At 36.6% G+C, this 144,179-nt stretch overlaps 1 protein-coding gene across 2 annotated transcripts; it reads left to right on the forward strand.

The window, feature by feature from the left end:
- Window positions 1-18,419: 18,419 nt before the first annotated feature.
- Window positions 18,420-60,205, forward strand: LOC150090836 (homeobox protein abdominal-A homolog). Of its 2 annotated transcripts, XM_090380269.1 has the most exons (3): window positions 18,808-18,952; window positions 26,929-26,955; window positions 59,322-60,205. In XM_090380269.1, the coding sequence occupies exons 1-3, from the start codon at window positions 18,814-18,816 to the stop codon at window positions 59,732-59,734; spliced, it is 579 nt and encodes a 192-aa protein (XP_090236395.1). In that variant the 5' UTR covers window positions 18,808-18,813; the 3' UTR covers window positions 59,735-60,205. The 2 variants fall into 2 exon arrangements, with proteins under 2 accessions (XP_090236390.1, XP_090236395.1); XM_090380264.1 differs by lacking the exon at window positions 26,929-26,955 and having other exon boundaries at window positions 18,420-18,952.
- Window positions 60,206-144,179: the final 83,974 nt, after the last annotated feature.

Below are 144,179 nucleotides of genomic sequence, written 5' to 3' on the forward strand. Positions count from 1 at the left end.
ACAGTATTTAAATTCTATACAGTGGGACCAACTGATGATGTTACCAACAGCAAATTCAAAATGGGAAGCATTCAAAGAACTTATCTTGGAAGCTACTAGGCTTTACGTACCAACTAAGAAATATTGTTCAAGCTTTAGGCCTAAATAGTTGTCAGATGAACTAATGAGACATGTGGCAGAGAAGAAAAATGCATGGGATACATACTAATTAACACGTGACACAGAAGCCTATGATAGATACAACTTGATCTGTAACCAAGTTACAAAGGAGGTTAGGCAGGCGAAGGCAGATTATGATAAATCTTTGACAAAGGAAGCAAAGAAAAACAGCAAAGAGTTCTTTACTTATGTAAACTCTAAAAGGAAGGGGATGAATCAGATTGGTCCACTTGATATCGATGGTTCGACTGTTGATGATCCTGCTCAGGTGGCTAACGAACTAAACGAATATTTTGCATCTCCATTCACACATGAGGAGAGTTATTCAGGGAGGGGAATGCCAGAGATGTATTAAACTCTGGCAGTGAGCTAGATAATCTTGTAATAACTGAGTAAAGTGGAGGAGAAATTTTTAAAGATAAACGCACCTCTTGTGTTTAAATATAAACACAAGAAAGGCACCTGGGGTAGATGGGATCTATCCAATTATATTAAAGGAGGCAGCAAAGGAAGTAAGCAAACCCTTAGCCATAATTACTCTGGGGAGGTATCCATGGACTGGAGATGTGCAAATGTGACCCCAATTCACAAAGGAGGATCAAAGGGAGACAACCTGTTAGTTTAACTTCTGTTCCAGGAAAATTAATGAAGGCATTGCTTAAAGAAGCACTGTAGGATCACTTAGACACACCTTCATTTATAGCTCGGACACAGCGTGGTTTTGTTAAGGGAAGTCTTGTCTGACAAATTTGATTGGATACTATGATGTCACAAAGAAACTGGATACTTTGATATCATATATTTGGATCTTAGAAAGGCTTTTAATACTGTTGCACATGGAAGACTGCTGCGCAAATTGGAGCAGTGTGGCATTGGAGGCAAATTCCTGCTATAGATAAAGGGATGGTTGAGTGGGAGAAGACAGAGTGGTAATCAATGGGCACTGCTCTTCGTGGACTAATGTTATTAGTGGAGTCCCTCAGGGTTCAGTGTTGGGTCCATTGTTGTTTTCTGTATTTATAAATGATATTGATGATGGTATATCAGGCGTAATGTCCAAGTTTGCAGACGATACGAAGGTTGGCAGGGTTGTTAAGGACACTAATGACAGTACGCTGCTGCAACAGGATCTAGAAAAGTTAAGCAGATGGGCTGAGAGGTGGCAAATAAAGTTTAACATTGACAAATGTAGAGTACTACATATGGGAAGCAGTAACCTCAGAGTACCGTATCAACTCTGTGGTACTACACTGACAGTGGTAGAGAATGAAAAGGACCTGGAGTAACGGTGCAGGCAGATATGAAGTTTTCTGAGCAGTGCAGACGGTCTGCAAGAGTAGCTCATGGTGTCTTCTCAATGATATACAGGAATTGTTCTAACAGGGACAAGGAGGTTACCATCCCCTTGTATAAGACAATGGTCAGGCCACACCTACAGTACTGTGTACAGGTGTGGAGGCCTCATTTTAAGAAGGATGTAGAGCTGTTGGAACGAGCACAAAGAAGGGCAACAAGATTGGTGAGGGAAAAAAGGGTTGCTCTTACGAAGAAAGGCTTAAGTTTTGCAGATCACAGTAGGCACCTGCGAGGTGATCTGATAGAGGTGTATAAAGGTTTGAATGGTTTGAGCATGCTCAATGCTGATTGGATTCTTCCTCTTGCTCAGAATAATCATCTGAGAGGGCATAAATTCAAATTGAGGAAAGACAGTTGTATGTGCGGAAGTTTGCCTTTAGCTAGCGGGTGGTTAATTGGTGGAACAGAGTTCCATCTTTTGTTGTGGAAGTTGATAGACTAAATAAATTTAAGACTGGGCTGGTGAGGTATTTGGAACGAACGGAGGGGTGAAATGGGAACGGTTTTTTTTTTTTTTTTTTTCCTGGCTGATGCTGCATAAGCTTGCTTCAATGCTACAATACAATCTTTATTTCTGAAAGGAGGCTGATAAGAAAAATAACTCTTTATAAACAAATCAACATGTAGCAGTGATTATGATGACGATAATAATAGCAAACAACTATAAATATATATATATTTCTTTTTTTTTTTTTTTTAAATATATGTTGGAGCTAGGTGGTTGTTGTTGTTTGGTTTTTAGGAGCATTAGCAGCTAAGGCCATATTGCTCCGGGATATACGGTGGTCATTCCCTGACCTTTCCGCATCCTCCATATTTGGTGGCTCACGGGCTCGAACCCCGGTCTAATCAAGAAGCGTGTGCTACGCACTGCTGCTCCTGCCCACCTGGCTACGTAGGCGCCATAGCTAGGTGGAGTTGGGTTAGGTTATGTGAGGTGTCTGTGTGTTAAGCGCCAAAACAACTGAGTCTGAGACATCAGGATAATAATTCTGCAACTGCGTGTATTCCTTGGTCGTTTTCTTCCGATTTTCCGAGAATAAAACTATGTAACCCTCTCCCTGAGACCGACTAACTCAGCCACGTTATCGAAAAATACCTATAAAAGATATTGTAGTAACTCAGTCATTAATCTTTATAGAATCATGTGCGTTATTATTACTATATATATATATATATATATATATATATAATTTTTTCCCCTGATGGGGGTTCCACCCTGTGACAGGTACTCCTAACAAGTGCACTGGGTGGTTGTTATGCCTGGTGTTACTGTTGGTCGAGGAATTCGAATATCATACAGGTGTTCAGGATTGCGACTTTCTGGAGTTCCTTGTAAGTGTTCTCTGGGAGACCTCTTGCTGCTAAGCTGTTATGTAGGGTGGCAACCTACCGGTGGTTGACACGATGATCAGGATGGTCGTTACTTGTTGCGTTCATATCTCTTTGATCTCTTGTCTTAAGTCTGTGTACTTCCTGATCTTTTCTTCATGGGTTTTCTGGAGGTTGTCAGTGTTGGGCACTGCTGTGTCAATCAGATACGTAGCTTTTTCCTTCTTGTCGACAAATGCAATGTCTGGTGTGTTGTGCGGGATTGTCTTGTCCACCACCATGCTCAACAAGATAAGTGTGGATATAACCCCAAGAAAGAAAAGAAAAACCTGTACGCTCTCTCGCACCTGATGCACACGGATGAGATCAAGCTCTATACTGCAACCGAGAAGCAACTCCAGCAACTACTCCGAATCACCGTAGAATTTAGCAATGATATCAGGATAGAATTTGTCTAGACAAATGCAAGACCCCCTGATTACATCAGGGGAAGTTAATCGGCCAAAACTACCAGCTACGGACTGGTAAACAGATCGAAGTCATGACAGGGATAGAGACCTACAAATACCTGAGAAGGATGATTATTATTATTAAACAATAATTATGTATTGCAAATTGTTTTATTTCTAAATAGCCTTCAACTGGAGGTTGCCTTTATACACTTATACAATGCATCAGGTAAATCACTTTCAATTAATATATAAATAAGTATAATGGGCAAAGTATTAACATTCTGTTAGTGGGAAAACGGACATATTTTGAGAAGCAAAATATCTTGACCAGTAACTACAAGTTATATATAAAAAAGTCCGATGATTAACAGGTATTGTATACAAACGTACAGACAGTATATAAGAAACGTGTTTGAAGACGTTTCAGTTCTCACAACAGAATCAGTCAAAGTCAAAATTAATAATCCTGGAAAATTAATAAATTAATTCCATCACCGAACATCAAAAATTCTGCCCAAGAACGACTAGAATTCACAGGGTTTAGCTTTTTGACAGACCTCTGCTTGGAGAGATGTTGAACGTTTGATGAGTTAATATGAGGCATAAAACCGATGTTTCATTTAGTGCAATACGTTGAGCAAGAGTCATCCAGCTTTATATGGTTTTTAGTGGGGGGGGGGGTCATTATAAGAAAAATTTTCTCATTACAGATAATGCATTCGTGGGATATACATAATTTTGGAATAATCCTGGGAAAAATAACTCCTCTCTCCACCTTGGTTCCGCTCTTGATATTGAGGATAGTTTGCTGCAAGCTTAAGAAGGACAACGTATCTAGGACACAGGACAAGTCTCTTGTCCTGTGTCCTAGATACGTTGGTTTTCAAGAAACTGCTCAACGGAGTGGATGAGAGGAAGTAGGTGGATTTTGCTGAAACACACGAAGTCTTGAAAGGGTTTGCTGGAAACCGCTATAGTTGGATTATTGGAAAACTGCCCTGTGAGTGTCTTCAGGGTTCGCATACTTTATCATTACAAAATTAATGTGGATGTGTGTTGCAAGCTTGGCAAAGAAAAGCCTTAAGTGCCACTAGTTTTTGTAATGTACTTCTTTTGGGATTCCTTGCTTCAACTTGAAGCATCTCTCTGGTTTCCTTGTGCATATATTGCACTGATATGTCATTGCTTTAGAAGACAGCGTATATTTATTCTTACTGTAACTGAACGTAGATAAACGATAGTCGAGCTCCTTTAAGCCTGATGATTCTAATGATCCTTTATTCGGGTTCCTTTAACATAATCACATATTTGCTTCCGTTCTTGAAGGAATATGACTTGTTTGGAACTTCATACAACCAATATGTTATTGGAATTTGCTTATTAAATCCCAAGAGATCTGAGCAAATTCTGGGACAATCCAATCTTATATAATTATTTCCTCCCAGGTGCATAGGGGTCACTGATCTCGCATACCATGTGGATAGATAAATCTAAAGCTGAAAAATGCATAATAGTTTAGAAGTTCATTGGTTATGTGGTAACCAATTATTAATACATTACCAGTAATAAAGATTTTTTTCATTTATTTCACGGTTTGACAAAATCTTCCATTCTTTGTTTTACTAATTGCACCAATGTTTGGGTAGTAATTAGGGTTGCTATGTAGAAACTGAAATATCATTTACATCCCATTTTAAAACTATTTAGCATGTTGACAGTCTTCTTCTATTCCTTTGCCTTATAATTACACAATTTTTTCATCATCTTATGATGTATAAGCTGCGATTTCTTTCTGAGACGTACACAGGAAGATTATCTTTCACCATCTACCTCATCCGTGGCATGGCAAAGCCTCCATTTCATAATTTTCTCAATGAATACATTATAATTTCGATAAATATAAGTCCTTTTGGAAGAAAACTGAATTCTTAAATATGCACCTTTTTCTTACACAGGAAGAAACGTGAAATACAAGAGATTTGAGGTATAAAGATCAAATAGTGTCTTCATGTGAAACGTCCTCTGGTAAGTCTTTTAACTTAAAAAAAATGTAAAGAATATATAGCAAAATGCAACCTGAGCTCTATTTGTGTAGCTCAATGGAAAAGATTCATATTTTACATTGAGCTAGACAACGAGAACAGTATGCACAAGTTCTCATTGTTTTCGAATATGTTCGAATTAGTAATCACTAATTATTGTATTTAACGTTTAAAGAAATATTTTTCTTTTAGAAATTAACAACCACAATTCGAGCTTAATTTTTTTTTTAAATAACGTTTTAAATTTTATTAAATGAACACAGGCCATTTAAACCAAATTCTATTGAAAATAGCGTTTAAATATTTGTTATCCTTAATGCATAGTTAATATTCTATCTCATGTTAATTATTAAAATCAGAAATATTGTTTCCCATATGAATATGATGATGGTTTAATAGATCTGTACCAAGAGATCTGTATCTTTGTCTACGAATTACTTTAAAAGTTTGTTTTTTTGAAAGAAGGCAAAAACTTGAGAAAGTAGAATGCATATTGTGCTCATCTATATTTGGACGTGGAAGTCGTGTTGGCATTACTGAACATAAAACAGAAAAAAAAAAGATGCTGTTGTAAAAATGTCCCGAAACTGTTGAAAAACCTTTTGAATAGAGTTGTTTAGAAATTTGAATGAAAAACATTTAACCATCCTTCGGCACCATTTCATCTACAATCAGTGAAAAATGTTTTCTGTTGCACTGAAGAGATTTTTAAATGGTTCCCTCATTTAACAGATTAACTAGGTGAAATGTGATAACTTTGCAACTGAGGTGACAGAATAGCTGTATTTCTTAGTGATAAGAATCATAAGTAGGGGAAAGAAAAATTTTCGGACTTCGAAAATAGCATCGTTCATATAAGAACGAAAACGCTAAGGGTTGTTTATTGAAGCAGTTTGTGGTAATTATAAGTTCCTGCTATGGCACCGTGGAGAAGTTAAACCAGTCAGAGATGTATCAGTTGAAAAAAAGTGCATTGAAAATAACAGAAAAAGATGAACTGCTTGATGAAATGAAGCATGGAAAATGTAGTTGAAGCTGAAACTATGGGATGGAAGAGTGACTGTTGCAGTAAACAAAAACTGTTGCGATGTTTTTGCCCAAAAGAGACATTCCATGGAGAAATATAGTTCGACTTCGCTTGGGCTCTTTCCGGAACTAATGCTGCTGTCTAAAATTTTCTTCACTAATAACTTATAAATAAAAAGAACCGTTTCTACATTGGGTTTTAGAAAAACCTTCAGATATATTACTTCGAAAACACTTTCAAAAAATGTGAATAAACCTCGTTAATGTTGTTTAAGATACGGTAAAATTAAATTTAAAGTCACTTCCGTAACTGTCTTCTCTACTAACTCTTCTTCCCGTTCATTATTAATAAAATACATTGGTATCCAAGCAATAAATCAAAATTTATTTAAATTATTGCTTGGATGAAATTTTATCATTAATTGTGGAATGAATTGAAATAAATAAACATCAGAGTCTATTTAGAAAATATCTGAATATAAAGGATTGAACCAATTTAAACAAAAGCACTTTGAAATCAAATCAAGGAAAATGGAATATATAAAACATACGAAAATCATCACAAATGCAATTATTCCGGTTATTTTTTATTTTTTTGTAAACCGCGACTGTTATGTACACTAAAGATAAGATCATAAATGGCGAATAGTCAGACTTAATTGAATACCATTTAAAGATGAGATTTATCGTTTTTTGTCCTGCATATGAATTCTATTTATTTGGATCCCTCAAGTATGCTTTACGAAGATGTTTCGCTTTAGAAGATATTGTAAAAAGAATAATTGCTTCCACATACACAGGTTTGTAATATTTAATTGAGTTGCAAAAAAACCATTTAGATATTTTCACACGTTTAGCAATTACCACCGTGTTTCTTTTAAACAACAACAAAAAAAAACAAAACATTTCTCAGTAAACTACAAGATTTTAATCATTTTGAAGTTAATCTCCTATTAATAATTGCTTATTCATACAAATTTATTAGTATATCGCCAGATGCAATTCGTAAAATTCAGTATTTAACTGACTTCTAAAATTCTCTGAGGCAGTAATCGCGGACTATTTAATAATCGCGGACTAGCATGTCCTGAAAAAAAAAAAGGAAAAATATAACTAGCATGGTTATGAAAAGTAGGACAACCTTGTCATATATTCTTGTGTTTTTTGAGCAGGTAGGATTTAAAACTAGCTTATAAATGGAGTATCTAACTTCAAGACTACTTCATTTATTAGCCAAGAAAGAACTTCACCATTATCACGAGCTGCCTTGATATTGAACTAATTTTGATTGAACAACTTTGGTACTGAATAAATAAAATGACAGTGGCGTTTTATCGCCAGTGACGCATCATCACGATTAGGATCCTGATGCGAGGATTCTTTATTGCCACCTCAATGTCCTCGTGGGTAGTAAAGTTGGTATAACCAGAGTTCGAATCCCATCAATGTGACGAGGGATTGTTATGGTTCTTTTTCACAAAGTGGCTGAGTTAGTCTGTCTCAGGTGAGGGTAAGGGAAGGGTGGTTTTACGTCCAGAAAACAACAAACCGACCACAGAACACACGCAATTTGCTGACATATTATATACGGCGTGATATGACCTAAGTTGCTGGTGCGCCTAAAACCATACAAAACAAACAACAACATTGCCCTCAAAGAGGGCAATGTTGTTGTTTGTTTTGGATCCTCTGAACTTAGGATCCTGTTTGTTCAGGATCCTCTGAACTTAGGATCCTGACGCAGTTGCACCACCAGCACAATTAGGATGATACGTCACGACCAAATTATTAATCTGCCACTTAATTAAAAACATCAGACTATTAAGATCATATTAAGATCATACAATATTCTTTTATCAAACACAATGTACAAAGCTGACAATATATGAGATTAAAAATTAATATCATATTTATAGATAATTTACGATTCTCAACATTCAAAAATATGAAATAAAAAAAGAGAATGGGTGTCTGTTTGCCAACAGTTCGATAAAATGTAAAAAGAATTGGAAATTATCCAAAGAATATCAAAAATTACTATATACCAGAAATTAAATTAAATTATTCAATTTTGTTACTTTTTTTTTCAAATATTTTATTGTTTTTGTGTTTTTGATATTTTTTTTTTTTCAGATTTAAAATTCTTATAAATACATTTAAAACTTAAAGATCCATTTTAATTACTTTTTAGCAAATATTAGCTAGTTTAAAAGGAGATAAATTTGGTAGCTTATTTCAAAAAGTTATGCATGTTAAACGCGTATCGATATTGAAATAACGTTGCCAATCACTTAAATCAATAAAGAAATATCCTTGAAAGTAATTTTGTTTCCATCTTTATAATAACATGCATGTAATTTATTAATAGTTACTTTATAATAATGATTAATAATAGTTGAGCATTATTGCAAGGTTATGCCATAGATAATCAATATTCCAAAGCATCCAAAAATTGAAAGATACGAATAGAATGATTAGAATTGCCGATGTCGAAAAGAACAAAGTGCAAATTTGGCTTCTCTTTTATAATTGTTTGGGTTTTAACATTGATTCTCTTGGTAACGTAATATAATCGAGGCGGCCTTCGGATATCTATTTACTGAAGGAAACTGCTGGTTAAATTCCGCCCTTAATGACGCGTCGAGATTTTAAATCATAGCTTGTCCTAATTCTCCGGGGCAAGTACTTTTGACACAGCGAAACCTCACATCGTTTCTGAGCTTTGTGAGAAGCAACTGCGTGATTGGTCAACCTCCCGTGTCCCTCCCATTCTTTCGAGGATGTTATTAGGGACTGCATATTTCTAGTAACTAGAGACTGATGAGGAACAAGAATTTATAAGCCCAATGTACGGCTAGGCGGATGAACGTGGATAATATATGAAGGTGGCATCTACTTTGTATGTTATTTATAGTGACAGCAAAATATTCCCTTACTGAACAACGCTCAACTTTTGACATAGGGGCCAAAGTTCTGTTGAAAAGGTTAATTAAAACCTCAAGAGCGAGAAAGATATCATTACGATTCATTTCACCACGAATCATGGTAATCGTATCTTTGTACTTCTCTGGCATTCTGCCCAAATGATTTTCACACATTTTTCAGTCCAAAACCTTTCCCAGTTTGTCCAAAATGTACATTAAATCACTTCCTTTCCCCCAAAATTAATATTGAAAAGAATTTACTAAAGCGCATTTTTTTTTGTCCATACTACACCATAGTTACATTTTTAACAAATGTGATGAATGTAAAATTACTTAACTACTCTGTTATACGTAATTTATCATTTACAAAATGATATAAAATAAATAAAATATTAGCAAAGAAAGGATAAATATGGCATCAGTTACAAAATTTTCTTATTTAAATGTGATATTATTAATTCATTTTATTTTGACTTCATAATCTAACTATATAAAATACATTGTTATTTTAGTTTTTAGTGTGAATGAAACTTGTCTAGTTTTATGAAGAGTTAATTGTGGTAGTGACATTCACGATTGTTTCTGTAAAGAGTAAAATTAGCCATATTCACGAAAAAATTTCCCAAAGAATCAAAACGAAAACAAAAAATATTAAATAAATAACACCATTCTGTAGAATGGCGTTCTTTCGTTGAAAATCCGACTCAGTTCGCTTGAAAGTTTGTGTCAAGTCTAAGATGTGCATGTGTTTAGTCCAAATTGACCACATTTTGGAAACCTGGATGATGGACCAAAATAGGAAAAAAAAAAAAAAAAAAAAAAATCATGTTCAGTCTAAATACACTTTTTTTTTTTTTTTTTTTCACGAAGTCATATCTATCTCAATAAAACTGCTGTATTAAGTATATCTGTAGACAGCGTGATTGTTTTTATGTATAGTCATGTTTTTTTATATGCACTCTTTAGTAGCATGGCTTTTTTTGTGTTGGTTGTCAGTTGAGAAACCACGATTTATTCTTCAACGAAAGTATTGTTCTGTGATGGCATTCGTCCCAAGTACACCAAGAGACAGAGAAAATTGACTTTTTTGTAGGATACATTCGGATTATAAAATATGCATACTATTTCAACTCATTAGACATCTGTAGGATTTTTTATTCTTCCATTCTTTCATTTTGAAATCAATAACCTACGTTGCATACAAAACTTAAAACTTAATAAAGAATTCATCATCAGATGATCACAGATGATCTCAATAAAGAATTCATCATCAGATGATCTCATTTCATCTATCTCATGACCGTTCGGAAAAACGGTCATGAGATAGATCAGCTTACAGGATATACAAATTTTAAGGTGTATTCATTTAATCCTAAAAAAACACTGATAAATGAATAGGTAACTCTCTCAAAAAAAATATTTCAGGAAATAAATAACTTTACAAAAGAATATTAAATATGGCAAATGTGTACATATCTGACATCGTGTTATCACACTGAAGGAAACGTTTTGCTCTGTGCTGTTCGCATTGTTTTCTTGCAGTGTTCACAAAAAGTGGGGTATATTCTGCAGTCTTAATGGGCAGAAGTAGTTTACAGGTCCCCAACTGAAAAGGGCTCAGACCTCAACAAAGGGAAGGGGCTTAGTATTCCTGAACCCAGTAAGCTAGTGCTTTTCTTACAATTGCATTTGATATTAAATTACTAAATGCTGCAAGTAAATTGTCAGATTTTCTAATATTTCTTTGGGACCTTGAACAAGATGGACGTTTCTTGAATTTTTTTTCTTAAATATCGTCAGAAGGAAATAACACCACTTCTGAATATTTGGTAATATTATCGATAAGGAAAATTGATGACGTACCACTAACTGAAGAGAAATGGTTAACAAAATATGATCGTGTCGTACAGTGGGTGATCCAGAAAAAAATGACAGGAGGTGCACCATTTTGTGCACTAGAATGGCGATCATATTAGCATCAGTGCTGCCAACTGTAGTCAGTTGAAAATAGCTGAGACACAATGCAAAAATACATAAAATCCTATGTTAATAATGAAAAAAAAAGTGGGTTTTTTTGTAGCTAAAGAGAATTTAAACGATTGGAGTATATTTTCCGAAAACCGACAGGGGGCATGTGCCTCGGTGCCCTTACCCTCCGCCACTGGTATCGTAGCATATGAGATTACATGCATGCTGCGTTTTACCGTATGCAGTTATGTTTGTTTAAATTGATGGAGACCATTGCTGAGTTGTTGAATGAGCCATTGTATTCTAAGTTTAAAATATATCTATTTACAGAAATGGATATATTTTCAACTTGAATATCTTGCTAGGAGGTTGAGAAATCATTAGAGAACATGATTTTAAATTAAAAAAAAAAATTAACGATTATTATCACCTTTGCTTGGCTGGCTGTATTTCTACATATTTTGCCAATACTACGAGGCAAAAAAAAAAAAAGGTCTGGCCTAATGCCATACATATAACTACTTTAGCTTAGTGTATATGAAATATTTATTATTTCTTATACACAAAACTAAAGTAGTCATACGTATGGCATTAAAAAGTAAAAGGTGATAAAAATATTTCGATAATAAATAAATAAAATTTAATTTTATCTATGCAAATAAGAAAGGTAATACATATTAACAGAGTTAAGGAACTTTTTAATAAATAAATAAAATGATCTTTATTGTAAAATGCACGTAGGTACCATGACTTTACAAAACGCATCGGGGTAACAAGCAGCAGAGGTAACATATAAGGATAAAATAAAATAAAAGGTAAATAGTAATGTAACGGATTAAATTCATTTAATAAAGCACGAAATTCCAGGCAAATCTGAACTTTTCCTCCATTTTGGTTCTCTTTTGGAAAATTCTTGCAGGTAATCCATTTTCCGAACTGGTGGGATCTCAAATCAAACGATAGTTGTGGGGGATTTGTGCAAATCGAGGATTTGACATACTTTTATGTCATCTATGCATTTACAGAGGGCTAGTTCGAATTTTGATAACTCAGGAAGAGAGTCATTAAATGCAGCCTACCAGCAGGGAGCAAGAAGTTCGGGATTGGAGCGGAGAGCTGGTTGGGAAATCTTCCAGCATACAAAGTGCCAAATATTAGGCTCCGAAATGTTTCTGACGATCATTGTGATGATGGAAATCATTGTTCTTTCTTGCTCTAAGGTTGAAAATCTAAGTTAATTCAGTGTTTTGTCTGTCGGTGTCGTAAGCTGCTGAAATGGAATATAACACTTCCAAGTCGCCCATTTCAGGGCGATATTATGCAGCGTGTAACGTTCCGAGTGCTGTATTTGTAGATAAATTCCACAAACATCGTCCTGATGTAGGTTTTTATTAGATTTGTGTTCTGAACGTGTAGCAGGGGCTGCTTTGCAATTCAGCGTTTCCTGTTGATTTTGGCGCAGTTTCTCTATATGACGATGGAATTTTAATTTCCGATCAAAGATCCCACCCAAATCTCTCTCTCTCTCTCTCTCTCTCTCTCTGCATTTCGATGCAGAAATCAAGACTCCATTAATCACAGGCTGGATTATGGTTGGTTGAGGCTCTAAGTGAAAAGATCATGATGGTAAATTTTTCTTGATTAATTTGCAAATCAAATCCCTTGAGATAATCTGCCCTCGCGGTAGCACAGTGGATATAATCACCGTTCTTCCCATACCGGGTGAAAAAGGCCTGGGTTCGAATCTCGTCGATGATGCGAGGAATATTCAATGGACCTTATCATAATATGACTCAATTAGTTGGTCTCAGGCGAGGGTTGTATGGGTTTGTCGTCCAGGAAACATACAAACCAACCACAAAATACGTAATTTACAGACAATATACTGACGTCTCATAGCTTAGTTATTTTGGCTCTTAATACACAACCACACGAGAGGTACCGCTGTATTTCGAAAGGTTCCTATAATGTCCTCTGCGTTATTAGTCAATTTATTTATGTCAAGAGTGTCGAGCGTTCCTTATATGATATCATATCTGTTCTATTGTGGATTAGCGAGCTAATTATGGCTGTTAAAAGAATGCCAGATAGGACGACCCTTGTGGCACGTCTGCTTATATATTTATCTACTTATACGTTTGATTTTCTGTGGAGAGTTGTATGTCAGAAAGTTCAATAATTGGCCTGTGATGTGCAGTAATTTTTAAGGAGCTTAAGCAAGGCTGAGATATTGACACTGTCGAACAGCTTGTAAATCCGGATAAGTTGGTTCCCATCTCTGCTCTCCTCAAACGATCCCAGGATAGCATTAGTAACCATAAACAGATTATTGACCGTTGATTTATCGTGCAAAGTATAAAGAATGCGCTGAAGCTTGTGTGGGAGAATTTGGTTGGTTAGCGTTTTCAGAAGGCTTCAATAAGGACGAGGAGCTAGAGAATGGTCTGATGTACTTGGTTTCGGTCGCCTGGAAAACTTTTAGGAGTGGCTTAGCAGATACATATTTCCCATAGGGGGGGGGGAAACCTCCTTTTAATATAGTATTGAAATTTTATCAGATGAGATCAATTAGATATTGGCTCAAACATTTAAGGATAAACTGCGGAACTTTGTCTATCCCCAGTTGTAGGCAATTGAATAATTGCCGATATGAAGTCTCATCTTGATATGAGGATGATAGCAAATGCATGTCCATCCAGACCGAAATCATGTCCATCCAGATCTAAGGATCAAACTGTGAGTAGAGTTCAGTGTTTCTGTGTTCGGTCTAGAATTAGTCCTATCTTTTTCCATTGTGGAGTTCCTGCTTAGATTAAAGCTCAGCTCTGCTTTCCACCATCCTCTCATGCGTTCAGAGATAGTCATTTTCTTTGAGGTTGCAAAATTAGAAATTGTGACCAGCCAGCCGTTAAAAGATCTAAGGCCAGCCGAATAATATTTCAGAATAAGCAGCCAATCAGATTTATTATTAGTATCGCTAATAATAAATCTGATTTTCAGCTGTTGTATCTATATTACTAAATGTGTTAATGTATCCATCATAGACCAAATCTTTTTTGAAACAACTTTTGTCAGTTAATCCTGAGCATTATTATTTGAAATAAAAATCTACGAACAAGTTTAATATACTTATATACTCTACAGCTACCTGTTTTATTTACTGCAAAAGCTTAAATTTAATCCCCCCATATTTTTTAAATTTTTATTTCAAACGCGTTTAAGACCGCTGTTAACGTGTAATAGGTCTTTTGACCACGTGTGGCCGTTCCAGAATATATATGTATATATAAAAAAAGAAACAGTTAAACGTGATAAATCTAAATATGACATCAGAATACGACACTTTAATCACGGCAATATGCAAATTAGGTATGCAATAAAAGTCAGATTACAACATACCACTTCCTTACGTACAGGTCGCATTTGGTTTTCTCTTTTTGTACAATGCAAAGTAGACGTTTGGAAGATTCGGAGGGGCGGATAGATGATGGTAGGACAATTGCAAAAACTGAGTTGGCAAGAGCTGTAAACGTGTTAAGGGAATCGTGATTTCAAGGTTATGGTAGTGACATAAAGTGAAGCCTCTCAAAGGCAAGTTCAAGGTCGGACACGAGTCTCAGCATCTCAGGATGACCGTTATCTGACCCACGTAACGAAAAATCGAAGTCCCTCACAAAACCGATTGGGATTGCCCCTTAAAAGAAAAAATGTATATTCTTACCTTAAGGTGGAATTTACTGTATATTATATTTTAGTACAATTAAATGATATTTTTCAAAGATGATTTATTTTCATTAATATTTATGATGCTATTCGTCCTCCCTTCTCCTCAGCGGCTAAGGAACAACAGCTTCGAGATAAACTGTACATAGAAGGCTTCGGAAAAGGAAACTGTACTCGTGATTTGTGCTTCTCTTCACTCCCTCCCACAGGGGATTCTGTCTGATATGATGCTTGGCTCCTGAGGCAGATAGCTGTCTCAGGAGCCAAGGTCAATGGGCCAATGTTCTCTTTAGAGGCGAGTCAGTTTTGAAGCCGATTCTCGACGTGTACTCATCTGGAGTGAAAATGGAATACACTCCCATCCCTCGAACATGATGGAAGAGGACCTCTGATGGGACTGCGTCGATTTCCACATGTTTGAAGGATTTTAACTGCCTTTCTTTAGGGACAAGATATCTAGATCTTGAACTCCTCTGTGAGGATTTCTGTTAGTTCATATGTCCTGAATTCGTTTTAATGAAATAATGCTTCTACATAGCTTCAACTTGTCAAAAAAATTTCCTTCAAAGCGAGAATATTCTACGGATGAAGTGGACAGCCGGATCCTCATTCTGATTGAATATGCCTTAGATGCTTTAAATAAAGGAATTGTGGAACATCGACCTTTTTCTGTAACCTTCCATCGTCTGAGAGTTCCTCTTTTAGAGGAATCAGAGTTATCATAAGCCTTATTATTACTCACGAACCTTAATCACCTGTGTACTTATAATTAAATACTAACGCAGAAGTGGTCCTTTAGTTTATTGTAGTCATGTCTCATAATTATGATTGAAAACAGAGGAATGTTTCTTTTCAAACTCACCGAGTCTTATACTCTTCCAAAAAAAAATAAATAAAATTACAGAATTCCAATAAGTACATATTCTTATTGCTGTTTTAGATTTTACGATTGTAATAACTTATCTTTTGAACACCAGTGCATATACAGTCACCAATAATGACAACTCCAGATCAAAAATCTTCTTGGGACATCACATAATACCAACACCCTATCGACGTAATGTTTAGTATAAATACCCCTACTTTTCTTATCATAAATATGCAGTGTTAATTTTAGTTTTTTTTAACTGCTATTAGAGATCTAAAGGGACTCGGTGTATTCGATCATAAATGCTTAATGTGTATAGTCTCTCCAAGTATCCATTCTACTATTTCATTTATTTTTAGGACGGTAAAATTATGTTCTAGTAGCAATCAGAAATGAAGCGTAAACTCTCATGTCCCAAGTGAAATTTTATAAAATCATAAAATTTCACCGCCTGAGAAATTTTACGATGGCAGGTCGTTTCCCAACCAAAATTAAACTATCGCATTGTAACTCCAAATCTACGAGGAAGCAACATGTTTTATTTTATGATAGCTGTCATAGGCATTTTATAGAAATTTTTCTAAGGAAATAAAGCTCAAATATAATAGCAAATTTTGTGGGAGGTCAACTGCTTTTTTTTTTAAGTTGGTGTCTGTAATGTTTGGCAGTCTATTAATATGCACCAAATAAAGAACAAATATAATTTCTGAAATTAGTTTAGTTCATTTTAAACAATTCAAATTATCGGTAATTAATAACACTTTAAATTTAAACTCATTTTATTATATAATATTGTTTTCTTTAAGTGTGTGTGTGTTTTGTAGTGAAATACCGAGGCAACTCATGGTGAAGTTTCATTTTTATTAATTGCAATTCAAAACGTTTCTGATTAAAAAGTAATTTTAAGTAAATTTAATTTATTTTTAAATTTGAATTGATTTTAAAAGCTGAAGTTCTGTACCTTTCTTAACTGGCTAAAATGAATGAATTCCTTAAATTTGGATAGTCTGTTATTTTGAAATGTAGCTTTATTATATTAAATTTATCTCTATAAAATAACATGGCTAATTAATTATTTCGAGATAATAGGTAAATTTATTGCGAATGCATATTAAGTGATCCAAAATACCGTTAAAAATTTATAAACATAAAAACTTGCCCTGAATCAACAACTAATTAAAAAAAATTCTGTGAATTTTAATATAAGTTTAATAACGATACATAAAAATCGAATTATTAATTTCATGCATGGATTATTTTGAATAATTTAAAATGTCCTCAAATTGAAATTAATTTAAAATGTAATATTTAAAATAGCTTAAGCATTTAATATGATAAATTTCAAAACTATAGTATTTTAATGAAGTGTGCAAATTCATAAGTTCATATACAGATAAAGACATGTAATATTTACACCTTACCTGCAAAATTAACCCTTGAATACATTAGCCTAAATTATTTCCACACAGAACTCTTTTCTATTCGTTTCTATAACTATAACAATAATAACATTTTAATAATATAATTTTATACAATAAAATATAATAGCAATAATTAGAAAAATAATTAGAAAAATAAATATTTCCATGATTCCCACAAGTGTGGGGCGTCATTTGACACTTGGAAGAAACTTTGGTAATATTATTTGGCACACGTATTTAAAAAGGATAATTATTAGTTAAATTCATAGGCTACAAGAAAAAAAAAAACGTATTAAAGTGGCAATAAACTAATTTATATTGTAAGGTTTAGTTAAATGCAGCTCATTATTTACATTTTTTAATAATATCATGATAATGCAATTTTAGACATCTCTAATATATTTTTAAGTTTGTTTCTATAAGAGTCATTTAAGATGGCTTTGGGGGAAGGTTTATTCTTACAAAAGAAATATATTTTTTAAAACTTGTTCGCCCCCTAAATGTGAAATCACCACACAACTAATTTGAAAAGTATCTGACCCAACACAATAAGGAATTTTCAGTTTTAAAAAATATATATAAACGCATTCACAATAGCGCGTAAATTAATTGGAGTTGGTATTGATTTTTTATTTTTATTTTTTTTAAAAACTTTTCTCCCTTCAATCTTAATAACCTTTCTTTTTAAACCCGAATTCCCAATGCTCTTCCAACAAGTGAACACCCAAAAAGATTTGAGGAGCACTGAAGCCCTGTCATAAATTTTCTTAACGAGCAACGTTGGCCATTAGCATTTTAATGGTTCTCCAAATTACAACTTTAATATAGCGAGTTGCAGATGCACGAGAAGCGGTCAGCGTCACTCTCTGATATCCGAGATCCACAACTACACCATTACCTTTATACATAAGTGGCTCTATAGAGTAAATTTCTCGCACTTTTCGTAAATTCTTTAAACTACACACGATAGATGGCAGTCATAGGCCTGGTTCCATCATTAAAACACAAGCAGTTGGCTTATAGAAAAAAGTCTTTCCTTTGGCGATGGTAATCTATTCTGAGCGGAAGCGACGACTCATTGGCTGGGGAACAGGGTGATGCTTGTGATTGGTTTGGGTTGTTTACGTCGTCTAGCAGCTGATGTTCAGTGGCCATTAGGTAGGGGAGCCATATACGAGGCATAAAGCTAGTCTTTTCAAGTTTTATAAAGAATCATGATGTAAAATGACTTCCAATTTTATGGACGGCGTTCTTGGGAATAAGTTCACCCCCGACCCAACGTCGTCACCTGCTGCGTTGTCTGGCTATGGACACACACAGCACAGGATGTATCCGTACGTTTCGCTTTCCCCTCAGTCATCGATGTCTGTAACAGGCAACCTGTACTACACGTCAAACTCCGATTTTGCCAAATCGTGCCGCTATCCTAGCCCACAAGCCAACGGTCTAGATGCTACAGGAACGGGGTATTCCTTCAATCTACAAAACTGCGCCGCTGCAGCTGCTGCAGTTGCAGTTTCTGGCCCTGGTACAACACCGGCAATGATGGCCCCGTCACAGTTCTTCCCTCACCCGGCCAGCTCCGACCTCGGCTCACCGTTGACCTCCTGTTCCCAGCTTGGAATGCGTCAGCTCGAGCCTATTCCTGACGTCCCCCGATACCCGTGGATGTCAATATCCGGTAAGCTTTTCACTTTCTCCCTTGTTTAGTGGCTGTGTGCATGTGCTTGCCTGAATGCCTGTATTTTACTTTCAATGGTTGGAAGTCGACTCCAATATGGCTGCCATTAGGCTTAACAGCTTTTCCGGGCCTTCTACACAGCAGTGTCATTGATAGGACTAACGTACGAGCACTGTATGAGAAGCAGTGCATTTGCTGTTATTCTGAACAGTAAACGTGATGTTTCTGTAATTTAGCACGTGCTGACCCATATAAATAACCTCTACCTTTACACGTGGTTCTGCAGCATGCAAGCGAACAAAAACAGTAACCCCACCGGTATTTCTAATGTGTAAGTATGTATAAAATGCCCGGCTGTTAATAGGATCATTGAATTCTCACCACCTCCTGCTTGAAAAATCACACAGAAGATTAAGGCGAGAGGAAGATGCACAGAATCTCCCACTGCGGGCTGGAATTGCTCCTAAAACTCTAATGGATGTCTACTGAGGACAATAATAATCAAAGGAGCGATGAAAGAGCAAATTTCCAGCCAGAGCAAGCTGTGCATGGCTTCGTAGTTCCACATGGCTGCTGTGCGTCCGTCTCTATAACCATACACGGATCGTTGAACCTCATAGAGACAAGAAAGTGAGAGTGTAACTAGCTAACTCTTTGAACCCATCTACTTTTGGTTAGAAACGTTTCTCTCCTATTGCTTCAATGCATGCAGATAATACGTGACAATAATTTAGATGGATAATAACCACTGGGTATTTCAATGTGGTTGATAAAACAGTTTATTCACTGCTTTCTTAAAGAACATCCAAAATACTGTGATAAATTAAAATTCTACGTATCAAATTCCCCCCCCCCCCAAAGCATATCTGCATAACAAAACCAAAAATTCCTTTATCAGATACTGTAAATGTCAAATCTTATGAAAATTATAAATGTTAACATTCATTCTTATATAAAAATGAAATATATATAAAGTTGTGTCTTATAATTCTATATTTCTTTCTAACGATTTATTAAATCTAACTTCTTAAATAAAAAAATGGTCAATGTATACATTTAATTGTATAAACTAAAAATATTAAACAATAAATTATATTGCAAATAAATGAATATAACATTCTGTTCTTTCCTAACAATTTATCTGATTTCAGTATCTTGTTTGTGAAATATCTATTTTTTTATATTATAAATTATATCAAAATAGTAATTTAATAATTAGTTATAAAATAAAACTGACCATATGAATTGTGTGGTGTGAAAATATATCACAGATCGATATTATTAAAAAAATAATTTGCCTACAATATGGAATTATCCTCCAATGGGAAATGACTACATTTCAATTTATGTGCACTTTGAAGGTCTGTTCAGGTAAAAATATTAAGCATATTTTTAAAACAAAATTTGTTTCAATGACATTAAAGTTTGATGTGTTTTTTTTGCTAAACTCCTTTTTAAATAAATTGTCACCACCATTAAGAGATGTTAAACTAGCCAAGGTCAAACATCTTAATGTGCTGTAACTATTCTAGAATTAGTGGTTAATATTACTTTTTATCTGTTCTAAATATAAATAACAGAAATATAAATTCTTCCTTTATATATAGGAAGAATTTATTAACAAAAATTTAATGGATTTCAAATGCTATAGAAACAAACGATAAAAAGAAACAAATTCCAATCCACTTTATTACCTTCTATGGTTACGTGTTTCCTTAACTTGTCCATAGATGGCGGTATGCTCGAAAGTCGATTTTTACATTAGAACATATTTTATATAATGATTGATATTAACTTATTTTACATTTAGAACTGTAATTTGCTATATATCTGCTCTCTTTGTATATATTAAATTATAATTATTTTACATGAGTGGTCCCATTTACTTACATCCATTCTGCAGACGTGTAATTTTGTATAGAGCCTATGAAGTGCCCAGAAAATTACATTGGGTCATGGGGGGTTTGACCCACATCTAAATGGCCATATAATGAATAGAATATAATCTTAGTGATCTACCCATGTGGAACTTATGATCATCGTAGCTGTCTTCCCCACTCCAATTCTGGGGCATGGCCAGGTTCATTTATTGAACTCCATTTTTATTTCTCTAAAAGTGAATTCAATAAATTAAAATCCAAAAATCTAATTTAATGAAGAATAACGTAATTGTACTTACGTTTTTAAATCTGCAATATTAATTAATACAATTATGAAGCATTATAAAAACAACTCTGAAATATAGAGCTAATTATAATGTGGCGTATATTTGAAATATTTTTTTCTTGTGAAATGTCTTCGTTTGATATAACGACTTCTGTAATATGCTAACACCTGAAACTTGTACTAAAAGAAAACAAGCAGGCTAATAGTATTACGATAGATATTTACCGAAAAATTATCTACATGAAAACGTACTCTTTCGGGAATTTGTTTAATACTTATCTAATGGTCATTAAAAAATTTGATATTCATATAACAAAAAATGTTCTTGAGCCCAAGGCAGCTTTTATTCTAAACTAAAATCTTGATATCGGGTTTTGATGATGAATTAATTGGGCGCTAATAAGTATCCATTTATTATTACACACCTTAATCAGTTTCCATCAAAGGATAGCAAATAAGTCGAAAGATGGATAATACGCCATTATTCGCAATAGTGTTTTATTATTTTAATTAGTAACTGTGCTTTCTTTTTATGTGAGTGATCCCATTTACTGAGCCCATTCTGGACACGTAATTTTGTATATAGTTTGTGAGGTGTCTTGAAAATTCCAGTGGGTTAAAGAGATTGACTCACTAGAATTTTCCCTGTAACTCATAATTGCAGTATAATTACCATTAGTTAAAAATTATAATTACAATGTAACTTTGGAATTTCGATATTATGCCATTATTAATAGTTAAATTAGCAAAAAAAAAGCTAGTAAATACTGCATCTTAGTGAATTTGTGGTATTGTCGCTTTTGTTGCAATACCAGGAATTCACTAAACTCCAGCAGAGACTTCCTTAAGTCTTTCTTATATGCATTAACATCATTCATAACATAGTGATTGAGAAATTTAAGTGTATATTTTCTATGGTGGAGAAGGGGAGGGAAAGGTGCTGGATATGGAACATGTGAGAAAAATTATAAATCGCTTTGACACATTGGCTTTAAAAGCGAACTGCTTAAAATTCAAATAATGTCGTTTATTAATATTCATATTAGGTTTTCGAATACATGCAAATAATCTAGCTGCTAGCTTTGTTTCTTAAATTTGAAAACTGGAGCATTAGACATAGAAATTAACGAATTAAAATCCGCATTCAGGATTTTATTTATGTATTTTTTTTTCATGTGGCACCTGCTTATCCGCTTTAAAAGGTTCATCACTCTTACAAATGGGAATGTTATTCAAAAAGAGTACTTTAAATCCTACACGGCAGTACTCGAGTTATGTCAACTTGTGATGATTTAATTTAGTAATAAAAGTTTTTGAAAAGTCGATTATATTCAAAGATATTTGAGAATACGTGTTCTAAATGTTAAGAGTCAGTACTATGATTACTCATTTAATATACTTTACAAAACATATGCAAAGCAGTCCTTTTACCTTATCCGGATTCTGCGATCGACTTCTCTGTAATATTCGTGATCCAAAAGTTGATTATAATGATGAAAAATAAGGTTCCAGCTTAACATTCAGTGGTTAGTTCATTTAATCAATAAATTCCCGACCAATGACATGCTTTTATATTTATATCTCCCATTTATATCGGAAAAGTTGGCAGAAAAATTCTTTCGTTCAATTTTTCTGTCAAAAGAATCTAGGAATAGTTAGGAAAAAGTGATGTTTAAAAATTAACTTATTAAAGTCTCCTTAATGTCGTGAACTCGATTTCTGGTTGAGACTATTGTAATGATATATGATTTTTCTTGGTAGATGCAAAACTCTAAGACAATATCATGAATAAACATATTCAAGAACGGTTTTGATAATATACATGAGATTTACTTGATTTTCTTCTTGGTCTCTCTGCTTAGATGACTTATGGAAATTGTAAAGCTATTAGTTGCTATATAATCGAAGTCTTTGTGACATGTTTCAGCCATACATGTTAAAACCATTAGAATATTCAGTAAAAGTGTCGTCCTATTGAAATTAATGTTTTTTTCGTATCTTGTAAGGGCACTGGTTTTGTTGTCCCTCTGACTATACGTTTCTTATTCAACGTTTCTGTTGTATGTTTTGTGAATGAGATTCACGAATCCTTCGTAGATAATCCTGCCAATAAAACTCATCATGCACATGCTTTTTTAAACAGATTTAAGAGCGAATCATGTACTCTTCCAAAGATATTTAACGTGCATGATGTTATATAATAATATTTATTTCTAAAAGTTGACAACTTTTCACAATGTAATAGTGAGTGACAGCTTTATCTAAACCCAGTGATCTTGGAGGAACAATGAATTCATTGCCTTCAAGAATCCATAATCAAGAGCGAATGTTATTGAGAGATTAGCTTATTTTTCATTAATTTAACAAGATTTGGATGCATTAAACTCTTTAAAAATAGTTTTGTTTCTTTTAATATGTTAATAAAAGAACATGTTCCTTTTCCACCCCTTCTACCCTATATTATGGCTTCTTCGTTTCACACACTGGTACTTGAAACCGATTGGTTTTTCTATCACTAACTGCCCAAATTCATATAATATTTGGATTTGCTTATCCACAATATATATGCAATAAATGTCTTCTTTCATGGAGCTCGATTAAAGTCAGTGGATGAGGATGAGGCTTAACCATAAACGAAGTTCTCCTTGATATGAAGAGCTAAATAATCCAATTTACTAAGTCAGTACCTTGGACACAGTCGGAGGCCCTATTAAAACCGTGGTTTTATCTCCCATCTTAATCCGGTACTGCCCGTATTTTGATTGTGTTTATTGGCGTTTTTATGTTCTCAGGAGTTGCTGTAATCTATGATTCACTTGACATGAATAAAAGTGACAATAAATAAATAAATATGAAGCTGTAGTAAAAATTGAATCCTATTTGTTGTAGAAGGATACTTGCAGCGTCCCTATCCCTCTATTAACGTTGCACATGTGACAGGAACCTGTAAAATTTTATCACGTGCCACACATTTTTGTTACTAATTTTTAGAAACGTGAGTCATTTAGGCCTCAGAAATATTTACTTTAAATACGGGTTGTTACAGGAACTTGGATATAAATAATGCAAACTTGCTGTTTTGAATACAACCAAGATATTTCAAGTAAGCATCAATATTCCATGCTTGTAAATTGCGTTTGTTCCTAAGACTGGCTTTACCGATTGATTGTGGAATGAAAGATGTGGGAATTTTCAGTCGAATTTCTCCGTAAAACCTTACATCTACACTGAGAACCAGATAACTCATCCTTCTTGGGAAGGACTTAGTTGTTGTCTCATCGATAGGAACTAAATTGGACTTTTAAGGACACAAGTCACAGAGAAAAAAATTAAATAATATGAAAGCAATTGTAAATTAACACTGATTCCTCTATTTCTCACATTTTAATATTCTTTATCAATATATGTTTATTTCGCTGTTCTGTGTCTCATAGAAAATTCTCCAGATCTGTTTTATGTTCGTCCGCTTATTAGCCAATACAGGGGTAGGAAAGATGGCGGAACTTAACGAATATCTGTTGAGGGGAACCTATTAACTGTGTTTCCAGTGCCATTCTAGACTTATTTGCTGCCATGATTTCTGAGAATCGACTGCACAAGCAACATCCCCAGTCACTCGGAAATGTAGATATGCCTTCTCCTTAAGCGTCAAATGGGACCCAGCCTTCATATTAAGCCGTTAAATCAGTTCTGCTAATAATCCACGAACGTACGATTATTACAAATACCCATTCCTTTTGTTCCCCACGAACGAGATAAATGTCGCTTAGCTATCTGTAATTGAATTTAGTGCTGGTGGCAGATTGCTTCTGCAATCGATAATTAATGTTTGCTTGTTTCTATTCACTCGCAATATGCTGCTCTTCATAATAGATTGACAGTCTCAAGCTAATGGCTGAAGCTCAATTAATACTTCATGAAAATATTTGAATAATGCCTTCTTGATGTCAGCAATTTATTCCCAAACTGCCACAGATCTGCTGTCCAATTTGGAGATAGGGGCGGGAACCCCTGGTGCCGTCAGACAACTAACACTGTCCAATTTACTAACATAGACAGGATATCCGCAGAGCAATCATTTTTTTGCTTTACATTGATCAACTCTTATAAATCACGCTTGCTGATTCATCAAGGACGAGTTCAGGAATTAGACAGAACAAATCTGTTGCTTTTTCGATTAAGAACAATCTCGCTTAATAATGAGACGTTATCAGACAGAGTTGACTTGGTATTGAATTGCAAGTAAATTACACTTCTCTTAAGTCTTTTTATAGATAAGATTATATTTGAGATGCACTATGGTAGGGTGAGCTTTTTTTTTTTGTGGTGACAATCCGAAGCGAGTAGGATAGGTGCTCTGCAAGCTTTTTTGTCTGGTATAATGGTTCGCAGTTGCACAGTTTGAGAAATATTTGCCTGAAATATCTTCTGGTTAACAATTTTAAAATAAATATCATATAGGAATTGTTATCCATCTCCAGAAAACGAAAATAAATGTGTATCATTATCTTGAATTCTGATGGTGTTTCTTTCCTCAACCTCAATCATAATTCTTTATTTTTTGTTTTGCAATTTATTTATTGCGTTTACTAAATATTTTTTAAATTAAATAATTCCTTAAAAAAAGTTAGAAAATAGGCAGAAACACTCGCTGAGACTTCAACTTTCCCCGACAAGGAAGTTCCTATCTGAACACAAGAATAATAATTCTTTTCCCCAGCAAGACGTATTTCTCCAGATAGAATGAGGACTGGACTGGTAAATTACTCACCCCAGGGAACAAGATCATTCATATTATCACAGATACAAGTAATTATTAATTTTCTCATTTTTACTTTATAAACCTTAGAAAACTCCCAGCAAGCGAAGCTGGTCTCACAAGACAACATACTTCTACCAATATTTGCAACACTCGTCAATGTCTTAGGACTTTTGCTCGGGTAAGGCAGTTAAAATTCTTTTTTTTAGATTACAAACTTTACTACTAATACAGTGCATATAATATTTTTGTCTTAACAGCGTAATATCAATACATTTGAATCAGAAATCACAACTAATGCCATCCAGTGCGAAATATCATTCATTAAAGAACAGAAATAACTGCTCCATCTGTTAAACAAACAAGCAAACACAATGCTTATTGTGTATCAGTGTCTTCTTCAGTGGGATTTTCTTTATATTGGATTCGGTCCAGTCTGCTGGTCCACATGTTTTTTGTAAAACTGACAAAAATCAATGAAAAACTTACCCTATTTTGGGAGGTAATCCAATTTGACAGTCACTGAGTTCCAACTGCAAACAGAACCAATTGTTAATAAATACTTTATTAATAACAGTCTACACTAAGAAACATATTTCATAATTAGCGAATAAACTATTAGCCAAGTCAATCAATTAATACAACATAATAATAATTATGAATTTTTTGAACTGCAACTTTATAAATGGAAATAGTTGCATAACAAATGAAATGGGTTATCCAATTAATTTTTTCTCGCGATGAAAGTTTAATCTTTCCAGCTACCAGTTCCTAAAATAGCCGGTATTCAGATTAAAACGACTGCACTGCCACCTATAATTTAAAAAGTCAAGTAAGACTGAGCAGTCTTAAATAGTCACTTTTTCCTCCCTTTTTTTTTTTTAAATCTCCTGGCCATTGGCCTTGGAGGAAACGTTGCAGTGTATTTCTTGTAATTTAAATATTTCAGTGCTGCAATAAATGTTTATAAATAATAGCAGTTTTTATTCATTTATGTTTTATTTTGGAAAGGACTATTTCTGATAAAAAAATCTTTTACTTTCCTTACTAGGCTTTGCTGCCAACGATACCATCAAATGTGAGTTATATTTCCCGTCGTATTCGTTAATTTTTATTCAACAGTATTAATATTTTAGTTCAGCTTTTAAGTTGATTCATTTTATTTATTTTATTATTTTTTTTACGAACCTAAACCAGTATTTAGAATTGTTGAGGCCTTCGACTCCTATGACCAATATTGAGTTTGTATTGCCTTTTGTACGCATGCGTAGTCTTCAATCGCTTCAGTATAATTTCAGTAACGAAGTTCACAAATTCTGCGCTTATAAAATTCAGTATCAAATGGATGACTGGTCCCTGTGAGTAAATTAGTACCAAACTACATCACGCTGTAGTGACTTGAAGTCATCATTTTGTTAATAGAAAATCACTTCCATTAAATTCAGTTAAAATCCACGTCAAAGTTCATTCGGTGACATTCTTGAATCCGATTTGAATCTAACAAATGAATACAGCATTCTGTGTAAATTAAGCATCTTTCTCTTCACTCTTATTGGGTTGGGTATGGGCCTTTTGTGTGAGATTTTTGGTTTTAGTTAAATCAGTAATTATCGGGCTTTGGTTGCGTGTACTCAATAAAAGGAAGTTGGAATTTGTAAATTGTGTAATTTGGTTTTAAGTAAAGGTGAGTACAGTGGTCTCAGAAAGTTTTTAAGTTCTGTACAGTGGGATCAACTGACGATGTTACCAACATTAAATTCTAAGTGGGAAGCATTCAAGGAATTAATCGTGGATGCCACTAAACGTTTCATACCGATTAAGAAATATTGTTCAAGGTTTAGGCCTAAATGGTTATCTAATGAACTAATGAGACTCGTGACAGGGAAGAAAAATGCATGGGATTCATATAAATTATCAATCGACTCAGAAGCCTATGGCAGATATAAGCTAGTCTGTAATCAGGTCACAAAGGAGGTTAGGCAGGCGAAGGCAGATTACGAGAAATCCTTGGCAAAAGATGCTAAGAAAAACAGCAAGGATTTTTTTACTTTTATAAACTATAAAAGGAAGGGGATGAATCTGATTGGTTCGACTGTTGATGATCCTGCTCAAATAGAAAACAAACTGAATGAGTATTTTTTTTTTTTTTTTTTTTTTGCATCTACATTCACACATGAGGAGTTAAGGTTTGAAAATGGCAGAAGGTTATCAAATTGTAGCAGGGTGCTTAATGATTTTGTAATACCTGAGAGCAAAGTGGAGGAGAAATTGTTGAAGTTAAACATAAGAAAAGCACCTGGGGTGGATGAGATCTATCCAGTTATATTAAAGGAGGCAGCAAAGGAACTAAGCAAACCTTTAGCCATAATTATGAGAGCATCCTTGGACTCAGAAGAGGTTCCCACAAACTGGAGATGTGCAAATGTATCCCCAATTCACAAAGGGGGGGGGGGGATCTAAGGGTGACACGAGTAATTACAGACCAGTTAGTTTAACTTCTGTTCCGGGTAAAATAATGGACTCACTGTTAAAGATGCATTGCAGGATCATCTAGATAAGACTGCAGCAATAATTCAGACACAGCATGAGTTAGTTAAGGGAAAGTCTTGTCTGACAAATTTGATTGGTTATTATGATGTGGTTACAAAGGAACTGGATGCAAAAAATAATTTTGATATCATATATTTGGATTTCAGGAAAGCTTTTGACACTGTTGCGCATGAAGACTATTGTACAAATTGGAGCAGAATGGTATTAAGGGTAAGTTGCTACAATGGATAAAAGGATGGTTAAGTGGGAGAAGACAGAGGGTGGTAATCAATGGGTGCCGCTCTTCGTGGACTAATGTTATTAGTGGAGTCCCACAGGTTCGACGTTGGGTCCACTGTTGTTTTGTATATTTATCAATGATATTGATGAAGGTATATCGGGCTTAATGGCGAAGTTTGCAGATGATACAAAGGTTGGCAGGGTTGTTAATGGCAGTGTGCTACTGCAACAGGATCTAGATAATTTGGGCAGATGGGCTAAGAAGTGGCAACTGAAGTTTAACCTTGACAAATGCAAAGTACTGCATATGGGTAGAAGTAACCCCAGAGAAACGTACCAACTGTGTGGTACTACACTTAAGGTAGTAGAAAATGAAAAAGATCTGGGAGTAATTGTGCAGTTAGATATGACGTTTTCTGAGCAATGCAGACAGGCTGCCAGGGCAGGTCATGGGGTTTTGTCAATGATATATAGGAATTTTGCTAGCAGGGAAAAGGAGATGATTGTCCCTCTGTATAAGGCAATGGTCAGGCCACGCCTTGAGTACTGCATACAGGTCTGGAGCCTCATTTTAGGAAGGATGTAGATTTACTTGAGCGTGTACAGAGAAGGGCAACAAGATTGGTGAGGGGAACGAAGGAATCCTCTTACCAAGAGAGGCTTAAGTTCTTCAAATTGCAGTGGCTGGAGACTAGGCACCTGCGCGGTGATCTGATTGAGGTGTATAAGGCGTTGAATGGGTTGAGCACGCTGAATTCTGATGGGATCCTTCCACTTGTTCAGATTACGAACCTAAGGGGGCATAAATTCAAATTAAGAAAAGAAATGTGCGGAAATTTGCCTTTAGCCAGCGGGTGGTTAATTGCTGAAACAAACTTCCATCTGTTGTTGTGGAAGTTGATAGGTTGAATAAATTTAAAGAGGAACTGGACAGGCATTTGGAGGGAATGGTGTTTTTTTTTTTTTTTTTTTGGCTGATGCTGCATAAGTTCATACACTTGCTTTCTTGCATCAACATGCCACTACTACAGTAGTGCGATTCATTGTTATCGAATGCCTCTGTCTTTTTGAATTTATTAACTTATTCAAATTTTAATTTTCCAAGTTTTAATACTGACCTCTTTAACACAGAAATAATTTCTTCCATTCTAAACTTGGTGTTAATGCCAAGGTTAGAATAAAAGCCAATCCAATGGCTGTATACATTATGATTATAAATAAACTTGGGTATTTCCTAATTGAATATCAGAGTAACGGTTAGTAATAGATATCCTGAATTTTCTGGGCAAACTATAAAGGGAGAGTCATGTGAACATTCCGGTTTTGACAGAGAGGTGGGGGGGCAGTTACGACTGGACCAATAACGTAAATCTTTTCATTTGTAGTTAAGCTACTTGCAATATATAAACATACACAGCCCTACCGTTAATATCCGGACACCCTGCGTATCCACAAATAGTCTTTATTTATAGAAAGACTTATAACATATGTTGAAACTAGTCTGGGCATAATCTAATGATTTACGTAACTGAATTATTAGTAATTGAGAGATTTCAATAACTGAATTCTACTTAATCATTCGATTATATCATTTGCTTATATCATTCGAATGATGTAATTCGATTATGTAATCAAATGAATTATTCGAATGATACGGGTGTAATCGGAATAGTTGATCATGACTTGTAGATTAGGCCCTTGTCGATCACTAGCTGAAACCTTTAGCCTTTATGACAGCCTGTAGTCTCCGTGGAACACTCTACACCAGTTTTTTGTAAATATTCTCCGATATTTTCTGCTATTCGGCCTTTAATTGGGGACCAGTTCAGTTCCTATTTGTTTGTCAGCAATCTCTCCTACCGATGCATTTCATCCCAGAAGTTCTCTACAGGTTGAGGTCAGGGCTCTGGGCAGGCCAGTCCAACTTTCAACGCTCATTTCCTCAAAATAGTCCGTGACAACGCGAACAGTATGACATGGAGCGTTGTCTTGCTGGTACATGCATTATTGTCCAGGACATCTAAATAGACGTCAGAATTCATGGATTTATCCAAAACAACACGACCAATCTATGAAAAACAGCCCCGAACCATCATGCTGCCTCCACCAAACTTTATTGTACACGACCTGGTAGACTATGTACCATGTATGTACTCGTTACTCCAAAGAACAGCTTACCGTGGTAAACCACATCATGAAGTTCCCTGCGCACTATACTGCGCTGACATGTGTCCCAATGGTTACACTGAGGGCCTGTATGTGCTGTGAGAGGACAATTTTGAGAGGACGATTCTTTTAAGGGCTCTCCTGTTACATTCCGTCAGCTTTGGAAGTTTTCTTGGTCGTTTCGTGATATTGTCAGCACCAATGAAGTGTCCTGCGCACTATACTGGTGCTGACATGTGTCCCAGTGGTCTCACTGAGGGCCTGTATGTGCTACGATAACGTCTACCTATGTTTCTAGAGGACGAATCTTTTCAGAACTCTTCTGTCACGTTGCGTCAGCTCCAGAGGTTTTCTGAGTCGTTTCGTGACAGTGTCAGCACCAGTTCGCTCCCATTTGCAGATCACATCACCAATCGTCGCCCAAAAGATCTTGCCTTTGAAATGTCACTTACTGACTGCTTGCTTATGTGGCACCCTATTTCGCGCTGGACCTCTGTTAACTCCTTTCATCGTGGTATCTCGCATTCACAGTCATACTACTGTCACCTCACCTCACCTCACCTCGAAGACTTACAAGCATAATTATAGCGGCTGTCTCACACTTACTGCTTTCAGCTGGACATGACAAACTATTAACGGAAGGGTGTCCTGATATTAATGGTAGAATGGTATATGTATATATATATTTTTTTATTTTATTATTTTTATTATTTTTTAAATGTTATTTTTTTTTATTATTATTTATTTACTTATTTATTTTTAAATTTTGCTATGGCGGGTGAAAGTTTTCAAACTGGGTTTCCTGAGAGCTATGAGATTTATTTTTAATAAAAGACATAATTTGTACAATCTTTCACGGCCAAAAAAAAGTTTGAAAAGCAGTGGGCTAGGACCAACTATCGCCAAGATTCTGTGTCAATATAGTTTTTAAACACCCTGTGCCCTCCCGTAACCGAGTGGTCAAATGCGAGGGTACATTAATACGCGCATTTGAGTTGACTGCAAGTCTAATTCACAGGACTGCTAAATATGGCGATGTTGTTGTTTTTTCTCACCTTGTAAGACTCTTCTGACCTATGTCTGGTTGGTGATAAGGTTTTAGGTGCATCAAGAACTTAGGCCATATTGCGCCGTATATAAGATGTCTGTAAATTGCATATGTTCTGCAGTCTGTTTGCTGGAATGAAAACCCTGAGTTTCTGGAGGAAAAGCCATGCTACCTTCATCTTGACAGACACCGACTAACTCAGTCACGTTATGAAAAATACCCATTTCAAAGATGTGCAAGATAATCTAATAAATGTGATTTAAAATCCATCCGAAATAGAGTGCGTACTTCATTGCAAAGCACATACTTGATACCGCACTTTATTAAGTATAAATTATATACAAATAAGGGTAGACGAAAATTGACAATCGATCTGTTCAAATTCTCTTTAGAATTGTAAATACTTTTCATGATTTAAAAAAAATAAAATAAAAGTATAAAAATGTTTTTTAAAAAATTTTTGGAAGGAAAGGGGTAGTTATACTCCTAATCTCCCATTTCCCTTCCATCTGCTTATCTCTCTTGTGTGTTGCTGATTACATCGATGTCGAGAACTGTCCTAATGACTGAAGCTTCAGGAAGATTATGGCAGAGTAACTAGAAAAAATTGTAAGAATATAGCTGTTAGCAAAAAAAAAAAGTACGATTGCAGAGAGCTCAGAAACACCAAAACCGAAGAACAGTGGAGAATTGTAAAAGCTTTGTTTGATCTGATTAATCCCGATTTATAGTTTTACTCTAATGAAAGAACGAGAATATGGAGAAAGCATCACGTGCTCATCCTGCCAGGTGTTAACGTCACAGATGCGGGGATTGTTTTTAATGCACCTAAGCTCTTTGATAGCAGTAGACATCCTTCATGGCTGCAGTGTATCCATTTGTGAATGGTTCTTCCAACAGGAATATTCATCATGCTACAATGCCAGAATTGTACGTAACTGGTTCCAGGAACACGAGAGCAAATTCAGCCTACTGCAGTGGCCTCCCCGGTAACCATATCAATCTGATGGGACATTTGTAGGATGAAGTGGAGTGAACTCTTCGGAGCAGAGATCTGCAACCATCCAGTTCTTGTCATTTGCAATAATAGTGGGAAGAAATTGAGTCGACATGGATCAGCGTCTTGGTGTCACACTTTCGGCACTTTGAATACATGCCACGACGAATTCAGGCTGTTCTGGGAGAACTGGTCGCTATTATGTAGGTGTACCTAATAAAGGGGCCATTAGTGTATAATTTTTTTTTCCACATTGGAATGCGTGCCACAAATAAGACGTGTTGTGGGTATACGTGCCATGAGAGTTAGCAATAACATGCCTGCTCCACACAACTGCTAACCTGTTTCCTGTCTGACATGCCTTGGAGAGCAATGGAGGTTAAAATTCAAATAAATAAATGAACAAACAACGCTGTTTCACTGGTTTCAAACCAATTTCCACCATTTACAAACTGTTTTTGCCTATTACAATGAGCACCATTTGTTAATTGTCCAATTTCAAAACAAACCGAATTTTCACAACAAGTTACCTTTCTTTTAAACTTCGAATAAGCAAAGCTTTCGCCACTAGAGATTAGATTTGAAAACCATTCGATTTTCACATCGTGACCGAGTTAGCCGGTCTCAGAAATTTCCCCGTATTCTTCACTGGAAAGTCTTTCTTCCTTTTCAACAAAAAATATGAAATTAAATTGTAAATTACTTATATTTAATGAAGGAAACTGCAAATTGTGTTTATTCTGTGGTCGATAATATACACGCAATTTGCAGACAAATACATCGATGCCTCATTGTTTAGTTACATAGACACAAAATATAAATCAATTTTGATACACAAAACGGTTCTAAAACTTATGGATGGCCCAACACTTCCTTTAAATTTGCTTATAAGCTGAGTTAGGGTTACCTTAGCAATATTTTTTTGACATAACGTGGTTATGGGAAACTGTAAAATGATAACATTGTATGTTTAGGAATAACCTTTATAATGGCTTCGTTTACCTCTTGCCTTTAATTTCCAGGTGTCTGTTTTAAATTGTCTGTCTGATGCATTCGCACAGTGGAAGCTTGCATAATACTATAACATTAACTTTCAGTCGGAATAATAAAATTAAATCTCCTGTTCATGATAAGAATCAAAAATACGCGATTTCTTACAACACTTTAGGCTTTGTCCATATACAAAGCCTGAAACGTTTAATAGGTGTGTTGTAAGCCATTCAATAACGTTTTGTTCAGGGAGTTACTTCAATATAGATATTAAGTTATAAACATTTTCTGCTTCTACAGGACTCAAAAGAATGCAGCTTTCACTCTACATTTCCTATGGCACATTGAAAAGAGTTGAATATTTGAAACATTAAGTCTCTATTTTACATCCTTCAGGAGATTTTTTTTTCTTTAATGAGGGGCTAGTTAGCTTCCAGGAAAAATCAGTTATAATGGTAAAACGTCGAGGAGTCAATTTAAAAAAAAAAAATTACTCCTCGGTTTTTTGCTTTAAAGTTCGAAATCGTTGATAACTCTACTACACACTGTTTCCAATCCAAACTCGCTCTCCTACAGACTGATATTATGCTCTTGGTGCAAGCTGCTTTATATACGCAATATGGATAAAGCCTGAAATTAGAAATTAACTTTGCTTAGATAAATTCCAGAACAAAGCTAGAACTACAGTAAATCTGGTATACGCTATGTTCTTGCTCAAAATGACTCGTATATACACTATCTATCATTAAAAATGTCACATTCATAGTTTAAAAATAGCAGGTGGAAGACAGGGCTTGTTATAAAGATATTGAAACAATTTTATTGTAATTAGCCACTATTTTGGCACCATAACCTAATAATTATCAGTTCATATTGGTAATACCTATACACTGATTTCCCGTTTCTCAACTTTTGCCAACTAAATACCTGATTGATTTTTTTCTTTTGTATATTTAATGTCATTCCGGTTCTGTCTAAAGTGTCTAGACACTTCGCAGTCAGGCTAAGTTTGTCTAGACAGACAGCAGTGTCTACATTTTAGGCATACATACACTGTTATCAAAATTTTTGGGATACTATACGATGATCACACAATATGTACAATAAATATACTACCTTAGCGATGTAGAGGGCGCTGTAGTACACGCTGGTTTAAATTGAATTGAAGAATGAATCTAATTATATTTCAAACGAAATCCTACGCACGACTTCGTTTGAAAATATTGCAGGCTGAGTGTTAGACGGATTTCGAATGACCTGATGTCAAGTCACGTCTTCTGTAGTTTTTTTTTTTTTTCTGTTGTGCGTTAAAGTATAGAACGAAAGGAGGTGCAAACCTTAACTGAAGAAGTGGCCAGTTTTCGTCCCCTTTCGATTTGGCAGAAGAGTTCTCAAAATCATCAAAGAATGGAATGCTTTGAACAGTATGGCACTTTACACGTTTCAGTGGGACAATATTTTCCCTAAAATAAAGCCCAACACGTTATGATTTGGCTTGCAGAAAACAAGAGAATGTGTTATCATTGGAAGGACCAGTTCCAAATTTCGTTTTTAACCCAGTTGAGCACCTGCAGGATGAATAAGACTAAATGATTTTCTGAATGAAGGAATGGTAAAATATTTCCATCGAAATCTGCCATAAATTTATCAAGTTTGCTGATTACACTGACTCATTAAAAATGTCTTTTAATCACCTACATCAATGTCTTTTGATAGCATAATCAATTGCCCAGTGAGTGCAATAGGTCTTTCATGACGTTTAAAAAAACGCGAATCCTGAGTTATGGAAAAAACAGCTAATACGCTATTTTCACTATATCTTATGAGCATAATTCCAATTAAAATTTTAATCTGTCTCATCTGTCAGATATTAGGTGGTAGACAAATTAAGATCCTATTGATTCGATTTTAGATCAATTTATTTTAGAATTGTCTTTGGTAAATCTTATGGCATCATTCAAAATATGTCTGATGTCATTATTATAAGACAAACACGAAACTGATATTTTTGAAAATTCCATCCTGTTTCACAGATCAGAGTTTGCCATAAAGGGATCGCGCCAATCTCCTTCAATCTTTGAATATTACTGCCCTTACAGAAGTCCACAGATTAATTTTCTCTTGGAAAGGGATCCTGTCCGTTCGCTGTTGTCCCGAGTTATGTTTAGCTTGTGGTCATTTTTCATCCTGCTCATCTATGTTTGTACAGAAAGACTTCGATTATGACTGCTGCTTAACAAACTCAATCCAGAAGAAAAAGTGTGTATATATATATATATATATATATATATATATATATATTTAAATTTATCAAATTTAAGACGGAAACGTGTAATATTTTGGCGAGGTGGTGTATCGCCTCATCCATATTATCAACTAGTGTCTTCCAAGAAGGGCAAGAAGCCACTAGAAATAAATACACAATGATTAAATTATCTTTTATAATCAAGCGTGTATTGTTGATTCTTATCGCAGTGGTAATGTCTTGAATGCGTTCTGCTGGTCTTTTAAGAAGACAAGATTCCGCACAAAAGTTTCATTGCCGACTAGAATTTAAAATTTGTGTTTATGACTTTTTAATAGCCGTGACTTTATCACTCCAAAGGCAATAAAACTACCTTAGAGCAAGTTCTTTGAAATTCTTGCTGATAAAAACGACTTATATCTGCATGGTTTTATTGCTGCTATAACTTTTAATTGATGCCAACGCTTAGCAGATTCCCGCTTAATACATAAACCATTAGAAAGTATGGACATTGAAAATTGTCTTGTGTTCGTCCTGTTTAGTAGCAATTTACTGGCACTTTTGTCGTTTGTTTTGCCAAAAATGAAGAGTGAAAATACAAATTTATACTTTACACAATATTCTATATAGAAACAAAAACTGAGCGTTTTTAATTCTCAAGAGAAAAATCAACAATAATATACAATAAGCCATACCTCTAAAGACCATTTTGAATTTAATGGATTTTTCATATCGTTTTCTGTTTTGATGACTGTTTATTTAAATTTAGAATATATTATTTTTCTATATACACCATAATTTATTTTCGAGTTCTTCATAAATGTTGTGTATCACTTAACTTTTGGATACAAGTGTAGTACGCATTGAGAACGTGTAAATCAATCGACCGTATGGAAACTTTAGCAGCACACCCTTGATCACTATCACTTGTAAAACCAATCCACAAAAAGGAAAAAACTAATGAAGAAATTTGTTGAGGCACTCGTTCGAAGTTCGGGATTTTATTTTATAGTAACAAATTCTAGATTTTTCTATGATTGGAGCATTAAATTTTCATAAAAAATCAGATTTATGATTTTATCTATGCGAGGATGTAATCGATAAAACTTAGATTAGCAGCGCCCCTAGTAAGGTTCAATCAATAACATTGCAACTGGCTTGCTAGTCCTAGCTCTGAAGAAGTTTTTAGAATATTTTTATAACAATATTTCTAACCTTTAATTTTATTAAATATGTATTAAATAAATTTGCCTTTTCTATGTCTGTTAGTTATTAATTGGAAAATTCTTTCCATACCTTTAGTTCTAATTTTTCTGAGAGTTCTAATAATCAATAATGAGCTACAGCGATTTTAACTTTGTACCTCATAATTTATGAGGTTTTTACCTCATAAATTAAATTTATGAATTTTTTTTGTGCAAAATCATTTTCCACTTAAGCAGTCGCATTTTTATAAAACATCTTTCAGTCACTCTTGAAAAATAAAGTAAGCAGGATTTACATTGAGTCAAACTGTTGCCAAAATGTATTTTAGCAACAGTTAGAAAATATCCACATCTGACCGCGGAACTGGAACACTAGATAAATGTATGTTTATTTAGTGCTGCATGTCGTCTATTTATGAAAGAGTATATGAAAAAAAAGTTTACAAATGTAAAAATATCTTATTTGGCGAAGAAGGAAGGCCTTTCTTTTCACTGTGAGATTTCTTATCACTATATCAGTAATAATTAGAAAAATATGGGTGATGATGATAATATTATCAGATAAGCCTAAATGTATATACATCTCTAAACACACCCACCTATTTATTCAAACTGTGGGAAAACCATGAATGCACTTCCTGCTATTCCAATATAACCGTCCTGTAAGTTTGAAGTTTTTATTGGGATGCTGTAAAATGTGAAAGGGGATGGATGGAATAGCCAATAAGAATTAAGGAAGTAAAATGAGACCAATAAACGGACTCGTACATTTTATTACTGTAATGCTTTAGGTAAAGTGAGCTCATTTCAACCATTGGAGGAATACTTCCAAACCCTTGAGGGTACCTTGAAATAATGGATGGAATTCGTGTACACGTTGATGATGAACATCTATTATTACAGACGTTTAAAGCTAATACTCTACTAGGAATTTTTTGCCTGTTATCCGCAGATGCACTTAGGAAGAAACCTTCGTTTAAAAATCAATTTCTAAGAAATCGAAAACTTAAATTAGCTACATTAACATTATGCTGAATTCTGTCAAAAATCACACGCGACTATTCTGATTTATTGGTCGAAATGAGATGGTTTTATTCGGGATCCGACTTTGACAGAGACAATCCTAAAATCCAACAATAAATTCAAAGATTTGAATTTTTAATTCTTTAAAAATTCTCCAACAAATTCAAAGATTTGAATTTTTAAAAAATCCAAAATCTTTTAATTTATAATTTCTCCAGTCTTCCCTTTTGCACATGATGATTCATTTTATTATTCATATCCAGGGTCTTCAGTTGACGATCAGCTCATGTTAACCCGATACAAGATATTTAATTTAACCACTATGCAGTTTGTCTATATTAAAAACGTTGTTTTACTGCGTCAATACAAACAAATCTGGGAAATATAGTACGGTAGACTCCCAATTATCTGTGATGGATGTAAAATAAATTTTCCCGAATGATCGAAATCCCAGATAATCCTCAAAATGAAAGAAGAACTTGTAAATGTGGCAAAAAACTAAACTTATTTACATAAACACTGTATTTGGATTCATACAAGCACGTTACTTCATTTTATTATCCTCTCTCAGAGCCTTCTAGACCTCAGTCAGGTCCCCTCTAAAGTGCCTGGTTACCAAGCTCTACTGCTCACACATTCAAAGTTATTCCTCATTATATTATAATTGCCTTATACGGTGTGATTATGACTTCTCTATCTCTACAAGAAAACTTTTTCGATAAATTACTGATAGGACACCATGGGCCTGCCTACACTGAGTGCTCGGAGAACTTTATGTTCGATCATATCAATTCACAAATCTTTTTCTTCCTATACTGTTTTTAATTCAACGCTACCAAATGCGTAAATTTATTTTGGGGTTTCTCTTCCCCAAGTGGATCTTGCCTTCTGCCACATTAAAAGTTTCCACTTTTTTTAGTATCCTTAAGTCGTTCTGAAAGAAAAGATGCCTGGCGCTGATCATGATCATTAAATACTCTAGCGATCTAGACATCACTACAGATTTTCACACGCATCGTATCCCTTCGTTAATGTCTAAAATAAAAAACAAGAGCGGTCCAAGAACCCATCCTTAACACAAGTAAATATACGCCCAGAGAATTTCCTTATTTCTTTGAATATTTTTTAAGGAAACGGTCAAGGAATACGTCCCTCCTGTCGTTTAACTTAAACTATATTTTGGTGGCACAAACCGTAATTCTCTATAAAGCTTTTACCCTAACAGTAGTTTAAAATTGAAAGGTTTTATATAATGACTCGGCCACCCTATGAAAGTTGTAAACCTTAAAATTCAGATCGAATATTAAAGAATTAAATATTAACGAATCTAGCAGCGGATGCCTTGGCACGATATTTCTGGTTGTTTCATCGTTGAATGAAAGGCTTTTAGTATTATGAGAAAGTGCAGCATTTCCCTGATAATATATGTAAATTATCATATATTCCTGATAATTTACGCACAAACCATGTACCTAAGGATACATGTTTCTTAACATCGATTTTTAGAGCTAAAACGTCTGAAGCTGTGTGCATTTGGCCGCTAAATATGGTGAAGTTCTTGTATTCTCTATCTCATGAACTCCTAACGTTATATGGTGGTGGTGGTGGTGGTTCCGGAGTATAAACAGAAAATGTGTGTATGTATTTATTTGTTTACTATAGACGAGTTTAAAATAGAGCATTGAGAATTTTTTTTGTTGGATTTGAATATTCTGTGCTTGTATAATTTTCCGGAAAGTTCTAGTTTTATTTTAAAAAAGATAGTGTGGAACACGAATAAAAAAATTATAGAGACGTGTTCTATTTATCCCAGCCTTTGATAATATTTTCGAAACCCTGTTGTCATGATGTTGCTCAAGGTGAAGAAACAGATGGATATTTTCAGTTACTAAATCAGAACTGTATAGAGATGCTGTAAAGCGTGTACAGCTTGTTCCAACTAATTTGTTGTCAATTGCGCAAAAGATGATGGGTCCCTCACTCAGAAGTTGAGATTGTTTGCTCCTTATGGCATTTTTCAATGTCTCTACGGTTAGGCAATACGTTTTGACATTAGCAGTAAGACCATGTTCTACGAAAAGGATCAATAAAAATCTTTTAATGCTCCAGGAGAGTATTTGAATTTTCTGAAGAGTGCTTCAGCATACACAGCCATAATTTATTTACCAATTTCTAGTGGTTTCTTGGAACTGGCCCACAGAGGTGCAAGAGGCTTCGTGGCTTTCCTCACGTTTTAGTGTACGTATCTATGCGATTGGACATTTCTTATACATCATTGCACAATTGCATCTGAAAGGAAGTCGGTCAGATAAATTTCGTCCATCATACAGCGTTCTATAAATGTTCAAATTTACTCTGCTATATTTATATACCTCATCTGTTTTTAAATTTGAATACCGGAGATCTTACTTTCCGACTACCCTCGCGTTATATATACCTATCTTGAAAATTAGAAGCAGTTCTTGTTTCATATTCATTTTTTTCGTGATGTGCTCATTGAAAGTTTGCTATGAAAAGAACTGATTTGATTATCAATGCAATCAAGATGCATAGAAAATCTGTAGCGCGAAAGGAAATGCATTTATGAATAGTATAATCATGTCATATCTAAATGGAAAGCAAATCTTAATCGATTTATTATATAGTCCCGTTTCCTCGTGATTTTATAGCTTTTTATAGAAATGCAGTGTGTGTATGGTCTTATATATTTGATGAACAGAACGCCTGTCAATTAAAATTAAAATAATTCGTAGTTATAAAAGAAATGTCTTGCAAATAGAAATTAATGTATCATAGATAGAGTAAAATCAATATTCATAGAACGTGTTCTTTGTTTTCGGAAATTGTGGCATATTTTAACGATAGGTAGTGAACCTTATGTCTGAACGTTCTTTTAGGCCCATGTGTTTCGTTATTTTCTGCAGAATTCTTGTTTCTTCAAAGAGGAATTTTTTTTTTAGAGTCAAAAAACACCAAATAGTGTTTTTTTTAAGTCTGTGTTTTGCTATCTCATTTCATCACGTCCACAGTACGTAATAGGCTAACGTCAGTGGAAAAAATCAATTTGAACTCAGAATTATTTATAAGCTTCACAAAATCGACACATGGATGCCAGAGAGTAGATTGCTGTCTGCGTAAGGAACAGAAAAACAGCCAACAGGGATTATTTGAAACTCAATGACAAGAAAGCGTGGTGTTTGTGAGATGCTGGAAGGATATAAGTATTCGCTTGATGGAATTCATATCCAATTTCTTAGAATGCATATCATTAGATTCGCTTTCATTAGTGATAAAAAAAACTAACTGGAGTAATGTTATTAGAAAATTATACTGGACAAAAACGCATATAAAGTTCAGGATAGAAGAAAAAAAAAAAGGAAATAAAACTAATTCAGCGGGGAAAAAAATTGCGTACTAGACTTGAAACGATAAATTTTTCTCGGTTTCAGAAAAGATATGATTTGAGCAACGCAGACTTTAAACTAAATATATTCTATTTTAACGGAAACGTACGCAATTATGGAGGGCAGTAAAACATAACAGTAGTAAAACTGGTTAATTATATTCGAAATAAAAATGTTTTTCACCGAGTAATTCAACTTCCCTCGATTTTGACAAAAATGTATTAAAAAACCAATGGAATTTTTAGAACATTTATGATTACCGTTTTAAAGAGAGTAAGGCAGTATTAAAGATTTATACATTAAAGAATTTGTTAGAAGTATCACTATACGATATAATATCACTTGTCTTTATCTATAGGATAAAGAGAATCAACAAATGTTCACATAACTAGTAGCATACAAAAGTTTAGCTTAATGAATTTGGCTTGTAGGACAATGTATGCAATCAAATAAGGATGAATTTAAAAATCTCGGATCGAAATGTTCATTTATAAAATAAATGGTTTAATCTCAGACCATACAAACACAATACCATACATGTCATATAACGGTTCTCAAATTTAAAAATAAATACAAAGTTTATACAGTTTAAGCCAAAAGTTTATACAGGAAAAACTCGAAATATCCTGATTTCAATTCATCTGATGTTTCATTTTGAACAAGTTGGATTCGAGGAATTTTAGAATGCGCAGACTACCTTGCATTTGTACAAATAAAAATGTTTATGAACTACAGAAATATTTTAATAACTGCAGGTTTTATGTAGAACTAAATATTGAAAAACTGTTTTAAGAAGCATCTCGAATACGTGGAAGATGGAAAAAAGAAGAAACAGAAAATTGCACGATAGACCTGAGGTAGCATGTGAAAAAATATAATCAAATCATGGCATACATACCTGTATCTTTGAAAAATCAAACTCGTATTACGAATATTGCCAATTAATTTAGTTTACCATAGAAATACCTCTTTTCTCAGTATCCTAGAAATTGTTCTAAAATTCAATCGAATTTAAAAAATGTATTTAATAGACACAAATCACTCAGTTAACTTAAGCTCAAATTATATATATATTATTTTAAATATTAGCTATATAGTCACTATTTTATATACTTTTTCATAAATTAGTAACCTGTTTATGGTAAGTTATTAAGAAAGAATATTAGTGTAGTCTGTTAATAGTAGCAAGTCATACACCTCTGTCATACTACGCTTATCAAGTTACGAAGGAAAGTGTTAAGCCTACTTTTTTGTAATGTTATTGATCGTTCAGAAGAGCACTTTTTCCACCATCAGAACGAGTTCCTTTGGTATAGTTAGGTGGCAATCCTATTAAACGGCTATCAAACTGGTGGCTTACTTAAGAATGTGTCTTTGAGAGATCAGTGTCATTAGATGTATAAATAAGTAAATTATAATGAAAAAAATTCCGTTTGTGATGTATTACCATTGATATATTCCTACTTTACTTGGTATTAAACATTTTATATTACTAAGAAAGTAAATTCATCCTATTCATAATTTACCTTCCACCTGAATCCTCAACTAACTACATGAAGACTTTTTCAATATTAATATTAAAGTTCTTAAAAAGAACCGATTATAAAATTTGATACGATTGGACAAAGGACTAGAATTACTTCTTTTTTCAGATCTGTCCGTGAACTTGTATTTGATATACGAAAACCCAACAGAAACCATAATGCACGATATTAGAACATTTATGATTACATTTTCCAATCACCAAGAAATCCTCTACCAACACAACCAAAACTTTTTCTTCCTGAAACTCCGAAATATTTCTTTTCTATATTCGAACTTGCAAAAACTATTTCCTATTCTTCGTTTTTCTTTTATTTGAATGTCCAGTGCCGATAATATTATAAACAGGTCTTTTTTTTTAACGCGCGGTTCTTAAGTTTTTATTTGAACGTGTATTTATAGCTTGCGCAGTTTTAAAATAAAAGTTCTTAAAAAGAACAGATTATAAAATTTGATACGATCATATTGGACAAAGGACTATAAGGTGAATTCCGCTCCCATTCAGAATATAAATACACCGAAATGATAAATCTATGACTTTGCATAAACTGCGACTCATAAATCAGATTCCATAAACGTATACTACTTTCAGTGTAACGTTCTAATTGCTTTTAAATTGGTTTATTTTAAAAAATAAATATATAGACGTATTGCATATAAAACGTTTACCATTTTTAGGATAAGTAAGTTTTCTTTATCTGACTTATTTATAATAAATGCGCAATAACAAATATGGAATTGAAAACATATAGCAGTTGATAAAAGAGAAGCAATGTGAGAAATTCAACCATTCTAGAAGATCGCAATTTTTAAATGTATGCTGTTTTCTGCAGTGTTACGTAGCATTGCAGACATATTTCTGTTGTGAAGCCTCTCTCTTTACATTCTTTTCACAAGCAAATGTCACGAGGAAAAAAAACTATGACATTAGACAGCACTTAAGGAAACAGAGAGGAAGAACAGGCTCTCTATCTCATTCCCTAAAAATTGTAGGAACTTGGGTCATTAACGATTTCGCCTATCTCTAAGGGATGCCTGTGCGATGAATATAGAATAAGACTCAAAGAAAAAAGAAGTAAAAGTCTAGACTATTTCTTTAACGTATCTGTGGTATTTTCGCTGTATCGTTGATAGCTTCTTGCAGTGGATTATTCACTGTGTATACATCATATATACAGTAATTTCCTGTAGTAAGACAGTGACTTTACTTAATGTATCGCTGAAATGATAACGTATTATGCAATGCTTAGATATTGAAAAAATATCTGCAACTTCCGCTCAAGGCATCCAGATAAGAGCGGTATTGTTTTTCTTTGCTAATTCATCGAAAACTGGCAGCATAAAGATCTATGGACATTGCTAATTACACTGGTCGGCATCAGTTTCCTCCCGACAGATTCTCGTAGGAAACGTGTTCAGAATCAAAATCAATTTCGACAGATACTCGTAGGAAACATGTTCAAAAACTCAGATATGCGCTTAAAAAGTTCTCATCACCCTCAGTTTTCAAATATCGTAGGTTAGTGACCGAAAACCAAGATCTGTCGTTAAATCTTCATTTTCTACATTAATATTTAGACTTTTTTCCTGAAAACTTGGTAGTGGTCTCCGATTAACACGGTGAAAGGTTTCACCAAGATATATTTCTCAAATGGAGAGAAGTTCAAGGGAGAATGGAGTCCAAATATGTTGCGGGTTACTGTTGGAGTCTCGAATGGGAGACACCAATGGACGATTATAAAAGGCAAAAAACGAAAAAAAATAAGTGTTTTGTTATCAAATAAACATTTTTGTAAATAGAATAAAGTTAATAGACCTACCGCTCAATATTTAGTACTGTATGTAACATTTTCTTAAAATATATGAAATCTTTTTTTACTAGAAACTTAAGTGTTGGACTTTAATCCCTTCTACCTTAAAATTGGTGCGCGTTACAGCAATATGGTTGCCATATTTGAATTCATCAACGTCAAATATGCAAGAATCACTTTGAATTTTAACAGGGAGCGAAAAAAATATTTTTTTTCCGACCAGTGAATTATTTTGGCCCCTTTGTTGGCAATGTTGTTCAATTTTACATTAGAATATTGCTTTTATTGGAAGATAAAATTTAATCATACAGCCGATTTAAGCTCTTCGTGTTTATTGTAGGTAGTTATACCTAGAATAAACATAATCTGCTCTGGCAAGTCTGCTTTTGTTCTGTTTTGGAATGCAGAATTCATTTCGTATCTATAAGAACCTCTTGTAGAATATCAAATTACTATTATATACTCGAAAGCAGTATATTTCCGCTTCACTTAAATGTTTCATCATTGACTTCGAAAATTAACATCAAAAATTAAGTATAATTTCTGGAGAATACTTGTTGAACATTTAAATTGATATATTTTTTACTTATATTCTGCCATAAGAAATGCTAAGATGCTGGACACACTAATGAGAATGAGTTTTTTAATAATTGTGATATTTGCTTTCGAATGAAAGGTTTTTTTTTTCTTTTGAGCGTTAAGATTTTCAGACTTTTGATTATACAGATCTAAAAACTGCCTTTTCGGAAATACGAGATCTTATAGGAGGAGAATGGCTTGAAATATTTCTTTGAAAGTTTGAAAATAAATATTTGTATTTATCTAGATAAAAAATGACAGTCATTTTTCTCTGAAAAAATCTCTTAAGCGGAAAATCTTGTTAAATATACCAGTCCTATGAAGACAAATGTCAAAATCATCGCTCAATATCTCAACACAGTTCCCTAAAAGGTCGGTTGTTATCAAAAAGATGCATTAAAATCATCTGTTAGCATCACTGAAATAATGATTAATACAATATTCCTTCTTACTTCTATATATGGAATGAGTTTACTGCTCGTATTCAAATAAGTAGGTATTACTTGGTTAAATTAAAATGGCAAACTATTTGCCACTTACATGTAATGCAAAGCTATTATAACCCGGAACAAATATAGTATATCAATTAAAACACATTAAAATACTTGTGTGGTATTTTATGTTTGCAGTTAAATGAAAATATCTCAGTTCACTTAAGCTACAATCGCCAATACTTGATTATTTTGTAGTTACTAACAAATTTTAAGGAAAAAAGTAATAAATTTATATAAATAAGGTTTAAAATTTCAAATTAATTCGGGCAAGAAAGGTAAACGTCCCTTGATATTAGCCGAATGACCAAATTTATGTATTACTGAAATAATTTATAGATACTGAAGGAATTCATTAATCTACCAAATTACTGAAGTAAATTATAAACCGAATAAATTGGGAATTTGAACAGAATAAAAATATTTACATTCTTCGAATATGATTAGTGTATTTCTAGGCTTTTGAGAACGTACACCAATGTTTGTTCTCACAAATAAGATTACTTATTCCAGGAGGGAAAAAGAGTCACGCTTTTGTTATCTTTTTGTTATTGTATTAAAAAAAAAACCTCTCGTACTTAGCTCTTTGTTATTGTATATTTAATGTTTTCTACTTTAAAAATCGATTTCCAAAATATCAATAAATAAATAATAATAGCAATAATAGCCCATCTTTCGGATAGAAAGATTTCTTCACGCTAACAGGATGTCGTTGTTTGAGGTTCAAATATTATTTAAGCGCTTTAATATAAATAATAATAAATAATTTATTTTCCCCCGAAGAAATACAGGAACTTATAATAATTACAAAACCAGAATTACGAATTATTAACAGCAATAACCAAAAATCTATAACGCTCTAATAAATTAAAACAGAATTAGCGATAGCTTACCTCTAACTCTAACCATGATCATCATATTATGCAAAATTTATTCGGGACTTGATGTTTTTATGCTCAAAAGCGCAATCCACTTTTCTACATCTGTAACACAAATGATGAGTTTCTACGTATTCGTAATAGAGGTGCAGTCCCAAGTCGGAAGCGGGATGTAACACTCCTCGCCTTTCTTATTCAAACAACCCATGTGATTCCCAGCAGCCAATCATATGACAGTGTTAAATAAGGGGGGTTGTTTATGGTCGTCTCTTAAACCTAAAGTGGTCTTATCTGTTTTAGTACAGCCTTAACGATATAAAATAAATTGTTTGTAGTGGCCTTTCGCTCCTCAGCTGTACACTGTCACTGGCCAATTGACTTTTATAAATTGCTTGCACTTTGCTAAACTCTTTGCTGTGACTCTGATGGCGCCGCTACTATTTGGGGAAAGGAAGGTAGATCATGGATATATATATTAGATCATTCTATGTTATTGTGCCTAATTATTGTTCTTTTAGCTGCTGATTTAATAGCTGGAATCTTTGTTTAAAGTCCAGCTTACAACTTTTGTTTTAATTATTTTAACTATTTCATATAAAGTTGAATAATTTTTCGTACTTAAAATGGATTTCGTGTTGACTCAAAAGAATATTTTAAAATTAAGCATTTTTCATTAGTCAATCAAGTTCTTGTAATACGCTCTGTACACAACGACCTTGCTGTGTACAGAGCGTATTACAAAACTTGTTTTAAAATATTCATTTTTTCAAAGGATTACCTGATCCCAATTTTGTACTTTTGCAAACCGGAAAAGATATTTAGAAAAGTGAAGGTTGCAGTTTATGAATTATGAAGTAGCTGCTGACATCAAGGTATTTTTCATGCATGCGGTTTGCTGTCTAAATAGGACATTTTATGATTTATGTTGTAATTCACTTAATGCATTCATTCTACACAATTTCCGCAGTAGATTCCATCTGCAGTCTTTTTCTTTTAGCGAATGAATTGGACGACCTAGATTCCCTCGAAATGTGAAAACAAATTCAATATAAAGATCTAATTTTCTTGTTATGTAGTAATATTTCTATTTAATTTAGATAGTGGCACCATAGGCCTATATTTTCTTGTTAAATTGGTGATTGCGTGAAACATGGGAATGATTTTGGATTTCGGTACGCATATTCGTAAAACAAAAGCGAAAATATCTAGTCCAGTTAAGATTATCTACAATATAACGGGAATTGGCAATTTTGTAATAATCCTTTGGAGAATATTTACATCGCTAATTTTAATATCAGCTAATCATTTGCTAAAACAGTCGTTGTTTTAAGAACTGATAATGATGAGAACATTTCTCTCCCCCTCTGCATCCATGTGTTCTTTAAATTTGTTGTGATTTATATATTTGGATATACGTTGAGAGATACAAAATACAGCCGTATTAAATAATAAAGTAATAGTAGTCCATAATGTATTTATCGTATAGGAAAAGGGCAGCTTTGTATCGGTTTTTTCCTTTAGTAAAAGGCAATGTTGAAGAAACTTAGCGCGGCATTTAATGATTGAAGAAATGAATTTTTACTTTGTGAATACAATTAAAATGTTAATTCCATTTTTAAATATATAAAAAAGGGACACTTATCACGTTGATTATAATTAAAAGCATCGCAGATGTGTATGTATATGTTGCTGGTGAACATACAGCCATCTTTCCCTCGATTTCCATCCATTGGTCTTCTGTGGACACCAGAGATGAGTTAATCACACTTAGAAGTAGCTGAAGGACTATAAACTTTGCCGATTCCTCTTTCTCTCTTCCCCCTTTTTTTCTTTCCCTTTTTTTTTCTATGTCATCAGTGTTTCTTGGGAACGAATATATAATCTCGAAGTTGCTCAGTTCATTGCCATTTCCATAGAATGACTATTTACTGTGCTCTGGGTTCAGATAAAATCCCAAAGCGTATGGAAATGATGGATCATATGATAACCTTTCTCTTTTGCATCCTTTCCGGAGGTCTTCTAGAAGCAACTGCTGAATGGTAAATGTATGCAAATCTTCAGCCACCGAAACCGTATTTTAAGTCCTCCGGATCACTTTCTTACGAAGAGCTATCACCTGATGAATATGTATTGTCGCCGATGTCTTTCGGGAGAGTGGAGAATGCATAATTAATGAACCTTAGGCAGCCAACAATCTCCTTAAATTTAAATTTACGGATTCGTTCGTTCTGCATTCTTTGGACTAACGTTCGTCAAAGGTCATATAACTGAAGCTTGGGGATTTCATAGAAGTTCTTTGATGGGAGGTTGGTCTGATGAGGCCCTTTTGGTGGTGTGTTACTAATTACGGTACTTTGTTTATATTGTAATGCACAGACACATTAATTTATTGTCAGGAATGGCGAGTTCGTTTATGTTAATGAGGTATATTATTTTACCAAAATGGTAAAAGTTCTTATGGCAGATAAAAGGTTTCCCAATAGAAACCTTTGAGGTAATTCGCCTTCTTTTGACATGTCTAATTGTAGTGTTAACAATGCTCATAACCTGATCATATTTAATTCCAGTGAACATGCTAAATCTTCAAGCCGACATTAGCATCAGAACATAAGATGCAAGCTCCGATTTCTTGGATGGAGGAAGATGGCGTTTGCACTTGTAAATACTTCGTAACTTTAGTGGTATATTTTTGAAATAATCTCACAAACTTAGTCTGTTTTGGAATTTAGATTAAAAGAAAGCAAAACCACGATGAAAGATTTAAGTGATTGTAATAATTTATCAGATTTTTCCATCCTTTCCTTTATGATGATTCAGTTAATCGTTTTTCAGTTTATGCAATCTCGTATCTTGTGTTTGATTAGCATCTTTTTAGAGATGCCGAATTTTATGGAATAGGAAAACACAATATGTATAACCACTTTTTAAAGAAAATGTATTCGTTACTGCGTTATTATCAGAGAATTTGAAGCAGAACATTTATTAGCAGCAACATTTCTTGTTCAAATCTGAATAGCAGCTTATATCTACATTAATTATTACTATTAATACAGCATAGAGATTTGTTATCCACCGTGTTAAGCAAAGATTTTTATCCAGTTGGAATGTATTTGGTATTTTTAGGGTGTATTTCACATTGCAATTCTATTTAAGAAATCAATAAAACCAATTTTCTTATCTGAGATTTTGAAAGTACTGTGTTATGATGTTTAGTTCAGTTTATGGAACTTACCTGCTGTCTATCTCGATTTCTTTTTCTGCTCTTGAGAAACATAACTGAGTCCGAATTCTGTTTTGAATTGTCCGATACTTCTAGACTGCTCTCACGCCCCTATATATTGGTTGGGGATTCGTTGGTTGTAGGGTTTATGCGCATCATCAACTTAAACTATATTGCTCTGTATGCAGTGTCTGTGTTCTGGTCGATTTTCTGTTTTGCTGTTCCGAATTTCTTAATTTTGGGATGTTTACAGATATTGGACACACAAGGACTGACATGTAATAAATCCATTTGTTTATTTTCTAATAATTACAACATACCAGAAACTGATCTGACTCTTTGCGGCACAAATAAGGAATATAAAAAGATTAAAATATGATTCTCCTTCTTGGGCTCACATGATATAAGGCCTCCACTGTAAAATTCTGAAAAAAATATAAATTAAACAGTAAATTTGCTTTGCCTATTTAAAGTTTGCATTTTAAAACAAAACACAAGTACTTTATTAATATATTTCACAGATATAGAAGTATTTTATCATAATTGAATGCGCAATTTTAAAACACAAAGCGTTAAGTTGCCAACCAAAACACTGGAAGAATAACACACAGATTACTGAAAATGAATTCGAGAATTTTTAGGGCGATATGGAACCTTTTGCCTGTGCACATTTAATACATATCAGGTGTTATTAAATTACAAAACTATTGAGCCATGATACGTGTTGCATAATAAACATTAAGCCTCCAGAAATTTTCTTCCATTACAACGTCAATATTTACATTGTAGTCTCTTTCTGTAATCTCTTTATTAACTTGACAAATTTCGAACAGTCTAAGGTTTAAAATAAGACTTATATAACGATGTCTTGTTTTTTTCCCCCATTTTAAGTTGAAAATTAGCCAATCCTCCTTAAGCCTAAACTCCAACACTTGTTTTTCGCTTGCTATGAAACCACACACAGCGTAATAATTAAGTACTATTCATCTTCTAAGTAAAATTGCACGATTACTTTGTATTATTAATAAAATTCTTCGATAATTGATCTAGTTATCAACCTATAAGCAACTGAACCTTGTACGGCTGGTTTGATGAAGTTCGAATTGTAAGATCTGCTTAGCATCTTCAACGGAATTTAAGCTAACGTACTAGCAGAGTTTAAAATAACTTGCCCTTACTGGTCCCGTTATTCTCTTAGGTTACACTGGATAAACACTATAAAACCATAAATAAAATAAAAGCAGCGGTTATTTATGGTTATTTTATATTTTAGTTAATTACGCAGAGTAATTAGCCTTATATTATATTACATTATACAAAAATCTATGTTAATTACATATATTACCCATACATATATAGATTTTATGGCAAACAGGTTTAGAAATATAAGGCATTCTGTCTAGAGCAGTTTATTTGTTGCTATGTGGTGTTTATTTAACCTACACTGCAGACATCAATCAAATCTTTGATTAAAAAGTCTTACCAGATCTGCCAGCGAGACATCGCTTAGAGGTCGATTACCGGATCTAGTATCAAAGAATTTTATCAACCCAACCACTCAAGGTTCACCGCTGCTCAGAAAAGTGTAGAATATTCGTGCTAACTACTCCTATTTCACGCACTAAACTACGTAATAGCTTCATTAGCAGAATATATTATGTTTGCAAAGCTTAATAATTGCCTTCCAATCTGCAGTTTTCAAAAGTTTCGCAAGCTTCAAGTCGCGATAGTTGAGTGATATTTTATCCAGACAAAGTATTCTTCAGGCTAAATATCTGATGGATGCTAACAGTGAAGTTTTGGAATAGAAATAAATAAGACATTTATCAGACGTTCTGAACTCAAGAGTATCTGTAAAAAAACTAACCACAACCATGAATGAATTGCGAATAACTGTTTCTATTAGTGTTTGTCGTTTTAATTGGTATTCCTGAATGAGCAAGTTGTGTGTCAGAAATATTTATTTAGTATAAATATTTTCGTATTTCTGTATTTATCGTTAAGAAAAGTAGCAAGTTAGTGTTAACTTTTCCTTTAAGTTAAATATAATAATAAAAACTTTAAAAAGTGACAAAATATTTTAGATAAACTTGGTTATAGTTATGTATCATAAACAACACACCATTTTCTATTGTGCATCTTTTGTTTATTTAAATCTCTAAAAGAGTTTGTTTCTTGACATTGAAAATACTAGATGCTTTTGCACTAGAGGTGTTTTTTACGAAATGTTCAGCAGCAGTTGATATAATTAGTTGAATCTTTTGTTGGTGTTTTTCGATCCTAAACTTGGACGTTAATCTTAGATTCGAACAACTAACTTCGAATATCTTAGCCTTAGATGTTATTCTGTTTGAGTTTGTTGACACGTCATCCAACACAATGTTATAAACAGCAAAAGACTGCGTACTTGAACAACTCTTTATACCTCATAATGTAAAGTCACTCCCCACGGTTCATGGGATGCCCTCTGCGCGCGCAAACAGTATTTCAAAATTACTGTTACGCGTGTAAGAAATGCACGCTGAAAGCAGCGCGGACATGGGATAGACAGGTTTGGTAGTGGAAGTAAATCAGAGGCAGCCTGCATATCTTCACTCCTTGTGCCTCCATCTTTAATAGCGTCTCCTGACTGTACGGTGTGTCGACTCCAGTAAGTACTTCCATATTTTCGTTTCCTTATGGAAAACGAAAAGTAGAACATCTGTACGGTAGTGAGATCGTAAGAGGAACACTTCCCGTCTTTGTATAGCGACACGCCGCAATCGTATGCGACTGTAAATCCAAACGACACTTTTCAGACCCCATAGCACAGTTAGCCGTTGCCATTTTGTAGACCATAACGTGGTGAAACAGCAAAAACGCTTTCACCTAAGCCCTTGTTGCCAAGGGATACCAAGTGCGGCAGGTGAGCAATTGGCTTTGACATTAAGTTCTCCCATCAGACTCTTTGATGGGTCGTATACAGCTTTTAATATGCTTTAAAACTTAGTAAGTAGTTAAGCGACAGTTCATTACCGATAAAAGGGGTGTTAGCCGATTCTAACGGGAATGTTTCTTACACCTTTTTATGCCTTCGAGACTGGATGCGAACATGGCATTTTTCACTTAAATACCCTCATAAATTATTACTTCTGGTTACTTCGGCACAATGAAGCCATCATAGTGGACGGCATGAGGTCATTTCTGCCCCTGCTTCGTACATGATTGTATTAAAACAGGTTGTTGATTTTTGCTGGTAACGTGAGTTGATTTCTAATGAAAATTGATTCCAGTTTTGTAATTTTATTATTCTGGCTGATTGCGTAATCATTCATATGCTTGACGCATGCGTTATATTTGTCAATGAGATCATTTCGGGGTTTCTAAAGCCAATTTTGTGGCTTGCGTATATATCTTTCCTTAATCATAAATCACAAGAGCAAACGTGGGAATAAATTACAACTCTACAAATAAATTTCGTTATTATGCAGAGCTATGTAAAGATTTATATTTCATAATACATGTAATAATAATTGAACTAAAGACGCCTTTTATTCGATTATATAATATTAATTGTTAAGTTCTTTTTCTGTAATTATAGATATTTGGCAGTTGTCCTAAAATTTCATAGGTGTGGACTTGTAATGATAACATTTTGTCTCCATTTTTTGAGATTTAGGCTCAGTTAACAGTAATCAGAGATCTTATTAAAATCTAAATACTTCTTTTGAAACATTGCATGCTGGGTTGGGTTTTCAGACAATGTCTGGCTGAAAACTGAACTCAAGGCACTTGATGAGTGATCAAACTCAAAAGTTAATTTTAATATGATCCGTTAAATCTGCAGATTTTGATATTAAGGAGATATCCTAACAATAAAAATGCATGATTATTTACTTTATTAAGTAAATAATCATGAATTTTAAAAATGTGTTAGTTAATGGTGGTTGAATCTGCATTTCAAAAGCAATGTCCTTTCTCATTAATCTATCTTTCTGTTTATTTAATTGGCCTTATTAAAAAAAAACCACGGGTATTTCAGAACAAACAGTACCAAAATTTTTCTGGCATGCCCGCATAACTACACGAGAGCTTTTGTTTCTTATCAAGTTGAATCTTGGCTATGTCGATCAATAACTTTCTCCCCTCCGCTCCCACGCGCACCGCTGTGTTCCCAATATCTCCCGACAGCGGGTAGAAGTCTGTGTTTTATGCTGGTGCGTTCAGATAAGGTTGTGTTGTAGAAAATGCTAATGTAACATACTGGTCACGTACTTTCGCGTTACGCCTGCTAAACCCATCCACACAATTAGCGTCCATATGAGAAAATACACGAAGTTTTCTATTTATCCGAGCTATTACTGAGAAAAAAACTTCCATCGATGAACGAAAATCAATAGTAAAGTTCATTTCACTAAAAGTTTGTCGTAAGCAGTTCTCGATTTATCGCCTTGGAAGCTGGCAGATTGAGAGTCCAATTGAAAAACCCGGACGTTTCGAGCAATTTAAAGCATCCTAATTTAAAATTTGTGTTTGGCTTGTGTACTCAAAATCGCGGTACGTCGAAGAATGCGTAGGCGCATCATTCCTTTTAAAAATTGTATTCAATTATTTTTTAAAATTTAATTTTGTTTCGCTATTTGAAATTTTTAGGGATCTTGAATCCTCAGCGTATTGCAGATTGCTCAAACTCTGAATTAAAGTTTGGATAACAATTTTAATATTAGTTTAATCATATCTGTTAATCTTGAGTATCTATTTTCAGATTTTGATATTAGGGATGCCCTAACATACCTAATACTTAAGAACATCTATCCTAATAGAGAAGATGCTCAAGGGTAGGCATCCCTAATAGAGAAAACATTGAAGAGCATGATCACTAAGAAAGGATGCATGAGAGGTGTCGTAATAGGGAAGATGCTTGAGAGATATATATCGCTAATGGTGAATCTCCTAAGCATCCCTATGGAAAGATGCTTAAGGTCAACACATCTTTTATTCGTTACTAGAATTAAATTATGAAGTAAATTAAAGTGGCATGTGTACTATTATCGAATAATAAATATTGCGCGTGTACTGTAATTATAGTACACCAAGCCATTGTCAAGTGATTTGAGTGATCATTCCATAATAAGTCGTGTGGTCCACAGTTCACTAGCTCCTGTACTTCTTTTTTTTTTGTCTTAGTCTGCTTCAACGTCACTGCGGAGTTCCAGAGGAGGGGTACTTGTTCGTGTGTATCGGCGAGAAGACGACAAATCACCCCTACATTCACATTTCGCGAACATCATTTTCATCCACGTGTTCAGAGGAGATTCCATCGAAGCACGTTGCTAAATTTACTCGTATTTCTGGAATTCGGCTGTTTCGTTAGTGGGAAACGTACGGTATTTACATGGCGCTGGATGCTGTAACGCTCATCCGTGCTGTGCCTGTACCACGTACCGGCCGTAAAAGAGGAAGTACACTTTCGATGGGTTCTCTGGCGGAAAAGAATTCATGCAGCTTTAATAGGCAGCTGTCCCGAGTCACCTGGGCCTAGTGAGGGATAAAAAACAGAACTCGACGGTGGTTGTGCCCGAGCTACCGAATTCCTTATAACACGTTCCATGAAAGCGATCTGTTTTAAAATTTCATTTCAAGCTGTACCGAAATCCATTCAATATATTTGCAGACTGTGTCAGGTTACCTTTTCTGACGCCTCGGAAATCCGATTCCGCGGAGGTCCCGGACATTTTATTCATGATATAGCGGACTAGTATTCCGTCGTTATACGGGTTCGAGCTTCTATTACTGGCACCCGTAGGATCGTAAATCTACAAAATCGACCTCTTCTGAACACGGCAACCTTTGATACTGGAACAGCTTCAGATTAAACAGCACAACAGGGGAAAAGATAGTGGGCTTCATATGAGTCTTGTTGCTATATGGATAAACACAGTGCATTGTAGCACCAAGTTTGTTTTCTGAAAATGAACAGATCCTACTCTGCGGTAGCCTCATCCCATTTCTTAAGCCCAAATATTAATGAAAGTGAGGCTTAAAAGTAGTAGTAATCAGTGGCAATTAATTCTTCTATTTCAAGAAACCTGTGACTTAACCGTAGAAAGATTTTCCAACATCGGTGCTTGTAATTTGCGAACACAGTTCTTTTCAATGTATCAGTAATAATTTTATACTTCAGCAATGCCTTTTTAGATATTTCTGGATTTCTTAATGATTATTATTCCATTATTAAGACGTTTGAACGTGCTACGACATCTAGAAAGTTCTTGCATGCACGCGCAATGTTTACAGAATACTAATCGGGTTAAATAGGTCGGACCGGGCTCTTATCTACTTGTATATAATCATTCAGGCCTTCTACTACGCTAAATTTTGTTGTAAAGCTCAGTCAGAGTAAAAATTGCTGATCGTGACCTATAATAGTTGTTTAGACAAAGCTGTGGACGGAAAACAGAAGATTAAGCAAGGGCAAAGGAAGATTAAGTCAGAAAATTAAGTTAATGTTTAGAGTTTCATATAAATGACTAGCAACTGTAGAAAACTGCAACCGGTTGGAAGATTCAAGATGGCCACGAAGGTAAATCTATGAAGATTGAACAGAGGGAGGTTATAATTGTTTATAGTAAGAATTTATCTGAATCAATAACAGAGAATGTCACAGAATCTTAATGCAGTGCTGTATTTTCTTTTTATGTGAATATTTCGTGCTCAAATCAAATTATGATCTGAAAATTACTAACACCGATTGGAGATGGTAATGCAAAACGATTATGGTACAAGTTACTCATTTGGCACAGAAAAGAATAGGCTGATTAATGTATCAAGTAAACGTAACCGATTTTTATTTCACGTACTAAATAAGAATTGAATTTTTACTGAATTTAGCTGTATTTATACAGAGTTTTTAATGTCGATATTACTGCGCTTTCCAGTAGTAGGTAGAAATATCTGAACTTCTCCAATTATTTTGGAAAACATTTGACTTGCTATAAAAGTATCATTCTTTAGATTACTTAAGAAACCAAAACACTACCACATTAATAATCGAACAGGCTTCAGAACCGTCTCTGAATTAAAAGTATCCTTTTGGCTATGATGCTGCCTCCTTGCAAGTCGGCTATCTGTTCATATGTAGGGTGTGGTTGTAAAAGACCACTGTTACGTATTTCACAAACATTTATTGATGTATACATATAACCGCTTGAGTCAAGTTAATCATAACATAACTGAAGTGTTTCTATGCTGCAGAATTAAAAATTCTGACCAAGGAGTGACTTAAGAAGCATCAAACACAGACCCAATTTTTCCTTTTTTAGATGTGGGTTAAGTATTAATGAATCACTTATTTAATTGAATATTAATGTACTCTAGTGTTAAACCATCAGTGATCTACCACCACCTTGATCAGAAGTGCTCAAAGTACCGCCACGGAGTTTCAGAAAATCGCAACCCTTGGTCATAATAGATAGAGAATCACTGACCCAGCTCACCCATTATGTTGAGATTTTTTTTGCATTTGTATATCTTTCTAAACCGACATTATAGTGGCATACTTAAGTTAAAAGAAATTAAAAGTTTAACTTCGTTTCTCACGTACACTAAAGACTTACTTTTTGCATCAAATGCAACTAAGCCATTTTTACCCTTCCTTTTCTTAAATTACGTCCGTATTTCTCTTTAACAAAGTCACATGTACCATTAAGGAAAATCTCTGGGATCTAGTTCTTTTAGATCCCATAAAAGATAGCCGGACTGTAATTAACAGACATTACCTTAACTCTGTTTAAGTAGGGAGATTACGCATTCATCGAGGGAAAAAATCTGCAGAATAAGATACTTATCACCGGGACGCTTAGTTCGGGAGAATTTTTAACTTCCTTAAATTTTGTATAATATGGTCATTATTTTCCTCGGAGATTAAATAATAATGAAGAGAGTATTTAAGAGGAAAAAACCTCTTGGTAATGGAACGAAAATGAGGAAAAAATACTCTTAAATGACCACCCCATGTAGTACCAAATTTGTAAAATTACATTTTCCCCCATAGGTATTAAGATTGTCAAATTTAGAAACGGAGTTAACATAATCGGAGTTTAAAAAAAATGTATTGACATCAACACTAAGACTCTAAACGTACGAGGGGCGTTTGTAAAGTTCGTGGCCTGAGTATGAAAGGGTAGTTGGACAGTGTTAAAAATTCCCGTACTTAATGTATAACGCTTCAAACAGTAGCCCACCATGTTCCATGCAGTTTCATGTCTTTTTTTGAAGTCAACAAAGTTGTATGAATGAGGAAAGATCAACAAAATTAGTTACCCTGCGGTCATCCAATATTTGGAAAAAAAGGTATTAAGGCCAAAAGCAATTTTGATTACAACGTTGGTGGTGGATGCCCCTTCCTATTCCATGATTAACAAGTGTGCAGAAAATTTAAACGAGGTAGGGAAGAGCCTAGCAGATAAACCAACCTGTGGACTTTCACCTATTTCCTAATTTTAAAATACACGTGGCTAACATCCATTTTCCCGCCGACAGTGACATCATTGCTGCAGTGGATGCATTCCTGGAGGACCAAGAGAAAACTTTCTTCGCAGCGGGAATCAATGCATTGCAGCATTGGTTGCAAAAGTGTACCGACTCCAAAGGGAACTATGTTGAAAATTCAATATGTAATCAGATTCCTCAAATAAACCGTTCAAACTCTGGCCACGAACTTTTCAAATACTCCTCGTATTGTGGTAAGATAAGAAAAGTACAAACCAATAGTGATTTCAGTGGAACTGAAATCTTAATGGGAATGTGTTGGGACAACCTGAGTCCAAAGAATTATATTTTAAATTAAGATAAGTTTATTGCTTTTTTGTTAAATAGCTTTCCACTCTGCTACAGTGTGGGGTTGTCTGGAAGTATAGGGTGTTTAAAACAGATACAGTATTTCAAAAATAATATAAATTTATTGTATTAAGTATAGAGAAATTTAGGAGGAAATTTTAATCCTGTAGGTCGAGAGAGTTTTAAATTAAGGGCTAGTTTGTATTTGATTAAATGTAAACCGTCTTTTTAATAGTAATTTGGCATTTCCCTTTTGCAGGTCCCAATGGCTGCCCACGGAGACGTGGAAGGCAAACCTACACACGTTTCCAGACACTGGAGTTAGAAAAGGAGTTCCACTTCAATCATTACTTGACTCGGAGACGGAGGATAGAAATCGCTCATGCCCTTTGTCTGACAGAGAGACAGATCAAGATATGGTTCCAGAATCGAAGAATGAAGTTAAAGAAAGAATTAAGAGCTGTCAAAGAAATCAACGAACAAGCTCGGTTAGAAGCAAAGCTCAAGGATCCACACCATCAAAATGGCAGCAAGGAGAAGGACAAGGACGACGGCAAAGATCCAGACAAGTCGAAAAACGGAACGAAGCAGTCTGAAGACGACGACCCTTCAGATGATAATCCAGCTGCTGACGGCCTAGCTGTCGACGACACTTCCAATTCCCAACCATAAAGTTAAAACGTAAGGAAGTCCACCTTAAAACCTTGGCAAACGCTGTTCGCGCGGTTTGTTTGATACTTGAATTTTTGTTGAGGAATTCTAGCGTGAGAATTTAAAACAGGTGATCGACTAGTCGGGCCAGGAGAACGCGTGCTCGAATCTGAGTGCGAAATACTAGGGCTCACTACTTCTCTTCCGACAATTGTCCATCTGTAAGCATGTCTGTCCGACTACCCGTGAGTTTCGTAGTGTTGTGAGTGTGTTGAGTATTTCTGCTTGTGCCTGGCATGTGTTGATAGAAAACTACAGTAGTGCCATAAAGATAGACTAGCTATCATGCAACCGGTGATTCTGCCACCTCCTTCATCCCCACATATGACAGATCATTTCGCACTCTGTTCTTGCGCACGAAAATACTGTTATCTCTCCATCCCTCGACCTTCCCCCAACTCCATTGCTAAGCAGTGGGTTTTTTTAACTGTCAAAAACACCGACATCGCATTATTTCACTGTTTTTGATATTTCCAAGTAGGTGCGGTTGCTTCGTTTGTTATGGGGGGGGGGGGGTTTCCGATACGATGAAGGGGTGTTAGTTTTGGCGATGTTCAAACATTCTAATGTTACCTCTTAAAATTATTATTCCTGTTGGCTTCCTATAGGGTTAAAAGTTTTTGATAAAAGTTGTTTCCTTTTTCGGGTCTGTCAGTTTTATTTTGAACAATATTGTTTGAATTATTATTGTTTACAAAGTTACAAGTTTACCTCCGATGTTTACATATGTAGTTTATATATTTCTTTGTCTCGGCTGATAGCGCAATAAGTCCACCATTTGAAATACCTCTGTTCATTTTTAAGGGTGGTGGGCATTGTTCAAAGGAAATTTTTTACACCGCGTATTTCGATCGAAGTTTTTTTTTTAATTGCGAAAAGGTGGATATAAATGTCCTTAGAAGGGGTAAATTGATAGGAAGACTGTGCCCTTTTTGATAGAATTGCAATAACTATAAGAGCAAGGCAGCGTTACTGACATGGTATCCATAAGGAGACTTGGAGAACGGGCATAATGCCATGAATTCAATATTCGTAGGATCCATACGTATTTATCTTGGTAACTGTGGTCTTACAGCATTTCCTCGTTGTTTCGAACATCCCTTTTGAATTGCAGTTTGAGTTTTGTTTCGCAAATGTTAAAGTAGGAGTTCATTGTGTCCATACCTATGTACATATTTTATACTCACCTGTACACTCGTACATATATATGTATAAAAAGGAGCTGAATTTTTATTTTTTTGTTGACACTGCGCATGAGCGAAAAATATACGTGCCCTTAATTTATTCGCTCAAAGCAGTCACATGGTGGATTTTTCATTTTTTTTTTTGTATTTTTCACATTTATTGTTCTTGTCGGCCATGTTAGTGTTAGACAAATCTCAAGCTGTATTTCACGGATGTTTTCTGTCTTGGTGTCTTAGGATTTTTAGGGCCTCGTTCTTGTGATGTGCAGGCATTGGTCGCCGAGTTATAAATCCGCAGCATGTGCCCTATTCAACCTTTTCAATACGTAAAACAATGAAGGTGTTTACGTACATGTTAACACAATGTATCCGATCTCAGAAAAAAAGTATCCTATACCTCCGATGTAGCTAGCTGTGGGTAGAACACACTCACTCTGATAAAATGTTCAAATTGTACCTTACTTGACATGAATTTCAAAAACACAATGTCAGATTTGTCCTCGCTCATAGTACGTTTGAAACTACTCCATTGATGAAGTGTTTCTCTAGATCTTCCTCAGCTTGCTGTATCCTGCTCTATATGTGTAGAAGACTGTAGTTATCACAATCGTGATATTTAAACTTAACAAATAAACATTTGGAAACTGATACTTGTGTCTTTTCTTGTGTTCGTCCATTACAGAAAACAAATCGAATATTTTATGCAAATACAAATACTTTTTTTCCTAAGAAACAGCTATGGTAATATCCTTTTATCTTCCGTGTGTTTATTTTGTGAAATTACGCACATTATGGGATTCATCTGATTGTTCATAGCCTAATAAGTAATTTTAAACTAATAAAATGGACCTTACCCTTAAGTTCTCTAATGTAGTTTCTTTGAATTATATTTCTTTGTGAATACTATTCCATAGAAACCTAAAAAAGAAAAGAATCAGGTTATTTATACGATGCATAAATTAAATATGAGTTTGTGTTAAACAATATTAGAAGAGACTGTTGAAGCTATTCACATGACTCATTAGAGGATAAAAAAAATCTAACTTCATTAGAGATTGATGGATAAATTTCCCTGTGCTTAGCAACAATCAAGTGGTTTTTGATTCATCAGAAATTGTTTTAATTTTTAAGAAAACTTAGAAAACAAAATAATGCCTCGAATATACAATCATTAACAAATAAAATTCTCGCGTTTATTCACATTAAAGCAAATAAGGATCCCACGCTTTTTGATGCGAAATAAACCCATTTCGCATCAAAAACAATCGATTAGAGCAAATCAGAAGTAAGCGAGGTAGTTGGAAATTCTAACTACATGTGAAAATGCTCAACTTTGGTTTCTGTTGAAAGATACACGGACTATAGTCAGTGCACACTCAAGAGATTGCAATTTCAGTGGACACAGTCCACAAACAAAGGTTGATGTAATGCAGCAATTCCTTGAAATCGGAATAGATTGGCTTTGATCTTGGAATCTCAATAAGTAGATCTATTGAACACAATTTGTTTGGTCTGTTATTATTGGACATCGAAGACAACATCGAGCCAATGTGGACTAGACAAGATATTCCCAATCAATGTACTGCAAAAATTTAACACATTAAGATCTACTTTACTAAGTACAGCGCACGGTTAAATACAATTTAGTTAATTCTGAAGAAATTAGGTGGCACCTTGCTGCATTTCGTAGAGCTACTTTTTTAATATTGGTGTTGCAAAAAGTAAATTTAGATCATCAGTGAGCCTACTAAAGTTACAATAGAAGAATTATGAAACGCTGTTATTCTTGAAGTTGTGTTCTAATTGTATTTGCAATGGACACGATTGTGGTAAAGAAAAGGAAGTTAGACGAACAATATTTATAGAAGTCCAGCGTCTGTAAAAATTCGTCATTATACATGTCTGCTTTGATCCTTTACATCTATCTTTACGAAGAAATATGGTGGATGGTTACAATATGAAATTTCGTGATCCTTCTCTATCAGAGAAGGATCATGAATCTGCACGTTGGCTATCCGCAGATGGAAAATATTCCACAATATCTGGCAAAGGCCTGGATATTTTATTAACCTTCTCAATTTTTAACGATGAAAGACTGCGTCTTCAGCAATGAAAACACTGAAACCAAAAAGTCGTGTAAAATTTCAACATAGAAGCTGAAGAAGCTTTCATCTTCAAATTTTGTTCAGTTGCTAGAGATCAGAATTTAAAAAAAAAAGGCTGTTGTGTCATAATATCCTAAACTTTGTTCCAACACCCATATAAACATGTTCCGCAAATTAGAAAACCAGCTTATATTAATGAAATCTCATCGAAACAATTTTAAAATTAATTATTAGTAATAAAAGCATATAGAGTGCACATTTTTGATTTACACCTAAACATAAAATATACGAAAAAGCCTTGTCTATCAGGCATTTTATGTCGATGGCTATTGGCACGACCTTGTGTCCATACACATTCTGGTATGTACTAAAGAAATTGGGAAAATCGGAATAAAACATTAAGATATAAGATTAATAAATCGTGTGCTGAACGAAGAAAAATCTGTTAATTAATGTGTTCTAAACAATTTTAAGTTAGAACTATATCCTCTACAGACAAAGTTGGCATCAAATACAAACTGAAGTTATTCGAATTTGCACAAACAGAAGTCAATGCTACCAATCAGAATTTCCCCACACGATTGTGCCATTATGAATACCAGTACCGGTACCCATATTCTTCGTTAGTCCTAAGGGCAACAGTAGAATACCCGTTAATCGAAAATAGTTGGACTTCGTGCAGAAATCCAAGCTAGGAATATTTTATCGTGCGAGGCTCGTCTCATTAATAGAGAACTGCAAGCAGCCTAACCCACACAATACAGTTGCTTTAACTTTTCTAAAAACTTCTGCACTTAACGACTCTGGCTGATTACGCTTTCTTTAATAAATCCAAATAAAGCTTAGCTTTACCAACCATATTTCATTATTTCTAATTATGTTGCTATAGTTAGGAACAGTTCACGTTCTCGCTAGCAAGTCTAGTGTAAATTAGCCCCTAAATCTCGTTGGCTCTAACACAACAGTCTCGTAAATACGCGGCCCATACGTGGCCATGTGTCACAAAACAAAAATAACAGTTTCCAATAAACTGTACTCGCTAAAAATCGATGCTTTCACCTTGCATTATCGTCTGCGTGCATAACCCGACAAACAGATAGAAAGAGGGGGAGAAGGAGGAGGAGAAAGAGCGCGCATGCGCACTGAATTAACAAAGGACCCTGCCGGTTCAACCCTACGAATGAAACGGCGTGCATTTATGCGAGGCGATGAACGATAATAAAAATGGATCTGGGAAGGGGGTGAGACACGCTGAAGATTTTTCTACGGCAACAAATCGCCTAAAATTTGAATTGAAATGTGGAGTCGTTAAAGAGCCAATAAATGGATGGGTTTGTGCTCGGTAAATTGCCAAATATTACTCGCAATATACCGAACTCATTGCGTAGATGTCGGTCCATGTTCCTAACTGTACTCCGTCTTGGGGTCTTTAGAGGCCATTACAGGTAATATTTCAAACGTTATTACCCATCGGGAAACTCCAAGTCTTTGCTGTTTTTTTGCGTCTTACCATTTGCTCCTTTTTTTCCCCCAACTGCAAAACCAAGGCGCAAGGGGCTGGATGGGAAAAATGAGGATTAATATTGGTTTTAACTATCGATGCATGTCTTTCTTTTAATGACCCGCGAACATTATAAGTACGCCGGACGAATGTCTCTGTGTGGTGGCTAACCAGGAGAATGTCCTACTTTAATTTATCATATAGCGCGACTCCTATATGTATAGCAATTAGCGACTGCGTGATGGTCTCTCTAGCAGATAAGGTGGTATCTTGTGCACCTGCAGTCTCCATTAGCGAAGTGATGATGGGTTTTTCGATGACTAGAATGTTGCGGCACGATATGAAGGTGAATGGCTAAGATCCTGCTTAAGCTACTGTGACAGAGAGGTAGTTTTTTTTTTTCTTATGCCTCTATAAAGGCAATCTTTCTTTCCTCTAGTTAGAAAAGTTTGGATTTCTGATTAGCATACTTCTTGGGCTTATTTACAATATTTTGAATTCCTGTAACATTATTTATTGCCAAATATGTTTGGAATAAACATAATGTATGATTTATTGATCGGCAAATCAAATAACGAGAAAAATATTTAAAAAGCATAATTTAATAAAATAAAATTCTGTAGCAGGTACATAATGTTATAATTCTTAGATAGGTAGAACATTCACTAGCGAAATATTCACTCTATATCAACCTATCTAGAAGGTAGTTTTGGATTTTTTTTTTTTTTTCGATAAAGTGTGAAAAAAACATAGGTTTTGAACCGTCTTGATGGAAGGAATTTTATAGCTTTCTTTAATCCGGATATTCATGGATTTCCCAGGTGGGGGGGAACCATACAATTCTCCTCTTCTCTCATTTGGGTTTTCACTCGCAAAATACGCAAACCGACCGAAGAATTCACGCATTTACAGACACAATATACTAATAGCTTTGGTTGCCTTGGCACTAATTGTCATGACCAACTGTGGCTCTCAGATGTTTTCATTATGAACGGGGGATGGAGAAGAAGCTTTCAAGGGGATGGAAAATAAGCAAATATTTAATATTACTTGTAAATCTAACAGTTTTTTATTGCACTGTCATGTGATTTGAAATTACATTCGAAAGAAAGAAGAGTGAACGAAGGCTGAATACTTTACCTTTCTGGAAATATTTCCACGTTCAGTTGGATTATTAGAATCGCGGAAGATGAAAATTCGTGATCTGCTTCTTTAAAATATAAAGTGATTATAAAATTTAAATGAGTTAATTCTGTAAAACAATATAAAAGAACTAATAAGATTTTAAATTTGCAAATCAAAACCATATTTCAATCAGATGTTTTCAGCCAATCAATCCTCAAAGTGGCAACCACATCAGCTCTGTTTTTTTTTTTTTAGGCTGTTTCTCTTCACACGCACTCTGCCATCCAATTCATTCCAAAGGTTCTCTGTAGGATTGAAATCAGAACTCTAGGTTGTCCAACCAAACTTTTCGATGCTCATGTCCTCAGACCAGTCTGTCACAAATTGAGCAATGCAAGTATGGACCTTCTCCGACGTGCTGCCACTACGAAGGTAACGCATTACTGTCCAGGAAGTCTAGGCACACCTCAGCATTCATGATACAGTCCAGCAGGCAACTTTCTCCAGACACTCGCCACATTCAGGCACGACGGTTGGACCGGTACACCATATATCGCGGACTCGTCACTCCAAAACACAAGCTTTCCATTCGTCTGCAGTCCAAGAACAGCGGGTCTTAGATCGAGCTAGACGGCGTCTGACATTAGTCGGGGTGATGAGTGGCTTATAGACAGCTGCACGACTCTAGTACCGTGCAGTGTTCTGCGGACTGTACTGGTGCTAATATGTGTCCCAATTATCTCATTGAGGCCTGTTTACTGCGACAACGTCAACCTGCGTTCCAAGCGGACGATTCTTTGCAGGGTACCCTGTCAATTTCTGAGAGCTAGAGGTTTTCCGGGTCATTTTGTGACTGTTTCAGCACCAGTTGGCTTGCGTTTGCAGATCACATTACCAATTGTCAACCTGGGGATCTTCCGTGCGGTTGAAATGTCACATAAACACCGATTATTTATGTGGTACTCTATTATCATTCCTAATATCAACTGCATTGTAATAAATTTGGACTATTAATGGTTTTGCTAAAACAAGTAGCAATTAACACATATCGATACCAAAACCTGCCTTTGTCCTCTTCTCATCAACTATTAAATGAGCTTAAAGAGGATAATTATATTGCGAGTGGTGATGATCTGCTTCTAAGGGACCATTCCATGCAGCATTTGACCTATGTTAATCATCAGTTCTCTTTATTGTCCTACTTTATTACGACTTTATTGTCCTGATAGGGACAATAAAGTCGTAATATGCAATATATTAATAAAAATCTCGATTCCAGTATGGGAGGCCTGTGTTTGTAATGAGAGTTTCGTACTTTTAGCATTCTTTGCATACAGTGGAGTTATTCCAAAGGAAGCGCCGAAGCCAATGTTAGGGTGTCAGTGTATTGTGCGCTCAGGCTAGTTTGCCTGCATCCGAGACAGGCTAAAAATAGCCTCCCTCGAGGCTATAACATTATAAAGAATTTCTCCAGTCTGCAATAGCAATCGTCAGTTTTAGTCTAAAATGACGGCGAATCCACTTCTCTGAAGCTGCAGACCCACGTGGAAAGGTAAACCATTCCATCCGTCTGTCGTTGCCATAGTAACCGAGTTTTACAGCAGTTAGTTGCCACAGTAACGTTCGAAAAGACAAAGGTCCCGGCAGCCTCGTAATGTATGAGTATGGAGTCCTGCAAGCTAAGAGTTCGAGCTTGCACTACGCGATTCCAATGGTGAATGCGTTTAAAATTGGACAAGTCTCAGGGAAAGTACTTTATCTAACAGAGAAAAAAAAAGTAAACTTCAGTCATTATCAACCCACTGCAGGATGGAACCACCTCAACTGGAAATGGAGCATAATCTGCCACGCTAGTCCAGTGAGGGTTGGAAGATCGACAGTATTTAGCAGTCAGGGGCTTGAACCTCTCTCTCTCTACTCAAAAAGCGTGTGCTACTGCCCTCCTTGGCTTGACCACTCGGCTACGGACAGAGAGTAGTTTATTTATTAGGCGGTAAGCGCCAGTAAATGGGGACTGCTTTCGTTCTAGTCAAATGTTTGAAATGAGAGATGGCAAAAGCTGGACTCTGATTGGCCTGAAATGAATAATATTTACAAGGGACTACAAGAATTATTTTTGAAGGCAATTTCTGTTCCATAAAAGCTATATTGATATAAAACAACAGCCTCTCAGCTATACTATTTCGCCATTTCCAGCTGATATCCCTCCTGCGTGCCCACTTTCTGAGCATGGACAGAATTGATCACGCAGGTTGGCATTTGTAAGAGGGAAGCATTTCACATTACCGTCACTGTGCCCAATACATGCAGCGAAGAAACTAAAATTTCCTTTTACTTTATGGACTTCTTCATCACCTTTCAAGGTAGTTTCGGTTTGTAAGCAAGTGGCCCTAGGGCCGCGAACACTTTTTCATAGTAAGTGTTTGTTTGTTTGAGTGCGTAAGTAATCTGTGCCACCTGAGGAAACGTCAGGACTCATCGCAAGAGAGCAGTTAACAGAATCGATTAGAAGACGTCGGGAACGATTAAGGTGGCTTCCAGTGACATACGAAGCGGGTTGTGGAGCCTCTAGCGAGACTTGTAGAAACAGGAGACGTCTGTTCCTGCTGGCAGTGTTCTCTGTGCTCACAGATTTATCTTGTAAGCCACCAAACATTCTACGAGTGTCGGAAGTTCAGAAAAGACCAGTTTGGCTAGAGGAAAGAGCAGCGAATGTAGCTTTATCGTCATCGAGTAGAATGATCAATTTTTCGTTTTTTTTTTGTCTTAAGGTACTGTTTCTCTGTTCAAGGTCAAAGGGCCACCGTTGCCATCGGCTCTTTAGATTTGCAAACACAACTTTAATAACTTTGGAGTAGCGTGTGAATTTTAACTGATAACGACTCTTTTCGATATTGTATCAAACAAATATATCGATTATGGCAAAATCAGTTCCATTCTGTTATAAAAAGAATTGCATTATTATCAACATGATAAACACATTTGGGAATCGTTAAAAACATTGACCATAAAATAAAATACTGACCAGCTCCTGAGATTTGCACTTGAGGTTTCTAAATTATCCGTGAATAACTATCCCTTTTTGGTTTTGTTCTTTTTAAATTATTTCTGGAATCTCACGAGGCATGTCACTGATTTATCACGATCTCTTTCTTCTTCCTAATAAAAATAGAAAATAATATAAACTAAATATTAATCGATAGAGTTAATAGAATAAGTGAAAATTTTGGTCTGAAGTTAAGCATTAAAAAAACAAATCAGTAAGAAAGAAGTGTAAACAAAAATTACAATCAATAATAAAGAAACTGAAAGAGTTAAAAGTCATCGCTATCTTGGATGTAAGCTGGGCGAGGAGGAATGGGACAATTCTACTGAAGTTCCAGTGCAAGATCAATGGAAAAAGAAGTAAATCTTGTTAAGTAAACCTCAGAGAGTGGTATGATCAGAGTAATGAGGGTTTGTTTAGGGCTTCTACCCCACGTTCGTCCATTGCGAATATGACAGCCAACCTCTGCAAAGAAACGGTACACCAAAGAAGAAGATGATCTAGAGATTACCATTATAATTTCTGCCTTATAATATTATTTTTCATTTTTAAGTGAGGAACTTGTTCCCAATGACAAACTGGGCGAACAGCTGGGAGTGGCTTTTTTATATTTAACAGTGGACGACCTAGCAGCAAATATCTTTCCAAAATATCTTAACAACAAATATCTGTCATGTCGTTGCTGTCTGTTTCTCTTGAAGACAAAAGTTTTCTCTCTTGGTCTTGCTTTCCTCATACTGGACCTTTTTCCAACGAGATTTGAACCAAGACCTCTCCAAAAAAAAAAAAAAAAAACTGGCGAAACTCCTACACTGTAAAGGAAGATAGAAAAGCAGTTGCTTTTTTGTACCTTGCAACCTTATCTGTTCTATAAAATCTTACAATACAAACACGAAATCTCGTATTCAAGCTATCGTCCCTAACAGCAACAAAGCATGTTACACTGGTGTGCAAAATTTAAGGACCAGTCAGGTTTTCACCTGTAGCTTCTCATAGGAGTGGCCTGGATATGGGAAAAGCATACCAAAGGAACCCTGAGGTACAGAAATGGGACAACAACGGGAAAAAACGGTACAGAGGGACTTTATTCAAAAATGGCAACATAGCACTGGCTGCCATGATACAGATGCATTACTGCCAAAGATGGAACAAAGGGGAAGAGGTGGTCCTCAGTAGGAGATATGGCCACCCCTAATATCGATGCAGGCTTTGCACCGCCTGTCCATACTTAGAACAATGTTGATAAGTTCTTGCGGTAAAATCGTCCATTCCTCTGTCAGCGCCATCTTCAGCTGGTGAAGATTTTCTGGTGGGTGTGGCAGTGCCGCTAGGCGTCTCCCCACAGCGTCCCATATGTGTTCAATGGGATTTAGATCGGCGGAACGAGCAGGCCAATCCATACGAACAATGTCCTCACTTTCCAAAAGAATATCAACAGCTGCAGTTGTGATTGGGGTGTAGCGTTATTTTCCATAAACTCGAGGTGAATGGCACCTCGGAACAGACGCACATGGAGAAGGATTACCTCAGTACAGTAGCGTGCACCGGTTACAGTACCGCCTTCCAGCATCTGGAGTTGTGTACGTCCATCCAAGATAACGCCTCCCCAGATGAGAACACCTCGACCGCCATATGGATCCCCTTCAGTGATATTTGTGGAGTGAAACCGTGTGCCAGATTACCTGACATCCAGAATCGCTGCTGAGATTGAATCTACTCTCATCAGTAAAGAGTACCTTAAGTAAAGATTTTGTGGTTGTGACCTTTAGAAATAGTGTTGCTCCTTAAGTTTTGCACACATTTACCTTTAGGAAATACAGTACAGAAATTATATTCAACTTGTATCCAATGCTATATTGTCAAACGTCATCATGAATATAAAATGGACAGCAAAGGTAAAGGATTTGAAATACAATAAAAATACCTTTCCAGAACCGATTGATTTTCGTTAGAGATTTTTTTTTAAGAAATTGTTTTAACTTTAGCAATTCATTATTCAATCGAAACCCTTTTGATTAGTATTAAGAGTAAATTTTAAAAAAAAGGTGTCCGAATGAGTTTATATTTATTAACTAATAACATTTAAAAAAACGATACTATTTAAAGCAATATTACTTTAAATATTAAAAATTTATTTTTATAATAAGTATCATTATACAGAAAAAAATAGATGGTATGTTTTATTAAAATTAATTTGACAAGCAGCCGAATTTGTATTATTTAAATGCAGGTATTTGAAATACTTTGAAAAAATGGCGCTGCTACTCTGTATTGTTTTCTCGAACGGTCAGATTTTATTCTATATACAATAGAACCCGAATAAGAGGTTTCCCCTGTACTAGGTTTAGTTTCTTAATTCCCAATTTCAACTCTGTATATCGTAATGTATTAATATCCCGCGTAAGAAGTTTTCCGCTATAAAAAGTACGTGATAAAGAATACACGATGTATTATTATAATGACGTTTTCCCACTTAATACGTTTTTTTTTTTTTTTTTAAATATAGAAATTCTTTATTTTTATATTTAAAAATATTAAACAATATAATATTTTGGTAATCGAACAAGTTAGTACAGCATCACTTTAGTTTGTATAAATCACCGAAATGGCATCGTTTTTGTTACAACTCATAGTGGTCCTTGAGGTTGTCACAGACATTCTCTCAGATATGCCAGACAAGCTGTTCTTGCTACCTGGGAGTCTAAAACGCTGATGGAACTGATATTCGGGTGACACTCAAGTCAAAGTGGACCCAATTTCGGCGAAGTCCGGACGGTCTATGACAGCCAAATCCTCTGCTTGCACCTTCACGATGGTGGGACTGTTAGTAATCCTGGGTATAACCTTCATGCACAAGTACATGGTGGGTGACCACCCAGGTGTGAACCAACGTAAGCAGGGGTCGAGGTGTGGCGCCCACACCACATGGAGGAACGCCGCCCCTCTATGTTACCAGGCAGTACTAGGTGGTAGATGACTGTCATCAACCGGTGAAATACCACCACTTTGCTTATTGGAGGCTTGAAGTGGTGGAACCCATGTTTAGTCTCTAGAGCTAAGTTCCGGCCAACCCTTCCCTATCTCTTCCATCATGCAGTATGATTGATGATTTTTGAGGTTATGATGAATGTCGTGGCGAGATCCAATATTCCTTACATTTCGAGGGTACAGCTCTAAAACGGTGTTCGCAGGCCGGCCGCTAGTTAGTACACCGGACTGAACCTATTGGTAACTCTCTAGGAAGCTTCCGGATCAGCTAGTGTATAATCTTGCTACCTCTACTCTGCCAGATAGTGACTGGAGGGAGTCCGAGTAGTGTGTATGCGGGGAGCATTGTCGAGGCCACGTTATCTCAAGGATCTGGGTATATTCTTACCACATGTACGCCATATCCAAAAATTTCATTACTTCATACAGCATGTCCCACCCACTTTTTCTTACTATTGAATACACCATGAATTGTCAAAATAATAGAGCAAGCTTATCTGCGAAAAGATCTAAACCTCCCAAGGACTTCCTAATTCATTTCACAAATATACGTGGTCTCAATTCTAATCTCAACGATGTCCATTTCCACTTGCAGTCTTCCAAACCCCATGTACTTTTTCTGACTGAATCTCAGTTATCAGTTGATTCAACTACTGCTCATCTCAGATGTCCAAATTATTTGCTGTATGATTCCTTTCGCCTCAAAGGTGGTACTTGTGCATATGTCCGTTCTGATATTCCCTGTCAGAGACTTGGCAATTTGGAATCTCCTCTCTTTGATCTTCTCTGGCTTAAAATCTCTCTACCTCATTGTGTAAAATTCATCTGTTGTCTCTACCGTTCTCCCAACTCCACTAATCACTTGGAGCTCTTTGACTTCCTCTCTTTGCAACTTGACTTTCTCCAGTCCAACTTTCCTAACAGTGAGGTAATTTTCCTTGGTGATTTTAACGTTCACAACTCCAGCTGGCTTCCATTTTCTAGTCACACCGACCCAGCAGGTCGAGATGCTGAGGCTTTTGCAATTACTAATGACCTAGCACAGATTGTTCATTTACCTACAAGAATACCGGACAATCCTAATCATACAGCCAATACGCTTGATCTTTTTCTCACAAACAACCCTTCTAAGTACAAGGTTGAAGTGAGAGGTCCTTTAGGCACTTCAGATCACAACTTGGTGATTGTCTCTTCTCCAATGGAACCTTTATCTCATGGCTATTCCCAACCTCGTATTGTTTGGCATTACAAGAATGCAAAATGGGATGACCTGCGAGACTTCTTTTCTTCTTTTCCTTGGTCGGATTACTGTTTCAAAACTTCTGATGTCAACGTTTGCTCAGATCGTGTCAGTGAAATTATTCTTGCAGGAATGGAATCCTTTATCCCGCACTCCACTTTAAAATCTCGTCCTTTATCTAAACCTTGGTTTTCCAATAAATGTGCTAAGGCTGTCCAAGAGAAGAACGTTGCATATCGTAATTGGCTTGTTTCTAATTCTTCAGTTTCATTTTCTGCCTACACCAAAGCTCGCAACAATTGTAAAGCAGTTATTAATCAGTCCAAACTAGAGTTTGAACAGGCTAAGAGTAGAAAACTTGCTTCTTGCCCTAATGGTAGCCGAGCATTCTGGTCTCTTGCCAAAGCTATTGGCCGCAACTTTTGCCCATCTCTGCTCCCACCTCTGTCCAAACCAGATGGTTCTGTTGTCACTTTAGCGAAGGATAAAGCTGACCTGCTAGCATCCCATTTTTCTTCGAGCTCATGTATTAATGATCTTGGTAAAACACCTCCCACCATTCCTAACACGCTCCATTCAATGCCTTCTGTGGTCTTCCGTCAAAAGGATATCAGAAGGATTTTGATGAATCTTGATGCTAAGAAATCTCCAGGTCCTGATGGTATTTCTCCACTTGTTCTCAAAACCTGTGCTCCTGAACTTACTCCTATTCTTTGCCGCCTTTTTTCACTTTCTTATTCCAAAGGTGTTTTTCCTTCTGCTTGGAAATTTGCTCATATCCAGCCAGTTCCTAAAAAGGGTGACAAATCCCTCCCATCCAATTATCGTCCCATTGCAATTACTTCTACTCTTTCTAAAGTAATGGAGAAATCAATTAACCGCCAACTCTTAAACTACCTAGAAACCTTCCGTCTGATCAACGATCGCCAGTATGGATTCCGTCAGTGTCGATCCACTGGTGATATTCTGGCTTATGTTACCCATTTATGGACTAATTCAATGGAAAGGTTCGGTGAAACACAAGTAGTTGCTCTTGACATCTCAAAGGCTTTTGATCGTGTTTGGCATAAAGGTCTTCTAAACAAGCTTCCATCTTATGGTTTGCCAACTGTTTTTAGTAATTGGTTATCCAGTTTTCTCTCTGATCGCTCACTGAGGGTGATGGTAGATGGCTCTCTGTCTTCTAACTTCTCCACTAATGCCGGTGTCCCCCAAGGTTCAGTTCTTTCCCCCACTCTTTTCCTCTTGTATATCAATGACCTTCTTCCATTGACTGGAAATCCTATCCATAGTTTTGCCGATGATAGCACATTGCATTCAACTTTCCATTTTGAGAAACCTTGTCCAGCTCAATCAGCTTCAAGTTCTCGAAAATCTGCTGCCAATTCCTTAAATGCCGATCTTCAGGTAATTCTCCAGTGGGGCAAAGACAACTTAGTTGATTTCAACCCTTCTAAAACTCAATCTTGTCTTATATCTCACAAAAAGGATTCTTCTGCTCCTATGCTTATCTTTAGTGACACTCCGATTTCTAGGCAAAATGATATATCTCTTTTGGGGATTACCCTGACTTCTAATCTCTCTTGGCACAAGCACATTACAAATATTGCTTCCTCTGCATCTAAAAAACTTGGTTTTCTCTTTCGCTCTCGGCGTTACTTTTCTTCCAAACAGCTGCTCACTCTGTATAAATCGCAAATCCGCCCTGCCATGGAATATTGTTCCCACATCTGGGGTGGTGCCCCCAAAACCTCTCTCAGGCTTCTTGATTCCATTCAGAAGAGGGCAGTTAGGTTAATTAATGATTCATCTCTAACAGAGTCTCTCCACTCGCTTTCTCATAGACGCACTGTTTCTGCTGCATGCCTCTTCTACAGATACTTCCATGGGCACTGTTCTTCTGAATTGGCTTCTATAATTCCCGCTCTCTCTTTCAAAACAGTCCGAACACGTGCCGCCACCAGCCAACATCCATTTACTGTCCAACTTCAAACCCACAGAACCAACTTTTCATCTTCCTCATTTATTCATTCAACTGCCGTTTTCTGGAACAACCTTCCTTCATACGTATTTCCTGAAAATTACAATCTACAGAAGTTCAAGTCCAATATCAACAAATATCTTCTTTCGTCTTCTCAACCTCCAACCCAAGCACGGTACTAAGTACTATAGGTTATAATACCTCTCGTGTTTGGGGTTCTCATAAAAAAAAAAAAAAAAAAAAAGTGTGAATACCTTCACAACGAGTTGCCCTGATATTGCAATACTTGGAATAAACAACGCTGGGTCTTATTGTACTTGTGACCTTTTAAGGTATGTTGAAAGTTGGATTTATAATGCTTTATTTATTTCTGTAACCATTAGTATTTTTGGTAATTCTTTAAAGAATAACCATATTTTTGTATATCTACCGTATTGACGCTACTTATTCGTCACTCCTTGGCATTTTTATTTTAAAGCTACAAATACTAATTATAATCATTATATTACACTGTGCTGCCACTTTATTAGGTACACCTACCTAGTAGCGTGTTGAGCCTCCTTTAGCCTTCAAAACAGCGTGAATTCGTCTAGGCATCGATTGAACAAGATGCTGAAAACGTTGTGCGGGAATGGAGTACCATGCAGACATGAGTGTGTCACGCAGTTCCTTGAGATTCGACCTCCGTCGAATCTCAAGGAACTGCCCGTTGCATGCAGCAAACAGCCCTTTCCAGCCCATCCCAAAAATGTTCAATAGGATTGACATCCGCGGATTGAGCGGGCCACAACAGCAAAGAAAGGTCATTGTCATGTTCCTGGAACCTTTCCATAGTAGTAGTAGTAGTAGCAGCAGTGGCATTTGATGCAAGAAAGCAAGTGTATGAGCTTATGCAGCATCAGCCAAAAAAAAAAAAAAAAAAAAAATCACACCATTCCCTCCAAATGCCTGTCCAGTTCTTCCTTAAATTTATTCAACCTATCAACTTCCACAACGACAGATAGAAGATTGTTCCTGCAATTAACCACCCAATGGCTAAAGGCAAATTTCCACACATCTATTCTACATCTGTTCTTTCTTAATTTGAATTTATGCACCCTTAGATTCGTAATCTGAACAAGTGGAAGGGTCCCATCAGAATTCAGCGTGCTCAACCCATTCAAGGCCTGATACACCTCAATCAGATCACCGTGCAGGTGCCTAGTCTCCAGCCACTGCAATATGCAGAACTTAAGCCTCTCTTGGTAAGAGGATCCCTTCATTCCCCTCACCAATCTTGTTGCCCTTCTCTGTACACGCTCAAGTAAATCTACATCCTTCCTAAAATGAGGCCTCCAGACCTGCACGCAGTACTCAAGGCGTGGCCTGACCATTGCCTTATACAGAGGGACAATCACTTCCTTTTCCCTGCTAGCAAAATTCCTATATATCATTGACAAAACCCCATGACCTTCCCTGGCAGCCTGTCTGCATTGCTCAGAAAACTTCACATCTGACTGCACAATTACTCCGAGGTCTTTTTCATTTTCTACCACCTTAAGTGTAGTACCACACAGTTGGTACGTTTCTCTGGGTTTACTTCTACCCATATGCAGTACTTTGCATTTGTCAAGGTTAAACTTCAGTTGCCACTTCTTAGCCCATCTGCCCAAATTATCTAGATCCTGTTGCAGTAGCACACTGCCATTAACAACCCTGCCGACCTTTGTATCATCTGCAAACTTCGACACTAAGCCTGATATACCTTCATCAATATCATTGATAAATATACAAAGCAAAAGTGGACCCAACACCGAACCCTGTGGGACTCCACTAATAACATTAGTCCACGAAGAGCAGCACCCATTGATTACCACCCTCTGTCTTCTCCCACTTAACCATCCTTTTATCCATTGTAGCAACTTACCCTTAATACCATTCCGCTCCAATTTCTACAATAGTCTTCCATGCGCAAGTGTCAAAAGCTTTCCTGAAATCCAAATATATGATAAAAAAAAATTATTTTTTGCATCCAGTTCCTTTGTAATCACATCATAATAACCAATCAGATTTGTCAGACAAGACTTTCCCTTAACAAACCCATGCTGTGTCTGAATTATTGCTGCAGTCTTGTCTAGATGATCCTGAAATGCATCTTTAACCAGCGACTCCATTATTTTACCCGGAACAGAAGTTAAACTAACTGGTCTGTAATTACTCGTGTCACCCTTCGATCCCCCTTTGTGAATTGGGGATACATTTGCACATCTCCAGTCCGTGGGAACCTCCCCTGAGCCCAAGGATGCTCTCATAATTATGGCTAAGGGTTTGCTTAGTTGCTTTGCCGCCTCCTTTAATATAACTGGATAGATCCCATCCACCCCAGGTGCTTTTCTTATGTTGAACTTCAACAATTTCTCTTCCACTTGGCTCTCAGTTATTACAAAATCATTAAGCACCCTGTTACAATTTGATAACCTTCTGCCATTTTCAAACCTTAATAACTCCTCATGTGTGAATGTAGATGCAAAATACTCATTCAGTTTGTTTGCTATCTGAGCAGGATCATCAACAGTCGAACCACCGATATCAAGTGGACCAATCAGATTCATCTCCTTCCTTTTAGAGTTTATATAAGTAAAGAAATCCTTGCTGTTTTTCTTAGCATCTTTTGCCAAAGATTTCTCGTAATCCGCCTTTGCCTGCCGAACCTCCTTTGTGACCTGATTACAGACTAGCTTATATCTGCCACAGGCTTCTGAGTCGCTTGATAATTTATATGCATCCCATGCATTTTTCTTCTCTGTTACGAGTCTCATTAGTTCATTTGATAACCATTTAGGCCTAAAGCTTGAACAATATTTCTTAATAGGTAGGAAACTTTTAGTAGCATCCACGATTAATTCCTTGAATGCTTAGAATTAAATCACTTAGAATTTACTGTTGGTAACATCGTCAGTTGATCCCACTGTACAGAATTTAAAAACTGTCTGAGACTAACGTACTCACCTTTACGAAAGCAAAAACCCTTTCCTTTACTCCTGATGGTAATTAAATCTTTAAGTAAATCCCACATCAGTACACTGTGATCACTGCCACCTAGTGGTTCTTTTATCTGCAAATTCCTAATACATGAATGATCACTGCTGATAACCAGATCAAGAGTATTACTTTCTCTGGTTGCCTCTCGAACATGCTGCTGCAGAAAACAATCATAATCCAATAAATCCACAAAAGTCTGACTAGTGTGTGAGTGCCCAACCCACAAGTTCCAGTCAATATCTGGGAAGTTAAAATCCCCCATTATAAGACATTCTGATTTACTAGCCCACTATTTCTCTGTACAATTGCTCATTGTACTCATTCGAGTCATTAGGCCTATAACACACTCCTACTCTCATTTTTCCTTTCGCAGTGCATATGTCACACCAAACTTACTCAACAGTGCACTGTTCATCTATATCAACTGGATGCACTTCTTTTGATTTTATGTTTTCTTAATTAACAGCATAACACCTCCTCCCTTACTATCCTGGCTATCGTTTCTGTACACATTGTACTCTCCAAATTCCAATTCTGCATTCCTAATATCTGTGTGACACCACGTCTCTGCTGTCCCAACAATATCCGCCTTTGATGTCTTGACCAACACTTCAAATTCATCAAATTTATTTACTATACTTCTAGCATTGGTATACAAGCAAGCATACATGCAGCTATTCCTAGTTACCCGAACACATCCCATTACCGAACACTACCTACCTATTTCACGATGAGTGCCATCCGTCCCTGAAACCCCCAACACCCCTCGCTCCAGGTCGCTACTTATTCGGACTTTTTGCACCCGTGCATTATCCTGCTGGAAGTAACCATCTGACTGAGGATTAACTATCAACATGAACGGATGCACTTGGTCAGCAACGATGTTTAGTTACGATGTGGCATTCAGACGTGAATCTGTGGACCCAACGTGTGCCAAGAAAAACATTCCCCACACCATAACACTGTCCCCACCACCTTGCACAGTAGTCGTCAGACATGACGGGTCCATAGATTCATGTTGTTTTCGCCAAATTCTGAGCCTTCCATCAACATGATGCACCAGGAACTTCGACATGTCAGACCAAGCAACTGTTTTCCAATCCTCGATAGTCCAGTGCTGGTGTTGCTGTGCCCACAGGAGGCGTGCTCTCTTTTTCTTCATTGATAACAAAAGGTACGCGATGTGGCCGTCGGCTGTTGCAGCCCATTCGCGACCCGTTGCGATATTTTGTTTCGCGCACCAAGGTTTTATTCTGACGTGATGTGCGACATTGTGGCCCGTCTGTTTGCTTGCACAATTCTAGCCATCCTCCTCTGACCTCTCTCATCAACAAGCGATTTTCTTCCACAGGAGTGCCGTTGAGAGAATGTTTTCTGTTCGTTGCACCATTCTCGATACACCCTTGACTCTGTGGTGCATGAAAAGTTCAGGAGAACTGCCATTTCAGAGATGTTTTGTCAAGCCCGTCTTGCACCTACTACCATGCAACGTTCGAAGTCCGTTAGATCACTCCTTTTCACCATTCTTGCTACGGTTTGTACGCTTAACTGAGACTAGAAAGGTTCTGCTGCATTTATATCCACAATTGTGGTCATGTGACTTGCAACGTTGTGGGATAAACCGTTTGTGTGCACAGCAGGGGTGTACCTAATAAAGTGGCAACACAGTGCATATTATATGAGTATAATAATTATTATTAAAATATATTTTTCTAATTTGATATTAATTATACGGATTATATGATATGAATAAAAAAATTATTAATTATACTATATTTTTCTAATTTGTATGGTTATAGTTGGAAGGATGAACTCCAAAGTAATTCACCCTTCCACACTTGGTAATGAGTTTAATGAACAGAATGTTAAGCAATTAGAAATCCTCAGTTTAAAAATGTTTCCCACAAGCAGAATAAAATATTTATAAATTCCGAAATAGTACTTAAAAATGATCTCTAACTTATGTGCATCTTTTAATTTTTATTTGTGTAGCTAAAACTGCATACCCTTAGGTCATTTTCCTTTCCAAGAAGTTCCCTCGTAAGAAGTTCTATACCTCCACTCCCTTGGTTCTACATCGAAAGAGAAAGCAACTCATCAAAAACAAGCTTTTATTCGAAAGATAAAAACATAAATTAAATTATATTACGTTAAAATAAATATATAAATAATGAAAGCAAAAATAAACTAAAAAATAAAACTTAAACTTATATTTAATAATAAAAACATACATCACTTGTATCTGTCTGATCAGAATTTTTCTGCTGTCTGAATGGTCACTTCAGAAAAGTTCTCTTTAATCAACTTTCTCATCAAGATGATCTCACAGTTCGAAGTGCTGGGGAAACGATTCGCTCTTGGCAGGATTTCAATTAATTTATTTCTCTATTAAAGAAATACCGATTACATATAGTTGTATTATTGTAATAAGGTTCTTAGGAGAATCAGAACAATTGCCTATGTTCTGTGGTCGATTTTCTGTTTGATGGAAGAAAAACCGGAGTTTCAGAGAGAAAAAAACCATGCTACCTTCACCTGAGACCGACTAACTCAGCCACGTTGTGAAAAAGTCCCATAAGAATTCCTCACGTCATGGACAGAACTCGAACTCAAATCTTTTTCCACCCGGTGTGGGGCGAGTCGTGTTTTATAACCCAATACTGAAGCCGTGTTTTGAACCTCCATTTATTCCTTTTCACAGATGAATGGCAACTCACAAGAGATGCCATTATGAATTTTTACAACCATCAAGAGAAAATACTTACGTTATTGCCCAGTTTCCGAATTAGCAGCAGTTTCATTGGAATATTTAGTCTTGTATCATTAGTGACTGCATGATTGGTCCTTTTTTTCTGCCATCTACACTCAGTGTCCAAAATTACAGGCGTTTCGCGAAGGAGGAACCACCTGCTGCATTTCCGGAAGAAATTCCATTGTAAATGCACCGCCAAATCAGCTCATTCTTGATGTGGATTCATCTGCAGCATATTTTAGTCTCACCGCTTGAGAATTTCTTGATAATAAGTATCCTGCTTGTTTGATTGGTAAGAATGGACCAATGCATGGTTTTTGCCGATTTAAGTCCACTGGATTTTTTTCTTATGGGGACACTTCAAAGCTTTTCTTTCCGCTACCCCGATTTATAATACAGCTTCTCCTAAAATAGCTTGTGAATGGTTGTTAAACAATTCGGAATCCTGGAATTTTCGAATGTTTTCAGCAAGCAATCTTGAGTATTGCTGCTCAAGGAAACTTTTCGGACACTGCTGATTATGATAAACATTTTTATCATAAAAAAATTAAAATTCTGTTTCCGTTTTGCTATCGATGATTAATCTCCTTTTTGATGATTAATCTCTACTCCACTGACTTAGATTAATCATTCAAAATATTAATTTCTAATTAATTGGATTAGAGATTCATCATTTTATATAATCTTTAAAAAAGTCCAAAAACTCATCCTTTTAAAAGTAAACGGCACTTAGCAAAATCTACACTGACCTTAAACTGACTTGGAATGACAATCTGTCATTCGACGAATATTACAGAAAGAAAAAAAATCATAAGCCTATGGCACATACGATAGGAGATCCTTGTAATGTACGACACTGCTCTCATGGTTCAATATGTCTGCTCAGGATCCATCCTGCACTGACTTAATAAGGTCAACTTGAATCATCCGTTCACAGTTTCCATCCTCTGTCCAATATCGATGTCATTCTTTGGAAGCTCGTCAGCATTGTGACTCGGAGAGTTATCTTATTGAAAGATCCCTTGGTGGTTCGGGAGGACGACCAGAAATTAGTGTACCTGGTCAGAAACGTGTTTGTGTGCTAAATGCCAAAGCAACGAAGGCTATGAGGGTTTGTATATTGTCTGTAATTGTGTATTCTTCGGTATGTTTGCCGTCCGTCGCACGATAAACCTGACTTTCCAGAGAAAATAGCAACCTTCGCCTGAGACCCACTAATTCAGCCATGTTGTGAATAAATTACTCTCTCGGAACTTCGATCTAATGAATGCTGCAGTGCCAGGCTCTGCCCTTATATAGAGCAGGACACTACGTGGCAACCGGAGCGGCACAGGTTCTTACCGACTTAACTATACATTCTAAAGTAAACTCAACTTGTCTCTCATGGCCGAGTTTTGTTTCCCCTCACTGCCTTAGGGATCGACATTAACAGACACTCTCTCTCTCTCTCTCTCTCTCTCTCTCTCTCTCTCTCTCTCTCTCTCTCTCTCTCTCTCTCTCTCTTAAACATTCTCCTTATTCAGTTGGAGCTTCTTGGTATTTGTGGTCCTTCTAGGATCACTCTAATCCAAGCTGACTTACCCCTTGTGAACTCAAGCCTAATGTAATAACGATACCAAGCTAGTGTCAATATATTACAGTTACTAATACCACTGACGCCAGTTAATGTAAACTAATGTCAAATCTAATTATTATAGCCCACATACCTTTCTAACCTAGAGATTTTCTGTGGTTTCCTTTTTCATGTGAATAAACTGATTTTAATAATAAAATAATAAACATGCTCTGATCATAGCCCTCCATGATAATATAGTGTTTGCCACTTGTCATTCATTTGGAGAAGTCCGGATTCCATCTTCCTAGTCATCGGAGTAACTCTTAAGGCCTTTCAATCCGGGAAGTACGCTGGTGCTCAAAAGATAAGGGGTAAACACACGCAAAAAACAATCCAGTGTTTTTTGTGTGTAGAGCCCTCGTGGGTAGCACAGCTGGTAGAATCGCCGTTCTTCCCAAAGGGGTGGAAAAGACCTGAGTTAGTCGGTCTCAGGCGAGGGTAGCATGTTTTTTTTTTTCTCCCAGGTTTTCGTCGAGCAAACAGAAAATCGACCACAGAATGCACGCAATTTACAAACATTATACACGGAGCAATACGGTCTTAATCGCTGATGCTCCTAAAATCCTACAACAACAACATCTAGTAAGATTTGCTTTATTGTGTCTGAATAAGCAAGACTAACTTCAATCTCAAATTACAGAATTATGCGAATGAGATGGTTAGCAGCCAAGATCGCTAAGAAGCATTGATAATCCACGGAAACATACATAATAGGACCCGTGATCCCTGTGGGTAGCGATATACATGCGTGACATCAACACCTTCGGCTGAAGAGGAGATTATTAACGTCCTTACTTGAGGGTTGATGCAAACTCAATAAGGTTCACCTGTGACTGGTAACCCTTCTGTCTAGCACAGCCCAGACATGCTCTATAGAACTGAAGTCTGGGAGATCTGTCTGAAAATTCTATTCGGAGTACAGTCCTCTTTTGAAAGCACTGGTTCACTAGGTGGTCTCTGTGAGGATGTATATTTTCGCTCATTAAAAGAAAGTCTGGGCCAATTACAAGGGCCAGCATAAGGATCAAATATCTCATCCCGATAGTTGTGAGAATCCATAGAGATTTGTGTTTAATGGAGTGTGCTGGAATTACTGCCAATGGAACTGATTCCGGCTGACACCATTAAACTACCACCGCTAAACGAGTCTCTTCCGCGATGTTGGTGAGTTGGAATCTTTCTCCTTCCGTCCAAATGAAAGTGAGTTGAGAATCCAATAGGATTCTCAACTCAACATACTTGTTGAGTTGACAATGACAACATACTTGTCAGCACTTTTGAGCATCAGTTGAATGTGATGGCCACTTCACATGCAAAAGCAAACCTATTTTCCGGCGAATGGATGCGCAATACTGGCATTATTAATGTTTCTTAGGCATGCCGTCTCTGTGGTTTAGGGGAAATCGTTCCTTCATCTCTAATCACAAACTTCATTTCATAGACAGATTCGCGGCTCCTCAAACTTTAGAAACTAGTCTTAGTAGAATTTTGAATTAAAAGTCCTTTTAGCAATTACCTGTGTATATGGCCAAACATTTTTTGAAATACAGTGTATGTTACTACAAAACAGATGGTGTGCATGCTGCTCCTACTCCTAAACTGGTTCAAGCACAACTTTAACATTCCTTTCTTATTATGTATAGGAAACTCCCTTTTCACTGATGATCTAGATGGAGGGATGGCTCAAAGGAGTGAAAAATATGAGGATTTTTCAGTTAAAACGTGTTCGAAGAGTTAAAATCCCAGTTACAATGCTTGAAAATAAACTGATAAAAATAAAATACATAGCATATAAAAATAAATTTAAAAAAATGAAATACACAAGCATAATACAGGGTGTCTCAAAAATACACGGCATAACTTCAAGAATGAGTTCCTCATATGTAGACAATAAAAATATTTTATATCAACATAGTTCCGGAAATGGTTGGTTTCCGAGTTTTGAAGGTCTGTCTATGACACTTAACTCTTCACATCACCTTATAGTATTTGTTCAAAATGTCCACCTTCTGCCTGAATACAGGCCTCACATCGACGTCTCATGGACTCGCGAAGACGATGCCAAATTCCTGGCATGTTTCGTATTGTCTCACAACCTGCCACAATTCGATTGCGGACAGTTTCCATATCAGCTACCATACACTAATGACTTTAAATGGCCCCACAAGAAGAAAACTAGTGGGTTTAAATCAGTTGAAGAAGTGGAGGCCAGGTAGTTGGTCCACCTCTACCTATCCTCCGACCAGGAAACCTTCGATTCAGGTAATTGCGGGCTGGGTGGCTGAAATGTACGGGAGCGCCATCATACAAAGTGTGCTGGTTGACGAATCATCAGTGGCGTGTCGTCCAAGAAATCAGGCATATTGTTTTCCAGAAAGTTTCTGTAAGCCTGCCCTGTGAGTTTGTTTGGAAGTACACGGGGCCCAAATAACTTATCATCAAAAACACCCGCCCAGATGTTGAGGCTGAACCGCTGTTGGGGATGTGATCGAAGAATTGCATGTGGGTGTTCCTCAGCCCATACATGCTGATTATGAAAGTTTTGGATTCCGTCTCGTGTGAACTGTGCTTCATCTGTGAATATCACTAAGGCAGGAAAGTGAGAAGTTGTACCACACTGCTGCAAGAACAACTGGCAGAACTGTACCCGTTGCAGATGGTAAGGATACAGTTGGCGTTCTCGCAACACTCTCCAAATAGTCGAATGTTGAACAGCCAGTTGCATTTCTAGTCTGCGTGTGCTGATTCCAGGAGTGGCATACACAACGTCCAAAATCTCCTCCTCTACTTCAGGAGTCGTAGATCTTGGTCGTCCTCTGTCGGCAGCACGGAGGTGTAAAGGTCCCATGTTCACAAAGGCGGCGTGATACCTTCAAAATCTTCGTTCTGGGAACCTTTAGGTGGTTCAAATGACGAGCCTCCAGAGCATTGCCGTCCGCCAAACCGTACATAAAGTGCACATCCGCTTGCTCCTGATTTGAGTACATGGTCGTAATAGAAAACCTCCAGATTCTGTCAGTACCTTGTGATGAAGAAAATCACCTTCGGGAGATTAGACATTCCAGTTAATAACTGGGGAACCAAGCATTTCCGGAACTATGTTGATATAAAATATTTTTATTATCTACATATGAAGTTATGCCCTGTATTTTTGAGACACCCTGTATAATAATATTAAATAGTAACAGAATATCAAAAAATATCCATATTTAAAATATGAAAATCAACATAAAAACCATAAAACACTGGTCAAAGTTCCATGCATAAGTAATAAAAAATTTAAATCAAGTAAAAAGCTATAAAAATATAAACATTTATAAAGATGTATATGGTTGAATAAAAGAATTGCAATCCGTAAAAGAATCTAATTCTAAAATATTAATTAAACTTAAATATTCGAAAAGGAGGCTAAAATTACCATAGTCCATTCGAAAAGTGGTTCCATCTAGCAAGAACGAGGAAATTTATAAGGGAAAGGATATCGCAACTGACAACCTATTAACACTTTAATGGAAAAAGTGAAATCCAGAGACGATTCTTCTTTAAGAGAGAGAGAGAAGGCATAAGCGAAGATATCTATTTTTAAGTAACGATCTTTATAAAAGCGAATATCGCCATCAAGTTTAAGCAGTTCAATTTTTTTTTTTCATTTTCACAAATATATTTAAACTGGAAATCACTACATTGAAGTTTTAGTTGTGATTTCCATCCACAGTGGACCTTTCTAAAAGGTGAAATTTGAAATTCTTTGCCTAGTTCCTGTAATTGGTTTACAGCAGACATCGCATCCGATGACCAGGAAGTGATGACTGCTGCGAATAATTGATGATTGTGTCCAGGCTGCGGCTACAATTTTCCTAAGTATCTTGAGGGTACGCATGTCTCTAGGGATTCTTTAAAAAGATCGAAGGAGATATGCAGAAAGAATGAGAATATATTTATGTTTTAAAATTGCTTACTTTACCGGTATTTAAGTTTACCAGATATTAAGTTTTTAAAATATTATATTTAAATTGGATACCTGAATTTCTGTTCCGAGTTTGCACTCGATCATCTTGGCAACCACTTGGGATCAACAACTCTTGGGATCTACAAATTAATATAGAAAAAAAACAACGAAACATTAACCAATGCCATAGCACACTTATTTATCTTTTTATGTTATCCTTTAGGTGGTATATTTATATAGATATGTATATTTTCAGAGATATTATAAATTACTTCCTATCAATTTTTGCTAATCATTTCCATTTATAACATGTACTAAGATTATTATTATAACTATTAATACTACTATATATTACAATTACTATATAAAAAGGGATCACCAGATGACTATTACAATTATAGACCAATAGAAATACAGTCAATAATAATGAGATAATAGAAAATTATATTTTCTTTCATATTAGCAAATACATCAATATGGACTGCTAAACAATTCTCTATTTTCATATCAGAAGGATAAGAGTACACAGACCTAGTTAGAGAATTTAGTGGATTCTTTAGCTTACATTTAAATAATTATAACTTCATCATGATTTTATTTATAGATTTAACCAAAGCATATTATTATTGATATTCCAATATTGCAACAAAAATTACTGGAATATTGTATAAAGGGGAAGAATCAATCAACTTTTAGCATGTTATTTAACCAAAAGAAAAATAACAGTTGAAGTAGAAAATATAAAATGGAAAATCGTATAATGTAAAGACAGGGATACCTCAAGAGACACTCATGCAAAGCCAATAATATTCAATATCTATATAAATGACATATTTGAAATAATTAAGAGATCTTTTATAAAACTGGAATGTATTATGCGTAGAAATTTCTTTATCTTTTCTGTTAAATAATAAATGTGTATGTATAAATAAATTTGTAAGCTGTTGTCTGTGATGAATTACAACTTGTCAAGAAATTTAATTTTCTTAACATGTTTATTTATTGTAATGTATGTAAATGATTGTAAACAAATTTTTTGATGAATAAGTTGTATCGTGTTGTATTATCTCTATACATTGAAAAAGGTTTCCCTCCTAGTGATAGTTATTCGAGCCAATGGGAGAAGAGGGCGAGGAAATTACGTCACTACAAACGCAATTAATTACAGTATTGACAACTGTGAACATAAAGTTCATCAACCTCGTGCACGTGATTTTCTTTCTAACATTTGATGTTCCATTGTAACGTTTTTTTGTATATTAATGGATATTGTATTTGTAAATAGTTTAGCATTATGTAAATATTTTAAATATTTGTATATTTTGTAAATATTTCAGTTAAATATTTTAGTGATATTTATTCGACCTTGAGAATGCCGCGCACTACAAATGCACAGGAAGATAATTTATGCACAGGTAAATTACTGATAAGATATCAATCAGTACGTTTCGATAGGTGATTTTACGCAGAAAAGATTTGACTTATTCCGCATACCTCTACATTTTACGTAGAGCAGGGGGAAAAGCCCCTTATTATTATTATTTTATTAATTTATTTCTCCATTGCGTATTTTTATTAACAAAATGTATTGTATTATATTTTGTATTTATTCTATTATGTTTTATTTTATTAATATGTGTATTACTTTTTTTAAATAATTGTCATGTAGATAACATAAAAAATAAAATAGCTCAATACTTTCATGTGTTTATATTTTACTGTATAGTATGTTTGCGCATGTCTATGAAATACGGATATGTTTAATGACATTTTCCGATTTTACAAAGCAAACATTAAAAAAATATCTAGAAATTAGTTGTAATTTAGGTAGCAAGACTGTTTTTATGAATCGAGGAGTTGTAAATCTGAACTTATCTCCCTTCGTGTAAGGAGTTTACAGATTTAAATCTGGAATTCGTTACGCGCTATCAGTAAGTGCTATGCTGGAAACTCTTCCTCATTTACAACTCATTTTAGATTAGGCAGCAAACAAATTTCCTTGTACGTCACTCCTCTCGTCTACCACCTACACGATGTCCTTCTGAAGTCGTGCATCAAGCGCCGCTCACTCACTGATTGGACGAAGCTGTTGACCCCTTTTTAACAATATTTGGAGCTCCGTCAAGTCGGAGATGTGTCGCAGATTGCTCGCTGGTGGATAAGTTGAAGTTAACCAACGCTGCCGGTTTCTGTTATCAGCTTGGCCTGGAGTGTCTCAGAGGCACCTTCGGACGTGTTAGTTTTAAGAAAGAAGAGGGTACCAATTGCTGTCGAATATTTACTGGTCGAAGAGAGAAATCGTTAACTAGAAGACTAAAATATAAACGAAGGTCGAAAAGCGTTGTGTACCTGGGATTGGTGGATGTTCTGTGGGACTTGCGGTCTTGTGGTTCGTTGTTTCTTTCGGTGTTTGAAGATTTTGTTGCTGTTTTTTGTTTGTCGTTGCCCTTGTGGTTACCGTTGTATTTCAGTTTCTCCATTTTCATAAGCATCCACGTCAGAGAAATTTCTTGAGCTATGTAATGAACAATCTATTCATCTTTAATTTCATGATTAGAAGTCACACGGATTGATTTTCAACCTCACGTTTTGCGTAAACTGCAGTGCGTTTTCAAATTCGCACAATCAACTTTATTAATTCGTTACTATCAGGTTATGCAATAAAGTAATTATAAAAGACGTTGCAAATGTCAGACTTATTCTTGAATACATGCAAGGATTCTTTTCATCATATTCGATTATGCCTTTTGTAATCTTTGAACGTCTATGCGCAGTTTCTGCATATTGGCTTTCAGTTCCTCGAAATTCAAAGATTATTTTTATCATTTATTTTTCAACAAGCTTATTCGGCTCTGATGTTCAGGTACATTTTAAAAACGTGTATTTTTCGAATGTAAATGTGCACCAGACAGAGACAGAACAGATGACGATTGCGTGTCCATAAGCTTCACTTCCCATTCAAAAACATCCCACAGGTGTCAGGTGGACTGAGGTCAGGAGAATTTGGAGGCCAATCAAATAGGTGATGTCTTCACTGTGTTCCGCGAACCACTCGTGCACAGTGCGGGCCCGATGACCCGGCACATTATCGTCTTGAAAAATCCCATTTCTGTCGCTCAGAAATGCAATATGGCAGTATGTGTGTTTTATTTTTTTTTATTTTTTTATTTTTTTTTATTTTATTAATAAAAAGATACACAACAGGTAACCATTAACAGTGTATCTGAGATCAGATCAATAAACATAATAACAATAATGTGAAATCCTACAGGACGATAAACATTGATACAAATTCAAACAATAAAGCATATGTACAAAAGAGGATTGTATTAAGTTAAGTTACCGGTAAAACAAGTAATAATTAATCCGTTAGAGAATAGAAAAATAATATAACAAATAATAAGCTACAATAATTAGATGTGAGCTAGTCACTTTGCAGTTTAAGTGAAGAGGCAAACTTGTGGATGGAGTTCATCAGTGATTGGGAGTTGTCAAAGAAGTCAATGCGAGAGTCATTTGCTGATTTGCTGATTCTGTTCAGTGGACTGAACTTCATTAAGTCCGTGTTGGCAGAGTCAAGGCGAAACGGTGTAAGGTTCCTGACTTGTCTACAGGGAGCATTGAAGTTTATTTTACTCAGGATATCAGATGCTTCATAAATTCCAGTGATTACTTTGGCTAGGAGGGCGATGTCAGCAGTAACTCTTCTAGTGCACAGAGGCCTTAGATGAAAGTAATCACACAGCGATTCATAATACACTGAGTGATAGAATAGAGGATTGCGGTACGTAAGGTAACGGATAAAGTTTTTTTGGACTGCTTCAATTTTGTTAGTTAAAGTCTTTGTGTGAGGATTCCAGATGGGGGAACTGAATTCAAGGATTGGCAGTACAATAGTTTTATAAAGGATAACCGCATATCTGTAGTTTTTGAACTTGTATGTGTTCCGTTTGATGAATCCCAGTGTTTTGAATGCTTTGCTGGTGATTTTAAGGACATGGGCATCGAATTTAGCACTGCTGGAAAAGAGAATCCCTAAGTCGTTAACTTGGTCACACCTTTCGATGATCACAGAGTTAATACTATACTCCGTATTCATTAGTTGTGGAGATCTGCAAGATGAGAAAGAGATAACTTTGCACTTCGAGGGGTTAGCAGACAAGCCATTCAGAGATAGCCACAGAGAGAATTTATTGAGAGCACATTGAAGTTGTTGAGAATCGGTAGTCTCCTTCACTGCTGAGTAGATCTTAAGATCATCTGCATAGAGAGCAACTTGAACATTGGAGGTGTAGATGAAAGAAGGAAGATCATTTACGAAAACAATGAAGAGAAGAGGACCTAAGGGAGAGCCTTGTGGTACTCCGCTTAGTGGTATAAAACAGTCTGAGTTCACTTGATCGATGATAACGCTCAAGGAACGATGCGTAATATAGCTGCGTAGCCATGAGAGCAAAGGGTCACGGATGCCATACAGCTTAAGTTTTTCCAGAAGTTGTTCGTGCGGGACTTTATCAAATGCCTTAGATATGTCTGTGTAGACTGCATCAACTTGTAGGTGGTTATCAAGAGCTTCAGAGGTGTATTGCCAGAAAGGAAGTAAATTTGTGACTACTGACTTGCCACTGCAGAAACCATGTTGATTCTGATCGATAAAAGGCTTGAAGAATTCGAAGAGATGTTTGTGCACTGCTGTGTCGAAGAGTTTAGCCAGGCTGTTTTGCAAGGTTATGGGTCTGTAATCGCATACGTCATTTTTATCACCTTTTTTGAAAATAGGAACTATATTGACCTGCTTAAAGTGATTAGGATACTTCCCCAGCCTGAGAGACAGGTTGAAGATCCGCAGTATGAGGGGTTTCAATGTAGTGACAGTCCTTTTCCAAAATAGGCCTGGAATGTCATCTGGGCCTCTAGTATAGTCATTTTTCATGCTTTTTAATGCCGAGTTTAAATCTTCATCAGTGATAAAGAGATTAATGAGGATATCATCTTTAACAGGTGTGAAGTCAGGAAATGAGGCAGGTCTCAATGTATCATTTGTTTGAATTCTAGAAAAGTGTTTGGCAAACTCTTGAGCAATACTGAATTCGTCAGATAAGAGAATTCCATCTGCGTTTCGGAGTTGTAACTTTCTACTGGTTATGTTCTTATGCTTCATGAAATTCCAGAATGGTTTGATATCTCTGTGAGTAAGCAGACTATCCTGAACTGACTCTGTATACATGTTGTAGGAGTTTAATATGAGAGTTTTCACTTCTTTGCGGAGTTGGCTGAATATTTCATAGTATTGACTGTCACCTGTTTGCTTATATTTGTTTCTGTAGAATTCTTTGGATTTAATTTTACGTATTAGTTCACTATTATACCAGTGCGGGTAGGTAGAGCGTGCGGTAAGATGGGATTGAGGAACAATGTCAGATATAACTGAATGGACACAGTTAATCATGTTGTTGGTGAGTACATCGATGTCATCCATAGCGTCAGCGAGCTGCTTGTCTACGTTTCTTAGAGCTAGGTTGAGCAGAGGCCAGTCAGCCTTTCTGAAATTGAATCGAGTGTATGGTCATCTAAGAGCGGCCGGTAGACCTCACCAATCATACGTAATAGGGTTTCTAGTTCTTGCCCACAAAGCATGCCCCATATTAAGCAACCAATGTCACCTGCCTGGATAGTGGGCACTATGCACGATGGGTCCATGGACTCGTGTTGCTTGCACCACACAGGAAGGCTGGTTTCACATGAGGACACGCGTATGTAAATACCTATAAGCCATTACAGCTAGTGGAGGTTTTCAGACGGCAACACGTATCGCATGCTGTATGACGATACCCAATGTGTGATTCCCCCAAAAAATAAGGAGGAAAAATTCTCATAAGAATAACAATCAAGACTTCAAAAAATTCTAATAGTATTTCTCAAACAGAATTAATATTTTTATAATTTTAATTTAAGAAATCACAGCATGTTCATATTCTAATCAAATTAATGTATGATGTGTAATGTATGTTCTATGGTTTTTTTAACATTATGAAAGGGTTCCGTGGCCAAATTAAATTGGCAAACACTGCTTTATCGGATACTTAACGAGCCGCCCTCCTTCTAAAGTTTTTTCTTCTTGTTTTGCTTCTTCGTATATTTGTGTTCTTCTTACTTCAGATATTGCAGTTGTCCAAAATCTGAAGTCATTTAATTAAACGAGCTGACAGACATTGCGAAGTAACTGAAGAAATTATCGGGATCGCACAGTTCTTCGATGAATAAATGAAAAGTTCCTCACTTGACATGAAAACCAGTTATTTGCTCCAATGTTCTCTTTTCCGATTTTAATTGTCCTATATACGCATATCCTTGTGTGAAACCAGTGGAGGCGTGTTGCACCAAATATTTGGACTCATCCGAAAAGCCACTCGTTTCTATTCCTCCGGTGTACAGCCAGCGTGTTGTAGTTGATCCCACACATTCGCCATCAACGATGATTGAGCTGTGAGGAGAAAGTGTCTCTTGAGTTGTCTGCTGTGGAATTCCATAAGTCCGAGTTTGCGGCGCATCGTCATTTGGAATTGTCCTTGCATTCCCCATATTGTATTGCGATGTCATCTGTTTCACAGTGGCTTGTCGTTGAGCCCTTACAACGTGCTGTGCCCTTCGCTCATCACCAACATCCACCTCACGTAATCCTTTACAGTTCTGTCGGCGGGAGGCGGTTTGGCAGCTCGACACCATTCTTTGTATGCCTTAACCAACCACAGTGGGCCGCGAGCAACCGACAGGTTGTGCAGTTTCAGATACGGAAGCGCCCGTAGCACGAGCTCCCACAATCATGCCCTTTTGAAACTACAGCGCCACCCTTTTAAATGGTATTTTTCATTGGGTCTGCCATGAAATATTTCAACAGATTCATTAATGAACTACGGCGCTCCCCTTTTAAATTCTCTAAGTCTAATGCAAGTATTAAATCAATATTAATTGATGGCATTAATTCTAATCCATTAATGATCATTAGGACCGACACTATGGAACATTGTTTTGGACAAGTTCCTAAACACAGACATTGGAGAGGCGTCTTCCCAAGCCTTTTCAGACGACCTTATCCTGATGATAGAGGCAAACAACAGAAACCAGCTGGAAAGAATGGAAAAATCACGCCTTACAAATTCTACAAAGCTGGCCAATACCCACTTCCTGAGGATCTCTGCAACAGAAACAGACTATTCTCCTGAAGGGTGCCCTAGATTATAGGAGGCTCCCACAGATCAAGATTGACGATGCCACACTACGACTATCCAAAGAACTAAAATACCTAGGAGTAATCCTGGACCCCACTCTCTCTTTCAACGCACACCTAAAATATATCAGGAAAAAGATACGGGGCTATACAGCCCTTGTCATTAGAGTTGCAAAAAGGGATTGGGGGCTAAATAACAAGACCCTCAAGCTCTTTTACAAAGCTTGCCTTCGTGCTAATAGCCACGTATGCTTCAGGAGCATAGTACGCCAAGGTAACCATGGCTGTAAACCGCAGAATTCTCGATTTCATTCACAGAGCTATGCTGCTCGCTATAATCCGGGCCTGCAGCACAGTGAGCACCCACGCGCTGCAGGTGCTGGCTGGTTTGTTTGTTTGTTATTTGGTTTTTAGGAGCATTAGCAACTAAGGCCATATTGCTCCGGGGATATGCGGTGGTCATTCCTTGACCTTTCCGCATCCTCCGTATTTGGTGGTCACGGGCTCGAACCCCGGGCTAATCAAGAAGCGTGTGCTACGCACTGCTGCTCCTGCTTACCTGGCTACGGAGGCGACCGTGCTGGCTGGATCTCTACCATTGGACCTCGAGGTGGCTAGACGTGGAGTCCTTCATGAATTCTCCAAAGGGACTGCCTGCTCCTTCATTGGCTTTGACGCGAACCCTACTGCCAACCGCTCGACAGAGAAAAAGAGATTCACCACTCATCTTATGAAATCTGGCAGACCAGATGGGAGAACTCTCCAAAGGATGAGATCAGCAGACGATTCTTCCCAAATGTCGACAAACTATACCCAACGGTACCGACATGGTTTACGCCGGGACTCTACTCAACCTTCCTGTTAACGGAACACGGTGCCTTTAAGGCCAAACTCACAGCCCTGGGCATTACAGACGACCCAACTTGCTGCTGTGGAGAGCTGGCACCATCTTATGCATGAATGCCAGTTCTATGATGACCTCCGCTGTCAGCTCATTACCCGGATCATCTTGCCCAGAGATAGAGAACAACACCTCCTCGATGGAATATATAGCCTTCTCAAAGTTTGCCGAAGACCTGTACAGAAGACGACATGACCTGAACACGCACAAACCACATCATGGCCAATAACGACAGTAACAAGCAACAGCATCAAAGATCCACCAGGTAACTATGAAGATTGCCAAAAGAATTGAACAAAGGACGGACCGCTGCATGAGCTGAGCACCCTAGCCCGGCTCTCTTTAACTCACCTCCCTGGCAGGAGGCAAGACATGCTACCCCGTCCTCTGTCTGGTGGGTCATACCCACTGCTCAACCTGAAGACGTCTTCCCAATATGGCCATACTTCAACTATCCCCTCCAGTCTTCAACCTTCCCACCCACTCTTAACTTTTGCAACTGTGTACGTTAGCCCTCAGTCCAAATTTTAACTCGATATCAAATTTCAAATCAATCTTTTAATCCTTTCGGCGTAGTTTTAGTAAAGTGATGTCCCACGCTTTTTTTTTTTTTTTTTTTTAAGTCCTAGCCACTAAAATCTCCGGAAACGGAGTGGCAGGGCCTGCCAGAGTGCTGAATATAAATCTACTGGGTACCCTGACCTGCCTCCACGGGAAAAGTGTGGGCAACGGAGGATCCCACTAGAGGGCCCAATGGCTAAATGGTCAGCGATACAACATACCATGACATTACACAACAGGATACAGCCCATATACTTTTTAGTAAATCTCTGGCTTTCACAGCTTCTGTGCAAAGAACAATACAGATGGGGGAAACCCCTGGTGCTGTTAGACGTCAAATACATTACAATATACCTTACAATGAGATATTATAATGTTAATTTCATTAATAACAATAAAAAGTGTCTTACAACATCCGAATAAATTTTTAGCTTTTTAAGACATAATTCTTAAACTTCTTTAAAGAATTAAAAGTAATATTAAGGGTACACTGATTTTTTATCGGAAATTTTGATAAATTCTCAATAAATATATAAACAGACGAACTGATTACCAGAAATACGACCAGATATAGTTTGCTCATTGCTATACAAAGAATGAATCTATGTCTTCCTTGTACAATGATGTTATTAAAATTCTTTCTATACATTAAAATAATTTCCCTCATAATAATATTTATTCAGCCAATGGAGAAGGCGGATTACGTGGTAATAGGTAACAGAAACTTGTTTTACTGGGGTAAAACCCGCTTGTGTTTTAAACCTTGTGCACGCGCTTTGTTTATCTAGCATGACCACGCGGTACGATTCTTGATTTCCATCGCTGAAGAAGAGACACACACAGTGTCGAAAGCTTCTGTAAGTATTTTATTTTATTAAAAGAAGCGAGCACAGCGAGCAGGGGGCGAAGCCCCCTAGTATTAATTAAAATTGAATTTATCAAATTTTAATTTTTTTTTATTTCTTTATCAAATTTATAAAGTATTCGTTGCACAGTTCCAATCGTGTGATAATCAACTTACGTCAAATCACACTTTTTAGTGAGGCAGATTGGTTATTATATTTTGCAAGTGACCATAGTACTGCAAGTATTGCAAGGAACCATAATAACTATGCATTATTAGATGAATCATAATATTTAAATCGTATTCGCTAAACAAAATGAGTTAGTTCGTAGGCAATGACCGATCAGATCTAGTTTGAGAATAATTATGTATTCTTCTTAGATGAAGAGGGTTGAACAGTGCAGAACAGTAAACTTTAAAATCCGGCACCCTCAGACATTGAGAGTTACTCGATTTCAAATTCTATCAGCAGTTTTTTTATTTATTTAACGGGCATGAATAATGGAATGATCATATTTCTCAAAGCAGAACAAACTTGCCTTTGGAACGAGTTACCTTGATATTGCACTACTTTCAACGGACAGCTACATTACAACTTTTTAAGTAGCACAGTTGGTAGGATTCCTGTCCTCCTCCACACCGGATGGAAAAGACATGAGTTCGAGTCCCGTAGATGATGTGAAGAATTTTTATGGGGTCTTTTTCACAACGTGGCTGAGTTAGTCGGTCTCAAGAGAGGGCATCATGGTTTTTTTTTTTTTATCATTCAGCAAATAGAAAATCGACCTCAAACACGCAATTTACAGACAGTATACACGGAGCAATATGGCCTTAGTCGCTGATGCTCCTAAAACCCTCCTACACCAACACCACCAACAACTTGTTTTCAAATTGAGTTCATATACCGCATCGCACTGAACAACATTGAACATCTTTACACCCATTTTGTACGCGTGTTGCCAATGGATCCATCTGCTATTTAACGAGGGGCCAGTTAGTTCTGAAATTGGCTGTCATAGCAGTATCATCTTTTAAATTAACTTTCTGGAGAGGCCATCCGTTTGAAATAGTGCAAGTCTAGGGCAACTCGCTGCAAAAGCAAATTTTTTTTTTTTTTTTTTTTGTGAGAATTAAGGCCATTGTATTATCAACGTAAGTTTAAATCGTGTTGGATGCAAAAAAAACAGAAAAGAACAAGTAGTACTGGCTGCATCATATAAATAAAGAAACGTCACCCTTTCTTTCATGGATTCTAAAACAAATGCGATCGTTGGTATGAGTGGAGGATAAGTTAAAACGCTTTAATTCATTATTCAAGGCTTTATTGGAGCTGATGCTCTGTTTGTTAGAATGTTAATTGAAACTGGAAAGAAAACTTTAAACACGTTCTATGAGTACCTGAAGATTGAAAAATCACAAAACTTTTATCATTCTTTTTACTTTAAAAAACAACTGAAAAAAAAAATCTTTTTAGATAGCATTCGTCTTCACAAATAGATATTGGAGAAATAAAGTGAAACTCTTGATAAAAAGTAAAATTAGCAACCGTTCTTCAACCTTCAGTTTTTAATTTATTTACATCGGGGGTGGCCAATGAGTCGATCGCGATCTACCAATCGATCGCGGATTTAATTTCGGTCGATCACGACGAATTTTAAATATACGGTCATCCCTCGATTTGTGCACCTTGTGCAATGAAATTTTTGAGATGGTAGATCGTGGCACATTTTGAAGGAAAGAAGTAGATCGCATCACAAATTAAGTTGGCCACTCCTGATTTACACGTATCTCTTGAAAATTACAATCTACAGAAATTCGAGTCTAATATCAGTATCTTCTTTCATCTCAACCTACATATCCTTTCCTCAACATCTCCTTCTTTAAACCTACGCACGGTATGAGTACTGTAGGTTCTAATACTTTTCGTGTTTCGGGTTTTCATATAAAAAAAAAGGTGCTTAAGATACCTGAAATTTTAATACTGTATTATTATCAGTATTGTGTAAGATAGCCAAGATAAGCCTATCAAGCTACTCAAGATGAGCCTATCATGAAAATTTTCGCTGAAGAATCTCGAACTACATCTGCAGTGGTCTGGCCTTGCCCTGTCTTATTGGAAAGATGTTTCTCGCATATCACCTCCCATGCCTTGAGTTCTAATAGTGCATTTCACAAGTTCTTCAGCGACTGCGAATTACACGCAACAACTGGTGCCACAATTCCAGAAGATGGAAGAGTGGATCGAGCGCGATATTTTTCTGGATTCACAATGTTTTCATTTACTATTTCGGATTTTCCGTTTCCCGGATACAAAATTCTCTTTATTGATGTTCTCCAATAATGGAAATGGTCTTCATTAACAACTTTTTCAAATGCAATCTAGCAGTTATTGATCACGTTACCAAGTGGATTGTTAATCCATTTGGTAATGTGATCAACAGTGTTTGTCAGTAAAGCTGAACGATGCAATGAGGCGAACTTTATCTGTATCAACCAAAAATAATAATAACAAAAATCAAATAAAGCCGAATATTCATACTATTCCCATTCCCACAATGTAATCATCCAATTTTGCTTTAATCTTAGACTCACTGCCTCCACCATGTTGGGTTGCAACTTATTCCAGAATTCGACAGCCAACTGCCCATAGGTGAACTTCAGCAAATCCAATCTTCTATTATTCCGTCGAATATTGTCTCTTCTGGTTCTTGTCTCACTCACGAGGGACAACAAACCTTGCTCATTCATTTTATTCAATGCTTTACAGACCTCAACTGGATAGATCTCTACACCTTCTAAGCCGTTCTTCACACGTACATCGCTTTGCATTTGTAACCAACCTCTAAATTCTCTCCAATATCCATTTGATAATGTGATCAATAACTGTTGGATTGCCTTTAAAAATTTGCCAAAATGGACCACAAACGTCGGGTTGTCTATCTTTGCGAACATCCGCCAGTGATTGCTGTACTGGAATTTTGTAGAGAAGCGTTTTTTGTCATGTCCAGCAATGTTTAGCGCAAATGTTTTTCTAAACCAGGCTCTTCAGACAGCCCGCAATTATCAAATTTCCAGAACTACGAATAATTTCTTCGCAATGGTTTCAGGCGTGCTGACACATTTCCTTCTGCTAACTTCTTTCCATGCACAGCTAGTCTCTTCCAACTTTCCAACAAACCTGTTTATTGCTGACCTGCTTTGACATTCTCTTCTCAAATCTTACCCTAACCAGACGCAGCACCGCAGTAACACTACCATTTCGATAAATCTTTTCACAAAAAACACACACTGCTCAGTAGCATACGCCACTCTGTTCACACCTACAGAATATTCCACTAGAGGGCACCATGGACCAGTAATAAACTCCCAATTTTTTTGTATTTTCGAAAAATAATTATTATAAATTAAATACGGGAAATTCAAACTGGAGTACCTTCCTTTTTGATGATCAAAAATAAAATAATTAATTCGTAATTAATTAATAAATAAAACTACGAATCATTATTGAAAATCGAATTATATTCTTCACGAGAGATTGCTAAGGATTAGGACAAAAAAATACCACTTTCTTCGATACTGGAATCTTGCTAACTTAAGGAAATGCAACCTTTTTGATTTTGGTCAATGGATGAATATACCGGGTCCTTCAGTTTAACAATGTAACTTCGCTTAAATATTTTTCTGTGGAACGTTACTTATTGCTACTCCAAAAATGCAATTGTTTATCTCTTTTATCTGCCAATGTGATGGATATTTATGGTCCAACTTAGAATTTTAATTTCTTTCTTTGCTCCTCTGGCTAGACGGCATTTCTCAGAAGGCGAGTCTTGCTTAACTCCAGAGAATGTTTTGTGACACGTTAATAAAGTAAAGCAACACTTTTCCTTCATAATGTCGTGACAACGTTCGTTCCAGGGCTTCGGGAAAAGAAGTTTCTTTGTATATTTACAGCGAGCACAAATAAGGCGAAGGAGGCGCTTCGTTCGCGCAAACGTTATAATTCAGTAGCCCGTCGAGGCCCTGTGCTCACAAGGACGGTTTTGGATTCAAAGTTTCGTTTCCCCCATTCAAGAAATGAAGACGACCTAAATTATTGTGTTCTGCCGGCGGATATGAGCTTATCAGGGAAAGACGCCTTCTCGTAGATCACGGCTTCTTCATTGCGCTGCCAACTTCGTCTAACTTACTGCAGCGTTCGTGGATGTGGACGCCCAGGAGACCCGTCTTCCGTAACAAGTGGAGATAAAGGTATTTGCAAAAAAAAAAAGTTAAATAAAAAATGGTAAGACTTCGAAAAATAGGTTTTGTTACTGTAGATTTGCGATAAATAAAATAATGGCATTAAAACATTAATAGCGAATAAAATAACGAGTGAAATCCAAATAAGTTAACTCAATACTTGTGTCAGAGTTCTGTGCAACAATTAGAAACGATATGCTGAAGTAGCGCCACCTGGTAGTAATTGTGTATCAGAAGAGATTTTAAAATATAAATAAAAAATAAGACGAATCAATAGTCTGCTTCATTCTTGTTTCTAAAATACAGTAGATTCTAAACTCAAGAGTTATTAGAGAACGGACACTGTTTTAAGCCGCCTCAGACCAGTTTTCTGTTTGGAAATTATATTAATAAATGCTGATAATGTTCAGGAATCTTCATAATGATTTAAAGGAAAATAATCGAAATATATAATTTCCTACAAGGGGCTGTCTGAAAATAACATCCTCCTGTAATTTCGCCTGATATTTGGCACTACTGTAGCAGTTGCGCCCTTCAACAGAATAACGAGCTTAGCGCAAACCAATGGTTCCCAAACCTTTTTTGATCCAGGCCAATTATTTTTGAAGTGCCAAAAATAATTTTCACCCTAACCAGAGTCTTGTGATTATTTGACGACACCTCACCATTTTTGTTCCTTATTTTAAAGTAAATATAACGGTACGCAACTTCCTTTGTTTAGAGCCTAAAGCATAGAAAAGATTAAGATAGAGGGAAGATGTAGGGTGTTGTTGGTGTAAGAATATAAACAATTCTTATTTAGGCCACGTCTCTTTGTCCATGCAGCAAATTGCAAATTGATCCCCGAGAAACTGTGGTCTGACAGAAGCTATTATATATCTGACATTCAATATCTCAATGATCCAACTGTAATACTTTTTTACATCTACAAGCCCTCTTTTTTTCTTAATAGATAAAAAAGAGGGCCTGTACGATGATACTCTTCCCCAACAGGGGTGTTGGGGAAGAGTAGAGGGGAATATTCTCCCTTAACCATGCGTATAAGCGTTCCTAGGTCTATCTAAATAAAAACACTCCAAACCTTGTCGCCATGACTCTGCTTACGATGATACCTTGATATCTACTGTTCCCCAACATTTACTGGGACACCGCCCCTCTTCGAAATAATGGTGATCATGTAGATGGCACTGCCAATTAAAATTAGGATATAAAAGGCATGCTTGCTCAGTAACAGGTAGATGGACAGAATGGGACGAAAAAAGGGTCTAGATCCATTCTCAAGGGGTGTCATCGTAATGCATGTCTGTTCACCAGACAGCAGAAGAACACCGAACATTAAGGGACTTAAAGAACATCGTAAGCCAATAGAAGACGGAGAATAATGCGACCATTCCTTCCAAATCAGATAAGCTACCAACAAAATGATTCCCCAGGACATTGCGACAATTGAAACAGATAGTGAGAGGAAATCGAAAAGGCAATCCTAATGAGTTCCCTCCATTGACAGTTCACAGAACTGGGATAGGTGGAAGGGCAGCAACCATCAGAAATACACTTCTTCGAATGGGTGACCATGGTAGCACTGTCGCTCGTACACCTCCCAGAAATATACGTCCACATTACAGAGGTCAATCGCAGAATGGTATTTGGAGTGATATCTCAGGCCACGCAATCCAGGCATCAGACAGACCCAACTGGATGTTTGGTATACCCAGAATGGCTTATCCAGATTGCATTGCCATGTGAAATTTGGAATTTGTGTGGAATGCCACCGATGAAACAATTAATGCCAATACAAAATCGGTTTAAGGAGAATCGCGTGTAAGTCCATTTCCAGCACACATAGCATAGCTGAATCCAATCAAGTTCCTTTAGAATGTTTTGGAAAACTAGCTGAGAGCCAGAACAAGACCATGAAAGACAATGTCTTTTATATACAATGCATATTTTCACAGTTTTATTTACAACTCTCTTATTTCATTGTACAGTACAATGTGATAATTGTCCTGGACCTCCTGCAGCCTTGTAAAAGTTTGCTCCTCTATAATTCGCTGTCAAGGACAGAACATGTCTCGAAATGAATAAAATAAATAAAGAAAATAAGTTAATAATATATAAATTTTAAGCGTGCTTGATGCAGATGAAATCCTGATGGTAAAAGTAATCGCAGGTTACACAAAGTTCCCATAACAAAGTAAATAACGTTTAGTTTAAAAGCACACAGATTCTCCTGCATCTTGGAGTATTGCGGGAAGTAGAAGTAGTAGTGTTATGGATGTTTAACGGCACAAGGGTAGCTGAGACTAAACTGTACCTATTGCGGTGACTAATAATACCTTAAAGAACACACCGTGGTGACTGGAGAATCAAAATTTCTTGCGTCTGTAGCGTGTACTGATGGCGTAAATTTCCGAAATGACCCTCGTATATTTATTCAAATTATTTTATCAGAGTCATCCAGAATCTTTTCTATTTATGTAATGTGCTTGTAAATTGATTGTGTTCTCTAGTCGATTTGCCTGTTTTGCTAGACGAAAAAAAACCCATTTTCTGGGGGAAAATCCATGCTATCTACGCTCGAGACCGACTAACTCAGCCACGGAGTGAAAAAGCCCATTAAAGTTCCTCACGTCATGATGGGATTCGAAACCGGGCCCTTTCGACCCGGTGTGAAGAGGACGGTGATGATACCACTGTGCCCCATCGTAGACTGACTCTCGTATAACTATAGCACGGGAACAGAGTCAAGGGTATTGTTCTGTCATTACTCCGCCATAGCAGCTTAGTTGGCAAGATGCATCGCAGTCAGCTACTGAAGGGGTCTTGGTTCGATTCCCATCTATGACTGGAGGAATTTCTAAAATCTTAGTCAAATGAGGCCTGTAGTTCGCCAATCTCAAGTGGAGGGACTGCCGTTTTCCCATGCATTATTTCGGATTTTTTAAGTTCACATAACATGCAAATCGGCCCACGAACACCGATATGAGCTTCGAGCCTGTGTGCTTTAAAATAATTTGAATTTTTGTGCCACCAAGCCAAACATGTGCAGGAAGAGTTTGATGAGCAATCAGAAGACGCCATTCTCCTTCAGTGACCCTTCAATTTCCCCTGACTTGAACCTCTCGAACGTCTGTGGGAGAGGCTGAATGGGTTGTTCGATGTGTTGATCCGTCACCCTCCAATGTGGTACAATTATGGTATTCTATACATTTAGCATGGAAATCCGCATCTCCAATATGTAGATCAAGCTGCTAGTAACGTTCGTAGCACAACATTTGCAAGTCATTCTGCGAGCCAGTGGAGGCCCGATCGATATTAGGTAGATGGTGTTATTTCAATGTCCTTTCGGTGTATAAGAACTATCTGCTATAATGATATTTTCATACTCTAATCCTGACAAATCTGAAAGTCCACAGAACTCTGTGCGCTACAAATATCTCCCTAAAGGATATAAAGTTCATAGAGCTTATCTATAATGATATGTTGCAATAACACTTATAACAATTCATTATTCGATTGTGAACAGCGACTATCAGAGCCTGATGGCGATTTGTTGAACTGTAATTGTGCAGCTATCTTCTACAGTAAACGAAGTCAGACAATAATATTCCAGGACCAACTTTTTATCTCCAGCTGGCAGCAATGGCTCATGTTTCGCTGTTGGGAGTGTTTGCTGATATTTCTGTCTGCATTTTGTGAAGGTGTAGTCTGGAAGCTACAATCCACTGGTTTTGTAGCCGTAGCCGTGGTGCGAGTTATGAAAAATCAGTGTGTGCTTCGATCGTATTTTAATGAAAATCATTAAGTTTCGGTGAACCTCAACGAATGTGCCAAGGATATTTTCGACAAGTTGAATCATATCGTATAGAGATGATGTAACGTTGAGATCAAGTGGGTTTCAGTGGGTCAAGAGGGTTATTGAAGGAAGAATGAAAGGGATGGACGACGTATTATTTTTAATGTGGATTAAAAATGCAGTAAGAACAAATCTGAAAGGAAAATTGAGAAAAAAACAGATCGCGACCTTCGTCATAAACTCATTCTGACAGGTTAGATGCGCGTTCACGAAAGCGGTCACGATCTGTTGAACAAAATAAAAAAAATGTGATAATTTGCAATAGAAAAAAAACTTTCTGAATGAGTAGCGGTGATCTAAGAGCCGTGACCGAAGAGTTGGAGGTGTGGTGTTTTATAAAACGACTTTCAAGAGTGTATTGAAGTGTAGTAGCCAAGCTGAAAATTGTGGCAGAATAGTATCGCTCCCGTTGGAATTACTTTCAAGTTGATCACACAAAAACACATTAGTTAAATTTACAATAAAATTCTTGATTAATTTGTTCCTGGAATGTCACTGTCAGTGGTGGTGGGGGTTGATCAACTTTGATTGTTTTCCTACCATTAATTATTTCTACGGAGACTTTGGAACTGGAGAGGATTGATTAAAGATACATCGTATTAAAACACACATTGAAATGTTAATATGGTGTACGTTAATAAAGGGAGCTTCACGTCTCATTTTACCAAATTAAGAAAAACTGAAATTAGCAGTGGTTCTGTAGGTACAGTATTAACAACATCAGATAAAACTAAAGTCTGGTAATATCTTTCAAATCATAACAAGAAAATAGGTTTCGACTGGTTGTTAAAGAGTAGAGGAGCCCATTCGTGAATCTTGCGTGGTAGGATAGAATTCGTAACTTTGTGTTGCAGAAAGATCAGGCTGGTTAGTAGTTAGTATTTTGAACAATCTTCAGGATAAAAGCCATATTTTAATATAACAAGATAGTTATAAAGTTATGTAATATTTAACATCTGAAACTGTAAACCTATTGGTCAGTTTGACTTGAGATTTCAAAAGATGGGCAGTACCATATGTGGGTGATTGCAAGAATTTGAAAAAAATATAACCAGGTGGTGCTGTGCATTCAGTGAATATGAAATGTTGGATCACTCGCGTCAGTTGGCTACAAAACAGTCTATCATCACACTGTGGAAAGGTTAACAGAGAAAGTTATCATTTTCTTCCTCTCCCCGGAAATGTAGGTTTTTCATCCAGCAGACAATCAAATTGACCATAGAATATACGTGTACTTTAGATGCTTCTATACCTTGACTTGGTCGGTGTTCGTTCTAAACAACTCTACCCAACCCATTGGAAACACGTAGTCCAGTTTTGAATTTCAATAAAAAATTTCTCTATATATATTTCATTTTTTTGTTTAATATTTATAAATGTCACAACGCCTCTGGTGGCATTTTTTAAATCTTGGAAACGAAATTTCTTAAAGGAGAAACTTGAATCAATAAGAACACAGCAAGACTTCGGTGTAAAGATTCCTAGAAATCTCCACACATGAGCACTGTGATTCCATTCTCAATCAGGGCTTTCTTATAAGAATCGATTAATTAATAAGCAATCCTTTGGCGAACTTTTACCCACCCCCACACTAGTTAATTAGAAATGCACACAGTTAATGAAAGCTATTTGGTTAATTCATCAAAAACACATCCTTCAGAGATAGCAGCATAAGTCTCCGAAAACATGGTAATTAAACTGTGGGGGTGGGGTTAACCACGTGTATCAACAGGCTATTTATACCATTTCTATTAGAAGGGCCATCGCTCTATTTTTTGTACTTTTTATCCCCCGTCAATCACATGACTGATATTGCGTCCACTTTCACGTGCAGGTTCGGCGCCAGCTTTCAAGTTGTGGCAGCCATTACTGGTCTTTTTCCTGCAGTTAATTAGCGCGTGATGAAAAGTTACCAACGAATGCCTGTCACTCAACTCTGCGATAAGTAAGCCCTGTTAGATTTTTTGTAATATATAACTTAATTAACGAACAACGCTGAGTAAAAAAAATATGTTATTGTGCGGAGCTTATTCATTTCAAAACGGTTAATTTTTATTTCACTTTGATTCATGTCTTATTGCACACAGGTTGCTAATTCTAAGAAACGAAAACCTTACGTTTAATTAATCTTTGAGTTTTGTAACCCAATTTTACTCTCGATTTATGCCATTCAGATCACTGCTAGAGAATCACTGATGTTTATGCCCAAGCACTACTAAGCACCGTTAATGATTGTATTCGTGTCAAATAGACTAGTTGTAAACTCCTCTTAGTGATCATGTCGAGGTGAAACAGAAATTAAAGTTATGTTGATTAAATCGTTAAAATATATGACCACTGATGTCAATAATATGTTGGAAGTTCAGAATTGCATTGATAATTGCCAGCCACAGAATTTTCTGTGGAATTCACTTGTAACGCTATCCTTCAAGGTTTTCCAATGTTTAACCGTCTCCCCGATAAACTCTGCCCTTGAGATAACCCCGCAATTAGAATTTATTTTTCATTTCGGGACCATGGTCTCACTGGATCAGTTATATATAAGTTGATTATGAAGTTATAATACTCAGAAGATAACGGACAATACACAAAGTAGGAAATCTAGTCTGAGGTAGAAAAATTTTAAAAAGGTGATGAACAGAATGCAAGTCACAATGGGCCGCAATGAGAGACTTTTCCTAAAGGAAACGACAGTCCTATCTTAATTAGGCCAGGCTTGCTTAACTTGAGAAATTCAAGGTTCTCTAATTAATTAATAAACAAGGTCTGGATGAGCCAGATGGCCAAGTCCCCAAAGAGCAAATGGTATTGAATGATAAGGCTGGGATTACAAAGTCCAGTGAATTCTGCCCAATGCAACAAATGATGAAATATTTGCTCTTGGAGGTTGAAATGGGGTAGGGTGGGAAAAAAATTAAAGTGAGATTTTGGTTCCAGGTTGGCCCAAGGTGTTTGTAGTGAGATGTCTTCTGAATTTAGGTAGAGCTAGTGAGGAAGACCCGGATGCCTTTCTTTGTAAAGCTGATTTGTGTTTAATCGCCTTTTTTTTATTATTGTAATTCTAATACTTTTTTTCTGAAATTTCAACGTCTGGCATTGTCAGCTGCTTGGACTCTATGCTGAGAATGCCAGATGCATAAATTGGCTGTTCGCGCTATACTCAAAAGAAAAGCATCTCACGTTTATTTTGGAATAATTGTATTCCACTAAGGCTGCATGCCATAAGCAAGTGCAGCCTTAGTGGAATACTAAGGCTGCACTTGCATTCTTTAGTGCAGCACTTGGCACAATGCCAACCAGAATATTCGGGTTTTTAATTTTAGATTTTTACATATAACTAAATGTACAGGAATTTGACTATTTCCTTTTTTTTTTTTTTTTTTTAATTTACACAGATACTTAAGACAACATTAAAATTGAGCTGTTAATACAAAATTACTTTCTTATCAATTACAGTTACTAAATCCAATATTGGTTTCTTTTATTTTATTTTTTTTTTGTCCATTGTAATGGCTGTCTGCATTTTAATAAATAAAACAGACTGCGTTCAGACGGCCACACACGAGTTTATAAGACAGAAAGTAAAAGAATGTTACTGTATTTAGCGGTTACGTGAGCTTGAACAACGGTCAACTAGAATGCGATTTGCTGTTTGCTGGATGAAAACCCTAGTTTGGGGAGAGAAAAAATGCTGTCCTCGCCTGAGACCAACTAACTCAACCACATTGCGAAAAAATCTATAAAACTTCCTCGCGTGGATCTTTTCCACGCAGTGTGGGCAGGATGGTAATTATACCCAAGAGCGCGCCATTCGGGAAACAGTTTTATGGTGGTTTCAGGAGACGAATACCGCTGACGAAATATCAGGAGTGTCTTATTTGCCGATTAGTAATTACAGTACCATTTCACCTTGATGTACTTTCATTTGGAACTTGTTCCCACTCCTTTCTATTTTGTTTACCATGAGGTAATGGTGAAGATATTGGCCAATACAAATTTTGGCTTCTTTGTGATTAATTACTTTGTCTACAAGTCTCAAAAGTAGACGTCTCCGAAACTGACTGCCTGTAACTGGAAATTACAAGACCAAAATGTCTCCGATTTTTAGAACGTGTCTTTCGAAAGGTGACTCACAAGAGATGAAAATCTTCACGTACTTGAGACACTCACTCACTCTTTCTCTCTCACTCTCGGTCAACATTCTGAACATTACACTCCACGTTTTCCACGTTTTCTCCAAATTGTTAACGATGACATCTTCGCTTTACAGCCAGTTGTATTTAAATTGCTTTGTTAATGCTTATTAATGTTTGTTGAACTTAAAGCTCAGAGCAGAACAGCCTTTGCCTGCACCACGAATTTCCCTGGTATTGCACCACTCTTAAACTCATTTGAAAGTTTGATTTGCAGAACTGGCTCATTAACCTTTTGGAGAAGTCTCTTTTCTTTTTTTTTTTTTTTTTTGGAAAATAGCGCAATATCTGGGCAACTCCTTGTGGAGGCTGCTTTGCTGTTAGCATTAAGGTCCAACTGATTTAAATCCAACTGACCAAAAAAACATGGATGGATAGTCTCCCTAACTCAATGATTTAATGATTATAAGTTTATTAATATTACAATTAATTAACTACAATTATTACTTGACATCACAATACGACTGTAATTTTATTCGTTTAATCATGATATAAATTCATAATTTCATTTATTTAATTATTTTTTAATTCCCTGGAAATACAAAATGATATATCTTTATTTCTATATGTTTTAAGTCTGGAAAAAAATGGTGGCCTTAATTAGAAATGATCAAATTTAACTGTACCTATCCTGTACATAAAACACCTTTATAAATAAGAATATTTCTTTATAATTTGAAACTCTTCCTCGCCTTCCCCTTTCTCACCCTAAATACTCTGCTAGTGGTATTCTTTCCTAAACGGTTTTAAATTAAATTTATCACTGATCTCAAAATAATAATAATATAAGTTCAGCACTTAACATCAGGATGAAATTCGGACTAGATAAATACAAGACCCAAGGAATGCATCAGGGAAACTAAAGGCCCGAAAACAGGAGCTGAAAACCGAAGAGATCGAAGCCATGACAGGGAATGATGTCTGCTCAACAGATAGCACACAAAAAGTCCATGGCTCGCCTAGCCGAGATATCAGAGACTCAGAAGCCTTCTAAAAGCAAAGCTAAACTGAGGGAACAATCAAAGCCATAAACAACTCCACAGTCACAGTACTAACCTACTCTTTCGGAATCAGAGAACGGGCTAACACAGAGCTGGGGGAGATCACGAGAAAGACCAGGACGATGATGATGAAGAGCCTCCAATACCATCCAGAGGTGGCCGTCGAGAGACTGACCATAGCCCGGAAAGGAGGAAGGGGTTTGACAGGTCTCATCGAACAACAGAATAAAGCAATTAAAACCTGATGGATTACTTCCAGAAAAACACAGAACCGATCTACGAGGCCATAAGGAAGAGAGACCAACGACACACCCCGCTCAATCGGAACGATGAGACCCCACTCACGCAGAAGGAAGAAATGAAGACAGAAAAACGGGCGAAGAAGGCACTCCATGGCAAGCACTACGCTGATCTCCATCAAGACTACATAGTTAAGGAGACTTCCAACGCATGGCTCGGACGGGACGTCTTTCCCAGAGACAGACGCATTCATGCTTGCCAACCAAGACTAGGTAATCAACAACGGGAAATACAGGTCGACGATGCCACCTTGCCCCAGAAACAATTCAGAATATCACTACAGGATGCAGAGTGATCACCCAGACAAGCATATATCACAAACACGACCAAGTCGCCAGAATAATACATCAGAAGCTAGCAAAGAAATATCAGTTGATCAAAGAAAGTATATCGTATTACAAATACGAACTTCAGGCCGTACTAGAGAGCCCTACCCACAAGTTGTACAAAATGATATCGCACAACAAGCCGGACGTAACTCTCACTAATAAGAAGGAAAAGACTGCGTACATGATCGACATAGGGGTGCAGGAAGTCAGAGAGAGATGTGGCATACGGAACAATTAACGATCATCCCGATCACCGTGTCAACCAGAGTCATGGTGCCAAAGAGCTTGCATAAGAACCTAGCAGCAATAGGCATTCCAGAGAACACCTAGAAGGAACTCCAAAAAGTCGAGATCCTGAACACCTCTAAGATAGTCAAGATTTCTTCGACCAATAATAACAATCAGGTATAAATAACCACTCCATGCACCTGGTAGAACAGAGGACCTATAGAGGGACGGGGGAAAACCGATAAGGGAAGAGAGAAGAAAATGATGATAATAATGATGAAAGAGGCGAAATTAGCCTAGTGGGTACGATGCCGGACCACCAATATCATGGACCCGAATTCGAATCTCATGCAAAAAAGCGAGGGAGAGAAAAAAAAAAAAAAAACAAAGTCGCGCGGGTCGCTTCTTCGGACCTACTTTCCCCAAGGTCGAAGTGACGGATGAGGCAGAGATAGCTTCATCTGCTGTCGCTACTAATAACTACCACCCACCACTGAAGGAAAAATACAAAGCTAAACAAGTCCACATCCATAGAGGGATGATGATGAGAAGTAGAAATATTGAACATACTGCATGGAGTGCGAGGCGCAGGATAAAGTCACACGCGTTCAGATCTCCAGCAGAGGAGTCAGTTTGAAAAGTCGGAGACAGAGTCCCGTGAAAAACAGTGGAGAAAGTGGCGCTGTCTCTGTTCGGTTACCACAATTGAAGGGCAAGACAACCCAGCCAGACCAACTGGAAGTGCTTTCTATGCAACTGCACTACCGACCACCCACGAAGGAAGAAACCTAATGCATGAAGTAGAGCATCGAAATGAATACATTAATCTTTTGAACATATTACGAAGTAACGAAGCTAGAGACAGACATGACAATGTACAAAGACAAAACTACACACTAAATGATTGGAACAGTTCCCAACTGTTCAGGTCACTGAACAGCGAACAGCAGACCACAGACGTACTATTGTCAAGAGGAACCTGATAGCTCCTGCAATGCTGGAAAATATCAAGCAGGATGTGAGCGAATAACAACAAACAACAATGAATATGGACACAACCCAAACGGCGATTCTACTAACTGTGCTATCCACGAGGGCAACTGACCCAGTACCAATTGGGTAACAGAACTGAAAAGCTTATCATAAAAATGAAGACCATCCTCAAGGAAGACAACATCCACAGCAGACACGAGACTGATAATTAGAGAATCGAAGAATACCTTAACATCCTCAAGCAGAAACTCGTCGGATTCGGCAAAAGACTTTGCTGTTACAGGGAGAGTACCCAATGGAAAACAGTCAACAGGATATTTTATGAAAACCAAAAAGCCTTCTACAGTAAAATCAACCAAGAGGAGTAGGAAGGCAACAGATCCGCCTCTTAACCAGAAGCCACTCGAGAATCCAGTGGAGCAGAGAAGTTAGCCATAATGGTCGAGCACCCAGATCTAGAACAGAAGAAGACCAAGGACGTATGAATGGGAGATTCGAGAGGAAGAAGTACAACAGTCGATCGGGAAGTCACACAGCTGGCGAGTCCACGGAATAGATAACATCTACAACTACTGGTACAAGCAGTTCAGCTGCACACACAGGCACATAGTGGCACGGTTCACCCAGATAATAAGGCACTCTGACACAAATTCCCCCCCCAAAAAACCTCAATTTTGATATTAGAGTCCCCTATAAATGATTACATCTACCCATATTTTATTTTATCTGTAAATTGCGTGTGTTCTCTGGTCGATTTGCCTGTTTGCTGGACGAAAAAAGCCTAGTTTCTGGTTGAAAAAAAAAAACCTTGCTATCTACGCCTGAGACCGACTAACTCAGCCACAGAGTGAAAAAAGCCCACTAAAGTTCCTCGCGTCATCGACGGGATTCGAACCCGGGCCTTTTCCACCCGGTGTGGGGAGGACGGTGACGATACCACTGTGCTACACGCGCAGACAGGCACCCTGACACAATCTGAGAGTCTCTGATTCAAGGAATCACCTAGCTGAAGGGTGGCACAAACCTGACAGACGGACCTGTCTCCCAACAATGTACAAAACCTGACCAATCGTGTAACTAAGACGTTATCAGACCACTTGGAGGGCCAGAACGTCCTGGCCGACCAGCAGAAGGGATGTAAACAAATGAGCAAATAATGCAAGGGGCAATTGACCATTGATACCAATTGGCCTACAATAAACACGGCAAACTTGTACGCGACCTACACCTACTGCAAGGCCTTCGACTCCGTGCCCCATAGCTGGCTGATAGAGACGCTTCCTAGAAGCAACCATGACGAAATGGAGAACCATCATCAAGGTCAAGAATATCACGACCAGACCGATCGCCATCAGAAGGGAAATCTACCAGGGAGATGCCTTGAGTTCATTGTGGTTCTGCCCAGTACAACCAACTGTCCACCATGCTCAACAACAGCAAGTATGGACATATTCTAAAAGAAGGAAGAGCCTATATACCTGATGTACATGTATGACATTAAACTATGCGGCAACTGAGAATCAACTCCAACAGCAACTCCGGACCACCAAAAGTTCAGCACTGACATCAGGATGCAATTTAGCCTAAACAAATGCAAGACTCATGGTTTGCATCAAGATGAAGGACATCCAGTCAGGCGAAACTACCAGCTAAACACCGGTAAAGAGATTAGAGCAATGATAGAGGGAGGGATCTACAAATATCTCGGTATGAATGCAGACTGGTCAGTTAGAACACAAGGATATCAAGGCCAGCTTGACTGAAAAATATCATTAAAGAGTGAGAAGCCTGCTAAAATCAAAGCTGACTAGAGGGAACATGGTCACAGCCATAAATACTTATGCAGTCCAGTCCCAGTACTAACTTACTCTTTAATAATACCGAGTTGGAGGAGATTATGAGAACGACCAGGACAATGATGACCAAGAGCAGCAAACACCATCCGAAATCGGCCATAGCCAGGAAAGAAGGAGGGCGGGGACTGACTGAGCTCATTGAACAATAGAAGAAGACGATTATGCACCCGCAGGATTACTTCCACGAAAACACGGCACCAATCACCCAAGCCATAAGAAAAATAGACTAATTTCACGCACCACAACCTTAACAAGGAGACCCCCACTGACACAGACAGAAGAAACAAAGATAGAAAGATGGTCCAAGAAAGTACTCCATGGCAGGCACTACAATCTCCATCAAGACTACATAGAAAAGCCGGCTTCTAGCGCATGGCTCACGAACAGGAAGCCCTTCCCCACGATCGAAGGATCCATGCTCGTCATCCAAAATTAGATAATTAGAACTACAGGAAATACATCCCCAAGGACTCCACAGAATGACAGATATTGGCACATGGCCTCAAAAACAATCCGGCACATCACAGCAGGATGCACGGTAATCACCCAGATGGAGTACACTTACAGACACGACCAGGATAATAGTTCAGAAGCTAGCGTAAAAATACCAGTCTATCAAAGAAAATACTATATCATAAATACGAACCGCAGTTTGTACTAGAGACCCCCTACTCACAAAAAGTCTGATATCATGCCATAATAACGGACAAGACGATCCCCACAACGGACCAGACATAAACGTCATTAACAAGAAAGAGCTACCTGATATGCCCTCGTGGTAAGCTCGCCGTCTTCCCCACACCGAGTGGAAAAGACACGAGTTCGAATCCTGTTGATGACGGTAAGAATTTTTACCGGGCTTTTCACAACATGGCTGAGTTAGTCGGTCTAAGGCGAGAATTGCATGGTTTTTTCCTCACGAAAACTCAGATTTTTCATCCAGTAAACAGAAAATCAACCTCAGAACACACGCAATTAACAGGGTGCCCAACATCATCAACCTCCCGAAAACTTACGAGGAAAATATCAGGAAATAAGAGACCTAAGGCAGGAAGTAAAAAAGATATGGCATATGATAATGACCATCCTGATCACTGTGTCAACCACTGGCATGGTGCCAAAGAACCTCCATAAGAACCTAGCAACAATCGGCCTTCCAGAGAACATTTACAAGGAACTCAAGAAAGCCGCATTCCTGAACACCTTTTGGATAGCAAGACAGTTCCTCAACCAATAATAGTAACCAGACGTAGCAACCACCCCACGCACCTTGTACAAATACTCGTCGCGGGAATGGGGAATTCCATTAGGAGAAGAAAGAGAGAGATAAATATTATTAATAATAACTAGGGGGCTTTGCTCATCTACCACATGCACGCTTTTCGAAGCAAAATGTAGAGGCATATGGAGTAGGTCAAATCCTTTCTACGTGAAAGACACACCTTCCGAAACGCACTGGTTGATATCTAATCAAGCAATGACCTATGTATTATTTACCTGTGCATTTGTAGTCCACGGCATTCTCAAGGTCGAATAAATCACCAACATGGAGGCAAGCAAAAGAGTGGGAAAGCAGTGATTATTAACAGACATATGACACACAGCATGGCAGATGAATTTAATTATTCAGGTTGCCTAAAATAGTTTTTCTTTTCAAATCGAGAACCCGTTTTCTCATTTTAAAACAGCGGGATAGAGTGATAAACACCCTACCTAAGCTAAGCCCCCTCCTTGACGACACAAAACAATCAGAAAAGGAAGGTGCCTTCACCTGTCAATTATCGCCATCTTCCTCACTTTCATCGAAGTACCTGCGTGTATACTATCCTGGACTTCAGCCAATATCACTATGTAATTATTTACCTGCGTTTACATAGGTCCCTTAGGAAAAGGCCATTTGCTTCGGGTTTCATAATGCATCAGGGAACATTGTTACATCCGAAAGAGCAGGACTAAACTATTTAACTGAAATATTTACAAACTATACAAATATTTAAAATATTTACAAATATGCAATAGTCATTAATATACAAAAATCGTTACAATGGAGCATAACATGTTAGACAGTAAAGCACGTGCACGAGGTTGGTGAACGTTATGGAGGAAGTTGTCAATAATTAATTGCATTTGTAGTGCCGTAATTGCCACGCCCTCTTCTCCCATTGGCTCGAATAAATATCACTAGGAGGAAAACTTTTTGGATGCGTAGATATATAATAAATTACAGTGTTGAAAAATTGATATTCAGGTGCAACTGAATTACAAAGTTTATTGTAAAGACTGCTATTAATAAACGAGCAACAAGTTTGTGCAAATGATCTATTAATGAGTTTAGTTTCATCTATCACAAAAAATTTCAACAAATATAAATAAACACACACAACCCTTGTCAAAAAATATATTTATTTATTTTAACAGCGGTCAGTCTTCAGAGATTACAAAATTAGTGTAAAATAGTCAATAAGACTCGGAATGGTAAAATGATTCGTCATTTATTTTTTATTTTAATCTGATTTGGGTGAAAGAGCAACAGCAAATTACTTCTTTAAAAGGAAAAATTTTATCGTATTTTCAGTTGGTAATTCCATCTCCCTTTAGACCTCACCTCTTCTAACTTCCACCATCTTGTGTGCTCTCTCATATTTTCGCTTTTTTGTGATTACTTCCTTTGTTAAATTAGAATCTCCTTAAAGAACAGGTTCCAAATCTGGGAGGATGCTGCTGATTGTGTTTATTATTCAGTCAAAATTCTTGGTCTTTGCACTGCCATCGTTCTGGAAATTGCAGAAAAGACTGTTTTTAGTTAATCGGATAATTCTCTTCTAAAACAACACCAGGACCGTAGTTGTTCTCTTTCTTTCTTTTTTTTTTTTTTGACTTGATCTTAAACTACTGATTGTTTCCAAGATTACCACTTTAGGTGGGTTCGCATATCCGTAAAGCGCCTATTGTCTTCACCATATCCGTCGGCATCTAAGAACTCCACTCCCAGTGAGAAAGACATGTGGCGTCTTCCCAAATTTCATCAAAATTGGACCAATAGAAATTGGGCCATTATTATTTACTTTTTTATAGATGTCGCATCCATATAGCATATATTGTAGCTGAAGCAATGGATACTATTTTTTTTGCCATGTGCTGACTGGGGGAATGAATGGACAACATGGCGGATAAGCAGAAATGAAAAATTCTCGGTTCGAGTATAAAAATTGCATTTATTTTATTATCAGTTTACTAAATACATAAATCATTAATTATTGCTATTTGATTATGGTGATTATTATTTCATAAACGAGAAATGCGTGTTATATTTCGGTTGTTATTAAAATCCAGTAAGAAATAAGTAAAGTAAATTACAAAAATGTTGACTGCACACTACAATCTGGGGTGCGTGTTGCTGTTTGCTTATTTATTTTATTAAATCACAGAAAATGTGAGATACGTGATGCATTTCAATATTTATTAAAAATCCAGGCGGAAATAAGTAAAGCATTAGAAAGTGTTGAGTGAATATGATTTTGAGGAAAGTATAGTGGAAGTGAATACGATTACTTTTATATATTATTAGTTCACGAATTAGTCATTAACTGGTAACAAGGTTATTAGAATAGAAGAGTCCTTATCTCCACTAGAAAAATGGTTGATAAATCAATATCGATAGGACACCATGCAGTCCTTGAAACCTCTGTCTACTCGGAGAACTTCATGTCTGACAGTAACGTAACTCCCAAGTCCTTTTCTTCCACTACTGACTTCAGTAATTCCATTATAATTATTTGTGCTTACTGTTCCACAGGTGAAAAACCTTGCATTTTGCTGAATTCAAGCATAGCTGTCACTTTTCTGCCCAACCCCGAAGTCTATCTAGGTCACTCTGAAGAAGCTCTGCTTGAGGATGATCACTAACTACTCTACCGATCTTTGCATCATCTGCAAATTTGGACATCACGCCCTCTATAATTTCATCGATGTCATTTAGGGGAACCCCACTTTTTACATCAACCCAATCTGAGGAATAACCATTTATCACAACCCTCTGCCTCCTGCCGTGAAGCCATCCTGCTATCCATATAAAGTAACCGCTCGTGTGGGACTGAGTCGCCTTGCTGAAATTCAAATAAACAATGTCGAAATTATTCCCTAAATCCAGCTCATGAGTGACCCTATCAAAATATCTAACCATATTTGCTAAACATGATTTTCCCTTTACAAAACCAAGCTGTATATCCTTCAGAATTCCATTTCTATCTAAATGATCCTGAATTCCACCCTTGATCATTGCCTCCATGATTTTTTTCCCTACTGCTGAAGTTATACTAACCGGTCGGTAATTTCCAACTACACTCTTAGAACTGCCTTTATGTATTGGCGATACATTGGCACGTTTCCAATCCAACGGAATCTCTCGAGTCTAGCGATTCTCTCATAATTAGCCTCAATGATTCAATGCATTCACTAACCTTAAAATTATAGCGTATATGCCATCAACCCCAGGGGCTTTACTCGCCTGTAGGCTCGAAAGTTTAACTTCACTCCCATAATTTCTCTTTGACATAAAGGGTTTTTTCTTCTGTAATTGTTGAGTTCATCTGCAGCAACCAGCTGGGGTATCTAATACTGTCCCACGTCCATTACATAAGGGTCCGATCTGGTTTGTCCTCTTTCCATTTATTTGTGTGATATATGTGTAATGGAATGAAATATGTGAAGAACAACATCCTAAAATAGAGCTAGATGGAAGCCTCACATTTTTGTTCGACAAATATCTGAATCAAAATGAATTTAATATTTTCATAATTGTAAATCAAAATGGTGTATTATTGTAAAATTTCATTATTGTATTGGTGTAAAAATATTAAAATACTCTTCAAATTCAGCAAAATAATTTTATATTCTACTTTTAGTTAGAGTAAAATTAAATTTTAATATTAATGTTCTCATTAATCAGCTTGGAGCCGTTTAGAGCTCTACATCCTTGTAAAGTCAAAGTCCATACACACTCGTATTAACATCACATCCGGATGCATTATTGCAAAATATACGATTATTTGCTGTTGCAACCACAGCAAGACGTCCAGAGCATGAAGCAACTACCACAGATGCATTTGTTCCCCACGCAGTTTTCAAGCATTTTCACGAATAACGACGTTCCAGTTGCCATTAAAGTGGAGGCAAAGCGACTTTAACTTTGTTTTTGTTCTCCTCCTGATCGCAGAGGAATTTCTCATAACGACCTCTATATTTTAGAGTGATGTTTTCAGAAACAAAAGTGATCTCAGAGAAAGGAGTGTATTCGCGTAGCTAGCGCCGTCTGGATGGGCACTCTTTATTTGTGAACATATTTATGAGAATGTACTGCACACTTCTAAGGAATGGAAAACTTCGGGTCTTAATTTCTCTTTTGAACCAGTTCATTCAAAAATGTATTTATTTATTGTTTGAGTTTTTAAATATGCTTTTTTATGTATTTTTATTTAAATCGGTTCAAGGTTTTAAATTACATTAGTTAAGGTGCTATAGCAGATTAAAAATAAAATAAACAAACATAAAATTAAGATTATTATTATATTTAATACCACACTTACACCACGCGAAATTAATAATATAGTTTATTAAGCTATCAGACTGTGTTGTTGTGGGGAACAAAAAAGAAAGGGGTTGGTCATAAATTCAAATTTGTAACCTCTATTTTTGCTCCCCCCAACAGCACGGTGGTCTGATGATGGGTATCGGTAAGATACCTGAAACGTTACCTTAACGTTTAGACGAATAACTTAATAAACTGTATTATTAATTTCACGTGGTGTAAGAGTGGTATTAAATATAATAATAATCTTAATGGAAAACAACCACGTAACGTGCTTCCCTAACTATATGAAACATTAAATTTTTAACTCAGCAGTGGTAGCGCTGCACCTGTGAGGGACACCTCGAAAATAAAGAGCTCGTGTTAATTGTCAGTTATCCATTAACTTTTTAGTGGATATATATTTTGAATTGTTTTTTTTTTTTAATCGTTTTTCTAGGGTAACAGATTTTGTACACTTAACAAAGCGCCAGCTTTCTTGTTATATTTTTTAACCGGCAATTGCGTTTTAACTCACCGATTCTCCTAAGAAATATTTCTGGTGCTAGTTGCTGGCCATTTGCGCTATTTTCTGTCTAGCTTTGGAACTGTTGAACTGATATAATGATGTTTATGCGAAATAATCATTTCTTAACATGAGATTTACTCTCGAGGAGTGCTTTTTTTTTTCTTTTCATATTTTTGCAATAACAACTTTCTATTTCACAGCGTGTTGGGTGTTTTATCCAATTTCCTTCGGTTTCATGTTTGCTTCAGTTATTCAATTCAGACGGATAAATGTTTATTATTATTTATGTATTATTAATGTATTTGAAAAAAAAAATATGTATTACTTTTGAATGATCACCAGTCACAGTGTAGGAGTACACTTAGAACATTATAATCTAAAAGAAATCTAGTTATCCAAGTAATTATCATAATTTAGATAATACTCCTTTACAAGGTAAAGTGAACTCTATATAATTTATGATTGTTTTCTAGAAATTAATAAATCTGAGATGAATCTTTTAGCCAGGCCATTCGTTTAAAAGTAATTCAATACCGGTGCAACTCGTTGTGCAGACAAAGTTGTTCTGCTATGAACTTAAAGAATAGTACAATAAACTGTCCAGGTATTCCATAAACATTAATAGTCTTATACCAGATGATTTTGACAGATTTGTTTCTTTTTTTTCTTATTAGTTTCAATAATCATGACAAAAACACAGGCGACACCACTCGAGATAGTTAACAAGATTCAAATATCGTGCAATTCAGTGTGCCAAATTTGAAATAAGTTTTAAAATATTGGGAAATAGAAGTATATAATACTTTACGAACTGTATGTAGGTTTTGAATGTTTTAAAACTATTTTTTAATGTTTCTAAAATGATTAAATCCGCTTTACAAGTACTAAAAGAAAAAAATACACGCACATGCCCACGTTTTAAATTTTACGCAATTAAAACTTGGAAAAACTAACAATTCCATCTTTATATTTAATGTCTATATAATATTGTTTCTGTAATTTTCAGCGGGATTATTTTTTTTGTGTTTGTTTTTGAAAATGAAATGTGTAAAAGAACAAACCTTTTTTAAATGTTTAATATTTTGAAGTAAAATCTAAAAAAAATCATACGAGAAGTATTTTAATCCAATTAAGTAAAGATGAAATACTAGAAAAATTCAAGCAGAATTTAAACAGCTCAAACTTTTTCCAGAAATTAAAAAGAAATTTTACACCTATCAGGCGTAGCACCACCATTTTTGTGACAATTAGGGGCACCACTGCTAGATTAACAATGTCCATGGTGAGCAACATCTGGCTGAGGCTTTTTATCATACATATTAATAAGTGGCTTCAAACTGGATTAACTACCGCAATGGAAGCTATTGATGGTCGAATGGCAGAGGGCAATCTCGAATCGCTTGGAACTTCCATTCTTTTTTTTTTTTTTTCCTATCTTTTTTGTGACGAGGTTTGAAAAGATGAAAATGTTAAATTTGATGACGGAAAGTCTCCAGATGACCTAATAATCAATGTTGGCGTGAAGTGACAAAAGGTTTCTCCATCCACCTCAGATTCCAGTGTTCCACTGAGATTAATTAATCTCCTGAGATCAACGGCTGGAACAGAGACTGGTTGAGGAGGTTTATAGGAAGACGAAGACATCCGTCTCACTAAGTACGTATATTGCAAGCTTGAAATGCCGCATTTCTGTGAACTCTTGCCTGACACATCACAGCATATCTCTCTCTCTCTCTCTCTCTCTCTCTATAAGATGAGAGGCAAAAGTAAGTTAGTTTGTTGTCCGGCAATGCCAAAATCCTTGTGTTGATTTCGCTCTAATCAAGATGGCCATTTAGGGCGACGGTCATAAAAGGTAAAAACAAGTAAACTGCAGCCATTATCAACCCACTGCAGGATGGAAGCCTCCTCAACAATTCATGTTGAGGGAATTGGACCATAGTCTGCCACGCTGGTCCAATGCAGGTTGGCAGATCGACCGTACTTAGTGGTCAGGGGCTTGAACCCCGGTCTACTCAAAGAGCGTGTGCTACTGCACTCTCGCTCCTGACCACTCGGCTGCGGAGACCTATTTATTAGTTTTCAATATTTTCATGCTGTTATTTGCGCGATCTTGTTCGTGAGGCCAACGTTGTTGAGATACATTGATAGCTCTTCCAGCGGCCTGGTCGCATCCGTGGAGATTAAATGGCCATTTAGATTATCACTAAAATGAATAAAAATCTTAAGAACGTCTGCATATGAGAGAAAATTCTCATGCCTCAACAGAAATGGAGATCGATGGCAGCAGCGAACAGAGAAGCAGACAAAGCTTCTCTCTGAGAAAGTACTCTGTTCCGAGTGTACGTTAGAACTGCCTTATAGTGAGTTACTTGTATTTGTCTGCTGATTAAGAGAACTTGTATTGTGACAAGGAAGAAGTGTGAATATTTATAACAGGGCATTATAGAGAGTCTTGCAAAGGCTGACTCAATAAATCAATGAAGTATTTCATTGATCTATTGTGTAACATCTAATTGATATAACACCTAGATGAACAAAGTATTTACTTCAGTGATGTCTTTTCCAAAGTCTTGAAGGGCCATTCTCAAAGGAAATATGGTCTTATCTTGGTTTCTTTATTAGTTTTATGTACAATTTCCCCAATTATCAGTCAGCTATATGCAGATAATTTAGTGGGCGGGCTTGAATCTTGGCTCTCACAAAAGGCGTTCTCTTTCTGGTACGTTTTCCTATTTTCACACGATGGCCATTTCCTAAAGGTTCTATAAGACCACTATTTTTTTTAAAGAAAAGAAAAAGTTTTTTTTCATATGCTTACTTCCCTGGCTGCTCCTATTTTAATAATCGTTTTAATGTGCAGAGAATGGGGTAAACGTTCTCGGCAGACAAAAATTGTGCAATAGTGTATCAGTCAACAGACTACGTATTGTAGAAACACGCGTTCATGGATGAAGTTCGTGGAAAACAATTAACTGGTGTGGGGGCATAGATGGTTATTGCATCTTTGGAGAAGAAATTATATCGGATGTAGCCTCAATAACAACAGACAAATACAGTAGTCTGGATTTCTTCAATCTGCCCTTCCAGAGAAAGAAGGAGATCAAAGGTGTTATCGAGTATCGGGCTTGAAGATGTTTGTTTGGTATTTGGTTTCTAGGAGCATTAACAACTAAGGCCATATTGCTCCGGGTATATGCGGTAGTCATTCCCTGACCTTTCCGCATCCTCCGTATTTGGTGGTCACGGGCTCGAACCCCGGTCTAATCAAGAAGCGTGTGCTACGCACTGCTGCTCCTGCCCACCTGGCTACGGAGTCGCCGAAGAACTCGAAACTTCATCAACAAGAAGATTCCAGAACCTCGATCTGAGCTTTCACAAAGCTGACAAAAGTTAAAAGTACTTTCACACAATTTAGTATTAGTAATGGCCGCATGGTGCAAGAAAGCCTATAGCTTATGCTACACCAGCCAAAAAAAAAAAAACTAATAATTAATAAAAGAAAAGGAAATTAAACCTATCATCCTATGCGTTTCCCTCACCCGAAGGTACTATCCAGATGACCTTTGAATTTCCCCAAACTGTCAGCCTCTACCACCCATGTAGGCAACTTACTCCAGTAATTTATAACCGGGGTTCGAGCCCGTGACCACCAAATACGGAGGATGCGGAAAGGTCAGGGTATGACCACCGCATATTCCCGGAGCAATATGGCCTTAGTTACTAATGCTCCTAAAAAAAAAAAAAACAAACAAATACAAATAAATAATAACAAACAATTATATAATACTCATTCTGTTTGGTCACTAAGTGGATATATTACAATGGATCCCCTTCCTGCATGAAGATGGTTAATTAAGAATTCATTTGCATTACTTTATATAATCTTCATATTTTAAATGGATAAAATATTTTCACGATGTTTCAAGAAGGGTATAGGACTGTACGGTATTGGAAATCTGTTTTAACATATAATATGCATTCGAAAACTTATATCACAGCCGGAAATGAAAATAATAAATATATAGATATACAGTACTTTTCCATTTAAAAATATTTAAATGCATCTGATACAAGTGACAAAAGTTATTTATTTCAAAGAGTTGTCGGTCAGAAAAGTTGAACATAATTAACTGTAAAATTAAACATCATCTTTGTGTGTGGTGGTTTTTTTTTTTTTTTTTTTTTTTATGTGTGTGTGTGTGTGTGTGTGTGAGGGGGGGGGGGGTGAGAGGCAGCATAGGAATTTTTTTTTAACAAATAATAGATAATGCAGAAGCATAATATGCAACAAAACACTTTTAGAATAATCTTAGGGATGCTGTTCCTGAAACCCATTAGATATCCCAAGATTCAAGTAAAAGGAAAACAGAAAAATTCCAACAACTGTTGTGAATATGCTCTTTAAAACTGTATAACAAGTACAAATGTTTGTCTGTGAAAATATAAATTCAAATCAACAACATATATATTGTCAAATAAAACTTCCTGCAGTCCAATCTAAACATTTCCCCCCCGTAACTTGAATTTATATCCCCTAGTTCTAGCATCATTTATAATCTTGAAAATTTCGTCCTCATTCATTTTACTGATGCCTCTCAGAGCCTTAAACACCTCAATCAAATCTCCTCTAAGGTGTCTAGTTTCCAAACTCTGCAACCCACATATTCGAAGTCTTTCTTCATAAGGACGCCCTTTTGCAGATCTCACCAGGCGAGTTACCCTTCTTTGCACCCTTTCAAGAAGCTCGATGTCTTTCTTTAGGTGCGGTCTCCATACTTGAACACAGTATTCCAAATGTGGTCTAACATAAGCCTTATATAATGGGATTATCACGTCCCTATCTCTACTTGCAAAAGTTCGATAGATCATCGATAGGACACCATGGGCCTTCCTTGCAACCTGTTTACAATGCTTAGAGAATTTCATGTCTGATCGTATCGTAACACCCAAGTCCCTTTCCTCCAGTACTGGGTTTAGTTGAACTCCACCAAGTGAATATGTTATTTTGGGATTACTGTTTCCCAGGTGTAATACCTTACACTTTGTTGGATTAAAGCATAGCTGCCATTTTTCTGACCATTCCTGAAGTCTATCTAGGTCTCTCTGAAGAAGCTTAGCTTAGCTTGACAGTGATCATTAAGTACTCTACCAATTTTAACATCATCTGTAAATTTAGACATCACACCCTCTATCCCTTCATCGATGTCGTTTATGAAAATTAAAAACAACAGTGGTCGTAATACAGATCCTTGGGGAACCCCACTTCTTACATCAGCCCATCTGTGGAATAGCCATTTATCACAACCCTCTGCCTCCTGCCCTGAAGCCATCCATCTAAGGATTTTCCCAGTGATTCCAACCTGTTCCAGCTTATAAAGCAACCGCTCATGTGGGACTGAGTCAAAAGCTTTGCTGAAATCTAAATAAACAATGTCGAAATTATTCCCTAAATCCAGCTCGTGAGTGACCCTTTCGAAATAGCGAACCAGATTTGTTAAACATGATTTTCCCTTTACAAAACCATGCTGAGTATCCTTGAGAATTTCAATTCGATCCAAATGATCCTGAATTCCACCCTTGATCATTGCCTCCATGATTTTCTCTACCACTGAAGTCAGACCGACAGGTCGATAATTTCCCACTTCACTTAGGTTCCATCTCTAGCTTGCAAAGAGGGTTTCCAACCTTCCCCAGCATCCGTTACATTTGATTCCATAACTAATCTTCCGCCATATCCTGGTCTCCATAGATTTAATATAAACAGCAGGATCAAAGCAGTCACTCAAATTTTCTCCAGACCCCAATGCCACATCATGATGCTCAAAGGAAAGTTCCATGTTGCAACCAGAAACAGAAGCGCAGAATTGAAGAACTGAATCAGAAGCCATGGGTGGCACTCAGTCCATAGTTCGAATAGCCCTCCATGAAGCCTAAATACTAATAAAATTTCCTTTCCACCAGCACAAAGCGCAATTGGCTTCATTCATGGAGTGGACATGTTCTCAAGCATTAAACTTGCACCCACTTATAAAAAAAATGTTATAAAACTAAATCTCTTTTATTCCACGATTAAATTACCAATAACACATCAATTGAGTTTGGTTCAAAATGACTGCTGTGCCCAGAAGGAGAAAACAACATCAAAACGATGAATTTGAGGACTAATAATAAGCGGATTATTGAACATATAGTTCGTTCTGTAAAGTGGAAATGCGAATGCCTAGTTTATACAGTAAGAAGTATGGTTGTTACAAAATGAAGTAATTTTGCAGTTTTCGATCATGGCAGTTTTATTTGTACTGATTTGTTTTGTAAAAAAGTGTATTTTAATAAGCAATGACAAGTATGTTTTGTCTACTCACCTGCATACCCAGAAAATATTCATATATGAAAAAAACTGTTTTCATATAAAGCATATCACGATTTATGAAACTGGATCCAACTTTCTTTCCTTGTGGGGTTTGCATATGCATCCTCAAACCTGTTCCTATAGTTGCTCTGCTGCATTTAACTTTCCTACTCCTCGTTTAACATCTCATTTAAAAGCCAAAGAGATGCGCAAAGAAAGTCATTTTCCCAACTACTTTAGTCTCGATAATCCGAATCCCGCTTAATCCGATGTGACTCTTACCAAAAACAGGAAGTTAAAGCCACGTAATAACATCATAGATTCGCATAGGTATCAAAACAAAAATACATGTAAATTAAGTTTTTTCATTAAAAATTATTTAAATATCAACAAATTACGTAATTTTATTTTCTTGCATTGGTTAAGTAAAGGTTTTATTAAAAATAAATAAATAAAATTACAAAACACTTATTTCATTATTCCGTATAATCCAAGTTGGCTCAGGTCCCGTTTATCTCCAATTTTGGAGACCCTACTGCAGTTCCTGGACCTATTCTTAAGGTCCTTTGGAATGACTAAGAAATTGATGTATGGTATTCTGTATTGAGAGAGCGGCACATCTCTATAAACTAAAAAAGAATAATTCCGCAAAATGTTCTCCAAAATTTTACTACAGCTGGAACACCACAGAAGATCGGTCGGGAAATCGGCTGTTTTGCTGTATTTCTTCCTCTTTATTGAATTCCATTCGTATTTAAGGCTAAAAGTGTTTGTTTTCTAGCATTAATCGATGGGCAGGTATATTTGTTGGAAACGAACACTCCTGTCTGCGTTGAATGAAAAGAATAAAAGACTGAGTGCGGGTCACGTGGTTTTCTTTGAGAGTTTACTAATACAGGGCGTCAACTTCCAGAATAATGGGTGGTCTGCGTGTACCTTTGGTTTATAGCCAAACGATGCGAATAATTTGTCAGTATCGTCTTTACGAGCGCTTCAGAAAGCCCATAAACGACCCACTTATCTGTGTGAGATTCCCCGATCTTCACCCAGCCACTTGAGCCTCGCCGGTGTCCACATCTTGTTAATATCACTCCTTATGATAACCTCCAAAGTGAGGCTGTTTAATATATCGTCTTTCCCGCACGTGCGTCGCCAGTTTGAGACCTATAAAGAATGCGGTACCGGAGATCAAATATCGCCAATCTTCAGCAAATACCGGTGACGAAGAAAATATGGCAATGACGTCACAGGTTCGGTCTCCATACTCGCACCATTCGAGAGCTACCGAGGGTTCCGCAGTCCGGTGACGTACAGCGGAAAGGGCCGAGCGTGGTCTTCCACTGCCCTTCGTCCTTCTGGACTTTAAGTGCGCATCCGCCAGCAACGAGAAACAAAAGACGGTTTAGTTCTTATTTTAAACAACGCAGACTGCAGCGGGGGAATTGACTTGGACAGTCGAGCTGCTCGCCACGGCTTATTTACGATAGGGGTATTCGGTTCCAGATATCGACTGCGCACCCTAGCGTAATGCGATAGGTATTGATCGTAGTATTTCATTGATTTTGTTGGTGCATTAAACAAACATATGAAAAGCTGGAGCACTTTCTGCTTCAGCGTTATGAAAGCTGCGTATGTCTATATATAGTTGGCAGTGAGTCAGCCTTCACTTGCAGCACAGTTGTTGGAAAAATGAATGTAGATAGTGGCTGGCGATTGCAAAACAGGGACTGCGTGCCATCATTAAACTGTACAATGACTCTAGATGAAAGAACAAGTTTGATTTTGGATTTAACTTAAAAAGTTAAATCTAAAATCATAAAATTTCACGAATTCTGTTAATTTATTTTATATATGGTCTGTAAAAATGTTTCGTGTTATTTCATATTCCAGTGAAATTGGCTACTCTTGATAAAAAATTTAAAAAATACATATTTTGATGGATAGCTTCCTACCAACCTGATTTAGTCTGCAGTTTATTTTAAATTTGGCGCCATAAATTTGGGAAACCACTACGCGTCATACTTCGTTAAGACAATAGACAAATATGAAACATAAAAAATACGTACATATGTGTCTGTTCCACACTCGAAGCCATGGTGGATTAGCGCCCTTAGCACTAATTCAAAATGAAGCAACTACGCTATACTGAGTTCAAGAGATTGCCTTCAGTCATAGCATACTCAGCTTACTCATTTTCCAGAAGCATCTTCTAGGAATCCAAGCAGTAAGGGCCATAAACTCCTTCCTGCAGAAAAGACTATGCTGCTGGTCAGCTTTTCATGTCCAGATAACCCAGTCCTTGAACCTGGCCGAATGGTAGAAGTATCTTTTCCCTGGAACAGTGTCCACCACTACATCACCATCCTATCTGACGTCAGAATCTCCGAAGACCAGCTAATTAAGGCTATCAATGCCGTGTCCCAAAAGAAAACGTTGGGGATTGACTATATTCCCACTTCTTGTTTAAAGATCGCCGCTTACTTCATCAGCGAAGAACTGAGGAAATTATAGAACAGAATCTTCAAAACGGAGTCGTTATAACCTTTTAACTGAATTACAAAGTCGTCCCAGTTCCAATGATGCAGAACTATACATCAGCTGCCGAGTGCAGGCCAATTTCCTCTCAAATGCTTAGAAAAGTGCATCGTCAAGGTCGTTGCCTATTAGATCCTTTCTCAGCTACCTCAACATACCCATTACACGCTATCACAAAGGTCACTTGTCTGCAGGCGCCGACTTAAAATGCTTCATGCCTAGGAACAAAGCTCAGTCCTCTTTCTGTATCTTCCTCGCTGTTCCAACCTAGGTTGGGTCAGGCGAATCAAAGCCTTCCATCTATTTCTATCTTCCCAAATTTTATCTTTTGTCATTCTCGCCCACTCAATTAACTTCGTTTCCACATCTTCCCTAATCTGATCTGTCCATTTTTTCTGGAGTCTTCCTCTCGGCCTCCTCTTGTCCATTTTCATCTCAAACATTCTTCTTCGTATGCTGTTCGAGTTCATTCTCTTTATGGGTCCAAACCATCTCAAACATGATGCAGTCATCTTCTCCCTTCAACTTTCTATTCCCAAGTTCATTCTAATGTTAATATTTCTAATTTTGTCTCCTCTAGTTTAGCTAGCATAGTCCTTAACACTTTCATTGCTGGGATTCTTCTGGAATCTTTTTTATTCATCCTCCACTTCTCAGCAGCACGTTTCAGTCCTCTATTCTGTTTAATTGGATCTCAAAGCAGTCTTCGTCTTGGTACTGATTAATCCTCTCACATGTCTCCTTGAGAATTATTAGTTTTGCTAGTAACATCTCCAATTCCTCAGAAATTTTCTCACCAAGAGATTACTTACCTTCTAGCAAGATAATCACTGTTTCACCAAACAAGTGGAAGTCTGTGTTCCTCAAGAATGAGCTACCTGCATTTTTAGTACATACCGACAATGTTGTCTGTTAAATCCCGACCCCTGCTATACCTCACCGGCCGCTGCAGTTGTCCTTTGCAATCTGGTCTCCTCAATAATTATCTGTCCACTTCATGCAAATACCACTTCTTTGAGTGGTATTTGCCACTTCTTTGAGTCCAACTGAATCCTGAAAATTTTAAATGTGTCATTCTCTCTTTCTCTCCTAAAGCACAATCAAAACTCAATCCAGCATCCTCTCTTACAGGGCACGTTCTTATCCCCGCCGCTCATTCAGTCAAATTCATAGGTGTGAGATAACGGACAATTCGACCTACAAAGAACAGATCCAACCAGAAGAGTCTTCAAGGTCTAGAATTCTGGGTCCTAAAGTGGGCAAACATATTGAGCTCACTTGCCTTATACCACCTCCAATTCACAGCTCTGCATCAACCTCCTCTACACGCCTGTCCAGCACATGCGCAGAAAATCACAATGCGACTTGATGGAAGATCCCAGGCAGAGCTCTCAGAAATCCTCCAATGTTCTCTCAAACCTACAGAAGAGCTCATCTTTCAAGTTGAAATTTTCCAAAGGTCTCATCGATGCACTGAATAAATCTGATACTGATTCAAACTTGTGTTCCAGAAACTCCACCTATAGAGTAAGTAAGCGCAAATCCCTCTTTACATGTCTGCTACATGCTTATAACTGTCGAGTCAATCCTGACTCCGGAGTCAGGATTAATTCAATTCAATACTGTTACCTGTTAACTATTATCTTTGGTTGTAATGGGATGCATGTGTGTATATCTTTTCGGTTTTATTTCATAGCCACAGTAAGATTGATGATTCCTCGAGTTGTCTGTAATACGAATTGTGTCAGCTCAATTTTTTGTGAATAAAGAATTTTGCCAAAACAACTCAGGTTAGAATACATCAGTAACGGTTTATTCTTTTGCTAGGAGTAAATAAAATAGAATTTTGGAATATGAGGAACGCCATTTTATTTTTAGGACCCGGATTTATTGAACTCGCCAGATTTTTTATCTGGTGAATGAAACACAAGAGCTGAAGATTAGAAACAGAATTTATAACTTATTTTAGAAATATGACAGTTGCTGTATCTAAATAAATTACTAAATAATTATTTTTATAATTATTATAATTAATCAATTAACATTATAATGAAATACGTCAGAGTTACATTATTTATGTTTATTAAAATTTTAATGATTTAATATTTTTAATTATATTTATTTAATGCGTTTAAGAATATTTTATTATTTTTATGAAAAAAAAAAAAAACAGAATTTTTGATATTTAGGTTTCTGTAGTCCTAATCACACCCGATTCTTCCCCACTAAATAGACGGTGAAATCATGATCAGGATAGTATAAAGTGGTGCGTATTAAATTAATAAAATTTCAAAAGTGAATTTGAGCAAAGTAAATTTTAAGTCTCACTTAAAACAGAATATGTCAGATTTTAAGTGTTGGTTTTCTAGAGAATCTGTGTTTAGGGAAATCTTTTTACAAATTAAAAAAAAATCAGATGAAAGCATAGGTCATGTGACATTTCTCATACCTGAACATAAATTATTGGGCAAACTGTTTTTATTCCTGAAAATGTTTACTTTACCTGATATGTGTTAAACGCCCATGATTTAACAGCTTAGTTTTGCATAAAACATTGGGAATGCTGAAATATTATTATGCAGATATACTTCATAGCGTTTTGCAAAAAAATATGAAATAATGTTGAGTTATAAATTCAGATATTGGGGAAAAAACTGCTTCATAGTTAAAAAAAAAGAACAATTAATGTATATATATGTACATTAATTGTTTTTAGTAAGGTGTCCATGGCCCTAATAACATCACTGCACTTTATTTTCCATTAAATTAGCCAAATTTTCACACCAATGGATATGGAAGCTTTCCCAAAAATTCTTTATAACTTGAATTATGTCTCGTTTTTGTTGCTGGTTGTAGTTGATGTCTGGAGGTTGTATTTTTGGATTTTACATACATTCTCAGTGGAATTCAGACTGAGAGACTTGCGTGTCACCACTTCATCGAAGTGGTGACACGCAAGAATTCTACATGCATTTCTTTGAAGTGCTTTTTAACTGCGGGAGAGTGCCAAATCACGTTGAAAAATGACAGGCATGTCTATAAAGTATTCTGACATAATAAAAACAATTCTTCGTTGAGAATAGCCTGTTATGCACTTTAATTAACAGTCTTCTCAACAATATGCGAGGTTCTAGCCATTTTGAAGTCATGCTGGTACCATGGATGTTTAACACCCTTGGTACTCTCTTACAGCGGGGATGAAATTCCACACTTTCTTCAAACATGATTCCTTTTTTTTCTACAAGGATCTCAATAGAACACTCATCATCAAAAATAAATCGATTCATAAAAGTCGTTATACATTTTAATAAATTTATTCGCTGATGAATCTTCTCTTTCTTTGCTTACTGGTTACCATAAACATTTTCTTTGAAACACAGCAGTAAACTCCAGCTTCTTAACTTTTCTATGCGTAGACCTACTACTTGATGGGGCTCCTATTACTTGCCAATTATTTTCAATAGTTATGATTGATAAAACAATTTTTCTTTATAAGGGTACGAGGTGCCCTTTCGGTTGCAGAACCAAGGAGTCCACTATGAATGATGGGGGGGGGGGGATTCTATATATATTCTATTTTAAAAAAGGATTCCACCTTGCCTCTGTCTGCATAAGAGTGGTTCTGAATTGCGTATATAAATAAACAAAACCGTGTCCAAAAAGTGGCTCCACCATTTGGACAGCTTTTCTTTTCATATTACGATCTTTTCACTTTTTTTTTGAACTGGCCATTCTTCATTTATTGCAATTTGAATCTTAAAGTTAAAAAAAATAAATAAATAATATTCTGACTGTCTACGTAAGTGCAATTCGTTGTCTCGCGGGAACCACATAAATCTATAAATTCAAAAGCAGTCACTGAAGTCGTATTTTCATCACGGAAGAGCACTAAAAGTAATAAATTATGCAGAAAAATGCCTCCTGTTTTATGAATATTAGAGACGGTTGAAATTGAGTTGCGATCTCCACTGTTTTATTTATCGTGGATACTGTTAAGAGCAGAGTAATTTTATTTATGTACGAAAATGAATTTGACTGCTGATTTTTGGCATTCTGTCCTTTGAATGGTACAGAGAAGTGAAAAGCACATATAACTGTATTAGCACAAGAGAACGTGAATATACAATTTTATGAATAAAGCAGAAATTTGCTTTCTGTTATGTAGAGAAAAAAAATGCTCCAAATTTGTACGTCCCTTATAGGCAAAATATAACGTAACCTGTGCATTAAGAATTTAAAATAGCCAAGCTATTTCACTATCCAACATTCAGCTTTATCAAATAGGGTATATATCTGTGCCCCATGGTTAAATTACAACGACAAAACCTGATTTGATGGAATTATATCAAATCTTTGGAGAAAAAGTATTATTACGACTCTGTTATATTCAGAAAGGAAATGTGCTTTCATTTAAAAATCATGATCATCACTACTGAAACCTGAGGGGAAAATCTCGCGCAATTGAGGCATTAAATAGGGACGTACTATAACTCCTGACAGTTCTTGCAACGGTCTGTCATACAAGGCAATGATAAAATAAACGTGTCCCTTTTCGTTTTCATAAAGCATCCCAGACGTATTCAATTAGATTCGGGTCCAGAGCTCTGATTATCCACTCTACCCGAAGATATCTTGACTTAAGAGTTCGTCGACTAGCTGAGCACCATGGATGAAGCCAGGGGCCCTTTGAAAAACCTAACAAAAAGCTCAAAGTATGGATTCTTGTAGATCGGACCACAGATGGTCAGATCTCTTTCCGATATGGCTTTAATTAATGATAATTAGAACAGACAATACCATAATTATGCTTCCACCATTTTTTATATCACTTGTGGTAGTTATAATATCCATTTGTGTGCAGCGCCTTCTGTAGAATAGTCCATAATTTTATATTTCCATTTATGGGCAGTGATGTGGGAAATGAACTTAGGAGTTAATATAAATATAAACTTCACCTCTGCAAAAAAAAAAAAAAAAAAAAAAAAAAAAAAAAAAAAAAGGCGGTCCTTTCAGGCATGCTTTCTAACCGACTTTAACACGGCTACTGCACAGGTGAAACATGAGATCGGACGCAGTTTGTTTAGCGAAGTGTTATAATCAGCGAATTCCAAAAAAAAGCCATGAACACTTTTGTTTTTCAAAGATCGCTGCTAGTGGAGCAATATCCAGACCATTTCCACGAACACCCCTTGTAATATTCTGAACTTCCGTTGCCCAATATTTCATATTTTCTGTCAGGCTCGCATTCCTTCACACATCTTAGCACAAAAGGTTTTGTTTCTGTCTTTTTTTCCTCTTCTCCACCATCAAATGGCAGCCATTTTCCCTTACAACCCAGTTAATTGAATTCTTGCCAGTACGGCATTAGCGCAGATTCCTCACAAGTTCTACTTTTCATTACCTTAAATTGCACTTTAGATGATATTCACAGTTCCTGAGCTATTTATTTCAGGAATTAAACCTTTCTTGCTACTCCGCTGCCTATATTACATTAATAATTCACTGAGACGGCTCACAGTTTCCACAGCGTTGCCACTTGTGCACGAGGCGCTTCTCCACTCCGATAGTGTTCTCCAGAATTCCACCGCACTCTTCGTATCGTGTGTACACAGCTGCGAAACGTGGGTTCTTTTATTGCACGTGCTCTCACTCATTATTGTAAATTTGCTCTCTGAGGCACTGCTTTCATCACGAGTTGCAAATTAGCAATAGAGAGAGCGAGAAATTTTATATAACATTTTCAGCTGCTTAATGCGGCGAAGAAACCTTTCTGCCGTGTCTCCTTTAGCGACTTCGATTATGTAATCAAAGTTTGGCTTTAGTGGGACTAAGGTAATTAAAATAAACGATCTTAGCAAACTGTCTTTTAGTGAAAATGCCTACGTTCGTGGATAATGAACTCGCGTACTTTTTTTCCTTCCTTTTCTTTCCAATGCATTTCTAAATAATGCTATCTAAAATGATCGGTATAATAAATGGTCTTTGTATCCGAGTTGGCATCCAAGCAGTCTTGGAAAGGTATTATAAATCTGTTAACGCGATCGTCATCACCCTTCTGGCACAGGAGCCGTCCCGAGGTGACCCAAGGTTTCTTGGGAAATAAACTGATTTTAATAATAATAATCACGCTTTCACTGTTTAACTGTCCCAAAGATGAACAATTTGGTATATACTAGTATTCAGGACACGTCATAACCAGAAAATTAGGCGATTTCACAGAAATTTCCTATATAAAATGCGCCCTGCTTCTGTTTAAGAATGGTGAATTACCATAAAGTATTTTTAAACAAGTTTAACCACCGATAATTCTCTCCCTCGATTCTGTGAAGCGCTTTTTTATTATATAGATATTAGTTATGAAAAAATTAAATACAGAATTTCTATTTGTCGAGTTTATTCCTACCATATTTAGCAGTCACATGAGCTCTAACCACGATCAATTCAAAAGCATGTACTGCTGTATCCCTGCGTTGACCAGTCTGCACAGTACACCCCCCAGTGAGAGACTTTTTTTTAAAATTTTGACTACTTGGGTTAATTAACAGACCAATTGTTTCTGGACCTCAAAATAGATTTTCTCCGTGTCATTCGTGGTCAAGGTTTATGTCAGAAGTGTGTACATCATTATGAGCTGAAGTAGTTCGCAACGTCGAATAGCTTACAAAGGAGGCGTGGTTCGAAATTTCAAGAGATCCACTGGTTTCAGCAGAACAGCATTTAGATGGCGAATTCGCCACTTGCATATGGTTCTTTGCTGGTAATGTGCAGAATGTTTGTCAGCCCGTTTCCAGCTGGTCACTTGAAGAGACATCAACACGGCAACCCTGTGGGTGGGCTTTCTAAACCCCTGGGTTTACCTTGGAAGGAATGTATGTCCGCCTTAGGTAAACTAGCCAGTCAAAAAAATCTCCACCGCCCCTGCTCACATCTCCAGCGAGCACAATTTCCAAGTGCGAGGGGCATTTGAGTCACCATAAACAACATCACTCTTGCAGCTCCTGATTGCTTCCTCTATCGCCACCAGCAATGGCAAATGAAAGGCTTTAAACACCCCAACTTCCAGAAAAGAAAGCCAGTTCGGGACTACTTTTAAACAGTAAAGGGACACGGTAAGATGTTTGCCCGAGGTGGTCACTAATCACGGTAATATATGGCGTCTGTAGTGGGTGTGCACAACACTAACTTACCACCTCGCATCAGATAATACACCGGAATCTTCGACACCACTGACAGGGTGTTTTGGTAAACTCCCACTAGACCTCTGTCGAGGTGTTGGTGGATATTCGTTGTAATCAGAAAACTGCAACAACCAATAAGCTTGCTGGAATAAGCAGAAACAGAAAGAAATTGCAATTATGGCTAAGTTCAGGATGAAATGAGTTCGTGTGTAGTATTTAAGACTACATATACGCTAATGGGGGTTTTAAATTATTCCTGTTTATTGTCAGGCTAATTAGAATAATGAAATATTCCATGGAAAAAAGAACCAATAAATGACACACTATTTGGAAAGTTTTCTAATGACTTATATCTGAGAACAGAAGACATAAAGCTCACTTGCTCTTTTTAATAAAATCCTTGTTTTTATTTCAACATGTGATTAAAAGATGTTATAAGAGAGATGTAGGTTTTAGGCGCATCGGCAACTTAAGCCATAGTTCGTAGTGTATAATATGTCTGTAAATTGGGATTGATTTGCTGTTTGATGGTCGAAAAACCATGCTACACGCGCCTGAGACCGACTAACTCAACGACGTTGTGAAAATACCCATAAAAATTCCTGGAACCATTGACAACATTCCAACTGAGCCCTTTTCCACCCCCTGTTGACAGAACACTGATTACACCAACTCTGCTACCACGACGACAACTTATAAGAGAGAGAAAAAAAATTCCATTTGGTTTAAATTATAATTATGTTGGTTTTTAATTTAATTAACTACAAATTTTAATGTGTTTTCAGGAACCAATTGTGCAATACTTCTTAGAGGATACCGGGCAACTATGCTTCCTTTGCTTATCTATTTTTTTGGTGTTAATATTTGTTTATAAATATGTGTGTTTTTCATTTATTATTTTATTCTTTGAGTGTCCAAAGAGATGTTTTTCTTGGAGAAAGAATCATTAACACAATCAAGTAATTTTAAGAAAGCTAACTTCATCTTTAAAAAGGTTTAAACGTTAAAGTCGAACGAAGGTTTTAAACTTTAAAAGGATATTAAGAATTAAATAAAGAGTAATTGGCAAGCTGGCAGATCCACGCAGATTTTCTGAGTCGTGATATAATAATGATTATATCTGTGATTGATATAAATTGTAAATAAAGTCGAATTTAGTTTGAACAGCTACCACGCTATAAACTTAATATTAAAAGAAAATACAGTATTTTATCAAATTTACTCATGATTTCTGAGGAAGGGAGGAGTATTTTATTATGGTTCGCATTGAGCCACACATTTTTTGGGCGCAAACACTAATCTAGGACCATCGGCAACCCCGATTTAATTTAAATTGCTTTAAAAGGTTACTCACGTTTCCTGATTGAAACATCTTGAAGGAATTTTCCGATGTTCATTGTCTGATAGCAACGTAGTGGAAGCCAACGACATTTCTCTACTTGCCCACCAGCAGCAGGTTTAACACACCATTACGGCGACAATTTGTGGACAATGTTTAAAATTCTATTTCTACATTCAATAAGAAAATCGTCAGGGTGTCTTTAACCTCTGTCTACGCACATACAGTAATAAAGATAGGAGTTTAATGTTCGGCCTTCACACCACGGCCAGTTATAACTGTCTTCCAGGCAATAAATCTCGCTAGGGCGCACAAGCGATGCCATAAAAATGATGGCGACCGTGAAAACTTTCACTACTGCTACCATTCACTATTTCCATGCTTCATTCGTTTCCTTTAAGAACGAAGACACTTTCAAATATCAATGAAAGAAGAAATTATAGTAAAAATGGCGTTTAATCAACATATTATTTTCATAAAAAATATATTTCCAAATACACTTATATATTTCCAAATATATTTCCAAATACACTTATATGTACCTCAACCGTATTTATTATGTATACAGCTCTAGCTCATGATCTGAAAAAATGAAATGGTCATGCGCAAACAAAGCAATTATTTTATGTAACTTCCGGTTTTAAATATAAAACAATATCCAGAAAAAAAATTCAAAAAATATATATAATTATTGAGTATATGATAATCTGTGGTGTACTAAAAAATGCCAAAATAAACTAAGATGGTAGAAAATTTTCATTATTTTCAGTAAAATGAGAAATTATATTATTTTATACGACTCATTCTTTTTATTTTTAGTAGATTTTGAGTGGAATGGCAATTTAAAAGCATTAAATACGGAAGTTGTGCTAATACGGTAGTTTAATATAAAAAAGCGCATTTTTCAAGTTGATTATCAATATCATTATTCAAGTATTTTGTTCATTATAAAGATCCTGCAAACCAAAGATACACTGACAAATAGAGGGCGTCCCAAAAGTCATTATCCATTAGGCTAAATAAGGCGAATTTCAAAAAAGGTTTTAATGACAATATTATACGTATATTTGGGTCTGGAAAGAAAAAATAATAATTAATAAATTATGAAAGTTGTAGAACAATGTAAATACCTTTAATTTGTAGAAAAATATGCGTATAATCATGTCATTTGGCATGATTATACGCATCTTATTTAGCCAAACTTTTGGGACACCCTGTATTTTAGCATAAATGACAGACTATGCGTTGTTATTTAACAATGCACAGCATTCTACCATCGAAAAATGGATTATTTTATTCAAAGAAAGTTAAAAGAAAGTGTTACACCACTAAAATTTTCCGATGAAGATGCCCTTGTTTTTGGCTGTCCACAACCACTGCTTAGAGACAGAGTCAAAGGTGACTGCATAAAATGTCAGCCGCACCAATGTATTGTTCCCGACTTGCTATGAGGCGGCTTTCAAGGATTTATCTGGTCAGGGACATTGGGTTTCGCAGCTCACATTGTTCATACTATGCAGAGCGCTGACATTATCTCCCCCGGGGCTACAGGGAACTGGAATGGTGGCGTCTACATAGGGTTAGCAATCGTACAATTTCATTGGACAGAGAAAGCACGTGATCGCAGTGCACGCGTCCTTTGTTACTTTTGTACTATAGCAGAGAGAGAGAGAGAGAGAGACACGAACGATCTGTATTCCTAGGGTAGTTTCAGACTGCATGCTTAGTTGCATTCGATTGCAGGTCTGGTCTACAGCACCACAGAAATCATTGGTGATATAAAAGGAATTAAATTAACATTTTCTGTTGCAACAGACACACCAGTTCTGAACTAGTAGTGAAAATAGTTTTAGTTATTTGTACAGAGAGATGCTTCAAACATCTTTTACTGTATAGAAATGTCTTTAATGGAACTTATTTTTATAACAGGAATCAAAACCACTAATCGAAACACTTAGACAAAGAAATCTGTAATTTGAACAAAATATAATTCTAAAAACTGAATCTCTGACTTGAGAACAATTTCGTTGGTTTTTATGAATCCATCAGAACGATGGGTAAAAGCATTAAACACATTAAAATGCTTTTCGTGTATTAGCAGCGCTTTCTAACTCTGGTTTGGTAGTAAATAAAGAGCCTCTATCATACTAATTGTTAATGATCTAAAACCCCTTTTTGCAGTCCTTTCTAACTCCTTTCCTGCCACTATGTACCCCTGAGCACGTAGCCTCGTTGTAGCAACATATTTCTCGTGAACCTGCGGCAGAGATTTTGCGAGAACGTCTTTCCCGCTATCTACAGGGGAAACTGTGTAGCAATGATAGAGTAATAGTCGTCTAGAGATCAGAGTTTGTCGAGTCACACTGCCATTGATGACAACAAGGGGGTTATCGGTGATGAACGATATCTACTTTTATGCGAGTCGGAAGTAGTCGTCGAAAATGGCCAAGGATTTACAGACAGGATATTATTGAACTCATAATTTGAGCGAGCTAAGCCCTAGTCGGTGAAATATGATTCCTGCAACCTCGCTTCTAACACCTTCAATGGCATATCATGACTTGTTATTTCCCATAATCCTTTTCATTTGTCAGTTGGCCATCTTTACCGAGCCGGCTAATGTAGCTAAATGTCTTCGTGGATTATCATACCTTCAGCCACGTTCGTTGCTGGCGTCAGATAAGGCCTTCTATATGTCCCCTTGCGTCGTGCTGGGCTCATTTTACTTGTAACGTCGACTTTTGCGGGGCCTCAAGCTAAGAAACAACTGCTGCTGCTTACACCAAGCTTCCAGCACATTTTGGCGTATAACCTTCTTGTCACATTAGCGGATAATCCAAGAAAAGCTCGCATTTACTCTCCGCTCGTGTTCGCAACACTTAGCAACCGTTTCTACGCATCCCATGCATCTGTTGCCAAGCAACGTGAATTGACGACTAAGACAACGAAACACTATACGCATGACTCGCATGGCTGAATAACTCACACTACAGAGAAGTTCCCCTTTCTTGAAATACCGAATATATTTAGGAGACATTGTGCAGTAGCGTTAATACACCACACCCTAAAGGAGATACGACTTTATTGATATTTGACTTTTACCAAATCTAATAAGATATCGGGTAGCCAACTGGATCAGATCGAAATCTGCTATGCAGTCCATAGAGGGTAGGTGGAAGAAATGTCCATCTAAGAACCGACCAGAAAGAGAAAAAAAAAAAAAAAAAAAAACACAAATTTGAGAGATTAAACAGCTTCAATTTACTTACAGTTGTACACGACTGTTTCACCCATCTCAATAACTGATAAATAAATAACAGAACTTTTTTTTCTTTAGCGGAAGTTTACATTAATAAAAACGGCACTTTCTTGGAGTCGTTTTGATCCTTATAATAGCAACTGTAAACAGCCGATAATGGCGTGTGATAAATAAAATTATGCTCCAGTTCTTTAAGTGGCTACTCCTCCACGATTAAGAAGGCTGGTCGCTCATTTACACACGCAGTTAGCCGGCTGACCCTATTAGAAGAGTTGAAGTTCTTGTTTATTTTCATAGCCATGACAATTTGCCAGCACTGCGGTTCCATTCTATGTATATCGTAATTTCCCTTTCGGCTTCTTTTGGAATTAACCTCATCTCGGGTCAAGAAAAAAATTTATAGATGACACAACCTCCACAAACATAAATATACACACTTTACGGTTAAATAATTAGATTTTTTTTTTTTTTAAGAAATTATTATTTCAAAGATAACGTCGTGTTGTGTTGCTTTTCAGGAAAGGTGTCGGAACTGTATACAAAACCGCCTCTTCCCTCTCCTACCCTGATTGTTGAAATCCAGCTGGCTGCTCTCCTGTGTCCGAAAATAAATCACGACCATCCCCCCTCACCCCGTAAGGTATTGTTTGCTCACATTTATTAAAGGGAACTCGCAGACAGGCAACACTCTTTTCATCTTCACACAAGAAGCGCTTCTAAATAGTAGTCGAGGTTATGTAAACCATGCTGGCTCCCTCCAAAAAAGGTACAGAAGGCAGGAAGGACTGCAGTGCGCATGCGTTGTGCCTAAACATTAGGCACAACTCATTTTTCGGAATGTGTTTGTAGCGCTTCCTTAATTTCTCCGTTTACGAGCGGCCATTTCAATATATTAACCTAAAGAATCATTCCAATGTGTTTGCTCTGGCGTCTTGCTGCATCCTAGCTGGGTTAATAGAGCGTTCCCACTGAGAAGACCGAAGGTTGCCGTCACCGCCTTCTCTATGATGCCATTCACGGCGAATGCATCTGCTGAAGGTCATTTCAGAAGGAGAATGATGCTGTCTTAATGGATTGAAACTTCTCAGTCATATCTAAGCGGAGCGTACACCTGAGATATTTAAGGGTCCTCAGAAGCCCATCAGTACCACCGAGCCATTTACTTTAACGTCACAGAACATCGCTAGTCGTCTGAAACGCAGGGCCGCCGTCATTTGTGCGTGAACAATCGTCACTCTCGCAGATCGTTAGAGACGTAGTTTCTACTGACCCCTTCGCGTTCCAAATGACCACGTGCAAAAGCTTAAATCTCTAATCACACTAATAACGTTGCTCCACTTTAAACATAATTTAGTGACTCGAGGAAGCAGAAGGAAATCAAGTTTTGATCCACAGAACATAATCTAAACAGCCGCATACAAATGCCACCACAAAGTGATATATTAAAATACTTTATACAACTATGCTTAATATAAGCTAATAATAACTCGCTTCTACTGCGGTTGAACCTGTATGTAAACTTACTAAGCCATTAAACTAATATTCTATTCTAGACAAAGAAAATTCTCCAATAAATACAAAGATCTCCTCGAATTATTCCTCGGGACAAGTTCATTGAATGCTTATACTATGCTAGTCATGTGACTTCTTAGAATAAAATCAGAAATTAATAAATAAAATGGCAATTTCGTTATTTTGCTTTAAATAATATTATTAATAATTGTTTATTTTATTATTATGTGAATATTCTGCTATTAATACAATGGAATTTAAAATTTTTTGATATAAAAATAAAAACAGCATTCTAAATACTCGCAATAAACAGCTTCGTAATAATAAAAACATTAAAGTAGAATTCATTTCGAATAGCAGCGCCCCCTCTCGGCTGATGTTACACTGCCTATTCTAACGTTGTAGGCTACCAATGGCAGCACTGAAATCATGACGTTGACCAATAAGCTAATCCTCTGAATTTCTCGAATGTGATTGGATAAAGTCATTTAAAACATTAAAATTTCATTTATTTGCAATGTTAAGGTGCTGCCTTTTAAAATTTAGGATGAAAAATTTCCTCCTTTTACGTTATTTTTCCTCTTTTTTTCTTTTAAAGTTAAAGATAGTAAAGTTTCGTGTTATTGTTTTATACAGGGCATTGCTATTATGAAACAAGCAGAATTTTGCATAAAAAATTTAGCAAAAGGAAATATTAAAGTATTATTATTAAAATATTAAACACACTAATCATTTTAATCGTACAATTATGAACACTGAATACATTTTATTTATCTAAATTATGAGTCTCAGTTGACTTAACTTCTTTTAACTTAATGCTGTGCCATTTGAATGTAAATTTGTCATTAAAATAACGAAACAAAATTAGAAAAGGAATCGCTTACATTATTCTCAAATTCCAGAAAAAAATAGAGATAATAATAATAAATATAAATTAGAGAAGCTCTAATTTAGAGCCGTCCTATTTGACAGACTATTTTCAGTGCTTTTTGCAATCTTCAACTAAAATTAGACGCATGGGCACATAAGTTTGTAACGGTTGGTTGATCAAAGTTTAAGGTTGGTTGGTTTTAATGGGGATTTATTGGCACATGGGCAACTAAGACCAAATTGTGCCTGTCAGAGTAATTCTGCAAAAGAAATCCCCCCTTTTTTCCCAGTAATGTGTCAGATAAGTTCGTATAAATGAATTTCCTTTAAAAAGTAAATAGGTAGGACAGATCTGCATCACTGAGAATATGGTTCATCTCTAATGAATTATTTTGGGTTAGAACTGATTTAAAAGTTGCTAATCGAACAGCATGATTGTAGGGGACATGGGATTTTAAGGAGGACATGTTTCACTGTTAGTAGGGAGGGACAATGACGACATTGAGGAGATTCATCATCTGTCAGAGTTTAAGACAGATAAATAACCAATATAGCATTATCTTTAAGTAAATTATGGGTCAATTTAGCAATATTTTAAATCATTCTATATAAACGTCAAACTTTATATTTAATATCTAGTTTTGAAAAATAATATACTTAAGAAGTGCAGATTATACTGTATAATTTTAACAATTTTTATTCTAAAATTTAATCAGTGTTAACACCTTTTTCTTCTCTTTATGTTCGCTTTTAGTTGCCCATAATTGCATTTAGGGATATACTTGAGGGTAATTGATTGTAATTAGTCTTATTTATTTTTAGAAATTTTTTAAATGTCTGGAATGCATTTGATCGCATTTTTATTATAATAAATCTAACTTAACATGTCTGATTAACCTCAACATTACTTCACATGATCTAAAACTTTCCAAGAAAAATTTATTTTCTTTGTTTCATTCATAAACAGAGAGCCTTTATTTAAATGCAAACTCCAGTTAAAAATAACACAGAACTTGACACAGCCATAAAAGATATTTCATTCAATGTGAAATATTCTTTTTCATTTCTTGCATCGTTTTTTAATTATCGCGTACGATATTTTATTTTATTAATTTTTTTATTTTTTTGACACATGATATGTTGTTGTACACGATCAACGTGTAAGTGATTAAAATTCCTAACGTGTCAGTGCAGAAGTCGGCTCTCTTTGCGACCGTGGTGCCCTCTATTGAGAGAAAGATTTTCTAAACTCAATATTCTAACCGCGCACACTTCTTCAGCAAATAAATCTCTACCCTGACATTTGGTATAAACTTGTTTTTGAAGTCTGTTCCCCCTCCCCCATTTTATGATTTAGTTACATAACATGGGGGAGTTTTAACTCCCCATTTAACATTATGTACGATTTTTTAATGAATTACTGCGCATCTCAGCAAACTATATTTCTTTTCGATATTATTGTAGAGTAACAAGTGATCAGACACCACAGTTATTTATAATATGAAAGAAATTTATTAGGCCTTTTAAAACATTTCAATATTCGCAATAAAACTGAAAATATTCGTATTGACTATCAATGTGTAATTTTATTAGATTTTTTCCTTCATTAAGTTCATTTATCCAATTCTGGCAATTAGAATTGCAAGCAATTGTCTTCGTTGCAAAACAGTTTTAAAAATGAGCGTTTTATGACTCGCAATACGGATAATTGTTATATTATTTGCACACGCGCAGTTGGGTGTTTATTTTGACAAGACTACTTCCTGTTGACAAAAGTACATCCGGCCCCCTCTCAATAAGAAGTCACGGGTGGTGCGAGATCATTATGGATTTTTAAGATTATTTGACGTCCTCTGTGGACGTTTATAAGCACCCATCCTATCATTTCCTGTCTACACATATACATCGTCCTCTTAGAGCCAATAATGTACAGCCAGTTTCTTTGCTTTATAATAGCAGATGGATATGTCGAACCAGATGTACAGTGCTGCTGGGAACTGTCCATCCCGGGACAACCTTTATCTCTTCCCAGTAGCTCCAGGTGTCGGGAGAGGAGAGAGAGACAGAGAAAAAAAAGGATGATTTGTGTTGATGTAAAATATGGAGCGATGACGGCTGACCTTCGGCTGAACCTGGGAAACAGGAGCATCTTACGTAAACTGGGATGACACGATACGACTGGAGGGTAGTGTTTGGTGCCTCGTCACAATGTCTCCAACAATAGGGTCGC

The sequence above is a fragment of the Mastigoproctus giganteus genome, chromosome 1, assembly GCF_048544385.1.
Source record: "Mastigoproctus giganteus isolate SK-2022 chromosome 1, ASM4854438v1, whole genome shotgun sequence".
In the NCBI taxonomy this organism is placed as follows: domain Eukaryota; kingdom Metazoa; phylum Arthropoda; class Arachnida; order Uropygi; family Thelyphonidae; genus Mastigoproctus; species Mastigoproctus giganteus.

What these genes read in the sequence shown, in the direction of transcription:
- LOC150090836 (XM_090380264.1), top strand. Translation starts at nt 18,496, where the DNA reads ATGACTTCCAATTTTATGGACGGCGTTCTTGGGAATAAGTTCACCCCC. An exon ending in CCCGTGGATGTCAATATCCG is followed by an intron (nt 18,953 to 59,321) that starts GTAAGCTTTTCA and finishes TCCCTTTTGCAG; the next exon opens with GTCCCAATGGCTGCCCACGG.